This window comes from Pogona vitticeps, chromosome 4 (assembly GCF_051106095.1).
Source record: "Pogona vitticeps strain Pit_001003342236 chromosome 4, PviZW2.1, whole genome shotgun sequence".
Lineage (NCBI taxonomy): Eukaryota > Metazoa > Chordata > Lepidosauria > Squamata > Agamidae > Pogona > Pogona vitticeps.
The window spans coordinates 210,264,914-210,409,092 of record NC_135786.1 but is presented as its reverse complement, the minus strand read 5'-3'; the positions used below and the strand labels follow the sequence as shown (position 1 = coordinate 210,409,092).

General features: G+C 39.4%; 3 protein-coding genes and 1 long non-coding RNA gene across 6 annotated transcripts; 3 read left to right on the top strand and 1 right to left on the bottom strand.

Annotated features, from left to right (window-relative positions):
- Positions 1-7,364: 7,364 nt before the first annotated feature.
- On the top strand, positions 7,365-9,913 carry LOC144589270 (uncharacterized). Its single transcript, XR_013545308.1, has 2 exons — positions 7,365-7,587; positions 9,730-9,913. It is a non-coding gene; the product is annotated as an uncharacterized LOC144589270 (long non-coding RNA).
- Positions 9,914-61,434: 51,521 nt separating this feature from the next.
- On the top strand, positions 61,435-92,316 carry CALB1 (calbindin 1). Its single transcript, XM_020813809.3, has 11 exons — positions 61,435-61,646; positions 62,351-62,427; positions 67,356-67,430; positions 79,365-79,448; positions 79,958-80,014; positions 86,064-86,141; positions 87,339-87,394; positions 88,660-88,699; positions 88,798-88,851; positions 88,988-89,059; positions 90,720-92,316. Exons 1-11 carry the CDS (start codon positions 61,565-61,567, stop codon positions 90,831-90,833), a joined length of 789 nt encoding a protein of 262 aa, XP_020669468.2. The 5' UTR covers positions 61,435-61,564; the 3' UTR covers positions 90,834-92,316.
- Positions 92,317-100,655: 8,339 nt separating this feature from the next.
- Positions 100,656-117,216, bottom strand: DECR1 (2,4-dienoyl-CoA reductase 1). The gene is made up of 10 exons (XM_072999096.2): positions 117,046-117,216; positions 112,438-112,637; positions 111,911-111,968; positions 111,661-111,747; positions 109,026-109,173; positions 106,209-106,308; positions 104,114-104,186; positions 102,146-102,292; positions 101,394-101,456; positions 100,656-100,848 (listed from the first exon to the last, which is right to left on the bottom strand). The coding sequence occupies exons 1-10, from the start codon at positions 117,121-117,123 to the stop codon at positions 100,789-100,791; spliced, it is 1,014 nt and encodes a 337-aa protein (XP_072855197.2). The 5' UTR covers positions 117,124-117,216; the 3' UTR covers positions 100,656-100,788.
- On the top strand, positions 116,719-143,623 carry NBN (nibrin). Of its 3 annotated transcripts, none has more exons than XR_013545307.1 (17): positions 116,719-116,810; positions 117,863-118,087; positions 120,179-120,312; positions 120,531-120,679; positions 121,709-121,868; positions 124,203-124,306; positions 125,551-125,668; positions 126,719-126,909; positions 128,009-128,106; positions 129,365-129,512; positions 130,651-130,929; positions 132,288-132,732; positions 133,504-133,582; positions 134,994-135,146; positions 136,894-137,007; positions 138,466-138,515; positions 141,397-142,946. XR_013545307.1 is itself a non-coding variant. In XM_020813814.3 (17 exons), exons 2-17 carry the CDS (start codon positions 118,051-118,053, stop codon positions 141,422-141,424), a joined length of 2,277 nt encoding a protein of 758 aa, XP_020669473.3. In that variant the 5' UTR covers positions 116,719-116,810; positions 117,863-118,050; the 3' UTR covers positions 141,425-143,623. The 3 variants fall into 3 exon arrangements, 2 of the variants coding, with proteins under 2 accessions (XP_020669473.3, XP_078249709.1); XM_020813814.3 differs by having other exon boundaries at positions 133,504-133,572; positions 141,397-143,623; XM_078393583.1 differs by lacking the exons at positions 116,719-116,810; positions 120,179-120,312 and having other exon boundaries at positions 117,927-118,087; positions 133,504-133,572; positions 141,397-143,623.
- Positions 143,624-144,179: the final 556 nt, after the last annotated feature.

The window sequence follows — 144,179 nt, the reverse complement described above, 5'->3', positions numbered from 1 at the left end:
ATGAGCCCCAGTAACCATGACCTATAATCTCTTTCTGAAAATGAGATTTGTCCCATACTCATGTTCAGAAAAATGCTCTCTAGGATGACAATGAAAAACTGTGAGGATTTTCTTGTTTGCTAATAAGCATTTAATTCCATGCTGACATTTTTGGCCCTTTCAGGCTCTCACTTCCAACTTCCCAATCTTTTATTTGATTAATAAAGTCACACCTCACCTTTTGGAAACTTCTATACAGTGGGGTCTTGACTTGAGAACTTAATCCATATTGGAAGGCAGTTCTCAAGTCAAAAAGTCTGTAAGTCAATTCTCCATTGACCTACAGTGCATTGAAAACCGATTAATCCCGTAACAGGCCATTTTTGTTCCATTTTGGTTTTTTTCTGGTCTGTAAGTCAAATCTCAGTCTGCAAGTCAAACCTAAATTTTGCGGCCAGAGAAGTCTGTAACTCAAAAAGTCTGTAAGTCAAGCCGTCTGTAAGTCAAGGGTCCACTGTATCCCCTTTTAGGGAAAAAGACAAAGCTGGGTTTTGAGCCAGACCCAACCTCATTAGGCAAGGAATTATCAAAATCTATAGGTGATTACAGTAAATGGAATGAATAATATTTGTATAGAGGACTTCAGTTTTTCCAAGTGGTTATATGTGGAAATCACTTTTTACTGAAAGAGAATAAAAAAACAGACACATCTCTGGTGACGATGTTACTGCTACCTTTTTTTTTTTTTTTTTTTTTGCAATGCAGGAAGGTTCTAATGAAGCCCTTCAGGAAAAAGATATGTTTGCTGTATCTTTTGAAGTGGAGAAAAGGTCAGAAGTGGCTCGTAATCCCATTACACCAGTCAGCATGTGGCAGACCTTCCTGAAACCTCCTTTGCTCCTTCTCAAATTTCTGTAGAAAACAACATCCATTAAATCCTTACTTTCATTAGCCCTGCCATGAAGCAGAAGCCAGGAATTCAGTGCAGTTTTTGCTCCACAGCAACTCCCTTGACCACCCCACAAACCAAGTCCAAGGTTATCTGTGAGCTCTTTCTTGAATTGTGGACCTTAGAAATACTTACCAGTCCTGGTACAACAGCTGTGTGGTACTAGTTCCATTCCTGGATCTAAAACTGGTGGCATGGGTGGGGTATTATCAGTACGGTTGCTAGGTGTGTAGCATCCCATTTCCTGTAACGTCAAAGTCAAAGCCTGAGATTGAGAAACAGATCCCTGAATGTCACATTCCAATCTTTTGATGTCAGGGGTGGTGGTGGTGGTGGTGGTGGACCTTATGGAGAATTGCAGTGTTGAGTATTTGTGCCAAAGGAAGTAGAGGAACTATGATGGCTTTAAAGGCAATCATGTGAATTTCAGAGTAGCAGTTCTAGAACATGCAAGATAATGAAAAAGAGAAGGTTGTTACTGAGCATGCCTTGATGGAATGTCTTGAAGCCATGAAAATGAACCCTAAACTCTAGAGTTGAAATTTCAGGTCCAAAGTCTGAGACCTAGTGGAGGAAACGCAAAACATTAGTCTCAGGGCCAAACCCTGATATCTGGCAATATAAATATCTGTTCGCTGCTGAGACTCAGAGCCCAATAAGAGAGATCTAGTGCTAATCCCCAGTGTTACTTTGCCGTGGTCCTCTTTACTGTGATGACCTGTTCAGCAATTCTCTCAAAGCACATAAGCAGTAACAAAAGCAAGAAGATGGATGGAACAGTAGAGTCCATTTGCCTTACTTACTCCAGCTGGGTAATTAGTACGTAGGTATGTGAATCATAGAATCATAGAGTTGGAAGGGGCTTATAAGGCCATTGAGTCCAGCCCCCTGCTTTATGATCAATGGTGATCATAACATGAAGGTAGGTGTGAGTTCAAGCCATAGATGGCCCATTGATCAAATCGCTGGACAACTCATCCTAAAATACTAGGTGAGGATTGACCCCTACTGCTTGGCTCAGGAGCTGCCTCTTGTTGGCCGCTGTTTTTTCCATCCCCCCTCCAAATCTGGAACCAAAGCTGCTCTTTACTAATTATAAACAATGCAACTGTATATGAATGGAGGAAGAGGGCCTTAATCCTGAGAATGTCAGTTATGAGACATAGGTTGCCATGGGTACACATAGTTACCATGGCCTGCACAGCAAGATGCATAGTTAGCATGGCCTCCTATTGGAGTAATCCACTTAGTACCTACATCCAGAATGAAGAGAGTGCCAGAATGTGACTGGAACACTGTTTTAGTGATTGATAACTGATTGGCTGTCTTCATTTCCACAGTTGCAACTTTCAACAGGTAGATTATAACAATGGTTCTCAACTTCTGGTATCTTAAGCACTCTGATTAGAAAACCAGAGTCCCACCATGATAGAAACCGAACACCCACTCTTTCCAAGAAAGAGTCTTCTTTACAATATTTAAACAGGTTTACACATTGAGATATGCCACTTGTGTTGAGTTGAGCAACGAAAATAGGATATTATTAAAATGCAAAAAGGCTGAAAATAATCCAAGACAGGTAGGTTGGTTGGAGAAAGCCCAAAACATGTGCAGAATGACATGGCAATTAAAGGGGCACAAACCCTTATTAATTGTTGTGAAAACCTTGTGGCCCACCAGTTATATGCACTGAAAACCAACATGTTGAGAATCACTTGATTAATAGTAAAGCATAGCAAAACCCAGCTGTGTTCATGTCAGAGTTTGTTTTATTTTTTTCAGAGAGAGTTTATTTGTGTTTAGTTTTCAGACTACAACACCCATTTTGGCCAGGGATTCTGGGATTTATACTCCAATAGCAATTTCTCAAAGCTCAGATCCTTCCTTTAGTTCTATTGTCATCCTTTTCTACTTCTCCCTTCCATATCTTCTTGTACTGTCATGTTCACACATTTATGGACCTGTACTCACAAAAATCAGCACAAGCATACATATGTTTAGGTGGGAATGTAACTATGAGTTGCCTCTTCATATATAGATCAGATTGTGGAAAGACATCTCAGCTTGCAGGACTGTCGTATATTCCAATTTCTGCCCAGATGCTTATACGCATGACGGTGGGTATCATTTAGTGAGGCATAGACTCAGCCCTGTAACTTAACTGAGAAGTGGAATCCAAATCAAGAAGACCTATGTATGTCCTGGGATATATCACATTTAAAAAAGGTGCTGTAGTTGCATTCCTCCCTAATCATGAAATCAATAAAAGGAGAATTTACTATTTGATACAAATAGGAGCTATACCTGGTAAATAATAAGGCTTTCATGAACAGCCCAAACAAGGAATAAATGGGATATTTCAATTCACACAAACCCTTGAGTTACCAAATTTTGCATGCCAATATCACCAGCCATTCTGTTCTTTCTTAGCAACTGGATATCAATATGTCACAATTCTTTGATCATGCATCAATCAGTAGTATCGGCTTTGAGCTCCCTCCTCGCTTCCTTCTCTCCCTCTCTCCCTTACACACAGAAGACGGGGGTGGGAAGAGGAGGAGGAAAAAAACAAGGACTAGAAGTAGTGTTCAAATTATAAGGAAGTCAATTTTAGCTAATCATTAGAAATGACACAACAGTCAGAGCTTTTCTTTCCCAACAAGCTTTTAGGTCTAAAGCAGAACTGCATTTGATGGATATGTTCTCATCTTTTGTTTTGCTTTTATTTGAGTCACTTTCAATCCCCAGCTTTGGGAGAATATAGCATGCTGAAATGCTGTATTTGGGACTTTTACAGCATGGTGACTTAAACAAACAAATCATCAAGGTTATAGCAAATCCTTGTTTTGACCCTGCTTAATGCACAAATGCAAAGAATCTTGAGTCTTATAGTGGCCTATATACTGAATTTAGAAGAAGGAGGGGGAGGGGAGGGAGAGAGAGATTGACTTAGGGCAGGTGAAATTAAATACAGGTGACTCAGCAGCATTAATGCTTGCCTTTGTTCTTTCCTCATTGAAGTTACCAGTCGTGCCTGCAAGACGTTTTTGCTGCCGAAGGGATCCAGTTCTGCACAATTCACAGTTTGCCATCATAAAGACCAGGTTGACTGCAGAGGATTATTCTTTGTAGAACAATTGTGCTCTAGGTGTCTTTGAAAAAAGGGAGACTCAACATTACTGTTGAAGCTCTTGGATTTCAAGTTGGTGGTGGATGAGGAAATCTCCACTCCTGCCTGTATGTTAGCCAAAAGTAATTAAAATGGCTGAAGATAAGAATGTCTTCCCAACTTTATCAGACAAAATTATTCACAGTTTTTTTTAACATAATGGTCAGAGAGTCGTGCACTCTGAAAATCAAAAGATGAACTGACACTTTTTGACCTAAAAGCTGGCTCCATCTGAAATGTAGAAGATAACAGTTCCTTCTGAGATGTGGTGGAGATTGGAGGGAGGAAGCCTTTCTTAATTAATCTTGAGGAAAAATGATTTTTCAAAAATCTGAGGGCTCAAATCCAGCAGCATAATGTACACTGGGGAAGGTCAATGGCATCATCAGCCATGGCAGTTCTTCAAAAACTAAAACTTCATGACACCCTTCCCCAAATTTCCCAAGGCTCCCTTAGAGTCCCTTTTGTTGCAAGGAAACTTCTGGGAGCTGCAGGACAAGGATGGGAGGGCTTTAATTCTCAACAATTGAGAAAGACAGAGGCCATCACCACATCCTGTGACAAGGGGTTCCACAGACCAACAACAAGCTGGTTAAAAATATTTTCTTTTGTCTGTTCTCACTCTCCCAACACTCAATTCGAGTGGATGTCACCTGGTTCTGGTACTGTGTGTGAGGGAAAAGAGCTTTCCTCTATCTATCCCCCCCCAATACATCTCTATCATTTCCCCCTTCAGTCACCTTTTATCTAGACCAGGGGTCTCCAAACTTTTCAGTATGAGGGCCACATTTATTTTACACATTTTTGAGGGTCGAAGGGGGGAAGGAGGACCCAAGCGATCCCCCACCCTGGCTGTCTTTGCAAAGACGGTGGGGTGGGAGATTGCTTGGGTCCCCCTTTCTCTCCTCTTCCTATGCCTGGGCTGGATAAAAAGACAAGGCAGGCCGGATGTGGACCACGAGCCGTAGTTTGGAGACCCCTGATCTAGACTAAAGAGCCCCAAATGCTGTAGCCTTTCCTCATAAGCGAGGTGCCCCAGCCCAGTCATCACTTTAGTCGCTCTCCTCTGCACCTTTTCCAGTTCAACTATGTCTTTTTTGAGGTGTGGCAACCAGAACTGTACACAGTACTCCAGGTACTCAATGGTACCTTGCCATTGTTTTGTACAATGGCATTATAATGTTGGCTGTTTTATTTTCAATCCCCTTTTTATGATATTGCAGTCTAGATTTTTTTAGAGCATAGAAACTTCAAACATTAGCACAGCAGGCAATTTTGCAAGACTAAAGATGTGATCATATGGGGAAATAGACTGCATTTTGGATCAGTGAAATCTTTTCCTCAGTGATTGTAAATCTAAGTGACATTTCAAAAAAAGAAAAAAGAAGAAGAAGCAACTTTGCAGACTGGAAAATCAGAGCTTGTGATCACGCCTGTATCTGGTGCAGACGGAATTTGAACTATAGTCCTTTCCCCCCCACCCCCATTATTCATGCCAATAACTTGCCTTTTGTGGAATAAGAGGACTTCTATGTCATTTTGCAGAGTTGATGTCAGCCTTATCTCTTTCTGTCATAAAGGACAGGATCAGAAATGCAGGAATACACGGCTCACTATTCCTAGCTATTATTATCTGAAATGCAAAGCTTTAATATTTTCCGCATGTTATCTAATAGAATCCCAAAGTTGTGAATGTGAAATTGAGCTACTGCTAGGAAAAGAAATCTATCTTTTTATTGTGGCACTTGACAATAAAGTAAATTAATTACAATAGCATAGAAATCAGTTAGGAGCAATTGTAGGTTTTCTATTGAATTGCTCTAAAAGAGACGATGGATAATGTGAAATGGATACTTGATAGACTTTTGTGTTGATTATGAATTAAAAATGAAATATAAAAATATAATAATAATGTGTTGCCAAATCAATTCCAAGACATGGTGACCCTTGTCCCTTGCCCGAAGGCAGCCCACAAGTGGTGCTGGAGGAGGCAATTCAGCAGCGGTGGCAGCAGTCAATGGGCAGCCACGAGAGGCGACCAAGAGTGGCTGCTCCTTTGACTCCACCTCCTTCCGTGTAACAAAACGACCCTCAATTTTTCCCTCTAAAGATTTTAGGGAAAAAAAATGTCATTTTCTACATGGAAAAGTACAGTACTTGGAAGTGGTTTACTCTTCCCATCTTCTGGGGGGGGGGGCACTTGAGGATCATTTAGCTTGTCCAAGACCACACAAGTTAACTCTTTATCCTACAAGGCACAAAGGGGAACCAAACTCCTAACTGCCGGCTCCATCTAGAGTTCTGTAGCAGCAGGTGTGCACTATCACATTTGCTCAGCTGGATCAGTCCAGCTGTAAATGTGGATGGGGGACTACATGCAGGTGCTGTCTGTTCCAGGTTACTTACAAATGAATGACAAAATGGATTACTTTGGCAAAATTGCCCTGTTTATTTGCATTTCACTGATTCTGAAGCATGCTTGTTTTCAAAAACATATGCACTTTGGAGGCCATTTCAGAAGACCACATGACCCCAGAGATACTGAAGGAGGAAGAAATAGCTCCTTCCAAGCAATGTTCAATATTTTGTTGTTGCCTTACAAAACCATAAAGACAACAGAACTAGAGCAACTAGCAAACTGCCTATATAAGAGATTATAAATAGAAGTCTTATTGGTTATCTATGGACATTGCTTGGAAAAAAAAATATTATGCCTTTGTGCTATTGTATTAAAAAATTCCTTTATAACTCTTCTACACAGTTTGAATGCTGTATTCAATTTAAATGGCTCAGGGATTCTGAGTAGGAACACGTAGCTGTGGTTTGTTTTTAAATCTACTTAGTTGCCCAGAGTAGCGCCTTGGTGCTATATGGGTGAGATATAAATGTAATGAAAGAAAGAATAAATAAATAGATATACCAAATTGTATACAAGGGAGGATGAAAAGGAGGAACAAGCCAACCAAGTCACCCACCTGCCTATCCATCCATGTGGGCTAGTCCTATGGTTGAAAATTGAACGATATAGGTACTTTCAGGCTGAATTTTAACAAAAAGTTACTTTTTGCAGAAGTCATTTGGGGAATTATAGCCCTCAAATCAATGTTTTTAAGCTTTCTAAGTGTCGTTGCCTGGTGGGAAAAAAAAATAGAAGGCCACAAATGCCAGGTTAAAGGATAGTAATCTTGGCTGGTACTACACAATCCTTCGCCTCCTCACATTCTTACTATTAAACAAGTTGTTGGTACATAAAGTACAACTGTTTAAAATTTTGTAACTAAAACTAGAGCTTATCACCTTCTAATTGTCCCTTTTTCTTTTTTCCCCTAGTAAAATAATATAGGTCTCAGCCTACTCTTTTCCAGTTCTTGGAGTCCCTCCAAGCAAGAATGTTAAGATGTTCTAAGAACGATTGGCTTTTTGTACATGATGATATTAGCCCTGGAGCGGATTTTCCTACTGTTTTGCCTACTGGTGTTACCCACGAGAGGTAAATGACACCAGCTCTTTGTAGCAAATTTGGGGACAGTGTCAATGATATGCAAGATCACTGAGTGGGGGATAAAAATGCGGCGGCTTGATTCTACCAACCAGCTTCTGTACCTGCTGTACAAACAGCAATTACTGCTGCCAAAAAACCTCACAAAAAACAAACAAACAAAAAACCACCACACACACACAAAAAAACATAGTGACACCCATGCTATGCCTGGCAAGGATAGCAGAGAGAGGCACTGTTGTTCCTGGCTGGAACAACAATGCTTCTTTCTGAATTAGTGGCTAGTCAGAGACAACATGAAATATTAGGCCCTCTGTTAGCTGTAAAAACTTTAGAAGTAAACTGTTTTACAGCCTGAGAGATGCTTGTGGGGAATAGGTTTGTCTACTGGTGTTACCTATGAGAGATAAATTGAATTTTAATGGACTAAATCCAATTGTTAGCCCCATTTAGAGCTGACCCGTTCAATGTTTAGGACTTGTTAGGTCAACATGGATGTGTTCATTAAATAGATCTACTCTAGTTGGAATTAAGAACTGGATTTCGTCTAACATCTGCCAAATACTAGATACTAGAATAAACAATGAGGGAGAGATTTGCCTTCTTCATGCCCTATCTGTGCACTTCTAAGGGCATTTGTGAGGAGCACAACATTGAATAGACAAGAGTTTGATCTTTTTGGGCTCTTACAGCTAGTCTGTCTGTGCATCTGCTTTTTTCAGCACTCCGTGAAACTGGTCAGAGCTATGCTACAGTTTTGGGGAGCTACACTCCAAAAACGTACATTTTTTCAAGCTCTAATGAACTTTCACTTGTACCTAATTTGAACAATTTCTGGGACCGCCAGGCATCACTCTGCTACTGAACACTCTGAACACTCTACCCTGTTTAGTGAATAAATGCAACATGAAACTTGCTGAAGAAATAGACCATGATAGGTTTAGGGGCATGTGAAAGTAAATTCAGAGACTCACTTTACTATTCTATGAAGAACAGGCCAGAATTCTGCTGCTTCTCCTTTTTATCAGAGGAAGAGTACTGGGTGATAAAGAGGAAAGGAATCTATAATTTAGTTTTAGAGGAAACTGGATAGTAGTGGACATTGGCCAGCCCGGAGGCAGTATTACACTGAACGTAATGCCTTTAGCTCCCCTTCCTGCATTATCTTATACCTGAGATGTCTTTTCTGTAACCTTTCTGTGTTACCTTATCCATGCAATACCTTTTGCCTAACTGTAAATACTGCATCTGGTTGCATTACTGCGAAGGGAGAGCAGAATGGGAAATAAAATGCAATCGCATCAGTTTCTTAAACATGAAACCTTGAAAACTTTCCTAGAGGCAAAGTGGGCAAGTTTCTGAGTAGAAGGTGAGATGGAAGTCGGCCTTCGTAGATAAGATTAAAAGGAATCAGGGACTTATCTTTTCTGAACAGAAGTTTGGCTTCCCAAAATCATGCTGCTGGAAACCACCATAAATAACAAAGGCCCTCGTTTCTATTATACATTGTTCTGATTTATGTACGGAACATCATTTGCTTTACCTAAGACTAAACTGATAGCCATAGCAAAGATTAGAATATTTTACAGACAAACTCTAAACAGTGTTCAAAACTTCACTTCAAAACTTCATTCTTCATTAGCACACAGTTCAGTATGGAATGTAATCCTGAAAGCTGGCAGCTGCAAACATTCATATATATCTAGTTCTACAGGCAATTTAAAAAGTAATTTGGCTAAGACTATCTTGCTAAGAACATTGGGCACAATTCTTCATGAAAGCTCAGAAATGTTAGCTTTTTTGGACTACATTTCCCAGAATTCCCTAGTGAGCATGAAAATGGCCATGTCAGTTGAGATATCCTGGGGGGCTATAGTCCAAAAAGGAATATTTGCAAGCCTTGACAGAGACACACCTGTTTCTATTCAGTCTCTGAGATGAGATGTCTGTTTTTGTTCCCCATTTTATTTTATAATAGGCTTATTTTTCAGAGAAGAGCACATGGGAAGGTCTGAATCACAGGGCTCTGGATTTGTCCCCTAACTTGGTTTGGAAGCCAGTTTGGGGCTTCAGAATGGGTCCCTTTTTGGTCCAGAGTGATTTGTGTCTCATCTGATACTGTTTTTTCCTCAGATCTGAGTGGATTTGCAGATTGGAATCAGTGCCTCCCCTGACTTGTATTGGAAAACCAAATTGACAGTAACTTCTTCATTTTAGTCCTGAATGCACATGGAATTTGACAACAACAGACCCTACAGTGGGGAGAAAACCCACCACATTTCTGACAACTAGCTTCAGGGATAAGTGACTTTAAAAATTATTTTTTAAAAAGGAAAAAAAGAGAGAAAAGTCCAGAGTTGTTTATTCTCCAGATCCAAGTTGACCGGTGCCATAGTTCCAAACCAATTTATAAATCCACTGCACTTCACCAAGGAAGTGGATGTGATCATTTATTTTATTTATTTATTTATTTATTTATTACATTTATATGCCGCCCATCTAGACATAGTCTACTCATTCCACTTCAATCTCAACTTCATACAGATCAGTGCAAACCAGGGCTTTTTGGTTAGTCATTTGGGCTTCACCCGAATAATACAATGCTGTTTGCTATTTTATGAACAAAGTTATTGGTGTTTGGATTGAAAGGTTCTACAAGACAAATTAAAATTCATCTTAACATGGTCCTCATCATAGAATTTTTCTCAAGACAAGCAAACCTAAGTCTTTACCATGTGTGGCATTCTTGCTTTGTTTTCCTAAAGAACAATATGTAGTTATGTTTTCTGGGCTTATCATATCTAACAAAAGAGACAAGCATCCTTTAAGGCAGATGAAAGCCAAAGATTATGCCCCCCACTAAAAATTCAACTTATAAATAATTTGAATTTCTTGTAGAGGTTCCTGGGTATGCACATGTGTCTCTTCTGTCTAATATCAGGCACTAGAATGCCTCAGTCTGACCCTGCTGCCTTGTTCTTTCCCATGCTCTCACTAGAGATCACAACTGCCAAAATCCTACTAAGTCACACTACAGTAGGTTCATTGAATCAATGAGGATCTGGCGAACCAATTCCTCCATAAGTTCCATTGATTCAAATGGGTCTCTAGCTGCTACTTACTTTATTATAGTAAATCACAGATGGAGTAGGCCCCTTTGAATTAATGGAACTTACAGAGGATTCATTAAATCTCCATTGATTCAAAGGGCCTACTCCAGTGCAGTTTGCTATGCAAATCAACAGGATTTGGGTAGGGACTTCAATGTGCATTAACATGTCATCAAGTTTGCTTTTAATGTGTGGTGACATTAATAAGGTATTCCAAATTTGTGAGATATTTAGGGAGTCATTTTCCCAGTGCTACCTCCTAGTGAGTTTCTATAGCTGAAACTATGGGGATTTGAACTCAGTTCACCAGACACCTAGTCTACTCATTACACCGAAACCTTATCTTTCTGCTGATAGTTTTAATTCCCTTTACTATTGAAGACCTGCATATTTTCCTTTGAGAACATTTTGGGAGAAGATTGCAAGCCAAATGTTGATTATAGCAGTTCATACAGGTCCACGATACTATAAAGAAGTAAATATCCCCCATACCTCAAGCAGAGAGACCCGAATCCACTTATCTTATGGAATTATCAATTTGGTCTCCACATGTGCAATATGAAATGTTTTGCCACTGAATTCCACAGCTCACAGAGGGATTAGCTTAGAAAACTATGAACATGGTGGTTCATGCTGGTTCCTATAAACCTATAAACGGGTGGTTCTCAGGGCATGATTACTCAAGTGTGTGCTACCTGGGTCATGTGATTATGCTGCATGATCTTGCACCCTTGCCATACACTGGGCAAAGGCATAATTAAAACTTCTGAAAACGTTGCCAGTGTCAAAAAGAACATCTAATAGGGTGAAGATAGCAGTTTCTCCTTATAGTCAATAAACTGAGTGACTTGCTCGTGGCAAGCAGGAAACGACCACAAACTTGAAAAACAACATTGTTGTCGTTTCAGCCAGTCCTTAGAAACGAACTACATGCTTCACCCGCTCTGGACTTTCCTTGCTGCAGTCACAGGCTACCTGCATTTTCTCTTGTCGCACTGCTTCTATAATTGCCACGGAGCCTCGTGCAGAAGCCTCTGGTGGTGTTTAGGGCTCCTTAAGCTCATAAAGGGCGAAAACAATCCTGCTGACTTTGCAGCAGGGACTCTAGAAAATAATTGGCTCTAATCGCCATGTCCAGACACTTTAGACTGCCATGTGAAAGAGCAAACTAGCTAACAGCAAAAGGCAAACACTGCTTGCTGGAGATAAGGGATGAGTTTTCTTTACCTAACCCCTTTGTTTCCACAGTGTGCTTTGGGCTTAAAGAAGAACAATCACTACTCATTTGTTGCATGACTTTGCTTTCTTTCCCCCATGTAGAAGAGAAATCTCATGCAATGAATCCTGTGTCTAGAATATAATTACAAGGTGGGGACGGCATGAGCAAAATATTATATTTGATTGTGCTGAGATCTGGTTCGCTGGGTGACTCTCCACCTATCACTCTTGGCCTTAGTTCTCCATCCATAACATGAGGATGAGATAGTGGCCACATTAGTGAGGAGAAACCTGCAGCCAGGTGGCCAAAAGTAGTCACAGGACCTAATAGCTCCCCAATACCCCATTCTTTTATTCTTTTTTTTTACCCCAAAATGGACATTCCTGCTAATATACTACCCAACTGATTCATCTTAACTGTTGTTTGAGCCTATTATTTCTGTGTAAAAGATCCTGATATCTCCAGATACAGCAGGCGAAGATTACCATCTGAAAATCAGGAGAGCTGTTGACACTTGAGGTGTCAATAATATTGAGCTAGGTGTTATAAATTGATATACCGCAACGTTGCCTTTTACTACACAAAGGAGGAGTTTTCATAATAAGGATCTTATGGAACCCCATTGTGGGAATTGTAGAGCTATCACAGATTCGTGGGAACAAAACAGTATACATGATCTTACATAAAAAGAGGAGTAAATGTTACACCAAATATAAAATAGCCTTCTGTGGGAGTTACAAACAGGAATGAGGATAGTAAGTAGGACACTGCTTGTCTGTCAGAACGCTTGCTGGGCTAGAAAGAAGATTTTGTTGTTGTTGTTGTTTACCAGTGCCTCTAGTTGGATCATTAACTACAACTTGAAATTCAGGCATTTCCTGACACATCAAGTGTGTTCTCTCATCTTCCACAGCAACTGAGGTCTACAGCAACCTAAACTAAGAACATCATTTAGCTCTTGAACTATGGCAAAACTACACATTATTCAGAACCTGAGCAAGTATTGCTTTTTTGAGGGGGGGGATATAACTCCTCAAATCTCTCAGCTGGCAATACTGTACCTGGAACCATACTAGCTGGGAGAATTTTGGGAGTTGTAGTTCAAAAATGATTTCAAGCTCTCTTGAAGGATTTAATGCTGGAATAGAGTTTTAAAATTGGATTTTATGATGAAAGCTCATGCAAGGAGTGGTCTCATGCCTATATCTATCTGCATTGCTCTCTGATGAAATGTTACTTATCTTATCTCTTCTTAAACATTTGTATAGGTTGCTGTTTTGTTGCTAATTACAGAGGTCAAAATAAGTATCTGCAGTCTGCTACTTAAATTGAAGCCCACCATAGCTTGAAATCAAGAATTGGAACAGAACAAGTTGAGAGCATAACACAATTAAAATAGGCAACTTGAAAATGAGTAAAAGGCAGCACCTACTGGGATTATGTTAGGCAGCAACCCACCTTAATAACCAAAATGAAAAACAAAAGCTACGACAATTCAGTTCTTTCCCTGGAGCAGCACTTCCAATATGTGTGGGATATTTAAGGAGGGATTATACCAGTGCCAAAGGGACATGGTGGCGCTGCGGGCTAAACCGCAGAAGCCTGTGCTGCAGGGTCAGAAGACCAAGCAGTCGTAAGATCGAATCCACACGACGGAGTGAGTGCCCGTCGCTTGTCCCAGCTCCCGCCAACCTAGCGGTTCGAAAGCATGCAAATGCAAGTAGATAAATAGGGACCACTTCGGTGGGAAGGTAACAGCGTTCCGTGTCTAAGTCACACCGGCCATGTGACCATGGAAGATTGTCTTCAGACAAACGCTGGCTCTATGGCTTGGAAACGGGGATGAGTACCGCCCCCAGAGTCGAACACGACTGGACAAAAATTGTCAAGGGGAACCTTTACCTTTACCTTTATACCAGTGCCAACACACACCAACTGTGAATTTCCATGGCCAAGCAGGGATTTGAACTTAGATCTCCTCAGTCCTAGTCTTACATTCTACATGCACACTGCCCTGGTTCCCAGTTACCAAAAGCCTGCCTCAATAAAAAGTTCTCTGCCTGCCAATAGGACAATAGGGAAGAGAAAAGCCTAACCTCCTTTGGTAGGGAGTTCCATGCCCTGAAATTGACCACTGAGAAGGCCATCTCTTACCAATTGTAGGCCGTTCATATGCACTATTCAGTTTACTTTTTCAGGCTATCAAGCACCTTTTCAGGCTATCAAGCACCCTTCTTCACTCTTTATGCAAGCAGCGTTTCTTCTACAGTGCAATCCTATGCACTGCTACTGAGATTTAAACCTCACTGACTTACTTCTCCCATAGAAGGATCTATAGAATCTTAGCCGTAGAGAAGCCATCTCTTCTATTGCATCCAGCATGTGGTGGTATTTGATGGAAGCAGAAGCTTGCTGACCCATGCATAAGTTCCATGAAAAACAGTGGTGTTAGGATGATTTGTTGAGCAAGGCTTTGCATTATTTTCAGACAAGAGTGAAAAATGGATTAAATTGGGGATATTGGTGCAAATCCAGGGCAGCTAAATGACAGAGCCTTGAATTGCCCCAGGGTGGAGCAATACCTATAGGAACTTTGTTTTCTATCTGGCATTTTAGGGGTTAAATATATTTAAAAGAAACACAGCAACTGAACTGAGGAAAGTGGAATGGAAGTATATATAATAGACCAAAGTTCTGGTGCCAGAAGAGATGACAGGTGACAACTGAACACCAAAGTCTTGCCTAGATATGCCAAGTACTAAGGCAATGAAGCTGAGGTCATAAACATGCTATATATCCCCTTGTAGTTGCTCAGCCAGCCATTTTCCAGAGTTACATGGCAACATGAAGAAGTTTTATCATTTAGTAAATTAATCTTTGCATTCTATAATATACTTTCCCTCTGCTCTCAACATAGTTTTCTAAACTTTATTCTCAAAATATTACAGTATTAGGATTGTGTGTCTGTGTGGGTTTTGAGTGGTTAGGTCATAAAAAACAGGGCATTAACGCCTCTCCCCTCTCTGCTACATTCTGGAGGCCTGTTTTAAGTGTAACACAACATTTTATCTTTCAAAACACCTATATCCAATTACAAGTAGCTTCTTCCTGGTCAGTTTGTCTTAGAACATTCAGAAATAACAAAACTTGGTAATTGATTGCATTTTGCTCCAGAAGTATTCCTACCTTAATTCACTTCCCCACCACTATGTCAAGGCAGCTACTTTAAAAGGAAGGCTTACAACACAGATGGGGAGGGGGGAATGGAAAATCTGTGATCTTATTAAGCTTTTTGAGAAAAGATAGGAGTTCCTGGATTCATGCCAAACTGATTCAATTAACCTTATCCAGAAGCATTTTATAAGGATAACCTGAACACTACATGCAAATGCTGAATACCCCCTGTCCCAATGTAATTTGTTATTGCATTTATATGCCGCCCATCTGGACATAGTCTACTCCGGGCGGCTCACAACATACAAGATAAAAACAATTTAAAATATATATTAACAGTTTTTCAACAATATACAAGACAACAATAGTTCAAGATGGGATGAAAAGAGAAGTTAAGTAGTGCCTGGAGGGAAGGCCTGCCTGAACAACCAGGTCTTAAGTTGGTTTCTGAAAATACCCAGTGAGGGAGCCAAGCGAATCTCGGAGGGGAGTTTGTTCCAGAGAGAAGGAGCCACTGCTGAGAAGGCCCAGTGTTTTGTTTTTTCCTTCCGGGCCTCCCTTGGCATTAGGCTCCTCAATCACCCCTCCTGGCTAGATCGGGTGGTATGGCTAGATCTAGGCGGGAGGAGGCGCTCCACCAAGTATCAAGGTCCTAAACCGTTTAGGGCTTAGTTCGTCATTCTTCCACAAATGTACTCATTTCAGGGCTTGCCAAACTAGCAAATGCAGTCACTGATTTTTAATGCTGAGCTTGCTGTTGTGACCTTGTTATTATAACTGACTTCTTCTCCACAGTCTCTCCAAGCAGTCAACAAGTCATAAGTTGAAACTCACTCTTAATAAGTTAAAGTTGAGCACTGAATATAAGTTGCAGCAAAATCTATCTAACCTAAATAAATACTTCTTCAATTAAAACAGCGGGCATTGGTGATCTTTTAATGAGTAGCAACTGTGTATCAAAGCTTAAATAGCATAAGCATATTCTCGTACACGCAGCATTAGAAAATGTATTAGAAAAATTAGATGGAACAGATAATCATTATTTCCAGTTAGAACAGTAAGTTACTCTATTAGGTATGGTTAACATCACAGTGCTACACAATGTTGTTGCTTTCCTGTTCTTTCTAAGTTACATGTTCAGTTCCACAAGAAGGACTTTCCCACCGTCTACTTGCCAGACTTACCCAGATTGTGAACATGGTACAAGATAAACACGTTATGTTCAAAGATGTCACTGCACTAGTACAACAATTCTGTCACTTGTGAAAACTCTGTTTCCATCCTTATACAAGTGTCAGATGCAATCTTTAGACAGGTTTCCACTTCTATAAACTGTTTTGTAACCCAATTCACAAGAAGGTCCCTTACTCCCAAGGATGGACAACTGATGACTCAGATTATATTCCTGTGTGAAGTAGTGTTGAAAGAAAATCCAGCTGCATCCACAACACTAGTTACATATACATTACCTGTGCAAGAACATAGACATTTTTATGTTGTAACGTCATTTTAATAGTTCAATTACGTTTTTTTCTGTTGGTTTGTATGGGCTAAATCCAATGTTCAATCACAGAAACTTCAGGACTTTCATCCTCTCCCCAACTCAACCCCATCAGACACCTTCATAGTGCTTGGACACTATGGCTTTTCTGCCCTTCAGCTTTGGGCTTGAGGATTCATTGGGGGAACTTCCATGGAGAGGGAGATCATGGAAAGTTCCAACTTAGAAGTTAGAAGAATAACACTGATGCTCGTCAAATAAAAAGAAATAAAACTTTCCTCTAGAACAGAGGTCCCCAACCCCTGGTCTGCAGCCCAGTGCCGGTCTGTGGCCTGAGCCAGACCAGGCCATGGAGACAGACCTCCCACCCCATCCCTCACATGCACTCATCCCTGCATAGCCCATTCGTGCCTGCGTGCATGCTCCAGCATGCCCATTCGAGCGCCACACCACTGTTTGTGCATGTGCCCGAGTGCCCACACAAGTGCTGTCATTCATGCATGTACACGAGCGCCCACAGAAGCACCATGCTGTCATTTGCACATGTGCACAAGCATGCGCTCGTTCACATGCATGAGAGAGTGTGCATGAGTGGGGGGGTGCCCCACCTTCCCCAGCCGGTCCATGGGGTGAAAAAGGTTGGGGACCCCTGCTCTAGAATGTGGGTATTCCTTCTGGATATGCCCTTTGGGCCTGTATAGTCCTTTGAATCCTACTAGTGTAACTTTTGGTGCATTCAAGTGGGTACACACACACACACACACACACACACACACACACACACACACACACACACACACACACACACACACACACACACACACACACATTGCTGGCTACTAGGCATCTCCATATTAATAACTGCTGCAAAACCTCCCCCCATCACCACCTTGACTTCGCTATGTGTAATAAAGTGATGACGTCCATGCTACAGCTCATTTTCTTATTTAAAGATTCTCTCCCCATCTGTTTGCAAGTTGCAATGTGTCCATCCCCCAGAATGATCGTGACAACTCTGAACACCTTTTTCCCCATCTGATCTTTTGCAGCTACAGCCCATGCATAGTTAGATGAAATATCTACTGTCATTAAAATACACTGATGTCCTCTGTTATATTTCAGCAAATGTTGCATATCCAACAGCTCTACCTGCCATTGAACATCTGTATCAGAAACAAATAGCTTGTTTTAAAGTGGGCTCTTGCTGGCTTCTGAGGCTGTAAGTGTCCTAATCTACAAGCAATTCTTCACCATGGCTTCTAGGTAGCATTTTCTCAAAAGAGCTTCTCAGGAGCATAACCAGAGGGTACATACCCACTGTGGATAAAAGAGCAGCCAGTATAGTCACACTGTTTGTTCATATGTTCACTATTTATACAAAGAATTTATAACGAGAATGTTGAGAGTGTCTCTAATTTTGCTAAACTACAGGTATTTCTTCTGTCTTCTGTTTCATTGTGTTACGCTTACACTCTTTACTTAGCTGCATTGATTTAGAAGTGAATGTTGTGAATGGGATCTCAAGAAGAGAACGTGCATGTTTACTTAGAAGAAGGTTTCATTTCACTCATTAAGATTTACTGTACTACCAAATAAGCAACCCTATACCCATGGACCTTTCTTTAATTACCCCAAATTCTGTGACATATGCTTTCAAGTATAACCAAATTATCACCTTATCCAATCCACCCATCACAGATATGTGTGCTTTAGACCAGTACAGCTGTACTTTCAAGAAATTTAATTAGCTTCAAGCTGTGGACACAAAACCAGCGAGTTTTTTTTATACACATGCATAAACACATTTGACTTCTTGAACTCTCTCAGACATGTTTTACCTCATTAGCAAAACCTATTGCTACAATGAATACTTACATAACATTAAAATAAATACACAAGCATAAGCGTTAGATTGGCCTGGTCTTCATTAATTTGTATGGAAATCAGCAGCCTTAGACCCAGCTGCATTTTTCTAGAATGGAGAGTTCTGACAACATTTAATTATCTACAGACAAATGTGCCTTAATTGTTTACATTTCGTCTGTTCTAGGCCAAACATGGTAATTGGCGTGCTTAGGTTCAGAGAATGGGAAATTTGAAGAGAAGGGCATGTCAGGCTGCAGCCATTCATTGGGTATTTGTGAAAAATTTGAACAACTTCATGACAGATATGGGGGTCTAACTTCAGGGATAACTACTTCTTGCGCTTAAAATGTAGAGTTAAAATGTTGCAAATGACTCCATATTTCTCAAATAGCAAGGGCTCTTCCTAGCAAATTCAAAGGCAGGTGAAACTCTTCTGGTTTTCAATGTCATTAGAAACCTGAAGGCAACATGCACTAAATAATTAACATTAACTGCTGAACATGTGCTGAGCACTTTTTACAAGTGCCTACTTTTAATATGAATTTGTATCCCTTCTGTTTCCCTTACAAAGAAAAAATCCCACAGGGAAAATTTTGGTTTCCACATGAAGGTGTTTATTATTAGAACCAATATATTCTAAATTATTTCTGGGGCAGATAATTAAGAATTCATTTGTCTTCAGGTCCAACTAGAATGTATGCTTTTAAAGCAATACAAGGTTAGTGGATTCAGTTTGTCTGGCACTCCTCTCACCCATAATTTATGGAATGGTGTTAGATAAACATAAGACACAGGATGCTTGCTTTTATGCCTGCTTTGACATCCTTGCCGTTCTGGCAAAAATAGTTTCACAAAATTAATTTTCCATGGCCTCTCCACACTCCCACCCCCGACTTTCTTAGCATATGTGTTCTGTCACAAAGTGCTTCACTGAAGTAGATTATGAGCTCCCTGGATTCCTTGCGATACCTAATTTACAAAGTGCATCACAGTCTCTGGGACAAATTCCATATTATACTGAGTTCTGTCCATTTGTCAGCAATTATACATGAGGCTATGGCAATGAGGGGGTTGGGATAACTGCATGAACCACATTGATGAATTCATTGATAAAATTTGTTGGCGGACTTGATTGTTTTCATACGTCCATCCTTCATTTCCTTTTGGGTTTGAGCTCTATCTGTTCATTTTATGTACATTGGAGAAATATAAATGGGTCATCATTTATCCGAAGTTGATTATTTCTAAGTCCTATCCATTTCCAAGGCACACGATTAATTTTGGGATTGAACAGGAGGGAGTGCTTAACTATGGACTTAATCATCTCCCTAATTTTTCCATACATTAGCTGTGGAGTGGAAAGCTAGCTTATGTTGGTGATTTTTTTAGTGGCCTAATAAGGTGTCAGCCAAACTTGTCTTCAGACCACATACAAGAATCACAGGCTAATTCTTGGACTATAGAAGGTACTCAGAATAGCCAACTAGGGCAATATCTACAGACAAACAAGGACATTTAACATTGTCCAAGCAACACTGTGAACTGGGGGGTGGGGGGGACAACTTCCTCCACACACTAGAAAATTATTTTAATTTACTTGCAGTTGGCTGAGCTAGCATGTAGTAAGCATCCTTCAGTCTCAAGAGACTATGGTAACACACTCTGAATAGGGGTCTTGGAACAGCATCTGGTGTGGCTGAGAAGGCCAATATGAGAGTGACAATCCCTTCCACACTGAAGACAAATACAATCTGTCCTCTGCCCAGCTCCCTGATTTTGCTGGTTTTGGGACTGCCTCTTTGCCTCGGCCTGCCGAACAAGTGTCTCTTCAAATTGGGAGAGGCCATGATGCACCACCTGCCTCCAGGCTGAATCCTCAGATGTCAATGTTTCCCATCTGTTGAGGTCCATTCCTAAGGCCTTCAGATCCCGCTTGCAGATATCCTTGTATCACATCATTCCCTCATGGAAGGACCTGATGATGTTAAGGAGTCGAGGTGGACATCCAAACATGGGAAGTATTTTAAAAAGGCTGTCCCTGCTAACCAAACCAAAGGTCTTTGTAAGATCTATGAAGGCCACAAAGAGTGGCTGTCATTGTTCCCTACATTTCTCCTGCAACTGTCTGTGGGAAAATACCATGTCAATGGTGTATCTATTGGCTCAAAAGCCACACTGTGATTCTGCAACCACCTGGAGCCTCTTCAGCACAACACAGACAAGCTGAGAAGAGAGATGCCATGGTAGTTATTGCAGTTGCCCCTGTCACCTTTGTTCTTATACAATGTGACAATGTTTGCATCTTTCATGTCCTGTGGTACTCCACCTTCCCTCCAGCAAAGACAAAAGATTTCATACAGCTCAGTGGTGATGATCTCTTTACAGCACTTCAGCACTTCAACAGGGATGTTATCCTTCCCAGGTGCCCTGCAAGAGACAAGGGAATCCAAGGCTGCTTTTTTTTCTGCTAAAATTGGTTCGCTGTCCAACTCTTCCAAGACAGGCAGGCACTCAATGTTATTTAATGCTGCATTGGTTACTACATTCTCTCTAGAATATAGCTCAGAGTAGTGCTGCACCCAGCGTTCCATCTGCTATGCTTGGTCCTGGATAATCACACCTGTAGCAGACTTAAAAGGTGCAAATTTCTTCCGTATTGGACCTAAAGCCTGCTTGATACCGTCATACATTCTCTTGATGTTACCTGTGTCCGCTGCTATCTGTATCTGAGAGCAGAGCTGAAGCCAATAATTGTTAGAACATCTCCTGGCAGTCTGTTGGACTTTGCTATGAGCAACTCGAAGAACCTGCAAGTTGTACTCACTAGGACAGACTTCGTATGCTGCTAGAGCTCTCCTCTTTTCCTCGATGGCTGGCATCAATTCCTCCGAATGGGCTTCAAACCAGTCTGCCATCTTTTTGGTCTTCTTGTGAAATGTGGACAAGGTGGTGTTATAAACAGCATTCCTGAAGTGTTCCCATCGTTCAGGTGCATTTGCATCAGCTGGTCCTGGAAGAGTTTCCTCAAGCGCTTGGGCAAATTCCTCCACTTTTCTCTGATTGCGAGTCTTGCTTTTTTGTGTGATACAATCTCTTTATTCACAGTTTTACTCTGCTACACACCAGGGAGTGATCAGTATCACAATCAGCATCCTGATAACCGTGTGTAATACTGGGAAGACTAGAGCGTCTAGTGAGGATCAAATCGAACTGATGCCAATGCTTCAATCCTGCATGTCTTCAAGAGACTCTGTGTAGAAGCTTCATATTAAAGAATGTGTTGCTGACACAAATACCTTAACAGCAAAACCCCAGCAAGTGTTGGCCATTTTTGTTCATCTTCTGAATGCCAAAACAGCCTACGCAAGTGGGCCAAGAATTGTGATCAGCACGAACTCTAGCATTAAAGTCTCTCAGAATGAACAGCGGCTAGCATGTACATTAAACTGAATGTCAATTTCACTGGCATGGAGTAGAGATGGCCATGAACGAAACTACAAACTAAAAAAAAAAGCACAAACTGGGCTGGTTTGTGGTTTGGTTCGTGCAAGCTGTTTCATAAAACAAAACAAAGCATCAAGCTTCTTTTCTTGGAGTTTTGCTTTGCTTTGGCAAGACAGACACCCCTGTCTCCTTCCTGCTGCCCCCGTCACCTCCCTACTTGGTCCTGCATTTCTGGCAGCCGGGCCTGCTGTCCCTGCACATGTGCGTGCCTATCTATCGATAGGCCAGCACATGCACAGAGACAGCGTGGAGTTTGCCATATTTCTGTGTGTTTTTGTTCCCAGCCCAAATGGGACCATATGTTTTGATGCTTGGCCTGGAGGTGACGAGCCTTTGTCTTGCAAGATTGGGCAGCACATTCTAATCCACACCTCCAGAGATTAAATCTGGAACTCAGCCCCTGTTCTGAAACTTCCTTTTAAATAAGGAAACCTGACCGGTGCATCCAGCCATGGTTTTTTAAGAACATTTATGTTTCTTCTGCACCACCATCAGCTTAGCCTGTTGAAGACTCACGTGGAGGCAAAATCTAATTTATGTTTGTGGTATTTTTAGTAGCTTAATAAAGTCATGTGCCATAGGAAGGAGGGTTTTTTTTCTTGCTGCTGTTACAATTGCTGTGAGATCAGATGGGGTAGATGGCTCCTTAAGAGAAAACTGTACTGCCTTGATGTGATGTCTATTTAGCACAGACTTTGAAAATGAAATTTATTTGATTTAATGTAAACATTTTTGCATTGAATATCAACCCAGCAATCGTATGAACAAACAAGTATTCCTGAGCTCTTCCCTTCCTCTGACATAGCCCAGCAGCAGGTATATATGAAATGTTTCCATGGCAATGCTTGCACTAAGTTCTAGTTTTCAGCTTTTTTCATTACTAGGAAGACAAATGCTATGGACCTGCAAAAGCAATGCTGTACACTGGCAGAGCTTATGATTTGGCATGTGATGCCATTCAGGCTATGTCATGAATTGCAGTCTAATGAATATGCAGTCATACTATCCCTCAAGTTTTGGGAAATTTTAAAATACAACTAAATGAAACTGAATTAGTCACATGCACACACATGGATCCTGAAAAGTCTTTACACCTATTTTGTATTCTCAAAATTCCCAAAAGCAGATTGATGGATGGGTGGATGGATTGATTTAAAATATTTTTATCCTGCTTTTCCCCTTTAAAGGACCCAAGGCAGCTTACATCATTAAAACCGGTATTTGAAAGCTAAAAGCAGTAAGTATGCAATTATTTAAAAAGGATTAAACCAGCATATTAAAATGGTAAACAAAATCAGTATTAAAAAACATTTCAATTTAGATGCAAAGGCTTTTCAAAATATGCTCATATATGATGAGGAAGGAGGAACAAATGAACAGACAAAATGACAGATGGACAGACAACAAACTGGTTAATGATTTACTATGAACAGCCTAATAGCCAGTGTGGCATAGCAGAGAGGGTAACAGACTCAGGAGGTCTGGGTTCAAATCCCAGCTCAGCCACGGAAACTCACTGTGGATGTGTCACTACTGAAACCACTTCTTAAATATTTCACTTTCATAGTACTTTGAAGATAAAGTTGCTCAGGTGCAGTCTGACTTAGATACTGTAGTTAATGCAGGTCCTGTTAATATAATGTTGACCCTTACTTGTCCTGTTATAATGAGACAAGTAGGGGTCAGTTGGTGCAGCCTGAGGAGGTGGACAGAATCTTTGGAGAGGTAAAAGTCCTCACTGTGCTTGACCCTAGCACTTTCTGGCTTATAAAAGCAACCAAAGGGGGGCTGGCTGAGTGGGTTAAGGGAGTGATGGATGTTTCCTTGCAGCAAGACAGGGTACCAGCATGCCTGAAGGAGGCAATAGTAAGACCTTTGTTTAAAAAGCTCCTACTGTACTGGATAATTATCAGCCAGTTTCCAATATTCTATTTTTAGAGAGCGCCTCCTTCCAGTTAGATTTGGACACCCTATAAGATCATGCCAGGCAGAGTGGCTGAGAGTTCTGACCTCAAGGGAGCCCCAGAAAACAACCACTAGAAATCCGGCCTTCTCGGCGGTAGCCCCACAACTGTGGAACTCTCTTCCGCCTGAAGTCCGCCTGGCCCCTTCACTGGGTACATTCAAGAAGCTATTAAAAACCTGGCTATTTAAGCAGGCCTCCCATGAACAAACGACACCATGATACAACAGTGCTCGATATTATATCACCCATCACACCACCATGCTCCTTGTCTTTTACATTTTTATGCTTTTAACTGTAATTTATTGTATTGTATTTCTGATCTCACTGCACTTTATGATATCTGGTTTATGCCCCGAAATGTATTGCTATTGTAATAATTTTTTATTGTGTTGCTTGTCTTTTTGTTCTAAACTGCCCAGAGTGGCCCTGGCTGACAGATGGGTGGTATATGAATCAAATAAATAAATAATGTGTTCCTTTTCAGGCAAGCTTTAAGCAATGAGTGGGGGTTTAGAGAATGGTCTCTTTTTGAAATTTAGATATTTAAAAAAAAATTTTTTAAGTGTTTTGAACATCGTTTTTAATCTTGACCACTGCTGAATCATTTTTAATATGGTATTTTAATCTTCTTATTGTATGGATTGTTGTGAGCAGCTTTGGGTCCCCTATGGGGAATGGTGGCATATTACATATAAGGTCACTGTAAATTGGTTCTGACTTAATGGCACATAACCATTAGCAGACTAATGTTAAGCTTTACAGTAGTTTTGATGCAAGTATAGATCAAAATACAAATTAAAAGGAACACGTATTTATTTCCATTAACACATTTTCTTTCTCACAACAGGATTTCCTCAGATATATGTTCTGGCAATTGCATGCGTACTTTCTTATCACTAGTCACAAAACACAGTGTGCATCATAACATAGCAAAAATGTTTGCTATGGCAAATATGCAGGGGATTTTTTGTTCCTTTCGGACTGCAACTCCCAGAATTCATCAGGAGTTCCCTAAGTGGAATCCTGAGAGATATGGTCCCAAACCAGCAGTTTAAAAAGGATATACCCTCTATGTTGGCCTCCATTGCCATTATGTTGGCCTTTCAAGAAGAAAAGTGCTCCTGTGGGTGCCTGAGAGTGACAAAATTTTGCATGGGAGTTTTCAAGGCTCATGGGATGGATGGTCTGACTGCCTGTTAATGCTCTGTAGAGGTACAGTCTCAAATAAATATCCATCCCATGAACCCTTTCCATGCCTAGACACCAAAGAAAGCTGTTTCCTTCTTCTTGAAAGGTGAATATAATGGCAACAGAGGCTTCCATGGAGGTGAGAAAAACTCCTCATTAAACCAGTGCTTCAGGGGAGCATATTTTCCTAAAGTGTGCTCTGTGTATCAACTCTGACTCAGAGAGACACTATAATAGTAATGAACCAAACTAGCTTCATATGGGGTTACTACCATGGCATTGCTGATGCAAGAATGATATATTCAACCTCCCATCCACACAACAAGGATGTGGTGAAGCTATATAAAGAAATACTACGGTGTGCAGTATTGCATTTTGAAGTCCAAAGGAGGCAAGCTGCCAGAAATGGAAATAAATAAACTGAAAAACTCAGTCAGTGGTTGCTTCCTTCCAGCTTTAGAACACACTCCCTTTTCAGATGCTTATTCCTTCCAGCACAAGCGTTCCTGAACTGGATTGGTCAACAAGAAAGGTCTTGCAGTTGTACCTGACTAGGAATTGACACTACCATTGCCACCTTTTCTTCAATTAGCTGCTCGTCAAGGAGTATACTTTTCCTAAACACTGCCTACATTGCGATGTTGGAAAAAGACATCTGTTGCTTGTCTGTTCCTTGAGCAGGTGTGCAAGGCCACAGGGCATCTGTAAAGGGAAAACTAGCAAGCCTAGTTTATCTGAGTGGCATACCTTGTTCTGAATGTTTAATGAAAAATGCCACACTTCATCTTATTTATGGCTGTGTCTGTGCGTATGTTCTCAATTTAATGAATAAAAATCAATAGGTATATGTACAGGAGAACGTCAATCATTCTCTTCTGTATCTTTTGAAGGTAATGAAAAGGGAGTTAGGGTGTTTTAAGATCTCATCAAAGAGGAAAATTATACCCAAGGTGAATTCTGAAACAACTGTGTCAGACGGAAACTTATCCTTCTATGATTCTTATCTGGAAACCATGAGATATTTGTTCCATTGAACGTCACAAGTTAGCTGCTGTTGTAAAATACAGTTTAAAGTCTCAGATTAGCTACTGGTGTGAAACCAATAAACCTGGGGAAATAATTTATTGGTCATAAAAAGTAAGCAGGGCTTATAGCTTTTGAGCAAAATTGTTTGGGAGGTTGTTTGGGACTTTAAAATATACCCAATGTATATTTTAATATAGGTACCATTTTGAGCAATATTATTATTTCATTTATTTTATTTAAAACTTTCCTTATACTTAAAAAGGACCTAAGGTGGCTTACATTATTCCAAGACATTATTTAAAGCAAAAAACAATAACTGTGCAAAGGATGAAACAAATACCACAGTAAAAGTGGTATATATACTCCTAACACATTTCAACCTTATATATATTGACATAAAATGTAAGTGGATAAGTCCAGTGAGGGAGATTTCAAAAGCTCCCAGCTATTCAAATCACAGTGTTATTAAATGATATAATCACGATATTGTACCCAAATATAAATATATTTTGCATATAGTTCACCCTCCAAAATACACATGTATCATGTGATAATCACAATCTGGATGCAGACTTTGAAACTACTATGGTTAATTAAAAGTATTCACCAGGGGCTTAATTAAAGTTAAGTTGTCTATTACCTATTTGCCTTATGTTACTAATTAAAGACAATCACCTGGCCTCACCTGACAGCACAATGTGACTATCACTGGTGAATAGAATTATTTTGGGTGGTCAATGAATTCCCCCCACCATTTCATGCCTTTCTTTCACTTACTAATGACCTTCGACTGACAAGTGCAAATGTTAACCTTGAGGAAACTGTAAAGCATAGGTAATTAGGCTAATTCATCCAGGCCTTCAGAATAACTCTGGATGAAGAACTACTCCATAAACATTATCCGGTATAACATAGACACATTATTACTGCAAATATGGCTACTCTCTCACATCCTCTTGTGTGTTCTGAGGTAAGTAAACCAGGATGGTGTGTCTACCCTTCTAGCCTGCGTGGAAGTTAGCATTTGGAATCATCAATGACAAACTGTTTACACTGGAGATACAGCTTTATTAGAGAACAAGATACTGTCTCATTGCAAAAAGCTAAGGTAAAGGTAAAGGTTCCCCTTGACAATTTTGGTCCAGTCGTGTTCGACTCTAGGGGGCGGTGCTCATCCCCGTTTCCAAGCCATAGAGCCAGCGTTTTGTCCGAAGACAATCTTCCGTGGTCACATGGCCGGTGCGACTTAGACATGGAACGCTGTTACCTTCCCACCGAGGTGGTCCCTATTAATCTACTCGCATTTGCATGCTTTCGAACCGCTAGGTTGGCGGGAGCTGGGACAAGCGACAGGCACTCACTCCGTCGTGTGGATTCGATCTTACGACTGCTTGGTCTTCTGACCCTGCAGCACAGGCTTCTGCTGTTTAGCCCACAGCGCCACCATGTCCCTTGCAAAAAGGTAGTTGTTTCAGAATTCATGTTAAATTGATCCAACAAACATCCTGGTCCTCTTCTTTGGAGGAAAAGAAAAATGGTATTTGCTACCACAAACTATACAACTAAGAGACCAAGAGGGTGAGGTATGTGAGAGGAAATGAAGCCAAGTCTGAGATTATCCATCTATAGGTGAGGAAGGAAAAGGTCAAACTGTGTAGGCAGAGAACATACTAGGGAAACCTAAATACGTGTCTACCTCAGTTGCCCCTGGAGGTACGTAGTTCTTAGACAAGTGTGGTTTTTCATCTTTTTCCTGACATCTAATTACTTGTACACAAACCTCTTTCATGTTGTGATCACTCCCTGATCATTGTAATTAGAATCAATCCAAAAATACTGTCTGTTGAGAAGGGCATAATTATCCCTAAAACATTTTTTTCCCTGCAAAACTAACTTAAACCAGCATGTCTGGTAAAAAGGGGAATTACCTTAGCCCAACTCAAAAGAGGTAGCAGAGGAGAAAACAACAAGCCTGATGACTCTACCACGCACAGGAGTGAAGAACTGAGCAAAGCAGACCAACCCTCAAAAAGCAGAGACTTTACTTGGGCCTGCTGATTGGTGGGACTCACAGGGCTCAGAGAAGGGAACAGATGTAAAACTAACTTACAATGACCCAAACAGGGGGCTCAAGGAGAGTGAAATATTTAAGGAAGTTACCAGTTCCATTATCCCCAATGAGTTTCCATGAATGATTAGGGATTCAAACCCATTTTTCCTGAGTCCTAGAACATTACTCTATCCATTACGCCAGTGGTCCCCAACCTTGGGCCTCCAGATGTTCTTGGCCAGAAATCCCAGAAATCCTGGCCAGCCTAGGTAGTGGTGAAGGCTTGTGGGAGTTGTAGTCCAAGAACATCTGGAGGCCCAAGGTTGGGGACCATTGCGTTATGCCAAACTGGATACTGCTACCTGTGACAATTTGCTGTAAGAATCTGCTGAGAATTCATATCAAATGGCAGTGTAATGAGAGTAAACATTTTATGTGCAAAAATAAGTTATAAATGCAATTTTTAAATTTGATTTATATCCCATCTGTCCCCCCAAAAAAACTGGACTTAAGAAAGCTCACAATGAGGTTAAATAAAAAGAACAGGTAAAAGCACACACAAAAGTTATACTATTAAAATACAAATAAATGAATTGCTTAAAAAAACTAATTTTATTAAAGCAATGTACCTCAATAAGAAAATATGTGAATAAAATGCATTAAGAATGTTAATCTTTCAAATATATGATATTTCTAGTCCTAACAAAGAGTAGATCCACTGAATCAATCACACAATGGAAAATCAACACTAATATACTACTGACTCAGTGGGTCTACTCTCGTGGGACTATCAACAGGATAATGAGCACTGTTTTACACTGAAAAAACGGTGTGTCTGCATTTAAATTGTTATTTTGAAGAGAATGGTCAATCATTTTATCTAGTGGGGACAACCCTTGCTAACTAAAATAGGAATAGGAATGTATATTTAGACTCCTATTACTTCATGCTTGGTTAATCTGTGGCCAGCGGTCTGTGACAGCAATGGGTGTTAACCAGCCTGCTGGTGTGTTGCCTGTAGGACTGCTAACTCCTTAATCTGAAGCTAAAAATAGATCTTGCACACTAAGTGAAGTTAATGATATCTGACCGAGCTAGTTTTCAACCCCCCCCCCCTCTGTGTCCTTGTTTTTAACAGTGGCCAGCATGGAATGTTGCTGAATGCCACAACTGGTTCAGTATCTAGAGAACCAGTATCTAGGGAATCAGAAAAAGGAAGATAAATAGAACCACACAGAGATGGATGGGACCTTGAAACAGAGCTTGGAAAAGTTACTTTTTGGGTTATAGCTCCCATGCTGCCTGGGGAATTCTGGGAACTGAAATCTAAAAAAATTATAACTTTTCCAAAAGCTGGCTTGGAATTCCTCTTGTCTGATCAGCCAGTTGGGTGTAATGTGATCAGAGAGAATGTTATAAAGTGGCTGATAAAAGTGTGACTTTCATACCTCAACAAATTAGCCCCCATAAATTATGATCCACTAAGCTGGAAAACACCAGCTGCTGAGCATTGTGCTTCTCTCATTAGGCTATGCTCAACTTGGTGGGTCAAACATAGTGATTACATCTGCATAAACAAAGGAAACACCATCCTAATTTTGGATAGCTAATTCTTGAAAATGGTTGGGCCTCATTCACTGCTTGTTTTCGCATGCGGATGTTGTTGTCTACAGGACCCTACGGTTGACTGGCCTTGGTACATTGTCTGAAATGTCATGTGTTTCTCTCCCCTGGCCTACTGCATGCAATTTGTGACCTACAAAGCTGAATGTTGTGCTGTCTCTATTTGATGCTAGATAATATTTACATAACCTTTCCCCTCTATGTGCAATGACTGATTATAGTCTAGCCTTACAGACATGGGTTGCTAATCTACATTTATAATCTGCACTACAATCTACAGTATAAATGGCTAGTGAGCATTTTTATTTTCATTTTTATTTTCAACACCTGCAGGAATGAATTATCATTTGCTGCATTGTCTTTCATTGTGTCTACTGACTTTATATATGGGGAAGACACACAGTTTTGTCTTGTTTTAAAAAGGCATCATTTATATCCATAAATCTCCCATTATTTGACAGTATTCTAGCATAGTTGTCCTGAACCACAATAGTCTGTACATGTTGATATTTGTGGAGTTTGGGACCTCCCAGTTTCTATTATTATCAAAGTGTGCTGCTTATATCACTGCCCCATAGCACTTGAAGGACTCTCTGGACAGTTTACAATTTAATTATGCAGGCTCCACATTGCCCTCCCACCAGTTAGCTGGGGATTTAGTTTACTGACCTTGGAAGGATGGAATGCTGAGTCAATCTTGAGCTGGCTATCTGAGCCCATCAGGATTAAACTAAGATCATGAGCAGCATCTTGGCTGCAATACAGCAATTTAACCACTGTGCAACAATGTGCCCTTATCAATACTGTTGTTGTTGCTGCTGCTGTTGTTTTACGTTATACCCATCTGTCCCACGAACCTCATAGGTGCACTTGATACGGTCACGGACGAGGGCCTTCTCTGTCACTCCTCCGAGACTCAGGAACTCATTTCCACAGGAAACTAGACTGGTCCCATCTTTGCTGTCCTTCTACAGGCAGGCAAAGACCTTTCTTTTCAGGCAGGCTTTTCCTTAATGACTGGTGGTGTGAGAGGGGCTTTAAATGGATTGTTGTGCTCTGTTGTTTTAAATTAAAATGGGTTTTAATATTGATCTTAGTTACAATTTTAATATAATACTTGTTTCATTCTTTTCAAATATTTGTATATCTATTGTTTTAACTTTCACATATTGTTTTAATGATGTAAGCTGCCTTGAGTCCCTTTAGGGAGAAATGTAGCATAGAAATATTTAAAAAAAGAGAAAGAAATAACTATAAATTGCTTACTATTAATTTAATTTATATCTTTCCTGGGTGGCCCAAGTCCCAGTCTGCTATCTAACCTCTACAACATGCTGGTTCAAGACTCCAGTTTAAAACAATTTTCAGTGGATATAACTGTGAAGATTCTGAGTCATCCAGGTTATTTATTTATTTATTTATTTATTTATTTATTTATTTATTTATTTATTTATTTATTTATTTATTTATTTATTTATTTATTTACCAACCACCCATCTGGCAGCCAAGGCCACTCTGAGCGGTTTGCAACAAATAACAAAAGCTGAGTCTGGAAGTTGAGTCATGGCAACTGGACTTATTTCTTGTTAGGTTGAAACGTTTTGCTACTTATCCAAGTAGCTTCTTCAGTTTGAGGAGAGTTGGTAGGAGACCACTGATATACAGTATCTTCCATATTGGTTTCCCTTCCCCTCTGGTCTGAATAGGCTCCTTAGAAGGACAAAGGACGCGGGGTGTGTGTGTGAAAATCCCACTTCTGCAGTCCTTCTCCACCCATTGTCATAGGTCGTGAGGTAGTTGTGTTAGTGTTTCATTGTAAAGAGCAAAAAGAAAAAGAGCTGTGGCATCTTAAAGACTGATTTATTTCAGTGGGAGCTTTTGTGGACTACATCATTCAGCTGTGTCTGAGGAAGTGGATTGTAATCCATGGAAGTACCCATTGAAACATGTTGACTGGTCTTTAAGGTGCCACAACTGCTTCATTTTTCTGTACAGTTTAAAAGAAACTTTTCCCCTTCTACTAAAAGTAGGAGGACCCAGCCCTGATTTCCAGATCTGGGACTCAGGCAACTCATAAGATTAAATGAGACACAGATTAAAATATATAAAAACAGATACAGGTTGAAAATATGTTAAAATGCAGTTAAACTATCATGATGAGCAAGTTCAAAACACATCATTTTAAGAGCAAGTTATAGTTCCCATTGCACTCTGGAACCTATGGAGTGAGCTTGGACCAGTGTAATCTCTCTTAGTCTGACTTGGGGTGTTCTGATAATATAGTATATATGGAACTGAGCCATCTACATTGCCTTTCGATCTTTGTGGAAAAGGAGTAAAATAAAGTCATTAATGGAGAAATATTAGCCATCTTTGTTCTAGGCCTTCTTGCCTAGAACATTTTTTGTTTTGATATTCAGTGCATATTGTTTGAGCAGCCGATAGCTCCTGCTGTGATTCATAGTGCCAGTGGGGTATATTCACATATTCCATCAAGCCTCAGTGCTTATGTATGGCCACAGAAAGTCTCAAGTGATGTCTGATAACTCTGAATCATTTTGATTACAATCCTATTAACCATTTACCTTAGAGTAAATCCCAGTGAGCTCAGCACATTGTTCAACTCTCAGCTGATTTTAGTTCCAGGGCTATCTGCCAAATAGTATCCACATACTATTTCCAGCCCTTTAAAACATGATTGAACCAACTGAACTGTAATATCAATTGCGGCACGATGGCATTCAGTGAAGGTGCTGACTCTTCCAGTCATGTGGTAGGATATTGACACAGAAGCCTACAGGCATGATAGAGGTTTTTGAGCAAATGCTAGATATGCTGCAGCAGCACCTTTTGTTCATCAACAGAGATTTGAGTAGATGAACCTTCGGGTCCCTTTTAGTTCTGTGATTCTATTATTCATTTGGCCAGAGACGGGGAAATAGCAATGGTGGTTGTGTGATTCTGGGAACTGTGGGTCCCCAAAATTTCATTTGCATGCTTCCCATATTTCCATCTTTGCATATGATTGGCTACTGCTAGAAACAGAAAACTTTGATCCAGCATAACTGTTTTCAATTCCTTAAAATTTCCAGTAGGGTATTTCATTAGAATAATTAATTTTAAGTTCAGTTGTTTTTCTCATACACACACTATGAGTTTTTAGTTCAGGCAGAGCTGGCCCTACCAATAGGCAGAGTGAGGCAAGTTGCCTCAAGCAACAGATGCTGAGTGCCATGAAAGAACAGAAAATAATTGTTCTGTTTGTTATTCTTATAATTTGACTGTCATGGATGGAGAGAGGTGCTTCTGGGTCTCCTGTCTCAGATGGGAGAATAACTTGTCTAACTTTTGAGTCCTATCCCCTATGACCTGGGTGATTAGGGGTATCATTTGCTCCTCTGTCTCAGGCAGCAAAATATACTGGTCTAGCCCTAGGCTTGAGAAGTGGCTTAGTTCAGTTGCCTACTTTTTGCTGCATTCAAACCTTTCTAGATTAATCACTATATTGGCATTCCAGAACCAAGTGTGAAAGGTTACCCCACATTCCCCCTGCCCCCCCCCCCCACATATGCAGGCATATAGTGATCTGGCACCACACATGCTCCTATTAGCTGATTGGAAATCCCGTAGTAATAAAATACAGTAGAGGACAATTAATTCTGTGTTGTGATAGATGGCTGGGTCATTATAAGCTGTGTTGTGGGAATAATCTATCTAGGCATAGTAAGCAGTAAAGATAAATTTCTTTATGTATATAATGACTGAGTCTAAGGGACAATATACCAGAAAACTGATAAAACTGGGCCTCCATGCTACAGTTCTGAGAAAACACTCCTTGTAATTTCTGTTTGTTTAAACTTGTTACTTCACATTTTCCATTCCCAGAATGTTGTTACTGTCATTCTTTTCCATTAATGCTCAGGGATGGGTCTTGATCTTTGCTCTCCAAATGTCCAGTTATGCCTTTACACATGCACTGTTGGCTTCTCCTTTTTTCCTTTTAAAACAAAAGTTTCCATAGATCACACTTCCATAGGTGAGGACAGGGATATGGCATTTACCTGGGGAAGTTCACCAGATACTGAACTCTAGTACACACAAGGAGGACAAGAAAATATGGTATTAAATATCCATACAGTTTAGAACAGAAAGTGAACTTATTAGTTCATAGCTTGTAGTTTGAGCTTGGGAATGTGTTTTGGGGTTACAATTTGCACAGTTCTTTAGCAACCATGGTGAGCATGGACCTATTTCCTGAAAGATTTTGAGAGTCCAAAAAGGTAACTTTTTGCCAAATCAGCCTTTAGCACTAATCTATTCCCATGTAATTAACACAGAAGAGTAGGCTTTATATCTTCTTTCTTTTTTTTAAGCTAATCAATTATTTGCAGCCAAATCACAACAGTTTTAACCAAAAGTATGCTCCAGTAAGGTGCAACTTGCTATCAACAACTCTGTTGCAAAAATAATAGGCCGATATTAATTTCAGAGGCCACTTTTTTCATTATCCCAGTCATATGGTGGCTGGCAGCTGATGGCTGTTGAGATGCAGAATATCTGTTTGATGCAAGGAGTGGCAGATATGTAAGTTTCATTTTAAATATATAGATACACAAATGCAACCTCGTTATTTTTACAGGACTGAAGGTTTTGGCTGGATGAACTTTTAGGCCCCCTTCCAGTTCTATGATTCCATGATGGTAAGATTTGGGTTTGAGAAGAAAAGGACACCACTTGAGTGATGATCTTCTTGCCCTCAGGAAGTATCTGTTTCCTTACAGAAATTCCTTAGTAATGACTAATAAATAGCTAGAAATTGTTCTTCAAGGAGAGAGATTTGGAGAAGAGGCAGGTTTTAATTCTTGCACCTTCCTGATACAGTGGACCCTCTACTTACGGAATTAATCCGTTTTGGTACGGTGGCTGCAGGTCGAAAAGTATGTAGGTCGAGTCTCCATTGACCTACAATGCATTGAAAACCAATTAATCCCATAACCGGCTGTTTTTGTTCCATTTTTGTTCCATTTTGGTCTGTAGGTCGATTCTCTGGCTGCAAGTCGAACCTAAATTTTGCGGCCAGAGAAGTCTGTAACTCGAAAAGTCTGTAAGTTGAGCCGTCTGTAAGTCGAGGATCCACTGTAACTTTATCCAGGCTGCTCCCACAAGGCAGAAAGCAGAGGAAAGCACTGCCAGCCAAATCAGAATAAAATAAACCATCTTGGCCAGCTGAAACAAAAGAGATGATTAGCCCCTGAAAAGGAATGGTTCTGCATCAGACTTCCCTGCGCTTAGCTTTACATCCTGTAGTGGCTGGTTTCATTTGTGCCAAACTCAACTCAAACTGCAGGATAAATGGCCAATGTAATTCACAAACTTGTGCTTCAGGAGTGATTAGATCTAGCCCCCATTTATTTATCTTTATGGCAGTCCATTATATCTGTAAGCTTTTCCCCAACATACCTAAAAGAACTAGATATGTTTAGCTTAACAAAGAGAAGACTGAGGAGAGACATGATAGCAGTCTTCCAATATCTGAAGTGTTGCCACAGGGATGAGGGCATCAATTTATTCTCCACTGCACCTCAGGGTAGGACAAGAACCAATGGGTGGAAACTCATCAGAGGGAGATCCAACCTGGAAACAAGGAGGAATTTCCTGACAATGAGAATCATTAAGCAGTGGAACAGCTTGCCACCTGATGTTGTGGGTGCCCCAAGGAGGTTTTCAAGAAAAGATTGGACAGCCATCTGTCCAGGATAGTATGAGGTCTCCTGCCTTAGGCAGACTAGAAGACCTCCAAAGCCTCTTCCAACCCTACGATGATTCTATGATTCTATGAACATTGTATTTCAAAGGAATCAATTTTTATCCTCTCAGCTTTCTTCACATTTCAGCTTCATACTGTACGTCCTAACTTGGAATACCATAGTATGGATGATTGTAGTCTTAGTCTCCAGTGACATATCCACACATTTGAAAATCTTTTCTTGTTCCTTTGGCTTCGACTACATGGTCAAATACCATGGGATTTGCTCTGCTCATACAATGGGTGAATTTAAAGTATTTTTAATGACCACAAGATGCTAAGACTACTTTGAACCAGTCCAGCCTTTTTCACTCCCAAAGTGGCTTTTTTTCTCTGTTGCTGGGGGGCTTCTAATTTTTGGAGCTGGAATGATTGAAACAGGCTTCTTCCTGTGTGGTTAGTTGTGATGCATTCCTGTAGAGACAGGGGGCATGTCTGTAGGTGGTGTATTTTTGACATAGGCAGTCGGGGAATGTGTTCCTGCAGTCTTTCCTCTCCTTCGACCATCCTCTGATTTTTTTTAAAAAAAAATGTTTAGCTTTTCTACATGTATGAAATTAGAGCCAGATGACCCTACCAACTTATTGATGGGTCATTGTTACTATTTCCTGTATTTATACCTATGTCAGTTCCCTGCCAGATTGGCAGCGGCAGGACCAGAGGAAGGAAGGAAAGACAGGGGTGCTGTGGGCTGGAATGTGCATCACATCACATCCAGTATGAATGGTGAACTTCTGAATCAATCTGCAGTTCCTCTATGAGCGCTGGTTGTGATTTCAGATATAAAGCAGGCTGAGCATCAGGTAGCAGCCAATATAGTTACACCGTTTCCAAATCTCAGTCTTCTGATTTCCTGACTGACGTCTCAGTTTGGATTGATGGTTGAAATGAGGTGCAGAAAATCTTTTTCTGCTTCACTTTCTTCATTGGCAACATTCAAATTATGTAATTATTCCAGTCATGATTTTTTACTTTTTAGTATTCAACAGCAATCCCTTTGCCACCTTACTGCACGTAGTTAGGCCTATAAATAAGCAGATCATCCCTAAACCACTGGGTAAGTATGTTCCCAGTAGTTTACAGGTTTTATTTCCTTGTGAACTACACACCTACTTTCCTCTGAAGAATAACCATTTTTAGCCCTGAAGTGCAAGAGCAGGAAACTATATAAATACAGAAGTTTGGCCTTTACGAACTCAAACATGAGCGTGAAGTACAAGCACTGCTTTGTTATTTTTCTCTGTGGATATATCTTTGATAAAAGATTTATGTCCTTCATCTTTACTTTCTTATTTATCAAAAGTATTCCTATATCGCTTTCCTGCCCCCCAGTGTACTCAGGGCAATGTTTAATAAAATAGTTTTAAAATACTCTTTAAAGTTGTGGGGTTTTTTTTTTAAATTTAAGGCAGTTTCAAAATCAGTTTTAAAGACCAAATCCTTTTAGAATAACACAGTTTGGAGCACCTACCAGAAGCTCAACAGGACAGAGGCAGGCTGGTGTCTCTTGGGAAGAAGCTCAGCAATTGAGGTCCCATTTTAAAGAAAGCCCTCTTTCATGCATGTACTCACCCATCTAACCTCTGGGATGGTGGGATACCTGAAAGGGCTTCCATATTCTGGTCAGGCTCATATGTAAGAGGGTGCTGATGTAGATATCTTAGTTCCGAGCCACTTTTGGCTTTGTAGATTAAAACAGGCATTGAGATCAGCAACAATCTAAAAGCCAGTGCAGTTGGTTCAAGACACTATTACGTAGTGTTTAAAACACATACTGTTTGCATTGATTACAGTTTCCAAACAGTTTTCAAAGGCTGGCCCACATAAAGTGTGTCTAACCAGTAGTCTAACCAGGAGGTTAAACAAACAAGCAAGCAAACAAACAAACATGGATTATACTGATCAGATTCACTTTCTCTATGAAGAAGTACAGCTTTTTAACCAGCTGAAGCTGAGCAGACATACCGTGTTTCCCCTAAAATAAGACAGGGTCCTATATTAATTTTTTCTCCCCCCCCAAAAAAAAAACAAAAACACATTAGAGCTTATTTTCAGGGGGATGTTTTTTTTTCATGTACAACAATCTACATTTATTCAAATACAGTCATGTCATCATTTTCTGATTGCTGCACAATGGTGCACAATGGTGGAGGGCGGAGTGTCCCTTAACTAGGACTTATTTTTGGGGCGGGGCTTATATTACGAGCACCCTGAAAAATCATACTAGGGCTTACTTTCAGGCTAGGTCTTATTTTCAGGGAAACAAGGTACTACTGGACTATCACAGTGATTTGCAATAGTGATGGCTGGAGTGACGGCCAGCCAAGCTTCCTAAACGACACAGTTCTCAAGATGGATTGCCACAACCATGAGCAATCTCTCATTGGTTGTCACTCATGAAGCTTCAAAGTACACGGGGAGGTTGTGTGTAAGGATACCCAAGATAGAAAAGATTTTGGAGGTAAGCAGTAATCATTTGAATGCTGCTTAAAATGGACTGAAAATCACTGAAGCTGTTCCAAAATTCTACATTTTAAATTTTTTTTACTAGTTCTGCACTATCCTTTATCAGTTTTCCCACAGAGTTGTTTACAATAGAATTTAAAATTAAAAAACAATAAAATATAAAACAAACTAATTAAAGTTCATAAACAAATGACACAATTGCTACAGTACACCTCTAAAGTAGCAATTAAAACAGTAATGTCAATATCCATTAAAGTGTTTCAAACTGTAGCAACTTTCCAATACTATTTTAAAGTACAAGTCGTAAAAACGCATGCAATATCGCAACATGATACCTAAACAATATTAAATTACAGTGTGATTTCCTTAGGGATGGTTCCAGTTAGCAGCTCAGCAGAGGTGCAAATGTTACCTTTCCTAACTACTGGAATACTGCAGTCAGTATAACCCGTGGCCTGGATGTCTGGGGTATTCTGGAAGTTATGGTCCCAAAGAGTATCTTTTCCCACAATTTCCTGACTATTCTAAGAGATCTCCTTCTTCACTATCATCATCATCTTAGAACTGCAGAGCTGGAAGGAACCCTATGGATCATGGAGTCCAGCCCCTGTCAAGGAGGCACAGTGGAGAATTATGTTCCCAACCTCTGGCTCCACAGCCAGATTCCTAAAGCACTGTGCTATCCAGCAGCTCATATGCTAATGTATACCATTTGCGACTGATGGTCCTGCTCAGTGGTCCTGTCTATGTTTTTATTATTGATTGGTAGCTTCAAAGTCCTTGCTCTAGCTCTTCCATTTTAGAGTTCTTTAAACCTGATTTAAACTGGATAGGTTCTCAAACAGAGGATTAACCTCTGATAGCTGTTCAGATGAAGCATTATTCTATGTAATCTAGGGCAGTGATCCCCACCCTTGGGGCTCCAGACGTCCTTGGACTGCAACTCCCAGAAGCCTTCACCACCACCTCTGCTGGCCAGGATTTCTGGGAGTTGAAATCCAAGAACATTTGGAGACCCAAGGTTGGGGACCACTGATCCACGGTACAGAGCTATCCTACTTAAAAAGAGCAAAGTGTGCTGCTTATATACCGTCCCATAGCGCTTCAAGTACTCTCTGGGCAGTTTACAATTATGCAGGCTACACATTCCCCCCCCCCCCCAGTGAGCTGGGTACTCATTTTACCGACCTCAGAAGGATAGGAGGCTGAGTCAACCTTGAGCCTGTCGTGAGCACAGTTTTGGAGAGAAGGTACTGTTGTTGGCCAGTTCCAAGGCCTCCATCCTCTCTCTTGTTTATGGTTATCTTTTAACTAGTCATGGACAAGACAGATCTTTCAACAGGAAAGGATTTCAAAGAATTTCCTCCATAAGGTATGACAGAAAGTGACCCTAATGATGAAGCTAATTGGGGGCAGGAGGAGTTCAACAGCTCCTGTCAAAAACAACAGACACAAAACAGAAATTTGTTGCAGATGAAATCTCCAGACCATGATGACTAAAAAAGTCAAGCAGAAACCAGTGATAGATGCTTCACTGTAATAATGCTCAGCATAGTAACAGATAGCAAGTGAAGCTTGTCAGCTGTGGGACTTTCCTTTTGACACTTCAGTACTTCTTGGATAAAGAGCAAAAGAGCCTTAGTGGCAAGCAGGAACATATCTGTGACTGATAATGAAATGTGTCGATTAGGGATTTGCACTGGCTTCAGACAAATGTGCAAGTATAAACCAAAATCAGGAGTATTTGTTATTTTCCAAGGAGCAAAGACCCCCAAAGGGATTAACTGCATGGATCAATACCTTGTGTATCTCCAATATTAAATCCATATTGAAATTAAACTATTAGAAGAAGGAAAGAGTAGGAAAAACTGAGGAACGTACTTGGTTAGTCACAACACGAAGAGAGTAGAATGCAGTAGAATGTTGAGTAGAATTTTCCTTCACTTTCTGCTACAAAGTTATTGATTACCGTATTTTTCTGTGTTTACGTCCTCCAAATGTATAAGACAATCCCCTAATTTTGACCTTTGCCAGAGGCGGAGGTGCAATTAATGGCCAACTGCCCCTCCACCTCTGTTTCCTGCTGCTGCTGCCTGCACCGCCCGATCACCTCCGCCATTGCGACTGCCAGGGCTCACCTCCAGCTCACGTCGCCACCGCCTTGTCCCCTGCCTGAAGGGAGCACTGGAGGAAGCGATGTGAGGCACCTGAGCGCATGCAAGTGCTCCTTTACCTCTGCCTCCTTCCATGTATAAAATGACCCTCAATTTCCCCCCTAATTATTTTAGGAAAAAGTGTCATTTTATACATGGAAAAATACGGTAAATCACCAAAGTCTGTTTTGTGGCCACAGTACCTCTAATTTCAGATCCAGGGAAGAGCAGGAGTAAGGAGAGAGAGAAAGAATGGAAGATGTAGAGAGGCTCATGCCCACTACCTTTGAAAAGTCCTCACTCTGTTCTCTGTGGGGCTTAGGAAAAGCATGGGGCTTCTTTTGGGCAGCTGAAAAAAGAAGGGGTGGGGGAATTAAAAAGCGAGCCCCCAACTCTGTAATTGCCACTGCCTTGGCTAGAAAGTATTCTGTCCTGCCTGCACCATCAAATCTGTGACCTAACCTTGCTGTTTTCACCTCTCCATTTGCAGAAGTGAGAAAGCAAAATACTGTCACAGAACCATATTGGGTTGGAATCTCTCTAAAAGGGTGCATGGCAGGGTGGGTACCAATCTATGTGCCTTTATTTGAGCATAGACCAAATCAGGAGGACAGTGGACTTACTGAGTGCCTGTTTGTGCATTATCAGTCAAGAACATTTCATTTCATTTTCATCCTGCCCTAAGGATACAAGCAGAACAAATTTATGTTTGCAGCAGAAGTTAAAAACGTACCTGTGCCTGCAACAGGAACATATCAGAGCTTTTACTGGCAGCCAGGAACATAACTATGACTGCAAGTAGAACATGTTTATGTTTGCAGTGGTAGTCAAGAATATATTTAGGCTTGAAATCTGGATTTCCAATTACAGTATTTTTTAAAAAATCAAATATTAAAAGACCATTTCCCTCCAATTCTCAGCCCACTCCACTGCTGCAGTTATTGATTACTTTATTAGGTGCACCTTGGAGCCCTTACACAAATTTCCATCTCTACATGCTGTCCAGTTTTGATAGGAAGCAGCACTTTCAGTCTAAAGAGGATTTTATTATAGCAGCACTTACGACATCGTGCTGAGTCAAGTAATCGTAAGTTCAGCAGTGGTATAAGATTAACTTGTTCACTCACGCAGAGTGTTTGCCTTCATTATTGGTTTTTCCGTATTGTGTTATATTCAGACTTTAGTCAGGTAATTCCAGTGCTTTAAAGTCACAAGCATTTGACCTGTAATAAAGGAATTTGGAACAAGATAACCCACTTTTTTCCATTATTCTCTTGAGGGCTGAGAATATCTATTACAACACACTCGTATATTATACCACTGTTTGAATGAATGCTTTCTCAACCAATAATTATGCTGAATTGGATTTTTACAGTGCAGGGTTCGTGTAGGGCTATACTTTACTGGCAAGAGTGCAAAAAAAAAGTTTCAACAAGTTCATGTAGTTCATATATGCTCCAAAGCAATAGATTTTATTTCACAGAAATTGCCAACTCTCATTTCCTAGTGAGCCTTGAGATTTTAAGATTTACAGTAGAGCTCTCTGCATTATCCAGCTGCTCCCAGACTCTGGAACTCCCTCCCACAGGAGACCAGGTTGGATCTATCTTTGCTGTCCTACCACAAACTGGCAAAGATCTTTCTCTTCAGGCAGGCCTTTCCTTAGTGTCTGGCTGTCTAAGAGACAAACAATGGGATGGTTAATACTGTGTTGCTTCTAAATCTGTTTTTAGTCATGCTTTTCCATAACATTTTTAATATGACATTATTAATTATTCTTTATATTTGAATAATATACTGTTTTTAGCTATTAATGTTGTGCTTTAAATTATGTAAGCCATCTTGGGTCCTTTTTTTAAAACATGTTCAGTCATTAAGCAATCATACATGTGCTTACTCAGGAATATGTTCCACTGGGCATCTTTCAAATTCACCTGCACAGATATGGAGGCAGTGACAGATTTTACTTTCTTGGACTCCATGATCACTGCAGATGGTGACAGCAGCCATGAAATTAAAAGACACCTGCTTTTTAGGAGGAGAGCAATGACAAACCTAGACAGCATTTTAAAAAGCAGAGACATCACCTTGCCGACAAAGGTCTGCATAGTCAAAGCTATGGTTTTTCCAGTAGTGATGTATGGAAGTGAGAGCTGGACCATAAAGAAGGCTGACCGCTGAATAATTGATGCTTTTGAATTGTGGTGCTGGAGGAGACTCCTGAGAGTCCCCTGGACTGCAAGGAGATCAAACCTATCAATTCTGAAGGAAATCAACCCTGAGTGCTCACTGGAAGGACAGATCTTGAAGCTGAGGCTCCAATACTTTGGCCATCTCATGAGAAGAGAAGACTCCCTGGAAAAGACCCTGATGTTGGGAAAGTGTGAAGGCAAGAGGAGAAGGGGACAACAGGATAAGATGGTTGGACAGTGTCATCAAACCAACCAACATGAATTTGACCAAACTCCAGGAGGCAGTGGAAGACCGGAGGGCCTGGCGTGCTCTGGTCCATGGGGTCATGAAGAGTCGGACATGACTTAACGACTAAACAACAAAATTTGAAAGATGCCCAGTGGAAAATTTCCTTTCTATGAGTTACAGTAGATTCAAACTAACTTACATGTAGCTTAAGTCCAAAAGAAGATTATATTTAACAGCAGTAAAGATGAATATATTAAATAAGACTGTCATCTCTGTGTTGGAGGTGTAAAAAAGAAAAAGGGATGAATTTGTAACTGTGTTGGTTATGTGACATAAGGAGAAAATAATGGACACAAGTCTTCAAAGAAATTAGGAAAATAAGTGGATTTCATATTCAAATGTTCCCATTGACTGCTTTATTGAATACAATTAATTCTGGTCAACTGAAGAGAGAAGAGAAGGGTTCAGTTACTACAATGGTCACAGCAGTAGGGTAATTATTTGCGAAGAATTGGAAAACTGTTAACCAAATTAATATTGAGGAATGGTACAGAGAAATGTGGGATATGGCAATTAATGATAAACTGACTTGTGAAATGAAATTAAGAATAGGCTTATCAAAAAGCAATGACTTTAAAAAATATAGAGTTTATTTAGGAAATATTTGTTTTGGAAATGGAGGGAGTATACGCTGGGAAAAGAATTAATGTGTTTCTGGAGATAAAGTGGGTGTAGTGAAATATAAAAATATTAAGATTAGAACCTAGTCCTGAAGATGAAGGTGTCATAAGTTTATGTTGTTTTTGGTATAATAAAATAATAAATTAAAAAGTAGCTTAAGTCTCAATGATCCTGACAGATACCGTCTAAGCATAATTAATCTGGTCCAACTCATTGTACCTGTGATTCTTCTCTGTTAAGGCAGATTGTTTTCTATTGGCTCGTTCTAAATAAGGCCTCATGAGGCTTCAGATATAATATGGGCAATATTCAACTCTGAAGCTTAAATCCAACAGCATGCTAGCAGCTGTCTGCTACAGCAACAGTATTTTCTACCCCGTCACATCTCCCTGAAGCCCTTCATGCTCCCTGAGGGTTTTCCAGTAGCTGCAGGGATGTAGAGGGCTTCTGGGGGAAAATCACCACTCCTGGTTCTAGAAATGGAAACAGCTGTATACATTGCATATTTTCTTTGGATCCTCTCATCATACCCATGAGTCCCATGGCTATTTCTCAAGTTTCCTGACCTTGATTTATCTCTTTGATTTGGATCACCATTATGGTTTTAATACATCAAGTTCCAGTCACTTATGTCCTGACCCACAATGAAATAAATGAAAACCTCAATGAACCAAGTGGAAACACCTCAGCAGCTAGCTCAATATTACATTAAAGAAGTAGTGAATCATAGGGGAATTTGCCCTTTCTCTCTCTGAAAAATATCAATATGCCAGCTCTACAAAATGTTATATGGCTCCATACTGGGGGAGATGGTTTGTGAAGAGTTAAGAGGGAAATCTGAAACATAAAAATATAATTGTTATGACGCAGGTGTCCAACAGTTATGTGGACGTGGACTCAGCTAGGCTGAGCTGAGAAAATGTCTGTGGTCCGACATCATCCATAGAGCATCGTGGCTGAGCAAACATTTCAACAGGACTGATATTCAGCCTTCTACAAATAATGCCAAACTGTCTCACACTGTTTCTGTAAAACAGTCCAAGAGACAGAGGGTGAATCAAACCAATTTTACTGAAAGGGCTTTTAAACTAATAATAATAATAAATTGAAACATTTATCTTTTCTCTGGAAAGGCCATGTTTTTGCACCCGTAGAAAAGACGGGAACATCAGAAAGCCCACCTAATCCTGTACCTTGTTTGTCACAGCATTTGATCAAAAAGAAACCTAGGAAGCTCCCAAGAAGGACCCAAGGACAAAAGCCCCCTTCTGTGGTTGTTTTTCCCAGCAGATTGTATTCAGAGGCATCCTGGAGGTATCGTATAGCCATCATGACTAATCCAACACCATATGGAAAGTGTATTTAAAGCTGATAGGTGATTACAATCAACATCTAATGAATATAAACAACTGTGCACATAAAAGACACTGTCTTCTGGCATAACTGCTTTTTTAGTTCTTTTTTTATTGTCATTCAGTTTCCTTTTTGTGGTTCGGTTTTGCCAAGAGAAGTGGGAATATATTTCATTATAAACAGAGAAAGAAAATAATTGCCCTATTACTGGACACCATGTTGATCTCTGCAGTGATGGTACTGTGATACCTTAGTCCAGTTTGCCCTCCTCCCTTATCTCCAGGAGAGGAAAAAGCTATAGTTACCAAGCAACCACAAGACATTCATTCTTCAGAAACTCTGACAGCCTGTGAAAAACAACAACCTGAGTCATTATTTATCCTTATGTATGCAAAAAAAATTGAAATTGCACTTTTTGCTCTGTAGCAATATCATGGCAGAATTCCTTCAAGCAGTTAAATCTAAGATAGATCCCTGCCTAGCTGCTTTGCATTTTATAATTTTATATGTATTAAAAGTAACTGGTAGATAAATTTCCTGGCCCCAATCCAATGAATGACCCTAGCTACAGTAGTTCCATGGTATCAGTGAAACCTCAGTACTGTAAGCTGAGACCTACATAAACCCCATTGGTTCAACAGATCTACACTAGTTGGAAGTACCAATTTTGGCCATTATGCATGAAGTTTTGAATTAGTGATTACACTATACAGCCTAAAGGATACATGGCCACAATGATAGTTCAGAAATGTTGCAAGAGAGACACACTTTTTGTCATCAGAAATCATTAGAACATTATTCATCTGCACTTTTGAATGACTTCTTCTAAAAGGTATATATATATTGTTGTAGTAGTCAATTCTTAGACCAAATATACTTCTACACATGTTTTATGTACATGTTCAGCTTCAATACCATGTAAACACACTGAAATCAATAAGGTGATTCAAAGAAAGGCAACCTTTGATTAAAATTAAGGGGTTTTCTATGTCTTTGAATTTTATTCCCTGCTGTTCAGTGGCACGAAAGATATCTAAATGAATTCTGAAGAACTGTCTATGGTCACCAGGGTATCCTTGTTCATATATTTATACACTGCACACATGAATATGAGAGTTAAGGTCTGCCTTTTTTATTTTTGTTTGAAGGAAACTGAAAATTGCAATATTGTCTTTATTGCTTTTGAGATAGTTTGTGTAGTCAGCTTGGCCATTTAAAATACACTATTTCCTGCACACAGAGTATATTTGCATCTATTATAATGGATGAAGGGATATAATAGAAGCTTCATAATTTAGTTAATGTTCTGTCTATCTTTTCAATTGAGTTAGTTAAGAGAGTTATCCATGATTGGGCCATTAATACTTATTTTGAGATTTGGTATAAAGTTAATTGTCTTCTAAAAATAGGTTGATAGTTATTTCATTGTGACTATATTATGATATTTTAATCCATGCTGCACAAGGACCTTTCACAGATTCCTTATTTTTAGTTGCCAAAAAAAAAATATGTTTTATGGAACAGTTCTAATTGCTTTTTCCATTGTGAAAGACAAGTAAACCCTCTGGAAAATATTTCTTTCAAGATATGTGTTTAATTACTACTGTATACCTAAGCAGGCTGTATGGCAGGTATCTAGGAAGAAGGTTAAATTCCATTTGCTAGGGGGGAAAATAAGTAATGACTTTCAAGTTTCAAAATGTCCTTTTACATAAAAGTTAATAAAATGCTTGCCAACTTTGTTAGATGGTTAATAAAGCAACCAATTTCACTAATAATGGAGTTCCAAAGAGTTTTATGTGTAAGGCATGGAAGGATTCGCTTTTGTTTCTGCTGATCCTACTTACCCCAGGTTCTAATATAATCAGATTTAATACTTATGCAGACATTAGCTAATTTGCAGAGCAAATCTTGTTGCAGCTTCCCCCTACCTGGAGTTGTCCAGTTGTTTTGGACTTTATCTCCAGTGATCATTCAGTTAGTTAGGAACGATGGAGCCTGCTGCCCAAAATATCTACCACAGAAGTTGAAGAAGGCTGCTCCTATGTCTCATTTCCATCTAATATAATATAGTGCTAAGTCCTGAGTTTTTCTTTGGATGGTATGATGCATCATTGGTTTGTGAATGTCTTTCTGCAGAGTCTTCCAGAATCAATCAACAGATCTTTTTCAGTTTTGCAATTTGTCCCAGCCAAAGCAGTATGAGTCTTGTGGAACCTTAAAGGCTAGCATGTTTTATCTGAGAGATACTTTCACAGCCACCAGTCCAAATGCAGTTCCTCCTTGGTTGTTTTAAATAAAAATATACATAATTGTTTGGATTGATGTTACAATTCCCAAAAAACACTGAGAGGTCTTAGGGACATGCAGAAGATTCTTGATACCAGCTAAATTGATTTGCAAAAGCATGGGAGAGTGATGGACAGGAAATATGGTTCACAAGGTGAAGGACTATGCATATGTGAAATCCTACAGCCCAACATTCTGTGGACAAACTTAGAGAATATCTATATCAGGAAAGTACATGGCACAAGTAGCTCCACTTTCATTGGCTCTATTAAGAGAATAGGATAAACGTTTCCCCTTTATCTCTTGTCATGTATTTTCTGTGCCCCCATTTTCATTCTCTACTTCTCCGAATGTAGCCTGCATCACCAATGAAGTACAGGGTGAATTCTTGGATCTGCAGCATGTCTCCATGGCACATAATTTGTTTTATGAAAAATTGCTGATTTGGTTCTGGTGTGCTACAGATCAATCATATCCAAATGTCGTCACGCTTGCCTTTTGAGATTCACTTCCATGTGTCTCTACATATCTCTGCGAGAGTGGATTTTCAACATTTCTTCATATCCAAACAAAGGCAAGAAACAGACTGAATGTTGAGAATGGCATGAGGTTGACTTTAACAAACACTCAGCCCTGAATTTTTAAGCTGGTTGCAAGTGCAATAATCATATTAAATATTGGGTTAAATTTATATTATGAAAAAAAATGTATTTTAATGTGTTTTCTTTACCCCAATAAAATGCCTTTTTATGCAAATATGTTGTTGTGGTTGCAAGCTACTTGGCTATTGTAAAAGGGGGTTGCAACTCAAAAAAGCTTGGGAACCTCTGCTTTAGGCCATAAATTCACACAGAAAATACACTTGCACATCTGTGACTTCATACAGTATATGAAATCAAAGAAATGTAGGTAAGTTGGAGGAGATGCCAGGAGTTATCTTGGCAAAATGAAGGAAGAAGGGAATCCACAGCTAAGACATCTTTAAGACATGGTCATCTAGTGAAGAAGCATCTGCCATCTTCTGATGTAATCTATTCCATTATCAAACACCACTGTCACAAATTTTCTCCTAACATTTGGTCAGAATCTCCCTTTCTGTAACTTGAATTCATTGGTATAAATTCTATCCTCTGGAGCTGCAGAAAACAAGTTTGCTCCATCTTCCATGTCACAGCCCATCAAAGATGGCAATCAGATCATTTCTCTGTCTTCTTTTCTTCAGGCTAGGCATACCCAGCTTCCTCAACTGTTCTCCTAGGGCTTGACCTTCAATAAACCATTTGTTTCCTGAAGAAGCAAACACAAGGAGTCATAGAATTGGATCAAGCCTTCCTTAGAGTAGAGACTCACAGAAATTAATGGCACTTGAATGAGTAATATCTGGCTTAATCCTCATTGATGTAAATGATAATTCATTTCCCATTGAAATAAATTTGAATTATAATATGGCCAAACAGAATTCAGTGGATCTATCCCAAGCATTAAGTTTGTGTACCACCCATATTTTTACTCATTTGTATCTATTTAATGTCAGTGCTTGTGGAAGTAGATGTTAATTGAATTTGCAGTGCAGCTACATTAAAAATTTTGGGTCTTTTCTCCATAGGAAGAGTTAAGTAGAAACACATGTGGAATGTAGTTCAAAATTTATTAGGCATGAAGAGTTGGATTTCAGGTTAGGCACAGAAGTTATTGTTTTTCCATTTGAATGTCTTTTATTTTTATCTCTAGGTGAAAAACTGGTTTAAGTCCTGAAGCAGAGAACTTGTTCACCCCCTGTATGGTTATACAAGGAACATAAACATGATTTTGTTGCCCAGTTTAAAAAAGGAGGGAATGACAGTGTTAGCCTTGAAGTTTCCACTCTCAGCTATTATAGGTTAGAGTTGAAGATGGAGTGATAAAGTAAGCAGACCAGGAGGGACAAGGCAGCAGTTAAGGACAATAGGAGAACAGTTAAAGGAGGACCGAAAAAGTACTGCTTCATATTTACATTTAACAAGAGAATGATGCAACTTTTCCACTACATGGATAGAAAGCTATAGCAACAGATTTATATTTATATATCTATATACAGGTTATGGAACTCCATCCCTTTTTAAATCTTATTTAATAGTTTTAAAATAATGCTTTTAAATAGTTGTATATTTAAATTTTAATTTGCGTTAACGAATTGTTGATTTTAGATTTTTTTAATGCCACCTTGGGTCCTCACTAGGGGAGAAAGATGGGATAAAAAATCAAATCAAATCAATCAATCAATCAATCAATCAATGTGCATCTTTATGATCTGACTGCACTACTTTAGTTCTAATATAATGTCTAATACATTGAACGTAGGTGTGTCAGTTGATCATGTGCGAATCTTTGACTGTGATAAAATTTTACTTCTGTCCATTGATTAAGTAGGTTGTTGTTGTTGTTTTTTACTCCATTGACAATTATTGATTAAATCATTATTTGAGTTTTGAAATGGCTATGTTGGAATAAATTTCCTTCCTTTTGGATATATTGAATTGATAAACCAACACAGTTCACAGCATCAAGTCAAGGTGACTTTCTTCCATTTTTAGGGTAAACTTACATCCTAGACACAGACTGCCCTCAAACCATGAAGGATGTGGTCCTTCCAAATAGCAGCAATAGCGGTTTAGAGTTCACTGACTAAATTCTGACCCCAGCTGATTAATTTTAAATGATCAAGGTGCTACTTAAACCAGCCAAAGTCCGCAGCTTTAGGTGCAGTCCAGATGTGTGAAAATAAAGCATAAAATGTGATGCTGCATTTCAACCTCAAAAGTGGGGCAACAGAACAAACTCATTGATGTTCTGTTTTAATAATAATTGTCAGGATTGCTTAGTACCTGCATGAAATGTCTGATTCTGAGAATTTCTCACTCTCCTGTGTAAATGTGATTAAGGAAAGGCAATGCGTTCAATGGATCATTTTAGAACACTGTGCTGCCAGTATTCATATTTATTTATTTATTTATTTATTTATTTATTTATTTATTTATTTATTTATTCATTCATTCATTCATTCATTCATTCATTCATTCATTCATTCCCCGCCTATCTGGTCAATACGACCACTCTAGGCGGCTTCCAGACAGGTAAAAATACAAAAACATATACATATAGCAAAATAAAAATATCCAGCAATAGACAGTAAACAATAATAATAAGCAATAGTAATAAGCAATAAACAATAAGCAGATTCTTCAAGATGGCGAGATAACAAAGGATAGATAAAGAAAGAAAAATTAAGTATTATCTGGAGGGAAGGCCTGCTTAAACATCCAAGGTTTTAGATGGGTCTTAAAAATACCCAGGGACGGGGCCACACGAATCTCTGGAGGCAGGTTGTTCCAGAGGCGAGGAGCCACCGCCGAGAAGGCCCAGTTTCTTGTTTTTTCCTTTCGGGCCTCCCTCAGCGTCAGGCTCCTCAGCCTCACCTCCTGACTTAATCGAATGATATGGGTAGATCTTGGTGGGAGAAGGCATTCCGTCAAATATTGAGGCCCTAAACCATTTATACTTAAGCATCAACACTTTGAAGTCAATGCGGAACCAGTAGATACACCAGTGTTAACTGTTACAAATTCCTTAAGGTTCTTTGCAGCTGCTTATGGGGTGGTCCATGTGAGAAAAAACACCACAGAAACCAATTTATAATGCTATCTAGTGTATTTTTGGAGTACTCAATAAATCACATGGATACATTCATTCATTCACACACATATATACATATATGTATATCCCCTACTGCTGGCTGGATAGACCAAGTATCAGGGTGTCAAGTACATGGATGTGCCTTAATGGTTCTGTGGGTGTCTTTCCAAATATAAACACACACACACTATTGCCATCTGAATGCTGTACATTATTTGGCTAACAATACTCCTCCAGTTTATGAAAGTGGGATACTGTGCTTCTGTGCCTACAATGCAAAATGCCAGGAAATATCAATGCACAACATCATACCTATGTTGCCATGTAAGATCAATTAACACTGATGGATAAATTTCATCGGGGGGGCAAAAAAAACCCAAAAATTGAGTTCAAGATAAAGTTTATCTTTGGGAAAAATGCTCCTTTTTTCTGCAGAAAAGGAAGTATAAAATAAAACCAATGTAAGGCCACTAACACACAATGTATAACCGACACTCAGTACAGACACACAAACTATGGCATATATGAAACATAAGACACAGGTAGCTGTTTTGTTTCATGGGCATTGCTTGTTTCTGAGTTCCATTGCTCTACCAGAGAAGAGAAAGAAAGCCCACTTGCTTTGTGGCAGGACTTAGATGTTAGCAAAATGAATCTTGTATAAAGTGAATAAATGACAATGAAAGTTTAGTGCACAGTTTCCCTTAGGAAAAGAAGAAGAAATGGAAAAGCTGACTTTGAGCTTGTTCAGACAGGAATTTGCCCCCAGGGCACACCAACCTCTACCTTTCTGAGCCCCTATCGGTGGCTTCTACCTTTTTTGGAGATGGTTGGGGTGCTCCAGTTTAATTCATTGCCAGCACGTGCAATTGCCCTAAGACTGCTAAATCCACTTTGGCTGCCACCCAGTTCACACATGCATAGGACCAAGACCATGCAAGTGAGCGAGACTTACTTCTGAGTAAACATGGGTCAGATCAGGCTGCATCCTGGCACTAAATGCAGCCCAGCCCTTTGCCTCTTCAGTTGCAAAAGAAATCCACTCCTAAATTCCATGTTTTCACAAGGGAGGGAAGAGTGTTCTCCTCATCAACTCCATCCTTTCTCAGAGTGCAGGGAAGTTCCTCTGCATCTCCAAGAGAGAACTTGCTTTGCTTTGGACAGCAGGAGCCTGATGGATCTGTTTATTGGTAGTCAAGTTTATCTGATCTACAGGCACCCTCATCGAACAATTTGTTAACAATGGAAATGTACAAGAGCTGGATCCACAGCATATTTACTTTAGATTAAAGTCCCACAATGGTGGCCCAGAATCAGAGCCTGAAGTTCTCAAGAAAAGAATAAGAAGAATTGAGATGAGAGCCACTTTCAATGTGCAATTTCACCAACTGATCTAGCTGGTGATCCTGTTGAAGCCCAGATTGGCCACTAGTATTAAGAGGTAATCCAGGCAGTAGACATAATTGCTCCTAAACACCCTCTTTATTTCAGAGCCCAACCCTCATCAGGGTGTACAGAAAAGTTGAGGGCAGTAAATCAGTTAAGAAGACAGTTAGTAGCCAGATGGAGGAAATCTCCCTTGGAATGCAATTTGACTGCAGTCAGGAAGATGATTACACATTGTTAATTTCAAAAATAAACTTCTCTAATGTTCTTTATGTAAGGCTGCTTCTGAAAACAGTACAGAAACTCCAGCAAGTCCAAACTGCAATGACCAGACTGATTTCTGCAACTACAAATCAGAATCATAGAATCATAGAATAATGAAGCTGGAAGGGGCCTATAAAGCCGTTGAGTCCAACTCCATGCTCAATCGTCATCGTTTAGTCATTTAGTCGTGTCCGACTCTTCGTGACCCCATGGACCAGAGCACACCAGGCCCTCCTGTCTTCTACTGCCTCCCGGAGTTGTGTCAAATTCATGTTGGTTGCTTCGCAGACACTGTCCAGCCATCTCATCCTCGGTCGTCCCCTTCTCCTCTTGCCATCACACTTTCCCAACATCAGGGTCTTTTCCAGGGAGTCTTTTCTTCTCATTAGATGGCCAAAGTACTGGAGCCTCAGCTTCAAGATCTGTCCTTCCAGTGAGCACTCAGGGTTGATTTCCTTTAGAATTGATCAGTTTGTTCTCCTTGCAGTCCAGGGGATTCTCAAGAGTCTCCTCCAGCACCACAATTCAAAGGCATCAATTCTTCAGCGGTCTGCTTTCTTTATGGTCCAGCTCTCACTTCCATACATCACGACAGGAAAAACCATAGCTTTGACTATTCGGACTTTTGTTGGCAAGGTAATGTCTCTGCTTTTTAAGATGCTGTCAAGATTTGTCATCGCTTTCCTCCCAAGAAGCAGGCGTCTTTTAATTTCATGGCTGCTGTCTCCATCTGCAGTGATCATGGAGCCCAGGAAAATAAAATCTGTCACTGCCTCCCTTCTATTTGCCAGGAGGTGATGGGACCAGTGGCCATGATCTTAGTTTTTTTTATGTTAAGTTTAAGGCCGTTTTTTGCACTCTCCTCTTTCACCCTCATTACAAGGTTCTTTAATTCCTCCTCACTTTCTGCCATCAGAGTGGTATCATCTGCATATCGGAGGTTGTTGATATTTCTTCCGGCAATCTTAATTCCGGCTTGGGGTTCCTCCAGTCCAGCCTTCCGCATAATGTATTCTGCATATAAGTTGAATAAGCTGGGGGACAATATACAGCCTTGTCGTACTCCTTTCCCAATTTTGAACCAATCAGTTGTTCCATATCCAGTTCTAACTGTTGCTTCCTATCCTACATATAGGTTTCTCAGTAGATAGATAAGGTGGTCAGGCACTCCCATTTCTTTAAGAACTTGCCACAGTTTGTTGTGGTCCACACAGTCAAAGGCTTTCGCATAGTCAATGAAACAGAAGTAGATATTTGCTCAATGCAGGAGTACAAATCAAAGAACATATCTTGGTGAGCCTTTATTGGCTCCTTGTTAGTTTCTGCACTCGATTTACAATACTGGTTATGACCTATAAAGCCCTTAGTGGTTTATGGCTTCAATACTGGTTAAACTGTTTCTTTCAGAAAGCAGCTACCCATTTTACCCACTCCTCTCATGATGCTAAAACTGAGGACAGCCAAGAAGGCAATGACAAGAAATCAGGCCTCTTTGGTGGTGGCTTCCAATCTTTGGAATAAGTTACTAACTGAGATTTGCCAGGCTCCTTTCCTCTTTAGGTTCAGAAAACTGACAAAAAGGAGAATTATACAGAGCTGCCTTCAACAACAGATTCTCCTTCAACAACAGATTAAATATTTATATGAATTTTAGACCAAACCTGTTAGATAACCATACTGTTGAATGTAATTTGTTACATGGGGTTTTGTGAGGGTTAGGTTTTAACATGCAAACTGCCCAGAGCAGCAGTGTTTGAACTTATGGAGATGTGTGTGTGTGTGTGTGTGTGTGTGTGTGTGTGTGTGTGTGTGTGTGTGTGTGTGTGTGTGTGTGTGTGTGTGTGTGTGTGTGTGTGTGTGTGTGTGTGTGTGTGTGATATACCCCTTTTCTCTATTTCTGTTTTCTTAGCCTGTTCATTTGTTTCTGAGTTTCAATTTGTTTCTGAGTTTCTGTTTCAATCATGTCAGTTTGCTCAGCTCCAACTTTTTCTTAAGTCTCTTTTCAACCCAGTTAAATTGACCAGTTGACTTTCTAACAGAGGCTGAACTATCTTTTCCTAGTAAAAAAAAGATATCATCTACCTGATTCTGCATACAGTATATTGAATTGATTCTGCATATATTGAATCGCCTATGACTTGATTCATTATGTTCAAAGCAGCTCCTAAAAAAGAGAGCCGAGACACCAACCTTGTCTTTCTCCTTCTGTGCAGCAAAATACAGTAGTCCTTATACATATTTTTGTATCACTTTTACTTACTGCTCCATGTAATTGTAAGCTCTCTTCTAATCCATCTATCGTATCTCCCTTCCCCTTGCAACTCTCCTGTCTCTGTAAATCACTTAACTCCTTCTTATTATCTGGCAGACCCTCATTTTTTACAGATTTGTTTTTTCTTCCACAAAAGAATACTTTAGACTTTGTACTACGTTTCTTTTTGTCCATTATTGCCTTACTGGTCCTGCTCAGGCAGCACACTCTGTGTTAACTGTTTCATTTCCAGTAATCCTATGTCTACTTGTCCTGCTTTAACAGCAAACTTAGCAAATTCTCAATTGCATTTCTCTTCTTTGTGCTGGCAACTCCAGTGTACCCCAAAAGAGCCTTTACAATTGCTTATGGGAATGCGTGCACTCTCTCTCTCTCTCTCTCTCTCTCTCTCACACACACACACACACACACACACACACACACACACACACACACTCCTGGCCAGGTCAAACAAAGAGGTGTGAGGGAGATGCATGCTTTGGTGTTTTTGTAGGTATCCCTCCAAATGAGAGCTGCAGTCCTCCTTCCTTTATAGACTTTGCAGCTTTAGAGTTCTCCACCTTGTTTTCTCATTATCTCTAGATCACATCATCTACAGCTCTTTTCCTCTGATTACTGCTGAGTCTTTGTTCACAGAATCATAGAATAATGAAATTGGAAGGGGCCTATAACGCTGTCAAGTCCAAACTCCTGGTCAGTGAAGAATCCAGGTTAAACCATATGTGACAAATGGCAGTCCAGATTTCTCTGGAATGCCTCCAGCATTGGAGCATGCACCACATCCTGAAGTACAGTAATTGGTTCCATTCTCATACTAATCTTAATAGTTAGAACATTTTTCCTTATATTCAGCCAAAATGTGGTTTCCTGTCACTTGAGCCCATTATTATGTGTCTTGCACTCTGGCATTACTGAGAACAGATCCTGCCCCTCCTCTGTATGACTACCTTTCAAGTACAGTGGTGCCTCGACTTATGACCATAATCCGTTCCAGAACGATGGACGTTGTAGTAACTTGAAATGGTTGTAAGCTGAAGCACCATTTCTCATAGGAATGCACTGAAATGCAATTAATCCTTTCCAGCCGGAAAAAAAAATACCAAACAACCAAAAAAGGCACATTGGAAACACGATTAATCCTTTCCGACCAAAGGGGCGGGGGGAGAAAAGCAATCAAGGATCCAAGATCTATTGGAAATGCACAGAAAACAAACGGAGCTGATCGGAAATGCACAAAGAACAAACGGGTCAGGTCAGAAATGCAATGAAAACAAAGGAAAAAGCAAGGGAAACACACAAGACCCATCGGAAATGGGGAAAAACATCCAAAAGCAACCAAAACCCCCAAGACCCATAGGAAATGGGGGGAAAGCCAAAAACCAAACAACCCCCCAAGACCCATCGAAAATTGGAAAAAAATACCCAAAAAGCAACTAAACCCTCCAAGACCCATTGGAAATGGGAAAAAAACCAAAAAGCACCCAACCACCCCAAGACCCATCAGAAATGGGGGCAACCAAAAAACAAACAAACTCCCCCAAGACCCATTGGAAATGGGAAAAAACACTCCAAAAAACAACGATCCCCCCAAGACCCATCAGAAATGGGGGGAACCAAAAAACAAACCCCCAAGACCCATCACAGCACAGAAACATAACCCTCCCAGCCCAAAATCATGCTGAAAAAATACCCAGAACAATTTTTAAAAAGCAGAAAACAGCACCTTACCTTACCAGGCAGCCTGAAGCCTCCTTGCAAACACACACACACGCTCACTCAGAAGCAGAAGGAGGCAGTCCCAAGCCTCCTCCTCTGAGGCACACTCTCTAACTGCTGGGGCGAAAGAGCTACAAAGAAGCAGCCTTGTGGCCACCTACAGTTAGAAATTTGAATTTCCCGCCTTTCCCCCCTGCCTTTTTCTGTTTGTAAGTGGAAGCTCCGGTCACAAGTAGAAGCAAAATTTTGCAGCTCAAGCTGGTCGTAACTCGAAATGGTCGTAAGTAGGGATGTTCGTAAGTCGAGGCAATACTGTATTTGAAAAATGATATTATCTCCATCAGTCTTCTTTTCTCAAGGCTAAACATGCCCAATTCTTTCAGTCTTTCCTCCTAGGGTTTGGTTTCCTGCCCCCTGATCATCCTTGTTGTCCTCCTCTGAAAATGTTTCAGTTTGTACATATTCGTCTTAAAATGAGGTGTCCAGAACTGGACACAGTACTCAAGATGAAGTCTAATCAGTACTGAAAAGAGAGGAAGTAGTACTTAGCATGATTTGCACACTGTATTTCTTTTAATGTAGCCTAAATTGCACTGTTGACTCATAGCCAGTTAGTAATCTATTATCCCTCCTCTTGTAACTGTGCATTTGGTTTCTTTTTCCTAAGTGTAAAACTTTGCACTTACCCCTGTTGAATTTCATTCTGTTGTTTTCAGCCCAGTGCTCAAACCTATAAAGGTCTGTCTTCCAATTTTGATAAGCAGTCCCTGCACTATCTCGTCCAAGTAATTAACAAAAATGTTGAACAGTACAGGCCCGGTATCAAACTCTGCACATCATGCACTTCCTCTCCCATTGATAAGCGCTCTCTGAGTATGATTCTGTAACCAACTGTGCATTTACCTGATAGTTGTTCTATAGCCCAGTGGTCCCCAACCTTGGGCCTCCAGATGTTCTTGGACTACAGCTCCCAGAAGCCTTCACCACCACCTCTGCTGGCCAGGATTTCTGGGAGTTGAAGTCCAAGAACATCTGGAGGCCCAAGGTTGGGAACCACTGCTATAGCCCACACCTAGTTAGCTTGCTAATTGGAATATCATGAGGCACTTTGTTAAAAACGTTGTTGAAATCAAGAGATAATATATTTACAGCATTCCCACCATCTACCAGGGAGGTTACCTAATCAAAAACTGAGATAAAATTAGTCTGGCATGATTTGCTCTTGACAAATCCATGTTGGCTGTTCTCAGGTACCTCCTTTTTGAAGTTGGGGACAACATTAGCCCTCCAATAATCTCACACTTCACACATCCTCCATGATTTAAGAAAATAATTGACAGTGGTTCTAAGAGTTCTTCAGCCTGTTCCTTCAGTACCCTTGGCTGCAGTTCATCAGGCCCTGAGGATCTGAATTCATAATAAGATATTCCTTGATTACTTGTTTATCAGTCTCAAGCTGCAATCCTGTCCTCTCTCTCCACTTGCATTTTCCATTTGCCAAGAGAATCATAGATTACTTTTTGGGAGAAGTATCTGAAGTAGGAATTGAGCTCGTCTGCCTTTCCTTTGTAATCTGTTGTTGTTTTGCCATCCCTATTATTTCTTTATATGTCTTTTGCAACTCATGTACTGGAAGATTGTTTTATGTTGTTGCTTGTACCATCTCTTACTCACTTCAGCTTCTTCTGAGCTTTTTCCTCCCTGTAATTCTTTGCTGTGATCTTCCTTTGTGACCTGGTCTTTCCTCCACTTCCTACACTGTATGTGTCCTTTTTTGTTTGTTTTCAGGTTCTGTCTGAGCTTTTTGTGAAACCAGATTCATCTCCCCCCTCCCCTGTTTTCCACTTGTTTTCTTGTTTTTTTTTTTTTTTTTTGGACTTATATACCGCCCCATAGTGCTACAAGCACTCTCCGGGCGGTTTACAATTTCATTATACAGGCTACACATTGCCCCCCCCCCCAGCAAGCTGGGTACTCATTTTACCGACCTCGGAAGGATGGAAGGCTGAGTCAACCTTGAACCGGCTACCTGGGATTTGAACCCCAGGTCGTGAGCACAGTTTTAGCTGCAGTACAGCGTTTTAACCACTGAGCCACAAGAATTCTTGTCTTAGAATTTCCTTTTTCAGAAACCCCCTCCCATATGGGACTCTTTTTCCAGTTAGGATCTCCTGCCATGGGATGTTACTTATCCTCCGTTCTTAGTTTATTAAAATTGACTTTTCTAAATCCAACATACATGTGCAGCTATACTCTGCTTTTGTTCCCCTGAAATCAAAAATTCAAGTAGAACATGGTCACTTTCCCCCAGAGTTCCTCTTACTGCCACTTCATCGACCAAGTCTTCTCTATTGGTTAGAATCAAGTCAAGGGTAGTTAATCCTCTACTTTCTTCCTCTACTTTTTGTAGGAGAAAATTATCAACAACAGAAGCCAGGGATTTCTTGGAAGGGCCATATTTAGCAGAATTCGTCTCCCAACAGATAATCAGAGTACTGTAATTGTTTAGTGGTGCCATTAAAATTATATTTTTTTAGAAACTCCTCCCCATTTTTGATACTTTTTCTCATTAGGATTTCTAAGAATGACCTGAGGTTTACGAAAGCACTTTTATCATTTCTTTTGTTTGTTGTTTATTAGTTCATCTTCTGGTGACTTATTAGTTCAAACACCTATTTACTGTTTCTTCTCGGAACAGAGCGCTCTGCCCTTTAGACACTTAGCTTGCAGAGTTGCCTTTGTTAGCAAAACAATCCTCTTGTCCTCCGGCAGTGTGTCCACTAGCTTGGCCTTATCCTAATTACATTATTGCCTATTACTATAAATTCTACTACCTCTCCATAACACAACAAGTGAGATGGCAGTGGAAACTGGTTCAGTGCTGAATTTCCACTAGGACATGCTACTAGAAGATGAAATTCTGCACTGCACTGAGAAATCCAATATACTTGGCAGATAGAAAAGGTCACCTCATTGGAAGGGACCTGTTTCATTTAAAAAATGATAGAAATGCCAATTCTGTCATTCTTTTTCACCTTCCAGCACCTTCTTTCCCCCCTCCAGCTTTAAGGTGAACTGATTGGTCCCAGAAAGACTTCTGCCAAATTGCATTACACTCTTCCATTGCCAATGTCCTTCTCTCATGCACTGCTAGAACAGTTATTTGCAACATGTTCCCTTTTGTCTGTTAGAATTAATATACTTTTCATCAGAAGACATGCACCCAAACTTATTTAAAGCAACCGTGGTCTTAAATCCTTGCCTACCACAATTTTCTTGGAGGTTGTCTTAACAAATTATCCCAAAGCAGCCTGGGGCAATTTCTGTGTTACAACAGATTTCTGATGCATGGAAAGTACTATTACTTTCAGTACTTTCAGTACTCTTGCACTACTAGAATAGCCATTAGTAGAAAACAACATTGTTTTCTTACAGATTCTTGGGGATTTCAACTCATTACAGCCAGGATCTATGGCTTTACTTTCAGTGGATTACATTGCTTCCACGAAATGGTATGCAGTCCATCAGCATTCAGTTATTTCAACTATAAAGCCTAACCATATGTTGTTATCAAAATTTTCCAAACTTTCTCATCCCTTTAAGGGAGAAAGGTGGCATAGAAATAAAATAAAATAAGTTGGATTAATAGAGTGTGAAAAGCTCATTAATTACTTTGTAATTATGTATATCAGGTTCCATAATATAACAGTGACCCAACCACAGACTGCTGTAAACAGAGCTACTTCTACGATCATTTTCAGTATCATTCACTGTCCACATTTAATATACCATCTCAACATGCTACTACAATTACTCTGATTATTGGGATATCAGGTGTCTAAAGGAATGCTGGGGCCAGTTGATTCCGACCCTCTTGAAATAGTTCAAAAATTAGGGAAATGGGAGGATCCTACTTTGCATGCTATTGGAATCTGTTAATAGAATAATCTTGCAAAAGACTAATAGTTTTTTGTTTTTGTTTTTTTGTTTGGGGGTGGTTTTTTCTTTTTCTTTTTCTTTTCTTACTATTATCACTGTAGGACATGGTAGATTACCAAGACAATGAAGAAAGGTCTTCAAAACATATCCATGAGTATAGTATTTATTTATTTATTTATTTATTTATTTATTTATTTATTTATTTATTTATTTATTTATTTATTTATTTTAGTGAAAACCCACTATTCTGGGTGGCCATATACAAAACCATAAATAATTGACAAACCAAACAACAACAAGAAAAACACCCCCACAAACCATCATTCCTCCCAAATAAAAAGACATGAACAAATAACAAACTCAAATAATAACCTAAATAGTTAAATAACTGAATAAATCATAAATAATGGAGACACCCCCCTGTAATACATCTAAAACCATGGGACAAGCTGCTACCTGAGGGGGGGAAGCCCTGAAGACCCCTTCAAACAAAGCCATTTGTAATAATTTCTTGAAAGCTTAGTGTGGGCAGATGTCTTTGTTTCCATCCATGTTCCCACCTGGTTTGTACTCTGTGCTGTTGTTGCTTCCGCTGTGCAAACAAGGAATGGAAGAGGATAGACGTTCGAAAAGAAATGGGAAAAACCAAGACGGGGGTCATATGAGCAGATCATCTGGATGACCTCATGAGAAGTCTTAGCAATGCCTAAGAGAACCTCCAGGTACAGGTGGGTTGCCACACCGCTGGATTCCAATCCCTGGGGAAGAACCATTGCTTTTTCAATGCTGCTAGTGGGCTTCCCAGGGACATCCACTGGGTCAACATGTAACAAATAGAATGTGGGACTACACTTTGATCTGATCCTGCCAAGCACTTGCTTTCTGAGGGGGAAGAGCAAAGTTGGAGAGAACTCAGCTGGGCTGTCTCATCCCTTTTCATGGAGCTACTGCCCTCTCTTTTTTTAACCCTCTTCTTCCCTGCCCCCACTTTTCTGAGTGACGGGGGAGTTCCTTTTGGAGAAAGCCCTGGATTGAGATACCCTGCCTTCTCCTCACCTTTTTTTTTTTTTAAATGAAGGTGGGGAAGAGCAGAAGAGGACGAACGACGAGGAGGAGGAGGAGGAGGAGGAGAAGGGCGGGAGCGCTTCGGGGGCGTGGCTTGAAGGGCGGAGAAGCGGATAAATAAGAGCGCGCGCTCCGCGGAGGAGGACTCGCCCGAGCCGAGAGTCAGCACCGCGGACAGCGACCGCCAGCCTCTCGCCCACCCGGGGAGCCACCGCCGTCCTTCTTTCGCTCTTTGACGCATCGCCCGAGGCGCACGCCATGGCCGCGGAGACTTACCTGCAAGCCGCGCAGATCTCAGCGTCTCAGTTTTTCGAGATCTGGCGTCATTACGACTCTGACGGTGACTCCCTTTTCCCCCTCCCTCCCCTCGCCCTGTTCTCTCGCCCTGTCCCAACTCCTCGGAGCCCAACCTGGGGTGGTGGTGGTGGACAGGATTGTTGAGGGCTGGAACGGCACCACTAAAAGGAGAAGCGAGATCCCAGCTGACGTCCCGTACTTCTCTCTTGCAAACAGCAAACTTTGCCCTGCGCGATCCAGAGCCAGAACTTTTCCCTGCCCCCCCCCAAAAAAAACCTGAAGCTGGAATAGCGGGAGTATCTTGGCGAAGCCGGCAAACTGGAAGGGTGGCTTATGGACCGGGCTCAGCCTTGGGTTGTGGGGCGGGGGGCGGGGAATCTTATTTGGATGTCTTAGGGCTGAACTCCCATGAGGAAAAAAAGGTCACTTCTTTCCTATAAGAAGGCATCGGAAAAGTTGAAGCGCCTCTACAGCATAAAAAAAGAAAAAGATATTCTAGAAGCCAAACAGAGGGATGGAAGTTAAGCTCGCAGTCCTTGTAGTGACTTCTCTGAAAGCAAGCCTCCTTCAACTTAGCGGGGCCTACTTTGGAGAAGACTTGCATAGGATCCCATTCTAAGTGTGCTGGTCGGAAAAGTCATTTTCCTTTCCAACCCATAAGTTGTGTTTTTCTTTCCCCAGCGGGGAATGAGAGGAACCTCTAGAACTGTAGTTTAACAAGCGTGTGCTGTCTCTTTTATGTTCCAGGAAATGGGTACATGGATGGGAAGGAACTGCAGACTTTTATCCAGGAGTTGCAGCAGGCACGAAAGAAAGCAGGATTGGTAGGTGTCCGATTTTTTTTTTCATCTCCCCACAAACCTCTTTCAGTTCTATCAGTTGAAAAGGAAACTCCTTGTAGTTCAGTTCTGCTAACAGGGTGGCTTCTGTCCATTTGACCACAAATCTGTCTTTCAAAGTGCTGTTGAATATAATTTACCAAGTCTAAATGGAATTGTGACACTGGGCAATTTGGGTGAGACGGAATCTAAATCATAAACTACATTCTGGAGCACTTCCTTCCTGCATCTTTTTGCTGATATTAGGATATGGCCCTTGGTATACATTGCTTATAAAGAAATAATTATTTACTTCTATAGATTTCATCTCCCTTGCCCTGATTAAAAGAGTATTCATAACTAGGTAATTGTCTCTTTAATATATAGGCTGAAATACATTTCTGCCCCTTGGTGGCCAATCAACTGCTCTGCAGATTAGTTCTATATATAATAATTTGAATTCTGGAATTGGGAACATTAAGGTCTAGCACAGATGACAAGAACGTTTTCTCATGGGGAAATGTAGTAAATCAATGCATCAATAGAAGAATTTCCAGGAGTTTTCAGACACAAGTTTATAGCCAATATTAATCAGACTTAGACTGTCTGTGATTATCGCCATTCTTAGTCCCATTGATTTCAGTGTAACTATTCCCAAATGCATGAATTTTAGATGTAGCACAGAATTTGTAAATGGTGAAAAAAATGTAATCAACATGCATAGGATGAAATGACAAACTTATAGCATAAAGATATATTGCTTAAAACATGATTTGTTAATGAATGACTATGTCTTCAAAGAAACAAAATAAAAATAGACCCTACAACACATCTCCAAAATACTATGAAAGCCAACTTAGACAAGTTAGCTTTGATAGTGTCTCTTGAAATGTCTAAAAGCTATTATGTGTATTTCTAAAATAGTGATGTATTTCCTACTAAGATTATTCTAGTATTTAAAATGTAGGTTTGACTTGTTCTGTAATTATGAATTAACTGCATAATTGAAAATGTAAGTCCCAAATACAATTTTATTCAATTTATACTGCTCTAGATAATACTAAAAATGATAATAGCAATAACAGAAACATTAGCATTGTAAGGAAATACATAATTGCTGTAAAGGATGGAAAGATGTGATTCAATAAACAATTCATAATAAATTATATTTGCAAATTAACTCATGGCTGGTCCCTCTTGTACACTCTTTGCCCTGATGTCTTCTGCAAGATGAGTCATCAGCATATCAATTAGGCTGAAAAATGGATTCACGGTTTAGTTTTATAAGTAGGTTCTGTTGAATTTACGTATATCTAATAACTTCTTATAAGTTTTCATCTGAAAAGGAGGCATTAAAAACATGCCATCCAATTTTTCCTTGTTAAAAATTGGTGTCAAGTTCCCACCTAAAAATTAGAACACTTGCGGAATGATATATAAATCCCTGTGGGCACATTCTTGTGTGCCACCTACAGTATCATTTATGCCTTTTTATAGATTCCGCCTGTACGCCTGCCTGTACTTTGAAAGTGCTCAGATGTTCTTATTCAGTTTTCCATTGACATTGCTCCTGTAGAAGACTATTTCTGGAATCTTCTGAAAAAGAACAGTACCAAACTTCAGTTCTCTCATTGGATCATCTTTAGATGCGTGACCCCTGAAGTCTTTTCTGGACTGCTCTGTGCCAGCCCATCAGAGGTTTCAAATCTAAGCTGATCCTTGGATTTGGAGTTTAACTTCCCAAAGAAGTATCTCACCAGTACACTTACAGTGCAAGCCTATGCATGTCTGCTCAGAAATAAGTCCTACTCAATTAAATGGGTGTTACTCTCAGGTACATGTGTGTAGGATTGCAGCCTTATCTTGCCTCATTGGCTACTGTTTCAAGTAGTATTAAATTCCACATTTGTAGCTATGTCATTATTTTCTCCTCCATCATCTCAAATTCTGGTTTAGTTTTTAATTTTGGAAACTTTCACTTCCTTTCCATGTACTCAATTAATCTTTTACAATGGGATTGAGTAATTTTTCATCTTCATAAAGTTCTTTTCTTTCTCCAGTCCTTTAAATTAATAAAAATAAGACTGCAGTCCTATACACATACCAGTAAGTCTTGTTGAACTTGATGGGCTTTATATCTGAACAGATAAACATATGATTAGACTGTGTTCAGGAGATCTAAATATTTATGCAGGCTAAAAAACACATACAAGCATGCTAAATGTGCTGAGGAACAATGACCATGTTGACTGGAGATGATAGGAATTGTAGTCCAGTTTATTTAAATGGTGCCTAATTGAGGAATGATGGGGTAAGGATCCTTTATGCATGACTAAATGAACCCAGCTTTTCCCCCCCAATATGCTTGTCAAGTCAATTCTGACGTATGGTATCCCTTTTAAGGGTATTCCATATAGACAATGCTCAGAAGTGGTTTACCAGTTCCTTCTTCTGGGGATGTCCTGGGACTGTGCGGCCTTGCCCAAGGCCACATAGGCTGGCTCTACTTGCAGGAGGCACAGGGGCGAATTGAACTCCGAACATCTGGTTCCACAGCCAGATACTTAAACCACTGAGCTATCCAGCCAGCTAAATGGACCCAGTCTTTTGGTGCCATTCATCCTTAATCACTAATAGTCACACCTCAGTAATTAGCTGCAGATTCATTTTCATTATTACTCATTTAATTCCTCTGAGAACTCAATACCAGCACTCCATTTCTAGTTGTCCTAAATTACAGAGAAAATTACAAAAATCTCCTTTCCTTATCTTACTGTACTTGCCTGCCTTCCCCATACAGGGATTACAAGGGCAATGTTGTTAATAAAAAAATTAATAGGTTGAGCGTGTTGAGTTATTAATAACTCTTTTTTTACACAGAATGCTTAAATAGATTAAATGATGAAGTGTGTGGTGTTCAGAGATTCATTATTCATTGTGAAGATCTAAACTAGTGCAGTGGCATCTGTAGATGGCTTCCATAGTCGGGCTAATTTTATATCTGCCAGGAGCAATTGCTTTCACTTCAATATCTTTTAGGAATGCTGTATTATTTATTTATACTCTTTATTTATACCTCGCAATTAAAATCTGATTTCACCATTTTTGTCAGCAAATTTCTTGTTCATTTTGGAGAACCTGAAATGGAGTATTGGATTTCTATCTAGTTGAAATGTGGCACTGAATTCAATGGAAATCTAACAGCCTGGTCTCATGCAAGATTTCTCAGAAGTGAGGGTATGATCATATAGGGAAATAGATCACAATTTGGACTGCTTTGGAGTGGTCCAGTGTGACCTGTTCCTTGGCAATTACACAATGCACTGGGCAATGCTTTCCAGTTTGCCCTGATCCATGTCCCAGTTAAACCTCTTTGGTGCAGTTGTAGGGCTTCTACATTTTGGGGCCTGACTGGAGGGATTCCCTGGCAGATGGAAGGGCCCCTTTAAGACAGATTGTTCCTGTTCTGATTATGTGTGGTCAGGTGTATGCCTTTGCAGCCATCTGACTGCATTCTTAGTTTGACTGAATTCAGTAGCATTTACTTCCAAATAATGCCCATCACACATTGCAACCAAATATGTGCCCATTATGCACTACAATCAAACAATTGCAATCCTATATATGCTTACACTTACCTTAGTTTCCATGGAATGGCACTCTCTTCTGAGAGGACACACACAGGATCAGTGTGTATAAGGGCACCCCATTGATCAAGTTCAACTGTCCTAAATACATGGTTTATTTTCTTTTTTTAAAATGTAAGGAAATTATTTTTTCCTGCCAAAGAATGGAAACAGAAAACATAGGATACGTTAAGTAAGTTCTGATTATTTCATAAAAACCTCTTCCTGAATAAAATTTGTGATAATGAGACAGACGTATGTCAGAGTGTCCACAGGTCTGGTCAGTGTCATAAGAAATAGCCCTGTTCATGCTGACAGTTCATTATGAATGGCAGCATTTGCAGATACATACTTGGGAAAAGGAAGATATACCAGTTTTAAGGTGTTCACAAAATTTGCTCAAGATTATTGGCATTCACCTCTGAAGGTAAACAGCGATGTTTGTACATTAACTATAACATATCCACTGAATAGTCAGACTTGGTTGTGCTTAGATAGACCTGCTGAAATAAATGGAACCAGTTGGTCATGAATGACTTGCGTCGTATGGATGGAGATGGGTCTAGTCTAAGCATGGCTAAATCTTGAACCAACCCAATGAGGGGAAACTTGTATTCTCAAAAGCTCAAAGAGAAAAAATTGTTCTTGATATTTTGTTAGGATATGAGAGATGATAATATTCTGGCAATGTAACCTCCTCTGTATAGATATGGGGGGAAGTATAAAGACTGTATGAAGGTAAGAGAATCAGGGGCGGGGGCGGAATCCTGTATGTTTAAATAATGCTGATGTTTGTAGAATTGATTTTTGCAGCAAAAGCATTCTGTAGAAGTTATGAAAGTGACTGTGGAAAACTTCCTTCCATATTTCTGCATATTTTTTTAGACTTTTATTTGGCAGATGCTTTTTAAGAACAACAATGGAGGCTTTTATTGTTTGATTCCAATCAGTCAGGGATTATGTGAAAACTATTCTGACAGAATGACAAAAAGGCAGGTGGAAAAATCTGAAAGTGAGAAATTCTATACCACATTTGTTTCTTTCTTAATCCTTCTTGACCTTAAGATACATTTCTCTAGGCTTAGGATATCAATAGATCAGACAGAAGTAGCAGAACATGTTGTTATTTGATTATGTCATTTGTTGTTGTTTTTTTACACGAGTTAGCACTCAATACACTAGGAAGCTTCTAGTGTTTCTCTTAGGTAAGCCTTCATTTCTGTGGAGTTTGTATAGGAGAATGTCCAGCAATGGATTCTGCCCTTGCCTTCTTTCTTAAGTATTAATCACTGTATTATACATTTGTAGGACTTAAGTCCAGAAATGAAAAAATTTGTGGACCAGTTTGCACAGACTTCTGATGGCAAAATAGGAATTGTAGAGGTAAGACATATTCTTCTTTCAGATCATTGCTTTACATGTGTTGGTCATAACTCTTCAGTGATATGAACGTCTCTGTAAATTTCTCGTATTCTTTGAGATTCTGAGATTTTTTTATAGAAAATATTTATCCTTGTTTCATTATCTTGGATGTTTCCAAATGATGCAATCCAATTTTCTTTGGTAGCTGATTTTGAGACTAGTTTTTGTTTTATTTTCTTTTATTTATAATAATAAGGCCAATTTAATGACAGCTAAAATCTATAGTACAGACCTGTATGTTTCAATGTTTTTTATATATGCACTTCCTGCTATTCAGCAAAGTTGAAAAATATCTATATTAAGAGTCCTGGTTGCCAAATCAAATACATCAAAAAGAGATAGATTCAATTTTCATTAACTGTCAAAAAGATATTGGTGTGATCAAATCTGAGAGCACAGTCTTAGTTGGGGGCGGTGCTGGTGGTGCCTGATCAGTGATGGCAACATGGACACAGTCCCAGATGCTGGATAAAGCAGGGAAACACATGTATAAAACCTGTGTGTATATGTGACATGACATATATTTACTTGGCATCCTGCTTCAGTGTGTTCATTGCTTTCATAAGACCAAAGAGTCTATAGTAGGCCCATTGAATCAGTGGGATTTGGTGAGTCAGCTCATCCATATGTTTCATTGAGTCAATGGGCCTACTCTCATTATGACTTATTGTGGTATTTCAGACAATTTTTCCAGAGATCAAAATGGCTGAATGTACTTAAGTGTTTCAATATTATATTATATTATATTATATTATATTATATTATATTATATTATATTATATTATATTATATTATATTTATTTATTTATTTATTTATTTATTTATTTATTTATTTAATATCCCGCCTATCTAGTCAATTAAGACCACTCTAGGCGGCTTTATAACCTTTGTTGTTGTTAATGTACCATCAAAAAACTTCCAACAGTTTTAATGGCATGTGTGATGTATTTACTGTATCCTCCAGTGAGGTTCTGTGGAGAAGCAGGGATTTGAACCGAGGTCTCCGGAATCTTAGTCTGATACTTGATCCTCATTGGCCTTCATTGTGTCCTTGGTCTGTGATTTTTCTAATAGAATACCAATGGCAGAGATGCAAGGTTTTTGTGATTAGATTTGCTTTTGGAACATACCGTTAAGTTTGAGGAATATTATTGTTGTTTCAGGAGATTTTGGAGCATGATGCAAAGAGCACATTGGTTTTTTGATATAGTATAGATTTTTTTTTATCATGGCAAAGGATTATGAATTTAAATAGTGTTGCCATACATATTTCAAAGGGTGAAAGTTAAACACATTAGCTCTTCTATTATAATCAGTGGGTAGGTGTGTGCATGCTGAAATTGCTTTAGGTTGTTTGGTTCATATGCAATGTGTTCAATACAATTTTCTACAATACAATTTTCTTGAGCAAACTGAATGACTACCGGTAGATGCTGATTTAACAAACAGTTTACTTTCATTTGGAAATTTTCATCTCAGAAAGTAGAAATGAGTAGTAGGGAAGAGTTAAGACTTCTAGACTCTGTTTTCTTTCTAGTAACTCATTTCTAGAATCAGGGCAAATTATGCAAGGTGAGCTGAACACAGCAATGGATTTATCCAAAGTATTGAATGTTTCCAAAAGCCATTTCTAACAATAAGTAGAAATAACAGATAGCTAGTATCTACTTGCTAATGTAAATCTTAATATTTAGTTATTGTCATGAAAATAGCATATCTTGTATATGATGCTTCCATGTCAAGTTATGTGCATCAACAACTTGTAGAGGGGCAACTAATCAAGAATAAAAGCTATTTAATATAGTAAACATACAATATAAAAATCAAGTGCAGCAGACAAAATGGAGGGATCCCATAATAAATTATCTGGCAGATAAAATGAAAAGGCTGTCTAAAGTAGGAAGGCTTTTTTTTAGCACCATGAGATGGAGATGAAGTGATCCGTTGATTTCTGCTAGGAGTGAACCTTAAAACCTGCATTGGGGAGTAAGGAAGTCCTCTGGAAAACTTTCAGGGACCACAGTGACCTGCAGTAGGAGAAAACTTTGCTTCCACTAACAGTAGATACTGAAATGCACCTGTCTTAGCCCAACTGAGTCTCATGAGAGAAAGAGTTTAGTTTCATTGCAATTCATATGGAAGATAATCAGTTCTATCCCCATGAGTTATGTCTCATCTTTTTTTCAAAAGCCAGCTGAAAACTTGGCTATTCAAGCAGGCCTTCCCTCCTGTCAATTAAGTCATTCTTATTTCTTATTTCTCTTCTTTTGATTCTGGCCATCTTGAGACTGCTTGCTTTAAACTGCTTGCTTTAAATTAATTGTTAAACTTGTAAAATTACGATACTATGTTTTATATCATATTGTCTTTATCTATGTAAAACTGTCTATATTTTAAATTGTTTTTATCTTGTATGTTGTGAGCCGCCCAGAGTAGACTATGTCTAGATGGGTGGCATATAAATGCAATGCAATGCAATCAATCAATCAATCAATCAATCAATCAATCTGTAGCTGAGACATAAAGAACTTCCTCTCAATTAAATCTTAGAGTACACACATTCTGGTATGAGAACATATAGTCTGTAAAGTAGTTCAGATACCATTGAGGGCTATAAAGATAATCATCAACACCTTGGATTGTGCCTAGAAACAAATTGGTAACCAGTGCAGCCCTTACATGACAAGTACAATAAGATTCTTTTGAGCTGACCCACCACCATCCTCACTAGTATATTTTGGGCCAATGTCATTTCCAAAGATTCTACAAAAGTCACCTCAGATTGAACATGTTATAATTGTAGAATCAGAGAACTGTAGAACTAGAAAGATCTCCAAACATAATTGAGTCCAGCTCCCAGCTAATGCAGGGAAAACACAGCTAAATATCAGTAGCAGATGGCTGTTAACTTCTGTTAAAAAATCTCCAGTGAAAGAGAGTCTACCACCTTCAGAGGTAGTCCCTTTCATTGTCCAACAGGGTTGATTCTTCCTAATCTTTAGTTAAAATGATGTGGTCCAAATGCAACAAAGGCATCTGTCATCATGTCAACTCTCCCTGCATTAGGCATAGATGCAGTCGGTATCTAGCCTAAACAGAGGGACTTCTAGCTGCAGACACTACCTAACCATCCAGGTTCAAAACTGAGCCAAAAAGTATCCCCTCAGACTTCAAGCAGAGTACTGTGACATACCAAATTGGCTGAATTCCTATTCCAGAGCCATGCCTCTTCCTCTCCAGGGACATCCCATCTTGTATGGTTTCAGTTTATCAGCACTCCTTCAGCCTATTGTTGGTTCCAGAGACCAATTCAGAACATTGACAGTTTTCCCCTCTAGACAATGAAAAGGACAGCTGCGACACCCCGTAAACTGGTCACAATAGAGGATCTCTCCTAGCAGTTATCTGACATTGATGGATTTATTTTTTTATGTTTATTGATTTTACTTTATTATATTCTTTATTATTGTTATGTTATATTAGGTACATTGTTAACTGTCCAGAGTAATGCTTCACACCTAATCAGGCGGTATAGTAGTTCAATAGATAAATAAAAAAACAAGAAAGAGAAAAAGAGAATTAGGACAGGCTATTCAAATTAACAAGACCAGAAGTATGGAAATGAAGAGACAGAGACTCAGAACAGTCAAAAGAGGCAGCAAGCACCAAAACACTGAACTGCAGATTTGCCAGTTAATGGGAGGGGGGGAGGAAGCAAATGAACCAAGAGCTGCATAAGAAAACTGAATGAAAAAGCAAAAACACTAGCTGCAACAAACATCAAATCACCACCAAATCCTGTGAACCGTCTTTTAAAAACTGTGGTGAGATTCTTGCCCAGTCCAGACTGAAAGCTAGAGGGCCATCACCCGATCAGTACCGTCATCCAATCCTTCTCTGTAAGCGCTGTGATTAGAAAGTGTTGGAGATATTTTTGTCCAAGACTGAGCTGTTAATAAGCAAGATCCAGCTCTCTTCTTCCTTCCCTCACCACACCAGCTTGGTGCTTTCTTTGTATGATCCTGTTTTGCAGTTTTATGGAGACACACTCCCTGCCTTTTTGAGTCTGAATTGCAGAATTGGTCCAAATGGTTTTGAACAGATCTGAACCCTATTTAGGGCAATCTGATCTGCTTCAGAACTGACCCGATTAGTTCAAATTGGCCTGATTTGGTTTGTGATTCAACTGAATCAGCTCCATGGCCTTGGTTTAGATAATACATTTCAACCAAGAATCTCTGGAGTGGAGATATACCTCCACATGCTCAAGCATTTCAATCCCAAATAGCCAAGTAAGAACGCATGGCCAGTGTTTCCAGCTGGTTGGAGGAGGTTTTCCAGTCTTTCAGGCAGGATTCTTTCCTAGTCCTACCTGGCAATAAGTGATATTACCTGGTGGTCTCCCATTCAAGAACTAACCAGTAGAACTTAGTTTTTGGATTATATTTTTGTCTGACCAGATTGAGTGGTTGGATATGTCCATCCGCTAGAAACAAGTCACGTGTACATAGTGGTTTAATGGTGTAAATTGGAGATTGGATGGAATTTATTTAGTATTGTAGGCTCCAAGGAAGAGTATTTTCATGAAGTTTTTTTTTAAAAAGGATGGTTTGTATTAGTCTTTCTTCCAAAGTCTTATTTACTACCCATTACACCAAATATCCTCTGGTAGTCTTAATCAGAAAGGGAAAGTGAAAGGTCAAGTGAAAGTGTATTTGACCTCACAGCTGCTGAAGATCTTGTTTACATCTGCAGGCTGCATATATTTAAATTCTACTATAACAGAATATGGTGTATTAGTAGGATCTACTACATTAGTGGAACCGAAGTCAAAGCAGATACAAACAACTTTATCCTCAAAGTGTCTAACAAACTGTGTTCCCTTCCTCAGTTTTTGTGGATCCTTGATAAAACAGACTTTCCATAATTCAGAATTGTCTGTGAAATGATGATACAATGATACATTTCTCTGATATTATTTGGGAAAGACTCCTGAGCCATGGACTCTTGAGCTGTTCCCAACAGGGCAACATACTTTCATGCTGAAGCTGGCCAGTACCACCGACACTGCTAATTTGAAAAATCTGAACATTAGGTCTATTTTAAGACTGTCAGGCAGGGAGACTGTTGGATATATGACTGGAAAACATTTTATTAGGGTAATCCATTAGCTAAAATATGGTTATAATGCACACATACCTGTATATAGGACTAGGAGAAAATAGTTATCTAAGCAACTATGCCTAGGATTAGGCTTCACAAAAGTTGTGAATGTAAAATATTATCATTTAATTTTAAGGGTGATGTATTTATTTTCTCTCTCTTTAGAATGAAAACTATTAGATTTAAATATTTAAGGTAGATACAGGAATTTATACAGAAATAAAAAGGTAGACTTTGCTTTCAATGGGAAAAACTTTCTTTAAAAATGTTCTTGTTTTCCTAAAAAACTTGCTTTAAAAACACAAGTAAAGGAGAGAGCATCGCATTGAGAGGCAGAAGAGATAAACTTTGGGGAAGCAAAATCACTCTTTATTCCATCTCTCTTCTTGTCGCTCAGGAAAAGTATAATGATAATATTTCATGTCTAGAATATGCACAGCTTGTTATGTGTAGTATACACAAACCTGTGCACTTATCCTTACTTTGTCTTTGATACATATAACATCATGTTAGGAATTGCCAAACATGACTAAAACCTGGTATATATTCAATATAATGAAGCACCAAATGCTAACTAACAATGAATTTACCTGGGAGTAAGTCCCATCAAACTCAATGAGCTTACTCCTAGGCCAAGGCAACCAGCACTGTACTATCAGAATTCAATCCTGTACACTTTTTATTGTGTACCGTCAGGTTTTGTACCATCGAGTTAATTAGGACTTATGGCAACCCTTTTCAGAGTTTTTAGGTAGAGAATGCTCAGAAGTATTTCACCCTGTTCCTTCTTCTGGGGGTGCCCTGGGATTGTGCAGTTTGCCCGAAGATACACAGGCTGGCTATTCTCCCAGGCACAATGGGGAATAGGACTCCCAATGCCTGGGTCCACTGGTTGATACCTCGTACGTAAGTCACTGAGCTATCCAGTCAGCCATTTACCTAGGATTTCATCCCACTAAACCTTGTGGGCATTATTTCAAAGTAAGGATGAGGAAACAGGTTTGAATGGCAGCTAGATAAACATGCTAATGCTTCATGAGCAAATAGAAGACAAGCCTGACCCAAAACACAGTTTCATTTTTTAATCGAGCTTCTTGCTGAAGCTTAACTCGCCTTGAGCAAGGGTGCAGAACTGGTGGCACAGGAGCTGTGTGTGCATCCTTTTGCTGCTCCTAGCGAGGCTACTAAAGCTGCTTGTGTTTTCTTTCAAGCCCCACAGCTTGAAAGCAACCTGTGGCTTTTATAATTCCGGTTTTCCACCTTTAGTAGGAGTGAAGATATTTGGGAGATATTTCTGGAATAAAAAAGGCATTCACATTTGCCTTCCTGTTCCAGAAATCCATGTGCACTTATGTGGATATGTATTAGAGAAGGAGTAAGGTGTCTGGACAGCTTCATGGTTTAGGTGTCTAACAGTGGAGGCAGAAGGAGGGAGTTTGCTTTCTCATGGTGCCTCATTTGAATAGAGCCAGCCTGTGTGGCCTTGAGCCAGCTGCACAGTTCCAGGGCACCCCCCAGAAGAAGGGAATGGTGAACCACTTCTGAGTATTCTCTACCTAGAAAACCCTGAAAAGGGTTACCATAAGTCAGAATTGACTTGAGGGTGCATTGTTATTTATGTTAGGGGATGGATCCATGTTCACTTAGATAGACAGACACATGTCCTGTCCCGACATTGGATGTAATCCTCAACCAACAGCAGATGTGATCCTCAGGGCTGAAAGAGCTCCGTAGTCTTGACCTAGATCTGTTCTTAATTTAGCAAAGCAGTTCTCTGGAGGCTGCTGGGTGGGGATGAATTTGGTGATGGAAGGACTGTCACTACCTAATCTCTGCCAAGCCTGTGCCATTCAGATATGATGGGTAGATTTTTTTTTAAAATTCACCCATTTATCTTTTAAGTTTTTCTTCACTACTTTGAGTTAAGCATCTGGCTGTGAAGTCAGAGTTTGGGAGTTCAATTCCCCAGTGTGCTTCCTGGGAGAAGAGCCAGCCTATGTAGCCTTGGGCAAGCTGCACTGTGCCAGGATGCCTCCAGAAAAAGGAAATGGTAAACCACTTCTGAGAACTCTTTACCTAGAACTGCCTCGATGGCGTGCAACAATAACAATAGTTATTATTATTCCCCATGTTATGTTGTTATGTGCTGTCAAGCTGCAATCAACTTAGCATGGCCCGCAGTAGAGTTTCTGAGATATTTGCAGAGAGGTTTTACCATTGTTTCCACCCCTTTGAGAATTTCTATGGCCAAGCAGAGATTCAAACCTAAGGTTCCTGAATCCCAGTCCAACAGTGTATCCGCTACACTATCCCAGCTATCACAAATAGCAATTATTTCCTATTATTTCAAACAGTAAGCAAGTTGGTTCCAGAACTTCTGTCTATATGGAGGCATGCTTTCTCCAGGGATCTGTAGCCTTCTCTTTGCTGACAGCTACTTGCAACCCCACTGCTATCAGAGCAGCAATGACAGAGTTGCAAGAACACTGACGCTACCTTTGTCGCCGATAGATCGGAAAGAGAGGGCTGCTAGGGCCACTAGCTCCCTGGCAGTCTCCCAGATGAGTAGAGGAAAGACTTATTTAATTGCAGGAGGAGATAATTTAGTTTAAAGGAATATCTAAGAAGGAAGGCTGATAATAACTCCCCCAATACACACTTTTAAATCCTTTTCTTCCCCCTTAGGATGACCCAGGCCTTCTGTTTTCAAAATCTAAGTAGTCATATGGGGAGACCTTTTGAAATAATTAAGAGGCATCCTGAGTAGTTTAGCAAAGTGCATTTGTAGCAGTGCCACTGCTTAAACTGAGTGAGATTTTAAGAGCATCTTCAACTGTGTGCATTAGTGTGGTCCATTTCCTGAGCTTTTACCCATGGCCCTCAGGCTAATATGTGGACTCTGACAAACCACTTGCTCTTTTAAAATGCTTCCCTCTTGCCTTCCAGTTTATTTGTTCAAGTCACTGGTCACACTGAAGCAGACCATCAAAAGCCTATCCTTTAATGTTGCAACGCTGCAGTTATTTTACATTTGAACAATGTAAAGATATTTCTGCTAGAGAAAGAATGGGAAGGGCTACCACACTGGGAATTTCCACACTTTCCCCCTTTCTTCACATGGACATACAGATCTCTCTCTTGTTTATGTCAGAAGTGCCACAATCCAATTAATAAATACATTGGACAATTTTCACCCAGCAGCAGGCAACATCAAGAGCTTTTGGGTCAGCTAACATCAACTCTTCCATGGCACATATTGAGACAGACAGATAAGAAACATATAACTATATGTGTCTCTATGGGGACTGCTATGTTGGTCTTCTGTCCTCTTAAAGACTATCAAGCTTTATTTGACATGGGTTGTAACCCACTGGTGTAACACAGATACATATGTATGTGGAGATGTGAGGAGTTACTTTTTTGGCCCACTGCTTCCAGAATCCCTCAGTTGCTAGTCATGCTGGCTATAATGTTCTGGGACATATAGTCTAAAATTTAATATCCTTCAGTTTAAAGTTATGAAATATGTATGCATTTCTAGACAGATGTATACAAAAATAGGCAAGCTAGCTTAATATAAGGGCTTACTAGATGAGAACGTGATTCTGTACCTAGAAGCAGTAAGCCCTTAATGGGAAAAGACTATTTATTCTTAAAAGAGCTTGCCTCTGTCTACAGTGGGCACATTATCCTGTTCTTGTTTTATAACTGATCAGTGACAATCCAGCTTTCTTTGCAAGTCTGATGTCACAGACAACTGAAAAAAAATGTATGCCTGGAGGCATAACATTGAAAGAATAATTTATTTTATATATATATATTCACATGCATACACAGGCTCAAACATGCACACACACAGGATTCCTCCCACCAATACAAAATGAAATAATTGCTATTCTAGGCAATATGGTGGTTTTGTAAACCAAGGTTTGTCTCCATCTTGTTTAGCAAAACAAAATCAGTTAAAAATAGAGTGTTTCTTTAAAAATTCAAGACATCCCCTTCTAGTTACTCTCTTGAAGGGCCTGGTGTTCTATCGGTACAGATGAATGGTCCCAGGGACTCCGAGCATGTTTACCTTGACGTAATGTGTCTTCATGTCATATAAGAGGCTCCCATGTACAGTATTGGGTCTGACTTATGATCAATTGTTAGTAGCAGTAGTTTTCCAGGATTTCAGGCAGAGGTAAGGCAGCCAATTGTGCATACTACCCATTATATTAATATACATGCTATTTTTATATGCAGTCTTTGAGAAAGTGTTGTACAGTTGTGCCTCGCCTGAGGATGTTAATTCATTCCAGCGAAATCGCTGTAGAGCGAAAACATTGTCAAGTGAAATTAAAAAACCCATTGAAACGCATTGAAAACCATTCAGTGCATTCCAATGGGCGGAAAACTCACTGTCCAGCAAAGATCCTCCATACGGCTGTCATTTTCGGTGCCTAAAGTGAGAAATCCATCTTAGAAAACAGAGGGGGGCTATTTTCTTCAGCCGGTGGACATTTTGAAACCTGACAATCAGCTGTTTGCTGATCGTTGCAAAGCGAAAATCGGTTCCCAAAGCAGGGAACCGATCATCGTTAAATTAAAAAAAACATTTAAAACATCGTTTTGCGATCGCAAAAGCGATCGCAGAAACGTAATTGTACAGCAATTTTGGCATAGAGTGGGGCAATCGTTAAGCAAGGCACGACTGTAATTTAAAGAGGAATACAAAACATCTCACTACAATGATGACTGGATGACTTAGGGATGCTTGTTCAGTTTGCTCTCTTAATTGTGGATGACCACCTTCATGGAGCCTCCTGTTCTTCCTTGCTAGGGTTCTTTCTCCTTTAGCCAGACTGGACATCCCTTGAAACAGAGTACATGTTTAGATAGAGGGCTGTGTTTTCTAAAATAGGACACATGGCCCACAAAGCGAGGTATTGAAGTGGAAGTATCCTGAGTTGGGTTTTCCTTATACATGAGAATCTTCCAGTTTTAATGGAATGTGGATGTCATTCTAATCTAAGAAATAGTGAAGTAAACAATTAAATATTTCCAGTTCCATCTATTAATGGAATACATGAAGCTACTTCATGTGAACTGCTTGACTGTTTAGACTTAAGTGCTCATTCTAGTTGTTAGTTCCAGCAAGAGTAGACCCAATAAATGAATGGGATTTAATCAACATTTGTGTAAGTCCCATTGATTCAGTTGCTCCACTCTAGTTGGGACTTTGAATTACTGTAGATTTAGTCCTAAATTTCCTAAAACTTCATAGGAAAAATGGACATTTATTTCAAGTTTTCTTTGAGGATGCAGGAACAAAATAAAGCTTTTAGACTGCTCCCTACAAAAATACAGAATATAACAATTCACGATCACACTTTCAATCCAAGTATGTTGAAGCTATGCATTTAAAACTATGCTTATTAACAAATCCTTTGCTGTGATAATCCTGCAAACACAGATATTCTATTTCGAGCACATCTAAATGTGTTCAAGGAAGAGCCTGTGGATTAGAAGGTGGGAGCTGCGGACAACTAAGGTCCCACTGTATTGCAGAGCTCCAGTAAAGGCAATAAGGCAGAAGGTGAACTTGGATTCAAATCAGGTTGGGACAAAGGGTAAAGAGTCAGATTTTTAACTCCAGTCTCAGAGAGAAGTCACTGAAGGGCATTTTCTGATACAGCAAAGTGGTGAAAGAGGAAAAGGAACAGGTGGTGAAAAACTCTAATAATTCTACTGCACTCCCATTTTGTCTGAAACAGAATTTTCAGGTTGCTACTCAGGTAATGGGAGGACTCTCAAATTGGAAGCCCCCTGCATATCTTTTTGTAGGTGTGAAATAAAAATCTCCTGTTTAGGAAGAAGGACTGGGGGAGAGAGATCCAGGGAATCCATTTCTTCCAGTTCTTCTGTTCCTCTGGTACCCCATGCAAAACTACAGTCTGCCTTAAAAGCATATGATTTCAAAGGCATTCTTGGGATGCAGTGAGGAATGTATCCCAGTGGCTCTTCTTCACGCTTGATGTCTGAGTCTGGTTGGAATGAAAGAAGGAAAGGAGCCCCCTAAAACACAAGGCCTTTTTTCTCTATTCCTCGGCTTAAGGCAATTAGCTTTTTCAGTAATGAAAAATGTGACTGAACATTTTCGTATGATTATGAAATTAGACTTTCATTAGAATGTGATTATCTAAGGGTTTGGGGAGGGGTTTGGGAGGGGGACCTTGAAATACTTTCAAAGGAAAGCACGCACATTTAAAAGTTCTCCAGAGGCCCTGTGGGTTGGATCCAGTGGCCCCTTTACTCTGACTGAAGGTTCCTTCTGTTGGAGAGAGGAACCCTATGGATCCAGTCCAGGGGTTTCTAGTCTTGGGTGACCCAGGTGTGACTGGATTGCAACTCCCAGAAATCCTGGCCTGCACACCTACTGGTGGAGGCTTCTGGGAGTTGCAGCTCAAAAACCTCTGGGTTAGCCAAGGTTGGAAACCACTGATCTAGTCCACTTTTTCTTCTCTCTGGTACTGGAATTAACACTTCAGAATTCCAATTTATTCCAGTGTTGTGAGTTCAGAGGAAGGATTGTTAAACATCCAATTCATTGGCTTCTGATAAATATTCAAGTTATTTGATTTTTTTTTAAAAAAATCTCCCTGATGTTTAATACAATATCTTTCATTTTAATTCAATAATGGATGTAAATAATGGATGTAAATAAACTTCAAACTTAATCTTTTACAGCTTGCTCAGATATTACCAACAGAAGAGAACTTCCTCTTATTCTTTAGGTGCCAGCAGTTGAAATCAAGTGAAGACTTCATGCAGGTAAGCTCTCAGAAAATCAATTGTGTGTGTGTGTGTGTGTGTGTGTGTGTGTGTGTGTGTGTGTGTGTGTGTGTATACCACATATGTATGTATGTATGTATGTATGTATGTATGTATGTATGTATGTATGTATGTATGTGTGTATGTATGTATGTGTGTGTGTGTGTGTGCATGCCACATATGTATGTATGTATGTATGTATGTATGTATGTATGTATGTGTGTGTGTGTGCGTGCGTGCGTGCGTGCGTGCGTGCGTGCGTGCGTGCGTGCGTGCGTGCGTGTCTCTGTGTGTGTGTATAATATATATGCATGTATGTTTGTATGTATGTATGTATATTTGTATGTATGTTTGCCACATATGTATGTATGTATGTATGTATGTATGTATCTATCTATCTATCTATCTATCTATCTATCTATCTATCTATCTATCTATCTATCTATCTATCTATCTATCTATCTATCTATCTAACTTTTTGTTTTAAATGAATAATTTCTCAATTCCAGACATGGCGAAAATATGATAGTGACCATAGTGGCTTTATTGATGCTGAAGAGCTTAAGGTAAGACACACCATATATTTATTTTTAAAATATACTGTATTAAAAACCCTTCATGCCCTCTAGTGGGCATAGAGGGTTATTATGCCAGGTTTTGGCATCCCTTTGAGTTTGTTTCTTTGTTTGTTTGTTTGTTTTTAACATTTACAAGAATTCTTTTTTATTTTTTGGAAAACTAAAAGTGATTGGAAATCACTTGAAGCGGTGAAAAAGCCAACATCTAGCATAAAACAGCTCACAGGGGCAGGGTCAAAAACTGAAAACATTGCCACCTAGAGAGGCAGCAGGGGATTTTCTGAGCATTTTTTAAAAAATTAAATAGTATGTTGCCTTGGGATGTGTGAAAGACAGGCCCCACTTTGCCTACCATTGGTCTAAACCAGTGGTTCTTAACCTTTGTTACTCAGATGCTTTTGAACTGCAACTCCCAGAAACCCCAGTCAGCACAGCAGGTGGTGAAGGCTTCTGGGAGCTGCAGTCCAAAACTCCTGAGTAACCCAAGGTTAAGAACTAGTGGTCTAAACAAGCAGCCCATTGCATGGAAATTGTGTCTGTATTCTAGCGCTGTGCAGATAGTCACTCAAAAAATTTCTTCCCCTTCCATCTCTCCCTAATCCTGTGCACCGGTGTTTCAGGCATGTCTTAACCCTAGGGTAGCTATATTACATGACCGGCTGGGTTTTACCTGGTTTTTAGACATGCCACCTGATGCTTATTTAGCCCATCAGCTGGCCTGGTTTCTAGGTTTTCTTTTCTTTTCTTTTTTTAATGTAAGTCTCTTATAGAACTGGAGATGTAAGGCAAATTATGCAGTTACTATTTGGGTCAATAGTTAAAAAAAAAACCACCCACATGTTTCTGTGTGGTTAGTCAATGGCTGAAGGCATCTACAGTTTTAATAAGATCTTATAAAAATGTTAACTAAGGACACTGGGTGAATATTTCAACTGTCTGGTTTGTACCTCCAGATAATACACAGAAAGCAATTAGCAATGAATACTGGCTGGGAGGGTAGGAGAGCTGCAGTTAAAAAAAAGGGAGGGGGAATTTCTAAATGTTGATGGTATGTAGCTCACTATATTTTCTCGTTAGGAAGAGGATTCAACTTGATGTCCCCTGGGATCCCTTTGAGCTTCGCCGTCTATAAGGATTCTCTGAAATCTTTACTCATGTGTATATAATTAAAAAACGTGGTGGCGCTGTGGGCTAAACCGCAGAAGCCTGTGCTGCAAGGTCAGAAGACCAAGCAGTCGTAAGATCGAATCCACGCGACGGAGCACCCGTCGCTTTGTCCCGGCTCCCGCCAACCTAGCGGTTCGAAAGCATGCAAATGCAAGTAGATAAATAGGGGCCACCTCGGTGGGAAGGTAACAACGTTCCGTGTCTAAGTCGCACTGGCCATGTGACCACGGAAGATTGTCTTCGGACAAACGCTGTCTCTATGGCTTGGAAACAGGGATGAGCACCGCCCCCTAGAGTCGAACACGACTGGACAAAAATTGTCAAGGGGAACCTTTACCTATATAATAAAATATGTACTATATAAATAATAATAGCAACAATAGCAACAATTGCTTTAGAACTGCCGAGCTGGAACGGATCCTATAGATCATCAAGAGTATAGTTCAGTATGGCCAGTTCAGTATGGAAAGGGACACAATGGCTCCAAATCTTGGCAAACCTGGACTAACCAGGGTGTAAGGGAAATATAGAGTCATGCAGAGAGCAAAATGTTCCCAAAATGTAGTGGTTGCTGCCAGTCCCATTACAGTTCGCACTCCATGCAGCCTTATCTATAGCACATATATGAGGATTTTTCCCCAGGTTGAATATCACTACTGGTGCTTGAGGAAGGCTTGTTACCATGGCCATGCATAGTCCCCCCCCCGAAAACCTTGTACCACCTCTACCAGATCTTGTCTTACAAGAAGACAAACAAGTACTAACCCTAGTACTTATCCTCCTACTGTGCTCCATGTGACATGATGTGCCTAAAAGCAGTCAGCCTCTGACTCTTTGCCCTTGGCATTTTGGTGTTCACCACACATTTATGTGTAGCTAGTAAGCCCTGGGTGCCAGATGGGAATGGGTGAAGATGAGTGCCCAGGTATTTTAAAAAAATCAAATTTGCATGAGCTTCCATGGAGATTTGCCCTTCCACCTAGAGACCCAGGCAATAGAGATTTATAGAGGTTGCAGCTTGCAAGCTAAGATTTAGCAACCTTACTTATTGGGGGGGGCGGGCGGGGTAGGCACAGTGGAGACGGAAGTCAGTCCTCTCACTTCCTCCAGATTCCACTGTTTCACGAGTGCAAATCCACTGCTGGTTCCAGGGATGGGGATTTGAGTTGCTGGTCTTACTGCCAAGTTGGACTTAAGTTGCACCTATGACTCAACTCAGACTTGACTTGGGATTTTTTTTATTTTTTATTTTTAAACTTTTTTTTAATTATATAAATCCATCCATACTGGTTTAACATCATGTCACCAGGGTACAGCTTATAATCATTTGTAAAACAACTACTACACACATTACACTCCTAATCTATACAACATCCTTCTAACCATTGATAGAATAAGTCCCATGTTTGATAATATTTTGTATCTTCTTTTCCTTTGATTTTCAGTGTTAGTCTGTCAATTTCGGCGCAGTCCAGTATCTTTTTAATTATTTCTTGATCCGTAGGTGTTCCTTCATTTTTCCAGTACTGTGCATAAATAATCCTCGCCGCTGTTAGAATATGCAGTATTAAATATACATTTTGTCTATCAACACTTTCTGGTATTATACCTAACAGAAAGAGCTCTGGCCTAAAATCTACATGTTTTTGGATTATTTTAACAAGCCATGTATGTATTTTGTACCAAAAATTTTTTGCTTTATCACAAGTCCACCAGAGGTGATAATAGGTTCCAGTTTTTTTATGACATTTCCAACATTTACTTGACCTGTTAGAGTACATCTTAGCTAATCTATCAGAAGGTAAATGCCATCTATAAAACATTTTATATAGATTCTCTATAAGATGTTGCCATTGTCATCTTATAGTTTCTAAGTCAATATTGTACCCAAAATTTTTTGCCCCGGGATTTTTTTTTAAATGACTCAGACTCAACTTGTGACTCAGAACCTGCACACCCCTCCCTTTTCTGAAAAAAAGAGGACATGTTTTTAATAGAAACTACAGCTTGGGTCTTGGAACTCAAGACTTAGTGCCAAAGACTTTGACTTGGACCCAAAGTCTTGCCAACATCCCTAGTTGTATCTTGCCCTGGGACTGCGTTACTGGGAGTTCCTTCCTGCAAAGAAAGCAACAGCAACTAGAAAGTTAAGTATCATGTAAAAGGATTCTAGCTAAGCTTTCTCCTGACATGCAGGGTTCGATGTGCAGGAAGGATATTCAGTCATGCATTTCAGCTCTTGCACTTCAAGGCAGTACAGCCCAGGAATATTTTGTTTAATGAAACTGTTTAACTAGAGAACCTCTCTGAGTGGCAGATTGGTAGTTCCTGTATTTTGACAATTATTTACATTTATTTGTTCTAGGACAGCCTCCTCCAGTGTTATGCCCTACAGATATTATGACATAAGCTCCCTGAATCTCAGTTCCCACTGGATATATTATTTCATGGAGTTCATTAGCTATGTCTTCCACCAGCTCCATGTTACAATTTTGTCCTTGTGCTCCTGCCCATTGCTACTGTGCATCATTTAGAGCAGAACTTTTCCTTCCTAATTAATGATATTACAAGTTTAAAATCTGGTCCAAAATATCAAAAAAGCAAAATACTGTACTCCAAAGAATAGTTTTAAGAGGTTAGAACAGGTGTATGTGTGTCTAGTTTCTAGCCGATGGGCATATCCAATTCCCAAGGTCTTCAAACTTCTTTCTTAATAGGGAATTTTAAATGTCACTAAACTAGGACAATCAGCTGATCTACTGGGAAAACGAAAGTGGGGTGTGTTTTTCTGAAGGTCAGCAATGCAGCCTCTTTCCTTCCTTCAAATTTGTCAGCAAAAAAATGGAGAATGTGGAGGTACAGAACCTGTCTTTGAAGGCTAAGACTTTCCTCCAAATAGGTGACAGTGGCATTCAACTCCAGGCAAGAGAGCAAACCAGTTTAAATGAGAGTATTATTTTTACACAGGTACCGTAGCTGTGCTTAAGAATCACATTATCTTAGGAAATTGAAAGACATCTAGATGGAGGGGTGGATTTTGAAGAAAGGAAGTATGAAAAAAATGCTGCCTTCTCCCACACTTGTCCTCCCACATGTATCTCTCTAGCTTGATTGGGTATTGTACATGTAACACAATGCCACTTATAACATTCCCATGTGGGCTGATCAGTATTCTTTGCCCCATCAACAGCTGCTGGACCAGTCACATGCTTAGAAGGGCAAGTGGAAGACTAGATTTAAACTCTTGCCATGACATTCTCAACATAGCCAAGCCAACTGACGGCTAGGATAGCTGCTGGTTTAACAGAGCCATATATGTGCAGTGTAGGATCAGAAAGGTTTCTCTGTTCTGTATCAAAGGAGGGTTGAAGTGTGTGTGCATGCATGTATGCTCCTCCTCAAAATATAGTCTAAGGTGTGACATAAGAACTGAAATGATCACTTTAACTACCAATAGGAAAACAGAAGCCTTGTGTTTCTACAGTATGAATGTTGTTTACTTTTTTTTTCAATTTTTTTTATTTTTTAACATAATGGGTGACAGAAAGGAAAAAGGGAATTGGAATTAATGAGGAAGAGGAGAGACAATAACATGCTAACATCCATTCTATACCTATTGCTATATCAAGATTTTAGGTTATTCTGTTTACTCTTTTCTGCCTTCTAGATTATGTTGTATGAATGTTGTTTACTAAAGGTCCCTCAACTGCTTCCTGCGGTGGAGGCAGGGATGGAGAAATGAGGGGGTCTCCTTCCCCAAATTCACTACCTACTTGCACCAGAGTCTGGGACACAACCTGGGGGCTACAGCAAGGAGGTGGTGTATCTCTCTTGCTTGTGCCTGCAGAACACAACAACTTTAGCTGCTGGCCTGTATACTTGCATCAGAACTCTTCATGGCAGACAGCAGAGGTCCATTGGGCCTAAACTACACTGAGAGAAAATAGGATGGGTTCCTGACTCCCCACTAATTGATGTAATGGACCTAAGGGTGTCACTCTGAGGCCCTGCCTGCTGCACACCACAACACAGGAAGAGCCCACAGCATGGAACTGTGCTGTGCCAGACCCAAGATTCCTGCCAGGCCATCGGTGTTACTCCAGCAAGCAGGCTGAAGGGAGTATTCATTTGGAGTGAAATTGTGTTGAATTTCGTTCCAGGTCTTCTCCATCCCCTACTTCTGGAGTATTGAGTGATGGGAAGTTATGGACATTTTGAGCCCACTGAAGCAGTTGCAGTATTTGCCTCTTCCTAAGCCCTACCATCCTCTACAGCAATGGTCCCCAACCTTGGGCCTCCAGATGTTCTTGGACTTCAACTCCCACAAATCCTGGGAAATCCTGGACAGCAGAGGTGGTGGTGAAGGCTTCTGGGAGTTGTAGTCCAAGAACATCTGGAGGCCCAAGGTTGGGGACTGCTGCTCTATGGTGTAGAAACAGTACAGATGTTGACTTCATGCCTCAGCTTTAAATAAATTTATAATCAAAATTGGGGAAAATATTTTTTTAAATTATTATCCCTAGTGGCCAGCATGAGATTTTGACAGTGGCAATTGTCTTTGAGGTGTTCTGGGACCTGTAGCCCCAAAAAGTAAATTTCCTGTCTCTTTTATACCTTCATTGTTAAATATGCTAAATAAGTGCAATCCTGCATATGTTGACTCTGAATTGCAAAACACTTCTTACTGAGTTCAATCAAGCTTACTTCTAGCTAAATGTGAATAGAATGAGACCATTTATGCATAAAAGGAAATGGTAAAGTATCCTTACATATTTCATCTTGAAAATGAATGTGAATTGAAGAAAAAATAATCTCTCCCTACTGCTAAGCCAGGTAAATTACCATTTTTGACATATTTGTTTTGTTACAGAGCTTTTTGAAAGACTTGCTACAGAAAGCAAACAAGCAGATTGAGGATTCAAAGCTGTCAGAATATACAGACATCATGGTAAGAGCAGTAACAAGTTCCTATTTCATTCAGGAAATTTGGTTTCCCTCTATCCATACTAATACATTCAAATAGGAACTAAAGCATGTCCCTTTCACTGATTTATGGATTCATTGGCAACATAAGCTTCAAAGGCACTGAGCAAGGAAAGAGAAATGCAACATCCCAATGTAGGAAGCTTTGAGGTACTCATTAGGAGAATCTACCAGATACTCCTTATAGTGCAGCCTAAATTCAACTCAACGGGGCTTTTGCAAGCTCCTATAGAATGGAGACTATCTGGCTACAGTGGTTTTCTAGATGAAACTTAGGAGAAATTCAACTGTACTTTGTATTTTACATACACAAAATGCCTTCTGAACTTGTAGGACCCAGTTTGGCACACTGGCATTGTTCAGGTTAAATTTCAGCGTAACCATATTTTTTTAAAAAAGTATTATTTTTGTACAAAGTTACAGCACTAGTCTATTTACAGGAAATCAGCATTCGCACGTGTCTGCATAGTGTTTTGTTGGTGGAGAGATAATTGAGTCTCAAGGGAGAAAGGTATATGCATAAGACCACCTTTTAGAAATCAAACCTGTGGGTATGAATTCAGAAGTGCCTTCCTGTGAATGCAATGGTATATATTTGGATCCAGCAGATGAAAGCGGGGAAGTATTGGATCTCCACATTGCCACCACCAATGGTGGTTTCCAACTGGTTCCCAACCTTAGGTCCTCAGTTGCTCTTGGATGACCACTCCTAGGAATCCTAGCCAGCACAGCTAGTGGTGAAAGCTTCTGGGAGTTGTTGTCCAAGAACATCTGGGGTTCCAAATTTGGAAACCATTGGTGTAGACTATCAGAATATTGGAAAGGGAAATGAGACCAACTAAAGTAGACCCATTAACTCAGGTGAGCCTGCATGAGCCTAGTCTTACCAAATGCCCATTAATTTATTGGGTCTACTCTAGTTTGGACTAACAATTGGATTTAGGTTGTTGCTTAAAATGCCTGCTGAAATAAAATGAGTTTCAATGTTTCTGCAACATCAGGCAACCCAATGGCCAAGTGTACTTTTCTAATGAGTCCAGTTCAGTTACACTCGTCTGCAATATTGCCAGGAGACAAAGTGATGTTGATTTTAAGAAAACTTTGTGTTTTTTCCTCTAATCTTGCCCAAAATATTCACACATCTCCCCAAATAATATTTCAGCTCAAGATGTTTGATGAAAATAATGACGGAAAACTGGAATTAACTGAAATGGCCAGGTATGTATATTTAGAGAAGAAGAAAAATTGAAAAATATGAACATTCACTGTACTCTCTGTGTTGTAGTGGATAGAGTAACAGACTCAGCACTTTGAATCCCTACTCAGCTATGGGGTTAGCACTGGTAAAACCACTCCTTAAATATTGCACTTACCTTGAAAACCCTGTTACAGTCATAATAAATTCAGTCTCATTCGATTGCACATGTAAGTTCATTTTTACTTGATTGCGCATAACAGAGTGTCAATCTTTAGATGAAATGTAGAAGGAAAGCATTGCCTCATATGTAACACTGAGAAAATGGCATATATGAACTACAAAGTCCAATGCATTTAGGGAATAAAACCTTCTCCTTACTGAAATTCTTCCTAAAAGAGTAGTCTTCTTTTGTACAAACAAAATTATTTTGTTTTATTTTATTATACTTTTCGTTGTATTTTCTTTTGCACCTTTATATTTTATGGATGTTGTTAAGTTTTTTGTGATTATGTTTTTGTTATTGTTTACTTGTTGTAAACCACCCAGAGTGGCCTTGGCTGCCAGATGAACGGTATAGAAATCACATGCATACATGCATGTGTGCGTGCGTGCGTGCGTGCGTGTGTACGTACGTACATACGTACGTAGGTACGTACGTACATACATACGTACATACATACATAGGCACTGCTGTCCTATTTGATGTAGGCTGCAGAGCTGAAGGCAGGCAAACTGCATTATCCAAAGTCCAACTAGATGACAGAATTCACATAGTGAAGTTTGACAGTTTATTCCTATCCATTTCATTTCTGGTTTGGATATTTTTTAAAAAAACTATTTTCCTTCTATTGGAAGTAATTTACACTGGCTTCAGGGCTGAAGTATAGGTCTCTGTCTTTTGGAATACACCCTGGGAATCTAACCCCAAATCCCGCCCCCCCCATTTCTAATTCACTCCATTTTTTCCTTTGCTGATGTTAAGAGTCCCTACATTAGGAAGGTTATAAGCTGCAGTAGTTTCTCTTGGAACTTCAACAGCATGCTGAATGTTGGATCCCTTCTCCAGCTGTAGATCTCTCTGGTTGTCCTCAGAGGGAGAAATCTAAGCAAAGTCTCTAGAATGCACTCCCAGACACCATAGGATTGCAGCTAATGAGATGCTTCCAGAGAAAATCTTATCTAATATTCAAATTCTTCTAATGAAGAATTTAATTGTTTTGAAACAAAATAATTATTTTAAAGAATAAAATAATTTTAATAAAAATAATGTTTTTTCCCCCCAAAGATTGCTGCCGGTGCAGGAAAATTTTCTCATTAAATTTCAGGTATGCAGCATCATACTGCAAAATTGAAACATTATTATTATATAAGCAGATAGCCCAACTGCTTCTGTTCTAATACTTGTCATTCTCTTGAATATTAGGGAGTCAAAATGTGTGCGAAGGAGTTCAATAAAGCATTTGACACATTTGATTCAGTAAGTATACCTTTAAAAAGAAATCTATAAAGCAAATGTCAGTTTTCTTACATGTTCTACAAGCTCAATTTATCCAGCTGAAGGGTGCAAGACAAAATGAATGCTAAAATCAGCTGTGTCATCTCATTCTTTTTAGGATGGAAATGGCTATATAGATGAAAATGAATTAGATGCTTTGCTGAAAGATCTCTGTGAAAAGAACAAAACGGTAATTCTGTTTTTCTTCATCTGCATTAAACATGGATTTAAATAATACTTTAAAAGACGTAAGATAGAGAATAATAATGGCTGACTTTGAAATATAAGTCAATTTATTTAGGTTTCTGGATATAACAATGAGCACTAATTATCCTTATCTTACTGGTGTTCACAGATTGGAATAACTTGTTGCAGCTAATTGTGGCTAATTAATCCTGGGTTTTGTCTTGATTGCATACTTGTTCATGAGTTTGACTGAACAACTGAAATGTGTTTGGCATCCTGTCAGTTAGTCAGACACCAAGAGATTCTAGCCAGGATTCCAGCTAGAATTCTGATCGTCTTTGTGCAATTTGCTGTGGTTAAGTGCAACTAATTTATGAGGTGTTGGGGTACATCACCGCTGCATAGTTCACAGATTGATACATGCCCCAACACCTCATCAATTAGCTGTAGTACGGGATGCAAACCTTAAGCAGACACCAGAAGGATTCTGGCCAAAATCTGGAATACCAACCCGCATGGGTTTATTCCAAGAATATAATTAGCTATGTACAGTATTTTTTAAGTACACTGTTAGCACTGTAAAATCTGCCAAATTGTTCCTTAGCCTCCTCTGAGGAGGAAAACAGGAACCATTCTATGTTCCTCCTCTAAAGTAGGTATGTGTTCCAGTGTAGCTTTTGGAAAGGATACACCAGGATAATAGTCACTCTTCCCAAGCGATCTGCCACTGTCCCTTTCGAGCAGCCTGGCAGACAACAACAGTAAAACAGAAATTTCCACTGGGGAGCCATGTTAGTCAATCACAGCAAAAATAATAGTCTGTGTCACCTTAAAAGAAAAGGGTCAAACCAGGCAGTGAACCCATCATAAAAAGGGGAACACCCTTAAAGGATTTGATTTGTAAAAACAAAAACAAAAAAACATATTTTGAAAGTATTATTAACATGTTAAAGGTCACTTTCAAAATGTTATTGTTTGGTTGGCTTGTCTTCCAGTTACTATGAAGGTAATGTTAAGGTTATCATGTTAAATATAACATGTTATTTCCACAATGTCATTGTGTTAGTTAATCTAACCTATGGTGAGTAAGGATAGGTATTTTGGTACAAAAACATCTGGAAAGTCACAACTGTCCATCCTATTGTAGATGGAGATTTTCTGGTTAAGATCTAATATTATATATAACATATCTGGTTAGGATCTTATATTATATATTGCATGTCTATATTTTTGTGTGAATAGTTTTGGAAGTACAGATAGAGCAAGCAGAAATGGGCAGGCAGCTGATATGTGCAGGAACCTTATCAGGGGTTTGGAAGGCTTCAGCTCTTTGCTCCCTAGTGAAATTTTAATCCTAAATACATATGCACCCTGCTCTACAGTCCCCTCTCCATCATATTTTCAAAAAAAACATTCACACAATGATGCAATGTGCTTAAGGCAACTGGCTGAAATGGTTTTATAAAATATATTCAGGTACTTTTTTATCAAAAGTATACCTAATGTATTGTAATCCAGGGAGCGCAGGGATTATTTTCTTTCATACTTAAATGGAATAGACTAGGGCTATAGAATCTTCATACAATACTATCCCTTTGTTATCATCATGTGGATAAATTGATACGAGTATTTCTATAAACCATTTTCTCTCTTTTCACAAACAGGTATTAGATATTAACAATCTTGCACAGTACAAGAAGAACATCATGGCCTTGTCTGATGGAGGAAAACTTTATCGAACAGAACTTGCTCTTATTCTCTGTGCTGGGGAAAACTAGATCTGTTTGATCACATCTAACTTTACTAGTGATATACCTTTAAAAGAAAACAAAACAAATAACAATAACTGTGCACTATAAGGGAGTAGGCTTTACTTTCTTTTATACCTTGTAAATTTAAAACTGCATGTAGATAATTAGCCAGGATATGTGGCTCATTCTTTTCAGCTTGTTTCTATACTGTTTGTAATGTACAGTTTTTGTAACTATAAGATCGATAAAGAGGATGTCTATGTTTGGGTCAGTCTGTCGATTCATTTACAAACAAAAATAACATCCCGCAAATGGTTATGCCTTCATGGAAAGTGCTGGAAGATTATTTTAATACTCAGCTAATACTGTTTCAAACTTTTCCTGTCCTTTGAGAATTGCTGCTACAGCAATAATGGTGGCTATTCATTAAACCGGCCTTTCTGACCATGATAGAGAGAATCACAAGTTCAGAATAACAGAATAGTTGTCAACACAAGAGTACTTTAGACAGAAGTGGGCAGAGTGTGGTAGTCCAGGTAGACTGCAGTTTCTATCATTCCTCACCATGGGCTGTGCTGCCTAAGACAACACATGAGGAGAAACTCATGGGCTATGTTGGCTAAATGGAGAAGCACACCTTACCTACCACTGACCGTTGACATGTCTGGCTGGCTGGCTTGTGGGAATGTCATCCGAAGGGGAAAGCACAATAGATTTCGGTGACACATGTGAGCAGGAAAGAGAGGATGGACAGGCTTCACTATGGTCTGCATTCCAGATGGCACTGCTGCCTGCTGGCTCGGTCAGTTGATTACAGGGAAACCCTTCCTAAGAGATGGAGGGGATGCATAGATATTGGGTATCATAGCGTGTATGGAAATAGAACTCCATTTGAATGTTGAGCATAACCTGCGACATATTTGCCCCAAGAACTGGCCAATCCCCCACTGATGAGTTATTTGAAGCAGCTGAGGAAAGTTCAGTAAGCAAATCTATTACTTGGGCACTACATTATGTGCAGTGTTTCAACTAAAGGGGGAGAGATTTAGGGTTCATGGCATATAAGCAGAAATATTAGAAAACTTAGCAGTGCTATGGCTTACTTTCATAGAGTTAATGCCCACTCTATCATTAACTTCACAGATATCCAGTGCCCCTTCCTTTACACACTAAAGTGATAGGTACCTCAGCATACGGAGGCAAAGAATTTCATGAGGAGCCTTTAAGCTACTGTTGTAGCCAAGCAAATGCAACAGCGTCTTTTACTGGACAACCTGTATGCTTATAAACAAAAGAATACAATAAACTAAAGGGAAGCAGAATAATTCAGATACCAATTGGCCTCGTACTATACTTTAACCTTTTGCTTTAATGACTGCTGCTATGTCAGAGAGATACAACAATTCATTTTCTAAAACTATTTCCACACTTTGCAGAATATTCTCATTCTTGCAAACTGCTGTTTTTACATCATTCTGTGTAATCTGTAATTAAATTTAATATACTAAGACTACCGGTGTCCAGTTTGTCTACTTCCTATATTCTTTTAGTAGGTAATTAAAAAATAACCCACATTTGTACAGATTGATGAACAACAAGGTTAACCTCATATTGAACCAGAATAATTTGGTCACAGCCAAATACTTGCCATTTCTATTCAATGTCATTTAAACAGACCCTCTTTTTCATGAAGGCAGTTCATAAATTGGTTGAAATTTACAGCACATATTCACCAGAAGCAACATTGTTCCTCTGTGTCTCCTCAGCTGGGAGTTAGCTGCACAGAACATAGCAAACATTTCATTCTAAGTACGTAAACAAATACAGAACCAAACAGTATATTCCATTCAGTTGTAGGGCTCAGTTGCTCCTAGATTGCATTGGATTGTGCCCAGGGACAATGGGCACAGAGGCTACACAGGATAATTTTGAGAGGTATTGACCTACATGGGCTGTTTAAGTGCCTCCTGGAAGAAGTCAGAGGTACAGGAATGACTGTATGGACATTTTAAAATGATAACTTGTAGAAATAAAACATGGGTCTGGTTCAGTTTGGGAACATTGTTTTTTTCTGGATGACAGCTTTCAGAATTCTTAAACCGGCATGGGTAGGATGGTAGGGATGTTCTGGCAGTTGTGGCAATGACATAAATAAAAATTAAAAGTTTCCAAATGCTAATCTAATTTCAGAAAATAGTTTTGGAGGAACTCAACCCTGTAGAGTTCAGTTCCTTTATCATGGTACTGCATTAAATCAGTACAATTCCTTCACAACCAGAGATAGGTCTATATTTTGCATTAATGTAAGAGGGAAACCAACTGTGGACCTTCATGTTGATTTAAATGGAGATGTCACTACTTAACATTTTTGTATGAACATGCCTAAGCTAATTTCATTACTTTGAAAAACACAGAAGGCTGTTTTCTAGCTAGGGTGCTGATTTTATGCTAACGTATGAAGGCTATAATTCATTTCACAAAGTTACAAAAGGCCTCCAAGAAGCAAGTGCCTTGTGTTTCACATCTGATCATTTGCACTAAATTGAGCATTCTTTGGGAAAAATAAAGCTTTAAAAATTAAGGGGCATAGTGAGCTCAGATGGCATTTATTTTGGACCATTTCAGTTCAAGCACAGTGATTAAAATGATTTAATTCTTCACTTTCTGTCACCTCTGATTTCTCTATGCAATGTAAAATATGAGTTATGTATTTTAAGAGAGGAACAGTAATTTGCATTATCAGCCTAGAGACATAATTATGAATTACAAAATGATTAAAACTTAGATTGCAAATGAAACAATTTGATTGTCTTTTCATACTTAAGCACAAAGCTAAAGGGAAATCTTTTTTGCCATAAATGACTGTAACGTAACATTCTTGCTTGTTAAATTGATTTACACCGGTGACATGCTTAAATTGTTCCAACAATTTGTTTTTGTTTTTAATCTTTTTGCATCAAAAATGCTTTGGGTTACCCTATCGATTTTGCTAGGGCACGTCAATGTCACCCAAAAAAACTGGTAATTTTGTTCTGTATGTTACCTAAATTTAAAATCCTCTTGGTAGAATTTTGTGTTGTGCAGGTAAGATGATGTCATTATCCAGCAATCAAGATAGTTAATTCAAACTAACTGAAAGCTTTCTACCCCTTGCTTTCAGGCTCAGAGTCTTCCTAGGCATCCTTCTGCCCTGGGAAAGGCTTTGCGATCCTTGGAAAGTGGAGGGGAGGGAGCCTTGGGAGAGGGCCTTTCATAGACGAACAATGGCCATCCAACTGCCAGTTATTTTTGGATATTAGAGGCTTCCCCCTGTCCTAAGGCTCTCAACGGCTTCCCCAGAGCAAAAGAGAGTCCCAGGAAGCTTTGAAACCTGATGGAGGGAACAGGAAGCCTTAAATTAAATTACGTGCAGTTGCCAGATGATGACATAATCCAATTTACATAGCGTATTCTACACCAAGAAGATTCCGGCCATAGGTTATCAGAAAAATTCAAAGTTAGGTCATTTGTACATTCCTTCCTCAGACCAATAGAATAACTGTTGATTATGGGCACACAGCAAACCTGGTACGTACATCTTTAGAAAGGAATCTGAGTTTGGTGGGAGCTTTGTCTGCATCACTGAATCTAATTATTAAAGAATAGCTCCCAATGAACAAAATAGGGAGAAACACAAATGGGATTACATTTAACAGGCTTTCTCAGACACCATAGTCCAATCACCAGACAGCCCATATTGGTTTGTTGAGGGGGTTATGGTGATTATGCTTATTTATTTCCTGCCTGTCCTCTAATGATCCTAGGGTAGTGTGTGTTCCTCCTTCCCACTGTATCCTCACAACAACTCTTCACATTACATCAGTGTAAGCAAGTGTATCTGGGCCACCACTGAAGCTGAGTCTCTTGAGTCTACCATTCTAGACATGACTGTGCTGGCTTCCGTAACTAAAAAAGAGGGTCCTTAACTTAATCCACATGCCCCACTTGTTCCGTAAGCATTGTCCCACTAAATGTTTATGAACTCCATCTAAGAAGACAGTCACAAAAGATTAGTTAGGCTCCTTTTGCTTCTGCTTGTACTTCAGATGTTAGGAATCTCAGTTTGCTAAGGGGGAGGAGCTCTCTTTCTGAAACCTGGAAGAGTTATGTTAGAATGGATGGCAATGACATAGACAGAATAATGGTTTTACCAGGTAGATTGATTGATTGATTAAATTTGTATATTGCCCAATTAGTGTTCGGCACTATTCTGAGTGGTTTACATCAAAAGTAAAATGAATATCAAAGAAATCTTAAATAATGTAGTAAGAGGTATACACCACATACAAACAAATAAGACAACAACCAACTAGTAAATCAAAGAAAAACCAAGCAAAGGCCATCAGGAAGCATGAAAATGGCCAATCCATGAAACATTAGGAGCGAATGCTTTCAAAGGCTTCAGTAAATAGCCTTGTTTTGATAATCCTCTAAAAAGGCTGTAAGGGAGGAAGGCAGATACAGCTCTGCTGGGGTTCCATTCCAAAGGGATGGGGCCATCTCCAAGAAGGCTCTGTTTCTAGTAGATGACTCCCTGGCCTCCTTCTGAGTGGTAACATTGAACAAGCATGGCTTGAGAGGATTGGGTGATGCAGGCAGGTGTTTTTAGGGAAAGACGCTCAGTAGCAAGGTCCCAAACTGTGAAGGGCTTTGTAAGCATGAACTAACATCCTAAATCTGGCCTGGTACAACACAGGCAGCTAGTGCAGGTGGCCCAGAACTGGAAAAATGTGGCTGAACTTATTCACATTTGACAACAGCCTGACTGCCACATTCTGCTTCTGTTGAAGTTTCTGGGTGAGCTTCATGGGAGAAGACAATTTCATTGTGGAATTGTCTCGTTCTATATTGCAGGAAGTGCCATGCTTTATAAAGCAGGTCTTCAGCTGGTTGGCAAATAGCAAAAAATACCAACAAATGACTCAAACTTTACATTGTAGATGTCATTACAAGAGGAATTCATCTTAACATGATTTTTATCATTTGTATTATTAAAGTTGCATTTGTTATCAAACACATTTTGTAAAGCTGGTTGAGCTCAGATTTCTGCTGATCAAGACTTACCAGTTCAGTGGCTATGTTAGTTAGGAAGGAATCCATAATTAAGTGCCTAAATATAATTGCCCCAATTTTTCAGCTGCTATGTGGCTGCAAATCCCATTATAACAAGCAGAGGGGCCTGGGCTAAAAATATTTGCAAATCAGGTCAAGGCAGGTCAAATACCATTATATTTTACTTAATTTTATGGTTACAAATTAAATTGCAAAGACACAAATTATGCTATGTTAGATAGTAGATTTCAGCTCATTACAGTACATGAAAGCAGAATCTCCAGCTACAGGAAGAATGCAGAATGCAGTCTGGAAAAGAGAGACACAAAATACTGCTTCCTGATGGAAAAGAAGGGAATGCCAGTTGGCTCAGCAATGAGAGATGGGCTTCAGAAGAGATAATCAATTTGGTCCAATGTCATTTGTGCCTCCAGTCCATTAATTCATGAGCTTTCTGTTGACTTGCACCAAAATAGGTATTTTTGTTGTTGCATTTCACCATAGCCATGAAACTTGGGACACACAATCGGCCCTATAGAGAGAAGTAATCCTGCCAAAATTCAGACAGCTAGCTTCAGGGGTTTGTGCCCTAAACACTTTTGTAGTTTTCTCTTTTGCCCCATCTAAGTCCATTTGTGCTGTCAATTGACACAGACCTATTACAAATTGCTCTGCATAAGGCCAATTAGAGTAGTAATCAAGCTGTGACTGACTCCAGTGGATTTTGTGAACTTATTTTCAAATTTTTGTACCACGGAATTATGCCAATACCAAATCAGGATGGCAGATCTTTTCTTGAGTTCCTTTTGGTTAAGCATCAAAGCGTGCATATTGTTTCCAAATCAGTGAGATGGGATGTCAAACTATTGTGCAAAATCTGCAACACCTTCAAGGATTCACAAGGAAAACCTGATTTGACTGCAGTTTTATTCTTCTATATTTTGGTTCCACCTAGTGGCCATTTCTGCCTAAGATCTTGTAACAATATTGACTGGAATAAATGCAGTATATTGTAACTCTTTAGGTATCTGGCTGTGGAACTAGAGGTTGGTAGTTTGATTTTCCACTGCGCCTCCTGGAAGAAAATCCAGCCCGTATAGCCTTGGGCAAGCTGAACAGTGCAAGGGTGCCCCCAAAAGAAGGGAACAGTAAATCACTTCTGAGTATTGCCTACCTGGAAAATCCTGAAAAGGGTCACCATAAATTGGACTCAACTTGACAGCATACAATTATTATTCTTATTATTACCCTCAATTTGCAGATTTCCACAATATTTCTTAAACATTTTGAACTTCAGCCTTGCTTCTGAACTTTGCAATGTTTCTGGGGCTCAATATGCCCATCGCAGAACTGCTAGATAGCTCAGTGGGTTAGGTTTCTGTCTGCAGAGACAGAGGTTGGGAGTTTGTTTCCCCACTGTGCCTCTTTGAAAGAAGCTGGACTTGATGATCCATAGGGTCCCTTCCAGCTCTGCAGTTCTAATGTGATTATCCTTATGTGTTCTGATTTAAAAGGGTTCTTGTATGTGTTCTGTATTAAGTGTTCTTGTATGGGGACGTGGTGGTGCTGCGGGCTAAACCGCAGAAGCCTGTGCTGCAGGGTCGGAAGACCAACAGTCGTAAGATCGAATCCACGCAACGGAGTGAGCTCCTGTCGCTTTGTCCCAGCTCCTTGCCAACCTAGCAGTTCGAAAGCATGTAAATGCAAGTTGAGAAATAGGTACCATCTCAGCGGGAAGGTAAAACGGCATTCCCTAGTCACATTGGCCTCATGACAATGGAAAACTGTCTTCAGACAAGCAGTGGCTGTACGGCTTGAAAAACGGGATGAGCACCGCCCCTAGAGTCAGACATGACTGGACTAAAAATGTCAAGGGGAACCTTTACCTTTATGCACATGCAGATTTGTGGATTGGGATGCAATTCCAACAAGAAAGGATGGGGAAATTCTTCTTTTTCATTCCTCACAAACTGAGAAACAAAGAAATATACAGAGTATCTGATCTTCAAATACAGGACAGATTAGGGCTTTATATTAGCTTTAAATTCCCAATCAAAGAGGTCTTATTTGTATGAAGGCTGCATCAAAGTAGAACAGGCAGGTTCAGTTCAAGATGATTCAGTCTCACATGCCAAATAGGTGTAATCAGGAAGGGAAAGAGAAGAGTTGAACTTTACTCACTGGCAGCTTTAACATGCAATCTGAAGCACATGTCATATGAATATGTTTACCCACAATTAAAAGTGAGAATCAGAAACTGTCCACTGTTGGGGTGTTGTATCAATGCATTCCTCACATGACACTTCCCGGAATTTTGTTCCCCTAAAGAACCACATATTACGTTCCAAAGCTACCCCGCTTCTTCTGTAACAGATGGTTGTGATGATTGACAAACTTTACCTGTTGGAATAGCAGGTTTAATTTAGTTCATGATTCCTTAATTTGCCCCTGCCCCCACTAAAAAAAAAAAAAAACCTTCAGGAGCCCATAGATCTTTTCTACTTTACAGTTAAATAAAATAAAATAATTCAATACAACACATATCAAATTAACAGTTAGATCAAAAGTTATCCTGAAGTGCTGGCTAGCGCAGTGGTTTAGGTATCTGGCTGCAGAGTCCAGAAGTTCTCCACTGTGCCTCCTTCAGAGGACCTGGGCTTGATGATCCAGCTCTGCGGTTCTAAGATTATTATTTATATACTGAGATCTCTAGCAATTCTATTTGATGCAGAACGACCATTCAAAGATCGAAATCATCAGAAGATAATTCCTTTACAACACAGGGTGTGTACTTTTCAGTTCCACAAAATTCACTATTAAGATGTGCAACGAATGATGACACAACTCTCTTAAAATACTGTGTGCGGATGTGTGCTATATTAGAACAAAAGTGCTATTAAATACTGTAAAAAAATCAGGTCCAAAGCACCAGAGAAGATAAGTAAAACATCTTAGATCAAAGGGCAAACTATTGCTAAAAACATAAATAAAGCCTGGACACAGCAATCCAGTTATGATGGAGAAAGTACGAATGCTGGATACTCTGCACACTGACATCAAGCAGGAAACCATTGACCTTCTGTCATTTGTCATCAAGTATTCTTAACTAGTTGGGATTCTTCACTCTCCAATTTAAGAAAACATTTTCATTTTCCAAGAGCAGACATAACATTTTAACATGCGGTATAAACTTCACTAGATAGCTTAATGGTTTACTGTAGGTATCTGGATGCAAGCCGGATGTTGGGATTTCCTTCCCCACTGTGCCTCCTGGGAGAAGAGCCCATCTGTGTGGCCTTCAGCAAGCTATATAATCCCAAGGCAGAAGAAAAAGGTAAACCACTTCTGTATATTCTCTACCTAGAATGGTCACTGGACATCAAAATCAACTTGATGGTATGCAATTATTATTATTATAATCTTCCATAACTGTTACTGGAAATGACAGCTAAAGATTTGGCTGGTTAGATTTAGTTCAAATCAAGGTAGTAGGTGTACTATTCAATTAGCACATGTATTATTTTGTCAACATTTCATTATCATCTCAACAAATGGCCCATGTTATCACTGTAACTCATCAATGACTTGACGAGGATCACAGATAAGATGGCTGCTATATTTTTGCCTGGTGCAAATACAAGGTGAAAGATGTAATGCTATTCCTCCCTCCCTTCTTCCCACACACATTTTAACTGATGCTTTGGATTAGATGAACTGCCTGGAACAATGACACTTCCCTTGAGAACTTCCAATTCTAAAATCAGAACTCGAGCTAGGAAGCCTCTTTTTTATTGTGGGTTGTTAATCAAAATCACAGGACATGGTGCAATACAACACTGTATCCCAGAATAATTTTTTAGAAATCAATGTTTTATTATCAAAACACCTGACATTGTGATTCATGTAAATTAAATGCACTATTTTATCTTTCAAAAAACACACTGCACTTTTATTATTGTTACTGTTAACTTGAATGAATAGAAAAATCCAAAACACAGTAATTTTGGAAAGACTTTTCCGTAAAAAGTATAGGTCAAAGAAGTGAGAAAGACAGCAAGGATGAGGCTTCCCTCACTGGAGCACTGTCTGTCATAGACCTGCAAAGTAGAATGAAAGAAGAAAGCATGGTTAGAACAGCTCAAAGGGGGGGTGCAGGATAGGCACACTGAGGAAAGGGAATCCAATACCCTGGTGTCAGACTTAAGGGGGATGGGTATTGGAGAAGGAGAAGGAAAAAGAGCAGGAAACCAGAAGAAGAAGACAGAGACCTGGGAGGCAGGGCAAGGGGAAGCTATAAAAAGGGATGAGCCCTTGCCTCTGGGGTGGGAATATATATGGACAAAGGAACCCTGGACAGATGGATGGGAGAAAAACAGAGTTCCTCGCAAGGAGACAGATTACAGGAGAAAATCCTCCATTCCGGTTCGTCTTTCTTAGAAAGAGAGGCTAAGGAGTGGCGGAGAAAGCTGAAGGAAAAGAGAGAGAAAGTTGAGGCAGAAAGATAGGCGAGGACAGGATGGAGGATTCTGGAGATGAGAATGGAGAAGAAAAGGGATGGCAAGTACTGGATACCCAGTGGGACGAGATTCCCAGAGATGACACTGTGTCCCTGTTGCCAGGTTCGCCGACCCCCACTTTGAAGCACTGGACGTCCACTTATCTCCCAGGACCCTGGAATACTAGTTATAACAACCCATTTGTTATGGATGAAAGGAAACCCCTGCTGGCCACATTGGCTGAAGAAGATATGAATTCAGATACAATTGAAGACACTGGTTTATTTGTTAAGAGCACAATAAATGTTCCTTTGTTAGAAAAGAAATCTGCATCTGAACCATTCCTTTTGAACAAGCCAGAGTTGGCCCCCACACGAACCGAACCCTCACAGAAGTTATGAGCCTTTTGTTTTCCTTATCATTTCTTCCATTTTTTTCCACTCTTCATTGGTAACCTAGCAAAGAAAGTAAATTTAGTTGAGAGATTGAATTCTACATTTCTTTGTTTACACTACATTTAAATACATTTAAATATAATGACCTTCAAAGGTAAACACTTTAAAATCCCATTGATATCAAAAGAAAAGGAGGCACTTATACTGCAATACGATTCACTGAAAGCAATCGGCCTAAAAAGCTCTATGAGTATAATTCTCTTGATTTCTGACATTGAAATGTGAGTGGAGATGCTTGTGCAGGCAGAAATGGCCTTTCCTGTGCACCAGGAGGTATCAGGAGGCTCAGGAGCACCTGGGAATTTGAGAAAGTACAAAACTCTTTGGGGAAAAAATGATGGGTGGAGGTGAATGAGGATGAAGTCAAAACAACTTACTGAGGACTAGATGTGCTCAGGGATATGCAATGCTGACTTACAATTGGAGAAGAATGAAAAACAAGGAGAGGGGAGGGTAACAGAATGGAGTATCTAGAGGATAAGATGCTTGAATGTACAGAATACCAAAGGGGAACATTCAACACCAAAACATGGTGTGATCTTTACCTTCTGTAGGTAATTAAACTCTCCAGCCATAGACACATATTCACCACCATCCATTCTGATGGCCTGAAATGTTAATGAATTTTTCAGTAAAACTATTCCAGCAACAGTTCAAACTAGTTCAATTTAGCATGGATTTTAATCAATATGCTAATAAAATGCAGTACAGTCAAATACAGAAAGTACCTTTAAAGCCCTGACATTACCTTCGTTGAACAGAGCTACATTAAGCTCAAAATATCTCTCATCACTTAAGATGAGAAATTCTTTTTAAAAGTACCCTGTTTCCCTGAAAGTAAGACCTAATCTGAAAATAAGCCCTAGTATGATTTTTCAGGATGCTTGTAATATAAGCCCTACCCCAAAAATAAGCCTTGGTGAAGTGAAACCCCGCCCTCCACCATTGTACAGCATTGTGCAGCAACCAGAAGATGACATGACTGTAAAATAAAACATCCCCTGAAAATAAGCCCTAATGCGTTTTTCGGAGCAAAAATTAATATAAGAACCTGTCTTATTTTCGGGGAAACATGGTAGCTAAATTTATCTGTTAGACCTAGATTGCACTTTTATCCCCACAACGGGACTCTGGAGTGACTTCCTATGCATTTGCATTAAGTCCACTTAGCCCCACAGAAAATATGACTCTAAGTTGCCTTAAAAGGGAGCAGGCTGAAATGGCTTGAAGAATGAAGTTTTCTTCATCAGTAGCATTGTATGTCAGGCACAAGTATCTACTCAGAGTTATAACTTACGGCTCCGTTAATCCAACTTGCATAATCACTACAGAGGTAGGTGGCCAGGTTTGCAATTTCTTCCACAGTTCCCAGGCGACCACAAGGAATTCTTTCGATCATTTTTTTCTCAAATTCACCTGTTGGGTCAAGACGGCTGAATGCTCCCTGAAGAAAAATATTGAGAAAACTATCATAAGCCCCCTATAAAAATATTCCATGAAATCTTCAAGATAACATACATCAGGGCAACTAACCAGTTCAAAACCCTGGACTTTAACATTTTAACTGGGGTGGGGCAGTGATGGTTAGACAGCCATGGATATGATCATCGTCATCTTGGAACTGCAAAGCTGGAAGGGGCTCTATGTATCATCAAGTCTAGCTCCTGCCAAGGAGGCACAGTGAGTAATGGGTTCCCAGTCTCTGGCTCCACATCCAGACACCTAAACCCCTGATTCAGATAAGAAGCAGACAAGGCAGTGTAAACATTCCTTTGGTTACACTACACTTAAATATGCAAATCCATGCTTCAGAACTGCTTCTGCACTTCTGGTTTGGAAGGAAGGCAACAACACAGATCTTGCTGTATGATGAAGAAAAGAAGTACATTAGGGTACTTCCAGTTTGACATTTTCATCTCACGTCACTGTACCATCATAACTCCAAGGTATAAAGTGGAGCTTGCCTCTGCTTCCCTAAGGTAAATCCATTAAAATAATAATAATAAAGGATGCTGCAGTAACCAGCACAACTTTGTCACAAAATGCCAGGACATCAATTCCCGTGTCACTGATGCCACCATCTCCTACTGTGTTCTCTGATAACACAAATATATAAGAAGTCTGTGTATTGCAGAACAGGAGTGTTTCAAGCAGTGTATAGAATGTTTTTGAAAATGGAAAAAAATCCCGCTGTTTTTTCTGAAACAATTTGTATTTCCCATATTCATTCTTTTCAAACAATAAATTAGCAAAAAGAAAACAATGCCAGTACAGCAGGGCTACCACGTCCACAGGATCAGTACTTATGACTTCATTTATCCGCTGGCTGAATATATTTAATAATTTCCCTCCTAGAAATGCATATTTCCAAGATGTATTACCAGAGCTGGCCACTAGAGAGACTCTGCTATGTGAAGGGTTTACTATTATCTGCTGTTTGTGGCATCTGCAGTAGGTCTTGGAATGTATCCCCCAGTATCCTACTGTACATTACTAGGCAGCTTGGCTGATTTCAATCTATATTGTTTTTGAAGACTGTTTTCCTAAGGCATGTGTTACAGGGTAAAGACATGGTTTTATTCATTTGTAAATGGGGTTAAAGTTAAAACTACAAATTCATATAATAATTCAAACCAAAACACAAGTTATGAATCCAGCTGATCGAACAGAGTATATAAAAACTAAACTTAAAATCCTACTTTTGCTTCAGATCCCACAATTTATGCAGCACTAAAATTATGTTCTACTTTCAGTAAAGGGCAGTGCCGCCTTCTCCCCTAAATCTCCTTCCTCTGCACCACTTAGGAGGACTAACTAGAGATAGTCACACTGCTCTCTTAGTGTTAGCTGATTAACATACCAGGCAACATGTGCCCCTAAGCACATTCTTGGATCACAACTCTCACAATCCCTTACTACTTGCTATGCTGGCCAGGGCAAAGGGAAGTTGCAGCCCAACATCTGGAAGGCTACTGGCTGCTCATTTCGGCTTCTTCAGATAAAATATAAAATTATTTTTGAGAGTGTAGCCAGAAAAAAAAGTAGTTGACACTCAGAACATCTGTTATCAAGAGTGCAATCTCAAACGAGCTATACTTACATCATTAAACCTGAAGTTAGATAATGATGGACAAAGATGCTTTGATGTTGCATTGAAATCAATGAGATCTACCTCTGAAGCAATTATATTTGGCCCTTGAGAATCAGTCATTCAAGTCAAGCAGATGTCAAAACCGATTCCTTAATGGCTAAAAATGTACTGTACCTTTGTTTTTATTGGACCTGGCTGAATCACATTAAATCTCATGCCGTATTTACCCCATTCGGCTGCAAGAGACCTAGAAATTCATTACAAGACTTTATTAAGTATTTCACATGTAAGTAAAACTAGAAAGCACAAATCCTGAGCATGAACACACTATAATTTCTGTTTTGGATCCATATCTTGTAACACATGAAAACTTTCTGACACAAATTCCAGTTCACAAGATTTGGTAGATGTCTTTAACATCTACCAAAATCCAGCAATTTATAAGGTGATTTGTGGAAGTGAACTGATAATACAAAACTAGGTGAAACTTTTACATCAAGTGGAACAATTTCTAACATTTTGGAAGGAGATATGTCTTTCTGCTGATTATACACACTTGGGGCTATTATGCTGGGATTTTGTATGTCCTGGGAGTCTTCTCCAACAAAAATCAATCAAATTATTGCTGTTGTTTAGTTAATATTTTGTGTATTATGATTTAATTAATATTTTACTTATTGCTTCATTTATATCTCACCATCCTCCTAGGCCACTACACAAAGTAAGCCATGAATTAAAATAGCTAAAAAGCACTGTCATGTTATTATTTTCTTTATAATTACATCTATCAGACCACATAAGAAAAAGGCCACAAAAACTGCATGTGATTGGAGAGAGCCAGAAGTTCATATATAAACAAAGATAGTTCAGTCCATGAGAACGAAAACAAATTCCACAACTTTATTCCATCAATAACTTTATTTGGATCAACTAAAATTCCACAAAAGAGTGCCAGCTTTTCATTTTCCACATTAGGCTTGGTGATACAAAAATACATAGTGGTGGTGGCTGAGATGCAGGTAAGTCCACAAACATGTTCAAGTGGTTCTGTGGTCCTGCAGTCTGCAATTAAACTCAGACTGAAAAGACATTTCAGTCAATGCAATCCTAACCTGATGGGAAGTTCTGCAGAAGCCGAATGCTTGTGTATTGCTGTGGAATTTTTGTTGCTCATAAATACTTTCTGTCCATGGAATTCAGTTTTGTTAGAATTCATATATTAAATTCATTATGTTTCAGATGTGGATCTTCTTGGACTACATATCTCATAATCTTTTATACAGATGTGGGAACCTAAATTTGGCTCACCTGGGAGAAAGGCCTAAGCTAAAGTCTCTGTTGGCCTAGTTAGGCCTGAACAGAACATTAGACAGACCTCTGCCTCACTAACTCACAAAGTCTTCAGACTTAGGCTATTTCTCAGGTGAGCAAAATTTAGGGGTTTGTGTATAGTTCTGGTCAGCACACATAAAAAAGGATACTTCAGAATGGGAAAAGATACAAAAAAAGAACCACCACATTGATCAAGTGGCTGATGCAACACTACATGCTACAGTGCTTAGCACTGTGATGGTCCCACTAGTAGATAGACAACCATTAGGGGAACAGAATTCTGAGCCACACAGACCTTTATTTCTTTCTCTCTTTTTTTCCAATTTGCAAAACTTCTCATGCCCCTTAAGGGGCTTCCAATGGGCAACTTGTCATGTTCTTCACTCCCATATTTTTAAGCCCACATAACTTTTTTTCAAAAATGGGCATGATTTCTGGCAATATCTAGTCTGAAAGAAAAGACCATACTAGGCTTAAAAGAACCCAGAATTTTTTTTTTGTGGGGGACTTGTTAAAGGTTCTTTTTAAATCCCTTAACATTTTTTGAAAACATTTTGTGGTATCACAGGCAGGTCTTCTATTATGTGGACAGCTCATCCATAACCTCTAGAAGTTGCCTCCCCTGATTTAGTCAAATCACTAACGTTACAACAACCACAACCTGGACCTTACCAATAATCTTCAATACACTGGAATTAACATGAAGCTTAGAAGACACCACAGAACTCAACTGATACAATTTTTTTTTAACCTGGTGGTAGAAATGAGTTAAAGAAAGCATTTAAGGGTCATCTAAAAGAAAACAGAGAAGGGAATCTAACAAGAAGGAAACCTTAGGGAGGGAACTGCATAGATATTTAAGACATTTCCTTCAGGGAGGTCACTCTACAGATACTGTAACGCATATTCTACTTCTGAAGACTGATGGGCTACTCACATGCAGAGAGCTTCTACACCTGCTTTGGCAGAAGCACTTGGTGACACAAACCCAGATCCACTTTCTGCATACACTGTTGAAATTGCCAGAAATGCTGCTCCTAAAAGATGCATGGGGGGAAAAAGTTAAGCACCAAGGCAAAGCGTTCTAATCATAGAACAGTCTTTTTATTCCTTAAGCATCTGGAGAAATGTGGCATGTTTTTGAGTCCAACTCCAAAACTGAAGATAGACCTCAGAGCTTGATACAATCATTTCAACACTTTTCTGTGTGGTACCTTAAAAGCCTTAATGGTACCTTAAATAGATATAACCAAACTGCACCTCACAGACCAAAAAATGCATCTTCATATCATTAAAGCCTCAACAGAAATTCTGGATCACTACTTAGAATTCCTTGTTATTTGCGACTCAACATTAAATTCAAATTTTGCTCTTCATCTTGCTACAAATAGCTGTGGTTCAACTTTTAAAGCCTACACACTTTCCATTACCAAATCCTGTCAGGAAACTATATTTTTTCTCAATAGAGAAGGAAGAAGTTCACAGGTTCTGAAGCTGAACTATTATTAGGAAGAACAAAGCTGAATGCAAGTTTATTCACCAAGTTGCTTAAAAGTTGGTGGCTTCATTGCAAATCACATTTCATGCAATTATCAGAGTATTACAAATAATGACCCAAAATTTCTATGTGGAATCTAATGAGATACTTTTGTGGTTGGCCTGCTTACATCAGCAGAATTGGGAAAGGGAGGTAACTCCATTCTGCACACCCTCAAAAATCTGTTCCAGAGCTTTGGGCACCTCTGGAGCAGATTTTGGAGGGCGGAGTGGCTTCTACATAGGAGAAAAGCAGGAGAATCCTTCCAAAATGGACGTTGAATTCTACCTTCATGAAATTAGATTCTTCCCCCTCCCCCCACATTTTTTTTAAATCTGTGTTTCACTGATGGCACTCAGCTCTGATTTAATTCTTAAGCAAATATGCAAAAGTGTTACCTAAGTGTCAACCTCCCAGGATCAAGGAAAGTTATCTCTTAAAAAATAATTCATTATGTCTATAGTTCCAAGCTACTTCACAGTAAATGCTGTTGTATTTTTTTAAAAAAAGAAGCAATGCAATTTCTTCCATTACAAAAAGTTACTAAAATAACTTTTTAAAAAAACCAAGCAGAACGGGTTACCATTCAAAACACACTTAAGTAATGATGACACACATGACTCTTAAATATAAAAGTAACAACATCGGTCAATATAAAAAGACAGTGGTTAGCTGCAAGATCCAGGGGAGGTCTTTGTTGTTTAATCGTTAAGTCATGTCTGACTCTTTGTGACCCCATTGACCAGAGCATGCCAGGCCCCCCTGTCTTCCACTGCCTCCCGGAGTTGGGTCAAATTCATGTTGATAGCTTTGGTGACACTGTCCAACCATTGCATCATCTGTCATCCCCTTCTCCTCTTGCCTTCACACTTTCCCATCATCAGGGTCTTTTCTAGTATTGGAAAAGTATTGGAGCCTCAGCTTCAGGATCTGTCCTTCCAGTGAGCACTCAGGGTTGATTTCCTTCAGAATGGATAGGTTTGTTCTCCTTGCAGTCCAGGGGACTCTCAAGAGTCTCTTCCAGCACCACAGGGGAGGTCTACGACAGAGTAACTCTAAAGGAGTCAATTTAAGTTTTCTCCAAGGCTGCCACCCAATTTGAACAACAGCAATAGGCGACTGAGGCCACAACTTTGTCTCTTTACAAAGCTTAGTCAATGCTGTCTTCAAATGTCTGGTTCATTCCCTCCACTTGTCCTGATGATTCTCCATGGAATGTGCAAAGTCCACCTGATGCCAAGGATCTTAGACATAGCTTGCCTTGACCTGATTTAATACTCTCAGGAAGGAAGAAATGTGGAAGTATCTCTTTAATTAAGATCTTGGCAACTGTCATGGCAGTGTCTGTCCTAATGTGGAAGGCTTCAATACATCCTGTTAGTTGGTCCACCATAACTAAAAATATCAATATCTCCTACTCTTTGGTAATTCAGAAAAGTCAACTGTAATCTCTGAAAGGGGGTATATGTCAATGTCTTATTTACTCCACACAAGAAGGGGCACTACCTTATAATGTCACAATGATAATAAAACTTATACTGTAGCCTTTTTTTCTCTTAAAGAACTTAATTAAAGAGATGTGTTGTTTTTAATAAGTTATCCCAAGCACCAGCTGAGACTATGTTGAGGCATATTTGGTTCTTTTACATTGCTTGTTTGTGATATTATCTGGAAGATCTGAGTTTGTTTTGCAGGAGAATAAAAAACTACCAGCTACATTCAGCCTTAGTGGGATGTGGTGGTGCTGTGGGTTAAACTGTAGAAGCCTCTGTGCTGTAAGGTCAGAAGACCAACAGCCATAAGATCGAATACACACAATGGAGTGAGCTCCCGTCACTTATCCCAGCTCCTGCCAAACTAGCAGTTCGAAATCATGCAAAAATTAAAGTAGATAAATAGGTACCACCACGGTGGGAAGATAATGGTGTTCCATGTCTAGTCGCGCTGGCCACGTGATCACGGAAAAGGTCTATGGACAAACGTTGCCTTTATGGCTTGGAAATGGGGATGAGCACTTCCCCCTAGAGTTGGACACGACTGGACTAAATGTCAAGGGGAACCTTTACCTTATATTCAGCCTTATTTTCACAATAATCAAATGGATTGTGTAAAGAAACATAATATCCCTACAGTTCTAAGAGAGAGAAAAACTATTTTGTCTGATATCCCACTTGGAATTCAAGAACAAAATACAAACTTTTCACAATCCAATCTTACCTTTCTGTGCTTTAATCAGTTCTTTTCCAATTTCCAGAGTTACAAAAGCAGTACCATTAAGAACAATATCAGTAATTGTCCTCCAGGCATTTGCAGAAAGACGTTCCGAAGGAGAAATAAAATTTCCAGCTGCATTATTTATTATAACCTGAAGTGGAGAAGAAAAGTTTGTATTTGCCTTGAAATCAGCTCTTGCACATTTGAAATAACATCTGAAATAACCGTTTAAATAACGTTTAAAGCCCTAAACGGTTTAGGGCCTCGATACTTGACGGAACGCTTACTCCCACCTAGTGCGTCAGGAGGTGAGGTTGAGGAGCCTGATGCCGAGGGAGGCCCGGAAGGAAAAAACAAGAAACCGGGCCTTCTCGGCAGTGGCTCCTCACCTCTGGAACAACTTACCTCCTGAGATTCGCACGGCTCCCTCGCTGGGTATTTTCAAGAAACAACTGAAAACATGGATGTTTAGGCAGGCCTTCCCCCCTTCCAGTTAACTCCTAATTATTCTTCCTTTCTTATTCCGTTATAATATACCCTGTTTCTTGCCATCTTTGGGAAAAAATTTATTTCTTTTCATTTATGCAAATTATGTTATGTTATGTGTTATGTTATATGCCTAATTGTTTTTATAGTGTGTGTTGTAAGCCACCTAGAGTGGTCACAATCGACCAGATAGGCGGGGTATAAATGAAATAAAATAAATAAATAAATAGGGTGGTTTCAGAGCTTTCAGCAGAAGTCAAGACAGAAACCGAATATCAGCTAGAAAAAAGAAAAACAAACTTCGACAAAAGTGCAAGACAAGCAAGGAAATGTACAATCATCAGTGGCTTAAATGGCTTAAAGAGTTTCTGTGCAAATGTCAATATATGATTTCTACAGTCATGGAAGTCAACTCATGAAAAAAAAGCAAAGCAAAGCAACCAAGATACAATATGACATTAAAACAATAATTAAAAATTAACCAGAGTAAGACTTGCCCCAAAGGCTTTTATCACAAAATGATAATTTGATGATTTTATATTTACCTGCTTTTGCCAATAATTGGTGATGTGTAAGAAACTGATTCTCCATCTAAGAAACAGGGCTATAACAAAGTAAAGGTCCTATTTCCTGCATAGAAAATGCTCAACCATCTCACTTAGAGAACCATAAGGTTTAAGCAGCACCAGTAACTAAGTGCTACGGTACGGAGTGCTCCTGTTAGGGTCTTGCTCACTTCCAGGACACTCCATTGTACTCCTCTTGGTTGTCTGACTCTCCTCACCATCATCAACCGGCAGTCGCTAGTCCATGCCTACAGTGCATAATGTGGTTGGAATCAATTAGTGGTCCCAACCAGAGTAAACTCACCCCAATCAAAGGGGGTTACATAAGTAATGATGACCCAAAATCAAGTAACAGATTCAAGAGGTCTCTCTAGTTTGGACCACAAAATGGATTTAGGCATGCATTCTCACTGCATTTTTTGCTGCCTCCTTCCCCTGCTTCCGCCATCTCTCACTGTGCATGAATGGGATTGTTTTGGCTACTTTACTGTTAGTACATACAGTGCATATTATTAATAATTGGTTGCAAAGCCAGATGGATGTGCTTCAATTATGTCACAAATACCATGACTCCTCACTCTGAAATATCTCTAGAAACCAAATGATAACATTAGACAGACAATGATCCTATAAAGAACCATCTGGGATCACATAATATCTAAGCTAACAATGCTGTGCATTAAACATTTATACAGAAGGTCCAAGAAATTGCCCACTAAGGGAAAAATCTGCCCTTATTTATTTATTTATTGGATTTTTACCCCATCCCCCTAGACAATGTCTACTGGGGGCGGCTTACATGGATAAAAACACAACAATATGACATATATAAAAATCATCAAAGACACAATTATAGCAATTAATTGTGCCCCCTGCCACATTTTAGACTATTAATTGGCCAAGCAGGAGAAATACAGTACTACTAACCTAGAAGAGTTCTTGGTTTCACTGACTGCACTATTTCCTTTATGGACCTTAACCTTAACATCATGTTGTGGCCCATTAAAACAGACATGAGTCTGTGGATATTATAAATTGCTATATGAGCATGAATCATATAGCAATTCATAACTGCTTCAAAATATTCTTCAAATATAAATATTTGAAGCAATGAATAAATATTTGAATAAATACATTTATTCAAAAATAAATATTCTTCATATATAATGCTCCAGAATAGAGTAATCCAGCAGGTGATTTATCTGAGTTGTAGTCTAAAACCAAGATCTAACTGCATTCTTTTGTCATCCAACATCACTGGAATTAGATTTTTCTTCCTCTTTCCTTCCCTGGCATTATCCTGCTCCCAATGGCTTCCCCAGCTCTCTTGAATAGAGTTTTATGGTGCAGGGGAAACTGCAAGGAGAAAGGATGGCTGTTAATTCAGGCAGAAGCAGTGGGGATTAATGGGAATGTGCCTCCAAATGTGGGCTGAAAATACCTGGGGGAACACTAGTTTGCCGATCCCTGTACTAATGCATAGTTTTAAGCTGGCTGCATTTTCTAATATTACAAGCTATCCTACTTTTGAATAATATGCAGGTTATTTAAGGAGCCAGGAATCAATCTTTAATTAGGGCACTTACATTGGGAAGTCCAGCCACATTGATCAAATGAGACACCGCACTGCTAACTGAAGCTGGATCTCTCGCATCACACTGGACTGCATGTACCTGCACAACAATGTATCATCAATATCATCACAACCAAAAGTACATCACTCCCCAAAAGTGGAGATGGAAATAAATTGGTCTTTAGGAAATAAATTCCACTCACAAAATTTCTAGATTTGTTATAGATCATGCATAAATATTAATGGCATTTGTGAAACAATACCTTATTTCCTGTTTTAGAAGAAATTTCTTCAGCAGTTTGTTTTAGTACATCGAGTTTCCTACAAATAATTATATATTACACCTCAGTTTCCATTACATCTTATACATTTTAAGCTCAAATATAAAAACATAAGACACCTTAATATATGCACAAAAAAGAAAACAGATTGCAATGTGTACAATATTGCCATGAAATGCTTAACTGAGTCTTAATAGAGTTCATTCTGGATGGTTACTAGCCCCTCTTCAATTTACAACACAATGATTACTGAACCTCTATTTCTCAAGACAAGACCACAGCTACTGAAAAAGAAAGGGAAAGGCAGGGAAGAAAAGAGAAGAAAAGGAAAAGAAAGGAAAGGAAACAAAATGAAATTAAAAGAGAAGATCAGCAGAGCAATCAACAGTTTAGTCTGTTGTGTTCAATGAAGCCTAGGTTCATTAAGTGCCCGCTGGTCTACAGCATGGGAGTTGTATCTTCAGTTTGAAAAATCCATAGTCCATAAAATGCAAAGGTGATGTATTTACCGGCTTGCTATGACACACACGGCTCCCATACCAGACAGAGCACTTGCCATTCCTTTTCCAAGACCAGTGCCCCCGCCTGTGATAAAGGCCACTTTCCCTTTAAAAGAATCTGGCGGCAGCATCCCTTTCTGAAGAGGTGGAAAGAAGGCAGCTTGAGGAGCATTACTTTGGCACATTGCTTTTGTTCCATGGCTTAAAAACTGAAAAGGAAAAAAAAGAATTTTTAAATTTTTTTTCCCTTATTATCCCGCATTATCAATACAACCTACTACTACTAACTACTACTACTAAGATTAAAGGAATTAATTAAAGGAAAACTAATTAATTAAAGGAAAACTAAGATTCAAGGAATTAATGCTAACAGCAAATGTTGATTCGGCCAAGAAAAAGATGAAACTATGTCGTACCTCATCACTGAATGTCCAAAGATTGCACAGATTACAAAATTAGACATGATAGAGTGGCATAATTAGTGCACTGGTCAATATTCAAAAAGTATAACTTGCCAGCCTCCAAAAACCCATGGGAATATCAGTTAGAGAAGGTGTCAGAAAATGATGAAGTCAAGATCTTGTGGGATTTCCGGATCCAAACTGATAGACGCCTTGAACAAGACAAACCAGACATAGTAGTAATAGAATGGAGAAATGTCTGGATCACTGACATAGCAATTCCAGGGGACACCAGAGTTGAAAATAAAGAATTGGAAAAACTAACAAAATACAGAGACCTGCCAATCAAAACATCTCACTTGTGGTTGAAACACACCTCCGTGGTCCCCATAGTCATTGGGGCTTTGGGAACAATATCAAGAAATTTCACACAGTACTATAAGCAATTGCAGATCTCAGAAATCACACCATCAAAGCTACAAAAAATGGCAATATTAGAACAGCATACATATTGCGCTGATAATTAATAAATATTTAGGTTCTTAGTTAAAACTTGTATCTGATATATAACAACAGTCAATGTTTTTATAATCTTGATTGACTGTGCCTGGTGTTTTTAATAATAATAATAATAATAATAATAATAATAATAATAATAATAATAAAATTATTGTTATTATTGTTATTATTTAAAAACACTAGGCATATAAACATCTTATTACCAAGATTACAAAAACACAGACTGTTATACAATATTATTATTATTATTATTATTATTATTATTTTATTATTATTATTATTATTATTATTATTATTATTATTATTACTACTACTACTACTACTACTACTACTACTACTACTACTACTACTACTACTACTACATTGGATTTTTCAACATTGCTGTTGCGTATGGGCATACCAGAGAGTCAAGCCTAAACATCAAGAGGCAAGTCCTAAACGTTTGTGAACGAGGTCACATATTTTAAAAATATGGCTTTTGAAATTTTTATAGTAGTAGTAGTAGTAGTAGTAGTAGTAGTAGTAGTAGTAGTAGTAGTAGTAGTAGTGGTGGTGGTGGTGGTGGTGGTGGTGGTGGTGGTGGTGGTGGTGGTGGTAGTAGTAGTAGTAGTAGTAGTAGTAGTAGTAGTAGTAGTAGTAGTAGTAGTAGTAGTAGTAGTAGTAACATACTTGACAGATATTCAGTGTGTTTTTGTGGATACCGTGATGGCTTAGGATTCAGGAGGCCTGGGTCTGAATCCTCGCTCAGCTTGCAGTGGAAGTGGTAAAACCATTCCATAACTATCTCACTTACAATGAAAGCCCTATTAGGGCCATTATAAGCCAGTTCCAAGTACATAACAAAAAAACTGGTAAGAGCTCAAGTGCTTCCCATTTATTATGCAGCTGTAATCTGGAAAACTAGGCAATAACATCGCCCAGAATTGGAATAGAAAGACTGAGGTTTAGAAGGTGTCTGCTTAATGATACTTTATACGTTTATGACAGAGACAACATTTGATGTTATAATGCAGAACTGGAAAACTCCATTATAAGTCAGCTGCTTTCCCAACAACGGGTTCAAGGTCTACATTCAGGTAGCAGGATCCTACCGTTATCTCCTGAGAACTTAATCCTGTTTGGGCAGAGTCCGCAAACTAATTACCCTAGATTAGTCAATGTATTTCCAGCGGAGTCTGGTGTCCCAGTGACAAATAACTGTTCAAATTTTAGAAAAAAAAGCTAAACATAGCTGTGTGGTCCTTGTGTGATATTAAGGTGAGGACAGGCAACACCTTTATTGGAACACTATTTATTTATTTATTGTGGTCAATGACCAGGAAGATAAAAATATATTATTTAGATAAAATCACACTATTAGATAATACCAAAGACATTGGACAAGACTTGTCACATCAATGCAACATTTTGGGGATTCTCGTATGTATGCACTTCTTTCTTTATTCATATTAGAGTGTTGTACAATTTAAAATCATGCACACATATTAAATACAGAAAAAATTAAAACGATAATTAGACCATTTTTGACCAGAAGCAGGCTACTTCAATAGCATTATCTCTGCCATTTGCTAGATCTTCTTTTGTAGTCATCTTCTTTTGTACACATAAATTATACAAACTTATTTTGTGGGCATAAACCATAAGCACATAAATGCTGGATTGACCGAATTTCTCCACAGCCACAGAAAATTTGTCCTGTATCCAAGTAGCCTCATTTTACTTGATCGTTCTTTGATCTTTCTACCACACTTTCCATAATATTTTGGGGCACAGCCTGAGGAAGATGGAATTATATCAAAAGCTAGCTGTTCAATGTTTCAGTGGTCTAGTAAAGGTGTCACCTGTCCTCTCCTTTATTCACATTTTGGAAACTTCATTGCCATCAGTGGCCAGTGAAACAGAATCTCAGTGGACATTGAACTGTAAAAAGCTTATGTAAGTACCAGTAATTTATTCTTATAGAGAACAGCTGACATTCAAAGAGTTGCTTAAGTGCACATAGAGGAGCTTGGGATACTTTTAAATATTGACTTTGAAAAACTGAACACTTGCCATTCCCTCTTCCCCAGTGACTGATGAGAAACTGTTTGTGAAGGGCCCTTCGGTGAATCATTGAATTTAGCAACCGTGGGGAGGTGATTTTTGACTAAAGATGCCAATGCTGCTTGCAGCTCAAAGTATAAGGAGACTTGCCAATCTATCATTAGCTCAAACACCATCCAGAAGGCATATTCTCTGGAATGGTGGCACAACTGCCAGCTGCTCATGCAGCTCCATAGGAATCTGAACCCGGCCCCTGCACAAATGATGGCATACTTCTAGTAAAACATTAAAGCACCAACATTTAAAGCTGGAGAGAACCTATGGGTGGATTCTTAAAGCATCAAACTACTAAACTAAGAATATCACACAATTCTGCAAGTCTCCACTGCACATTTACTTTCACAATATCAGTGCAATATAGGCTCCTACTTCATAAACCGTTCCCGTCTATGGGCTTGTTACCAATAAAACCTAATGGAGATGAGGGGAGGGGGCTTTAAGCTTTGACTACGCACAGCATCATAGGTAAAGGTTCCCTTTGACATTTAGTTCAGTTATGTTTGACTCTAGGGCATGGTGCTCATCCCTGTTTCCAAGCCATAGGTTTGTCCATAGACCCTTTGGTGATCACGTGGCCAGCGCGGCTAGACATGGAATGCCATTACCTTCCCACTATGGTGGTACCTATTTATCTACTTTAATTTTTACATAGTTTTGAACTGCTAGGTTGGTAGGAGCTGAGACAAGCGACGGGAACCCTGTTGCATTGATTCGATCTTATGATGGCTTTTCTTCTGATTCTGCAGCACAGAGGCTTCAGCGGTTTAACCCACAGAGCCACCACGTCCCCGTCATAGCATCATACAGGATGCTAAAGATTTCTTGGATCACGAGAGTGACCACCGAAGTACCAAGATGAAGGAATCAAGTTTTTAAAAAATCATCATGACGTGTATGCATGTGTTCTGTCACCTCAGAACTGCATTTTAGCAACCCTAAGAATTCCAGGTGCTATTTAAAGAGATTGATCAGGGCCACTACCCAATCCTAAGCTTTCACAGCCAAGCCAGACTTTGCACCCAGTCGTCCGGTGTCACCTTCTAGTCTATCACTCTATCTGCAACATCACATTAAGCACCATAACCATGTAGAAAGCTGAAATGTTCGACCACGTACAGTAATAAGAAACGAATTGTACACATTGTTGCAGCTGAGCTAACCATTCAAGGGAAAAGGAAAACAGGAAAGAACTTCCCGACTTAAAAGTGACAAACTTGGATGCTGCAGGAGGGGAAGCTGCAGTATCTAGTCACTATTGCCACGATGATGCCCCCAACTTCTAGCTAAGAAACAAGATCTAACAACAATTCCGTGTTGTGGCAGACAGAGGAAAATCAGCACACTGCCCTTGTTTGCACAGTAAGTCCACCGTCCCAGGCTTTAGGAATAAGCGCCTAGAAAAAAGGGGGCCGCATGTTGGGAAACCCATGTCCTCTGCGGGGTGTTTCTGAACAACTTCCAAACTCCCCGTGCAACGTATGTGACCCTTAAAGACAACACGAGAAACTTCTGCCGCCACCTCTTTAAGAGGCCGCGAAACTTCTTGGCCTTTTCATCTGCAGCGCCCAGGCGAGCTCAGGGCGACGCCTCTTACCCGCAAAGGAGACGCAAGCAAGCGGGGGGCGAGCCTAGCCCCCAAACCACCCTTCACGAGCAAGACCCACGGCGTCATGGCTTCCCTCTCCGGAGTCCGAAGGGCAAGAGCGAGGGGGCTGCCGAGGGGCCCCGCCTCCTCCTCCAGCTGATTTTCTCAGAGCCCCGGGAGGGGCGTGGCCGAAAGGAGGGAGGGGCGTGGCCGAAAGGAGGGAGGGGCGTGGCCTAAAGGCCCGCTGGGGCTCTGAGACACGCCCTCTCCCGGGTCTTGCACAGGCCGCGCGCCTGCATTGGGTATAGACCCGCTGGGGCGGGCGGGGCGCGCTCTTGTAGCCAAAGGCGAGGGGTTAAAAAAAAAAAATGAAGAGGTGGTTTTGTTTTCTTTAAAAATTGGAACAGGTAGAGAAAAGTCATACTACTGAGCATGTGCAGAGTGTTAATCTTGTTTCTTCAATGGCTTGGCCACCGCCAGTTTCTCCCTTAACGCACACGGTTTTAGTTTCAAAATGTCTGAAAAAAGAAGGTGCTGAATCTTCACAATTGCACAGAAAAAGTCTGCACCCGCCCTCCCCAAACAATATCATATTTAATTTTGTGCCGGTTGTTGCCCACGGAACGCTCAGTTGTAGATTTGCAAAAGACATACAGGACCGGGGGGGGGGGGGAGTGAATTCGGAAGTTACTTATTTAGAGTACCTCTTCCATCTCCCTCGTTTTTACTAAATCTTTTCCCTGAGTACGTAGAGAACCATCAAAGCCACGCATGCGCACTAACCATGCGTACCTCTAATAAGTGGTTTCCTCCCGGCTATGCCTAGGTGGCGCTGTTTTCCCTGACAGGACCCTGGCAACTCGTCATCGAAACTTCATGTCTATGGTCTCGGAAAGCGCCTCTGGGAGAAATGCGCATGCGTGCTAATGGTGGGCGTTTGAGGGCTCGCTTGGTGAGAAACCGGGAAGGCGAGGCGGAGAAGGCGTCTCTGGCTCCCATCTCTTTCTAGTCAGGATGTGGAAACTGTGTCCAGCGACCACCCTTGGACCAGGTAAGGCAAGGGATGTCTCACAGTAGAGGGAAGGAGGGCATGTGTGGCTGGGTCGCTTTTTTCAGTCTGGTCTCCCATCGGTTCTACAGCATTTTGATTGCTTCAGTGTGGAGTAATCAGCACGTTACATTACACGGAGACAAATAGCCGTTATTTCTTTAGGAATGCTCAAAGCTATTTATTCACACGGGAACGGTCCGGGTTGGCGCCCCCCCGCCCAAGACGTGGCAAGTTCCCTTGTTTGCTTTTCTCTGCGATTAATGACAGGCAGCATCACTCTCTCTCTCTCTCTCTCTCTCTCTCTCTCTGTGTGTGTATCAGTGTGTTTGGGGAGATGATTGCAGTTTGTTATGTTGTGATGTTGGCCTCCACCTAAACTGGTTCTCCTCAGTGTTTTTCCTTCACACTTAAGCAGGACCACGCAGATCTGGGTGGGCAGGTTACTTCTGCTTTGCTTTGTACTAGAATCAATATACTAATTAGTGTACCGAAATTAGTATTTTAAAATACTAGCATTAACTCAGATACAAATGGCTCAGGGCAGCACAAGAGGATTGTGCTACCACAAGGGCATTTGTGGTGGCATAAGAAGCCTCTGGCTGTCCCAACCCCACTACAGCTGGCATAGCTGTGAGTTTGACTCCTGTCTCCTGGCTTTGTAGACAGGAGCTTCAACCCATGGAGCTGCACCAACACTTAAGCTGCTACAAGAGGGACCCAAAAGAGATAATGAGATAACACCACTAGATGTCACCTCCAACTTCTAGCTGAGATCATTTGCTTATGGTCAAAGAGCTACAATCTGTTCTGGACAATACTAGTTCTTTCTCATAGGCTTGTGTGGAAGGCTTGGGCTTAAAGAGTAGTTTGGGCTAATCTTTAAAAGCCATAGAGTAAATAAATGTAAATGGCTGCACAACATGTATGCAGAGATAGGGAAAACTCTCTCCCCACACCTACTCTAGCAGCACTTTTGCGAGTCCTAACAGTGTCATTTCAGCAGTATGTGGACCGAGAACTCCCAGAAGTACAAGCTAGATTTCGAAGGGGCAGAGGAACTAGAGACCAAATTGCTAACATGCGCTGGATTATGGAGAAAGCCAGAGAGTTCCAGAAAAATATCTACTTCTGCTTCATTGACTACGCAAAAGCTTTGACTATGTGAACCACAGCAAACTCTGGCAAGTTCTTAAAGAAATGGAAGTGCCTGACCACCTTATCTATCTCCTGAGAAATCTATACGTGGGACAGGAAGCAACAGTTAGATGTGGATATGGAACAACTGATTGGTTCAAAATTGGGAAAGGAGTATGACAAGGCTGTATATTGTCCTCCGGCTTATTTAACTTATATGCAGAATATATCACATGAAAGGCTGGACTGTATGAATCCCAAACTGGAATTAAGATTGCTGGAAGAAATAACAACCTCCGATATGCAGATGATACCACTCTGATGGCAGAAAGTGAAGAGGAATTAAAGAAAGTCACTTATATGTGCTTCTAATTTAAAGATATAAATGTGGCCACTGTGTTGCAGTTTTTCTTTATTTCTTTTGTTGCCTAAGAACTGGGAGAAAAAAAACACAAAATTGGAATCAGTTACTGTCCTGTGTTACATAACATTTACATGTTAAAAAATTTATTTGTTCCATTTAGGCCAGAATGAAAAGAACTAATGTATGTTTCAAATCAGCAAGAGGATGCCAACACATTTAAACAGTACTTGACTAAAATTCAAAGTCACATTAACCCTCACCACATTTTTTTTCTGTGCTTATACAGCAAAATTCCCTAATGAGCATGGAGAATATTATTTCAATATTTTGAAGTGCTGGGAAGTGTTTCCTAAGTGCTGAGAAACCCTCCAGAAGTAGTTTTCAATGCAGTGTTGCAAGCTGTGGGGGTGGGTGGGATGAACTGTAAGTTCTCTGTTTTTTTTTTTTTTTTTTTTTTTTTAGTTTTTAGTTTTTTGCCTTGGTCTTGCCTCAGCACACCTACAGCACACCTACCAGTTTTCCCGATTGTGGAGAATGATGCTTTTCTTCTCTTTTAGATAAACTTTTAAAATGAAGTTATTTTCAAATTTCAGGACAAGCATATCAGCTTTTAGTTGGTGTCGAGTATGTTGTTGGACGTAAGAATTGTGCAATTTTAATTCAAGATGATCAGTCAATCAGCCGAAGTCATGCAGTCCTTTCTGTTAGTCATCCCCAGATGAATCTTGTAAGTGTCTGGCATACAATGTTATAAATGAATTGGGAAATGTTTTTTCTGTTAGTCACATCAGTAGATGTACTGGGAGATTCGGAAACTTCTGTTTAAAAAGAGTTTGAAATGATAGAGAAAAGATAGCAAGCATGTAAAACTAAAGGACATTAGATTAAAAACAATAAGGGCAACTGTTTTTGGTGTTTGAAAAGTTTTTTTAATATCATTTTCAGAGTCAATCCTCTTCATTTCCCGTGTTAACATTAAATGACACATCTAAATATGGTACTTTTGTTAATGGAGAAAAACTACAAAATGGTATTCCTAGAACATTGGAATCTGGTGACAGAATAACTTTTGGAGTCTTTGAAAGCAAGTATAGGTATGATAAATTTCTGCTTACTTTAAAATGTTTAGAGGAAACCAGTTGAGTTTGGGCTACTCTTTAAAAGCCATAGAGTAGATCTAAAAATTAATGAGAAAGAAACGAAACATTGTAATTTCAAACCTTTTCTAGAAAAGCTTTGAAACTCTGTATCAGTAATAGCAAAAAAGAGCCATACACCAAAATCCAGTTGTGCATTTACGCAAAAGGCATCACTTTTAGAGGTGCTTTGTCTCAAGTTGAAAAATCTCAGTGGATATTACCTCTTATATATTGAGTTGCATGACTCACAACAGGATTTCAGGCAGTAATTACTAAGCTCTTTTAAAAGATAATCAGGTATGCAATTCTTCACCACTTAACTAAATGCCACAGATGTCCAGAAACACAGTCTGGGATTTCACTACGCATATCTCCATGTGATCCTGAATCAGTTAAAAAATCTTCCAGAGGTCTTTTACACACTTATGAGATTCTGCCCTTTCTTCTTCATTGCACAATGTGCAAAGGACAGCTCTAAGATACATCTTCCAAATTCACCTTTTCTGTGGAGCCTTTAACTCAGTGTCCTAGTTCTCATGCTGCAGTTCATAACTAAGGGTCAGATTATACATACCCTGAGATGAACTCATGTTTTCCCTTCTTAAAGAGATTTCCTTAGTGCTTTGTGACTCAACAGTTGAATTTTCAAATCAAGCATATGTTTATGTAATAAAAATGTAAGATATTTAGTTAAGAAAAGTCAGTGCTAAGGTTAAAAGAACTTATTTCACCACTTAAGGGAACACAGCTTTTTAAAACATGCTGAAGATATCATTTAGTTTGACCTTAAGCCCAAGGATGTGCAACTTAAAATAACTAAATATTGCTTCATTTCCCTCTCTCTGTTTCCCCTGCACCAAATTTTAGTTGTAATCTCACTGGGGAAGAACCTATTCTCTTTGTAAAGTATTGTATTGTGCTCTGCAAAGCTTCATTATTTATAGATAAATAACTATTCCTTTTTGTTTTTGCTGTGCATTGCAGAGTAGAGTGTGAGTCTTTGGTTGTATGTTCTTCGTGCTTAAATGTTTCACAGAAAACTATGTTAAGTAAAAATGTTCTTCAGCTGGGAGGCTATATAGTGAATGATTGGAAGGAAGAATGTACTCATCTTGCTATGATCTCAGTCAAAGTTACTGTAAAGGTAAGTGCTTCTGGTAAGGCAAGTACAGAATGGTTTTTTCTGGGTCAATTTTTTTTAAAAAATTAAGTGAGCCATAGCTATATACAGTGGTGCCTCGCAAGATGAATGCCTTGCGGGACGAAAAAACCCACAAGACGATTGGTTTTTGCAATCGCTATGGTGCCTCGCAAGACGGTTTCTTCTATGGCCATGCTTCGCAAGATGGTTCCCCCTCCCTTCAAGACCGATGCCTTGCAAGACAAATAAATTTCATTCGTCTTGTGAGGTTCCCATAGAGAACCTCGGAAGACGATTTTTTCGCAAGACAGTGAAAACATTCATCTTATGGGGCACCATTGTATGTAACAATATCTTTCTTCCTTTCCCACTAATTCATTCATTTGTATGAATGCATTTGCTTTGGGGCCTTCGAGAGATCGCCTTACAGTGTAGCCTTATATGTATTTCTGTTGAAATAAGTCTCATTGTAGTCAATGGGATTTATATCTTATATAGGTGCACAGGATTGCAGCATGAGACAGCAGAGACAAAAATTATTAGAAAGAGCCATTTTGGAATAGAATAAAAAAGAAATGATAGTGGTGAGTGGACAGTGGGATTTAAATGCTTTTGAGATACTGAAACATGAAGAAGTGCCACTGAAAAAACATTTATTGAATAATTTGATGGAAAGGTAATCAAACTGAAGTTTGGATGCAGAGGAGTGTAGCTATATGCAGTATCTACTCATTATAGTATAGTGGATAGGGTGATGAACTAGGACTCAGGAGGTCTGCATTCAAATCTCCACTGAGCCATGGAAACTCACTGGGGGTTTGAAACTGGTAAATCCATTCCTTAAATATCTCAATGGCCTTGAAAGCCCAGTAGGTTCATCAAAAGTCACTTCTGACTTGACAGTACATAACATAACATAAAGGTACATGCATAGCATGTATGTTTCAAGGTGATCATACATGATTTTGATAATGAAATCTTCAAGTGCAGGAATAAAGAAAAGTCTGGTTGTATTAAGTTAGCAAAGAAGCTGCAGAGAAATGTAGATTATAGGAGTAAAAAGGGTGAGTGATTCACAAGTAGGCAGAGGGAAATTGTAGGACTCAGATAAATTGAGATGTATTTGAAAATGATTGAAGTGTGTATGGCATCTGTTTGCTGTTTATGATAGGATATTATGGTATTCTGTTGGCTGGAGGAGGTAATAAATAATATTATAAATAAAATAAATAAGGCAATTTAAATGTCACCTGTGGATCATGATAGTGAAAGTCTGTTAGGTAAAGGTAAAGATTTTCCTTGACATTTAGTCCAGTCGTGTCTGCCTCTAGGGCGCAGTGCTCATCCCCGTTCCAAGCCGTAAAGCCAGCATTTTGTCCATAGACAGTTTCTGTGGTCATGTGGCCAGCGTGACTAGACACGGAATGCCGTTACCTTCCCACCATGGTGGTATCTATTTACAGTGGAACCTCAACTTATGAACGTCCCTACCTATGAACATTTCGACTTAGGAACTGCTCCGTTCACAAAATTTTGCTTTGACTTGCGAACGGAGCTTCGACTTACTAATGGAAAAAAGGTGTTCTGTTTAAAAGGTGTTCTACCCTTTTTTAAGCTAAAAGGTGCTTGGTTTTGTTTAAAAGGTGCTTAGGTTAAAAGGTCTTGTGTTTAGAAGGTGTTCCCTCCCCCCTCCTTTCCTGCCCTTTTTTTTTCACCTAAGTTCATCTTAGGTCAAAAGAAGAAAAAAAGAAAAAAAATTCTCCCCCTAATGGTAGAGTATGGATTAACCAGCTTCGCATTAGTTCCGATGGGAACTAATGCCTCCACTTGCAAACGGCGCCTCTACGTAAGAACCAAAAACAGCCAGAAAGGATTAAATGGTTTTCAATGCATTCCTATGGGGAATTTTGCTTCGACTTACGAACTTTTCAACATACGAACACCGTTTCAATATGGATTAAGTTTGTAAGTCTAGGTTCCACTGTATCTACATGTATTTGCATGCTTTCAAACTGCTAGGTTGGCAGGAGCTGGGACAAGCGATGGGAGCTCATTCCATCATGTGGATTTGATCTTACGACTGCTGGTCTTCTGACCTTGCAGCACAGAGGCTTCTGCAGTTTAACCCACAGTGCTACAACATCTGTTAAAGTACTCTTATATTTGCAAGACCTATTCCTGGTTGGGAAGAGTCTTTATCTAATGCGATGCTACAAACCATGCAGGAATTACATTGGGGTATGTATTAGGGATGAGAAGAGTGATGAATGATCAGAGTAAGACTATTGATTTTGTGCTATTGTGCATTACAGTAATAATTTTTTGCTTTATTTGTAGACAATATGTTCATTGATTTGTGGTCGACCTATTGTGAAGCCAGAATATTTCACTGAATTAATTAAAGCGATTCAGGCAAAACAGCAGTTACCAACACCCGAAAGGTAATGATGTATAAGATATGTCTCAGATATTGAAAGGGCTTAATTGCTGTAGTTGTATAGTCTAATATGTAGTTTTTGTTAAAATTATGTAAGATTTTCAAAATTCCCTAGCTGTGGCACACATCTCATTCAGATAATGCATACGCATTATATTTCATACAGTACCTACAGAACATGTTGAAAAACAGCCCTGACACTTGCTTAGTGCTTGTGTGAGAAGTGATTATCTGATGAAAGAAAAAGTTCTGGAATTTGCCCCTGCTTGATGTCACTTCATGAAGGATAGTGAGCACAAGATGGTATCTTGTAGACCAGTGGTTCTCAACTTTTTAATCCCCCAATGTTATTCGACTAAAAATCAAAGAAGCCTTCACCGCTAGTTCTGCTGGCCAAGATTTTTGGGAGTTGTCTATATTGTGTTTTCTACCACTGACCTTGGGTTACGAAAGTTCTTCAGTAACTGCAGGATATCCTCAGTTATACTGGCTTCATTTTCACAGGTTGCTATAGAGATCTCTATGGTAATATTTTCAAAGTAGTGTATTTACATTTGGGAATACAGGTATGTGCACTAACCAAACATTGCTTTTAAATGAAATTATATACAGTGGTGCCTCACACAACGATGTTAATTGGTTCCAAAAAAATCAACGTTGTGTGAAACATCGTTCTGTGAAACACCATTTCCCATAGGAATGCATTGAAAACCGGTTAATCCGTTCCAATTGGAACGGATTGCCATCGCTGAGTGAAAATCCCCATAGGAAACATCGCTGTGTGAAACAATGTTTTCTCCATTGGAATGTATTGAAGCCGACTCAATACATTTCAATGGCTTTGCGAAGTCCTTTTTCGCTCCTCTAAAAGTGTCTTACAATGTTTGGAAGCCGTTTTAAATGCTTGCAATGGTTAGCCCACCTCCTGAAACCTATGCAAACTGATGTTGGTGTTGTTCTGACACTTCGTTAATTTATGGTAATTTTTTGTTTTCTCCATTGAAAACCATTGAATGGTCTGTCTAATGGTTTCCAATGGAGAAAACAAAAAATCATCATAAATTAACGAAGTGTCAGAACAACACCAAAATCAGTTTGCATAGGGTTCAGGAGGTGGGCTAACCATTGCAAGCATTTAAAACAGCTTCCAAACATTGTAAGACACTTTTACAGGAGCTAAAAGGGAGATCGGGAAAGGGCTCTTTGAATTGGAGTCAAGTACTGTTTAATTGTCTCTTACATTTACAGTTTTTCTCCTCCAGTTGATGAGCCAAGTATTAAGAATGAAAAAATTGATTTGTCCCTCTGTCTTGAAAGAAAAACAATCTTCCGGGGAAAAACGTTTGTGTTCCTAACTGCTAAGCAGGTAACTGGCTTTGTACTGCTCTTTGAAATTGCAAGATGGGGGGATATAATGAAAGATAAACCACATGCAGGAATTACGTTGATGTCACAAGTGCACTATGCTCAACATACTGTATAAGGGCTCCATGTGAATCATGAGAAGCGGGGCTGGATCACTGACCCCACCTTGGACCACTCTCACTAGTGATTGTGGAGTGAGGTAATGATTGTAGAATTTACACAAGTGGATGTGGGTGGGAAACCATGTTTAATGTCAGCTCCTTCCAAAGAGAACTAATAAGAAATCTGATTCCTTGACAGACATATGATATTTTAAAATCTAAATAAGGAAGTTTCGGACTTCTCAACATCCTGAACTTAACGTCTCAGTCAGTTTTGGACTTTAATTCTGGTAATTAGTTGAACTGCATTCATGTTAATGAAGGTAAATGGACAGGTTTCAGAAGCATGTAGAAAACTGATTGAAATGCCATGGATCCATGCTTTATCACCTTTCTGTGTGGGTGGATCAGAAATGGGTCTTGAGATTGCACATTTGTTCTAATCTCTATATAGTGGAATGCCCAAAGTGAAGGCTGTTGTATTTATTAAAGTAAAGAAACTCCCTGCCTTCTTTTCTTTCAAGAGAGAGTTCAAACCACAGGGTTTTTTAGTATCTTTATGGCAGCCATGTGGTCATAACAAAATAAAATCCAAATGCAGAAATAGGCAATAACTTTATAGTCCACTAAAAGTAACGACACAGTAAGTGAGCTTTCGTGGATTAAACACCACTTCATCAGGGTTGTGCCAGTGTGAAGAATTTATAGTCAAAAAACTTAAAGTCCAAAAAATACAGGGCAAGATTTTTTTTCCAGGAAAGTTGCTCTTAGATGTTAAGTCCAGCAGTTCTTGTCAATTCACCAGACTTTTTCTCTTAGATGAAGTGAAGAGTCTGGTTGCTGTTTTGTGGATGCAATTTAGGCAGCCATTTCTACAAACAAAGAAGTACAGATATTATTGTCTATTTTTGCATTTGTTTTAATTGTGTAGATTTTATATTTATTTCTAGCATGCAAAACTGAGTCCAGCAATTAAACTTGGAGGAGGAGAAGCAAAGCTGATGAAAGAGGGAGAAGATGCTGCTTCTTCTTTGGTAGCGCCTGATGTTTGTGTCATTGAAGTAGGATTCACAAACTCTCAAGCATCTATATCTGATCTGGAGAGGAAATGGACTGAAACAATCACCGCTGTTTTGGAAAGGTGTGGTAATATTATCTATGATTGGGATTGCTGAGATCTTAGCAAGTGGATGGTCTTTTCAAATACTTGGGTTTCAGGTTGTGTGTTTTTGGGAGATGGACTGTCTTATAGTACCTCAAAGATAAATTGGTGTTTATTTTTCATAAGTTTTTGTATATCCAACCACACTTCTTCAGATGACTTTGACATTCAAGAAGTTACTAGATTTTCTTCATTGCGTTCTACTGATCTAGTGAAAAGCTATTGTATTTATTATCACAGTGTTTGCAGAATGACTTAGGGGGGAAAAGAAACAGAAACATATGAGATGGTAGGGTTAGAGTATACCAAGAAATGGTGTCTAACTTTTTAGGCTGCTTAAACCAGAAGCTGATATTTCCATCTTTTGTAAGAAAGGAGCATTGGTGAAAACCTATATGCTGTTATTATGCTGTTATGTTTTCATAATAGACAACATGTTTTCTGTTCTTTATTGCAAATGATACTGGGATCAGAAATCCCCAACAGATTTACAAAATATGTTTACAAACATGATTTTTTTAAAAACACAGTTTAAACTTTCTTGTTGAAGCGAAAAATTGTTTTCTTTGGGTACCTTTAACTCCAGAACTAACTGCTGTAGTGGTGGTGGTGAGGTTCTTGTTTAGCTAAGGTTAATCAGTTCTAGAATATTTCCTTTGTTTCACAAATGGGAGTTATTTGGTATGAATTCACAAAACTATAGTTGGGGAACTACAGAAGTAGGAGAACTGAGTGCTTCACTTGCGGGCTGTGGGGCTAGTCTGTGCTGCTAGCACATCAGTTCTGAGACCAGCACCTGTAGGCCTGAGTTGTCATTTATTTATTTATTTATTTATTTGATTTATGACCCGCTCATCTGATCAAATCGACCACTCTGAGCGGTCATGTGAAGGTACAGGCCCTTGTACTACTTTGAATGTGTCAAGAGAAGATTTTCAAAAGTAGGAAGAAGTGCAATGTGCAATGCTTGGATTCTGGCTGAAATGTTTTGTGGTCTGCTTAAAGGTCTGCCCTTTAGTGGCAACTGCGGATTGATCTGCTTTTGTGTTTTTCTCACAATGTATTATATTATTAATAGGAATAAATATAGGACAATTTCAGAAGCAGAAATTGGCCTAGCAGTTATCTTTGCATCCACAGAAAGATATTGCAATCCTCAAATTCCATCTGATGCAGGTAAAAAAATATATATTTAACGAATCTTTTCTTGTTGGCCTTCAAAAATCTTTATTACTTATCACTAGACATGAAAAACACTGTGTAGAATTTTTTTAAATAATGTGGTAGTATGCTTTCTTATTAATGTCTCAGTGTTTTGCATGTAGCTGGAGATATTTAGCCTTTAAACAGGAAATAAAAACATGTTTCCATTTCATACTGAATTCCTTATTTGCTCTACCTTTGTGAGCATGTGTATGCAATTTCTGTCTTCCTCCCTTTCCATTTTTCTTCTGATTTTGGCCTTGCCAGACTGATGAAAAGGTTTACCAGGATATTGTTTGTGAAACACTGAAATATATTTAAAATAAAAAAATTGTAAAAATTGTGTGAAAAGGTGCACCGCATCCCAAATGGACTCTTCTCCAGTCCTGTACAAAATATAGAAATAGAAAATAAAACTTCCTAATTTTTCATTGGTGCTCACTTTCTGGGATTTTGGTAATTGGCTAAGCACAATGATAGTTAGTATAAGTGTTGTTTTAATTAGGATGTGACAAATAGAAATGGATGTGCATCACAGAAGTGCATTCCTTTAAAGTAATAGGATCTAGGCCTGTATTCAAGGCCCTGCTTGCACTCCTGTTGTAATGAACTGTTGTCCAGCATGAGTGATATACTTCTAGAAGAGTAATTAATTTAATTCATGTTGACGAAAACCAATGAGATAAGTTTTAAGAATCTTTTGGAAGCCACCATACAATCCAAATTGAGTACCTAGGCAAATTCATGGAACTGTTCTTGCTAGTGGAACTTTTGCCTGTCATTGAATAACAGTTTCAAGCCCCTAGTGTATCATAAAATGGTGTATCATTAAAAGGAAAAAGAAACAGTTTAACTTGCTATGTTTGAGTGGGTTGTTATCCTTGAAAATATGAATAAAGTACTCTCTCAAGCATGTTGAATTAATTGTGCATATCTCTGGATTGGGGGCCTTGTTCTTTTTTATTTTTTCACTCATTTGATTATATCAAATTCATGTGATGTATTTTCAAAAAAGTAACTGTGTAAATCTGTTTCAGCATGTATACAAAAATTAGTCTTCAAGATGCCACAACTCTTTTTAAAAACATTTATTATACTTCATGTGATATATCATATAATTTGAAGGAACTGGAGACCTGTTTGGATAGTTTATGTTGCAGCTTGGAAAAGTGATGACTTTTTTGTACATGATTCTGAAATACTAGCAGTTGTTCTTCCCTGATGTTTTAAGGTGTTGGTGTGAAACCTTCAGCGTCAATTGTTCAAGGACCAAGCCTTTCTCAGAGGGCAGTTGTAGAAGAAACTGTAATGCCCACTGCCGTGAGTGACATCACAGTATATGTACCAGACACAGAAATGGATCAACTGATGGATACGTGGTAAATTATTGTTGGGATATTTCTGAGCTCTTCATCAGTACAATTTCAAGAGCAAGTTATAGTCATAACCCAAATGTCCGGTTTCTTCACTTTCTTATTCTCTGATATTATTAAAGCCAGGGGCATCTTGTTTTTCTTGAGCAGAAGCAGAAGAATGTATTCATGGTACAATATTCCATGTCAAACTAATCCTAATTTACTAACATCAAGAGACTGAGTTTCACATCCTGAATGTACTTGCCTCCATGTCTCTGTTTTGGTAATTTCTAGTTAATTAGTCATAGAGACTGCTACTGAAGACTCATTCTCTGACTAGTGCAAATCTTGGAGAGATTTCATCAGGCCACATTATTTCCATGTTATTTCTTTTAAAGATACAAGTGGCAGTTCTGTGTCTGCCAGAGGCATCATCTGCGAATGGGTTAAAACCTCATGCTGTGCATGGTAGGCACGTCTGACAATTCATGATTGTCTCGTGATTTCTCTACCAAGCTAATGATGGGGTGGGCAAGGCATTAAAATAAAGATATTGGGAGCATTTTTAATTTTTTAACAATAAGAACACTGAGGGGAAAAAAGAAGAGATGATTGAAATTAGTTGGTAAGCAGTATGGTACGATAGCAAAAGCAGGATAATAGAAAGTGCAAAATCACATGATTTTTGCTTGGCTTGAGGAAATAAATTCCTTCAGGGATTGTTCCTTGACTGCAAAGCTCAGTGGATTTTCAAGTTAACATTTGAATCTCTTTATAATTGTCACCTTCAGTTTCATGGAACTTAGCTTTTCTTTCACTGCCCATAATACTGCATTGTTCTATTGGGGCTATATTGAAATGAAATGAATAAATAATAAAAAAAATAAGTGCCTTTTGTGTATAAATGACATAACATATTTTGGGTTCCAGCTCTTCTTCTTTTTTTTTATAAACTTATTTTCTTGTTGCTTTAAAATGTTTACTCTGCATATAAAAGGAAGATACAAGCAGTAGTCTTATTAAAATGATAATTTAAATGTCTCAGTTGGATGTTTGCAGAGATCATCCTATGGCTTCAAATTGTTATTGTAAAACTTGGTCATTTCGGTCATTAAACATAGTATTTTTGTTGATTTAGTATTTTTTTTCCTTATTTATATAGCATGGAAATGACGGGAGAGAAAAGAAATAAAGAAATTGCTTCAAAGGTTGAAAGAAAAAAACCCAGGCTACAGGATATAACAACTGTAAAGGAAACCCCAGCAGGAACTGGCACTGTAGACACAGGAAAAAAATTGCCCAGATTGAATAAAAGTTCTGCAACTGATCAGAAAATATTGTCATATTCTCCATCTAAAATGTCAGGACCCAGCAGAAATAGAGAGAGAGATTCACAACAACATTCAATTAAAAATTACTTCCAAGTAGCTTCTAAAAAAAGGTATGTTCACATTAATCTCTTATTGTTTCCTTAAATTCTATTCTTGCAGTGGAAAAACAATAAGCATCTATTCATTTTAGTAATGATATCCTCCCTTTTCAGAAGGCTGGTGTTATACTGGTTGGTGGAAATATCCAGTGGGGTTCCAGATAGTAAGATTTTGGCCAAAAGATTTTAGCCACGTTACCACATATTTCTGCAGTAACATCACTGAAAATATGGAAGTTTTCATCTGAAATTCCTGCCAACTAATTCCCCAAAACTTTGCTTATATAATATACAGTATCTGCCGACATATAAGACGACTGGGCGTATAAGACGACCCCCTCCCAACATTTCCACTCAAAATATAGAGTGGATGGCTCTGCTGCGGTGCCGGCGGCTGCTGCCCGGGGCTCTGCCCGGACCCGCCCGGGAAGTTCATGGCCGGCGACGAGGCCCAAGGAGGGCGAGGAGGAGGGGAAGTGGCCGGACAGGTGGTGGCAGTGGAGGAGGAGGGGAAGTGGGTCTCCGGTGGCACGCTCTGGCCACTCAGGCATGGCCGGCTCTGCTTCCTCCCTCCGTCCAGAACAACTGCCTGCCTGCCTTCCTCCCCGACTGGTGCAGCCCCACGTAACTCACTCAACGGCAGCAGCAGCTCCTTCCTGGCCCAACTGAAGTGCACCCGGCGTATAAGACGACCCCCTCCATTTCGAAGCAAGTTTTTTGGGCCAAAAAGTCATCTTATATGCCGGCAAATATGGTACTCTATATGTTCATCAGCTTTGCAACTTTTTAGCTTAATAGTGATGATATGCAGCTCCCTACAGGTTTCCTTAATGGTAAAATCAATACGACTTGGTTAGATGGTGAAGTCATCACAAAGAAGCCCATTTGAACTTAGTGAAACTAATGAGTGCACAGTTAAATTCTTACTGCATTTATCTGGGTAATTTTGTGCCACAAAGTAGAACCTGCTTCATAGCAACCCTAGCAGATATGTATGTGAGTTGTTTAAGGAGTAGTTTTACCAGTGCCACCCCCTCGTGAGCTTCCATGTCTGAGTGGAGATTTGAACCCAGGGTCTCCTGAGTCACTCTGTTCACTTACACCATACAGGTTCTCACATTTTATTTCTAGTATCTTTATTTCTAGAGTCACTTGTTTTATACTTAGCTGTGTTTGATGAACTGGATTCAGGTGAAATCATGAGTAACTTTTGCCCACTAATTTCAGTCGAGCTCAAGTTTGATCATTTAAGTCTGAATCCAGCCAGTTGTGTCAGTTCATATTCAGTCACTGCCATTTTTAATTGTGAATATATATGATTATTATCTGCATATCTAAAGAGAAAAAGTCCTTCTTTCTTCTATTTTAAGAGAAAGAAATGAGGATGATGAAACACCGATTTCCAAGTATGCAAAAATTGAGGAGAATTTATCACTGGCTTCCAGTCATACTCAACCTGTAACTTCCTTGCGGCTGGAAAACAACACAGAAAGATCTCAAAAGGGACAGTATACCTTGAACCAAAACACAAACGACCCTTCATCATACCTGGAGACAAGTGGAAAGTCTATCACAGAGAAAGAAAAGTTAGAAAAAGCTGCTGAAAGTACCGCTACTGGAACAGATGCTTCAAAAAAGAGGAAAAAAATGGATGATTCAATAGAAGATGAAGCTTCATTAGAGCTTATTTTTGCGAGCCAAGACCTGGATTGGGAAAATGAAGTAGGAGATCATACTGAAAAGAGTGAAAAGAAGAAAAGGAAGTTAGAAAATAAAGGACAAGTTTCAGTAGATAATGAGGCCAGGAGAGTTTTGGTAAGGATCTTTTTACTGACTCCACTGTTGGGTTCTTCAGCTTGCAACAGAGCCATAAATTTGTGTAGTACTTTACAGTATTAGTCTTTTTGCCATTTTGTAATGGGTGTTTTGAAGTAATTATCTTGAAATGTTAAAAAGAAGGGAAGGAACTGTTAATGCTTCATACTGTCATAGGTGGGATGATAAGGTAGGCATGCCTAATTCAGATTTCTGGATTTCAGTTAAAAAGGGAAAAAATGAAATCAGGAGACCACGGCTAAAAGATAAATGAATCAGGAGACCAGGGGTAAAAGATAAATGAATTAGATTAGATAACCTTTTAAAAATAATTAAACAGTTTTAAAGATGTAGTAAAAACTGTCATTTCTGTTTGATACATTTATTTATTTATTTATTCATTCATTTATTTATTTATTTATTTATTTATTTATTTATTTATTTTATTGTATTTTATTTATTTATTTATTTATTTAGAACACTAAGGACAGTATAAAAATTTCTGGCATCCTGTCTCAACAATTTCTGAAATAAAGAGGAAGTTAAAAACTGATCTTCCCTAAAAGATTGAAGAATTGAACCAATACTCTAATTGATACAGTTTTTAGCCACTGAATTCATCTTCATTATCGTGGTCTTAGAACTCTAGAGCTGTAGGGGACCCTATCAATCATCAGCCTCTTTCACACACTATAGCAGTGCAGAATAAGTGTTATATATGTTTATACATGTATCTCACTTTCTCTCTCCTTTTTTTTGTTTTCCAAACAGCAAGAAAATGAGCTATCTCTTCCAGCTTTAAAGCAGAAACAAGAGATAAAAGAAGAGCTACCAGATTGTGTAAGAAATGGTAAAATGTAATGGATGTATTTAAATTGACATTCAACATACCATTTTAGCAAGAGGCTATCTAGAATGACATTTGGTGGGGTTTTTTAATTAAAGGGATAATTGGCTATCAAAGATGGAAAAACTGCCCTTTTTGAATTAGTGCTTCACTTAAAAACAGTAATTAAATAGGAATATTCCAGCTAATTTGTTAGTATTTTTATTCTCTCTTCTTGCTTTATCTACATAGATAATCAAACTGTAGTTCTTTTGAACATAGTAAATAGGCAGATTTTGCTATTTCATTTTGAAAGATAGCTGTGGAATGGTTTAAACACATTGTGTTGTAATTGAGAAAGAGAATGAATTATTTGGGGAAGACTAATAATAATTTTAGAATTTCAGAGCTGGAAGGGACCCTATGGATCATTGAGTCCAGCCCTGTCAAGGAGGCACCGTGGGGAATCAAACTCCCAACCTCGGGTGCTACAACCAGATATCTAAACCCTTGAGCTATCCAGCACTTAGATGAGAAAAACTTAGTTTATTAACAGCAATTGGTAATGCAGTTTTCTTTGATGAAGTGAACTTATTTAGAAAGTTGGAGTTGTCTGGAAAAACAGGAAGATATCCTTGGTGAGTACAGGGGGCACTTTTCGCTCTTTGGAACCTTCCAGGGATGACACAAACTGGCCAAAAATAAAACAAACACCCAGAAGTGGCTAGAAGGCCATTGGCAGTTTTGAAAAACTGTTATTTATTTTATTTATTATTTATTTATTTAAAATATTCATACCCCATCTTTCTCCTCAAGAGAACCCAAAGCAGCTTACAATATTAAAACAAACAATATAAAAATTAGACAGAGACTGGAAAAAAACAGACAAAACCAACAGTCCAACTTTTAGGCAAGTGGTCTTTGCCTCCCTGGGAAAGGATAGCAAAGAAGGGGCCAGCTTGGCCTCCTGTGGGAGGGAGTTCCACAGCTTTTAAAGCCTCTTTTGAGCTTTTAAATCAAAGTTGAATAATCTCAGGAGGATTGGGGGTTAAATAGCACCCTCCATGAACTGCACTGAGCTCAGAAATAGCCATGAGCAGGAACTTCTGTTTTGTTTTTTGGTTTTTTTTTTGAAGAGTGGCCTTGGGGGCTGCAAAAATGGCAGGGGGCTCATGATGGTTAGCCCTGTAGTAGTTGGCTCAGTGGTGGCATATGTCTTATTTAAATGGAAAGTCCTGGAAGCTTATAGAGAGTAAGCGAGGTCTAGGAGGCATCAAATAGATATGGCCCTACAGTCCCTAGGGCCACCCTCTTCCCATCACATCTTAAAATGTAATCTAAATAATACTTTGATTCTCCAGCAGAAATATGATGATTTAATTCATTTGAATTACCTTAATAATTGCTCTCTTATTCTGTCTTTCTCCATAATAAGAATCCTGATAAATCTGCAAGTGACTCTCATCTACCCAGCAGGCTTTTGCTGACTGAATTTAGATCATTGGTTGTTAGTCAGCCGAGGAGAGGTGGTGGGTGTGCTACAAAAACAGACTATCGGCCTCTGAACAACTTTAAAAAATTTAAAAAGGTTTGTATATGCTTTTAAGCGGTCAAGAGAAGGCATTGTGTGCAATTATCAATAAGAACTCTATGTTTAAATCCAGTGATTTTCTACTGTAGCAGTGAAAGTCTTGTTGCCACAAAAACAAGAGAGAGGGTCATGGCATCTTAAAGACTAATTTAATTGTTGCAGGGGCCATAGAAAAATGTTTGTCTTTAAAACACCGTGGCATTTTTATGGAGTTGATAAGTGAGTTCTAATTTTTTAAAAACTGCATACAACAATAAGTCTTCTGTGTTTATAAAATGCTGTGAGGCTCTTTGTTGATTTGAGTGGAATGTTAGCAGTGCAGTGAACAGCTTAAAATTTATTTTGCTTACTGTGGATAATGAGATTGTTCTGCATTCAGAATTCATTTGATTGACTATTAAGGAGTATAGGATTGGTGGAAGATTCAGTTCAGCTGTCTGTTCTTAAAAACTTCACTTCTTGGTGTTAGTCAAAGTACTAAAATCCATATGCCAATACCTTTCTGCATATGGTACGGTTTGTAGAAATAAATGTGATAGATGTGTTTTCCCCCTTGCTTCATTCATACATGACCTTGGGAGGTTGTGACCAAAGTTACCAAGCTGGGTGGAGGATGCTGGGAGCTGTAGCCTGACAAAAGTAACTTTTCCTAGCTTTACTTATGTGTGGCAAGGAGGAGAAAGCAGACAGATTTTAACTATATCAAATACCTGATTTGAAGGGGAGAACTCAATGAATGCTCCTTTCTCTCCATTTAACTGTGTCCACATTGGTGACATGCATGCAGGAACAGTGAGTGGTGTATGATGATCTGAATCATTTCTCTTGGGTAAATGCTGTTCTAAGCAGTGTGCTGCACTCTTTTGGTGCAGTTCTAAAATTTATTGCACCAGGTGACTCAGAGTAAGCTTCCATTAATAATACTGTATTAAAAGCTCCTGTTTCTAAATTGCATTGCTCTTGAGTACTTTTTCCACTGAAATCCTGGTTGCTGCTCTTCCAAACAGCATATTTAGATCATTCAATCTCATTTGCAATGTTGGCAGGGGTATTTAAGAAGTCTTTGAATTTTCAGTATGTGTTTTGACTCATCAAGGCTTGCAACGATGCATAGCAGTATTAACAGTGTAGTTTTTAAGAGAAAAACCATTATACATTATGTATCTCATATTGTAGTTTCCCCATTGTTTCATTTCTGTATAACCCAAATGTTGTTTAGTGTTGAGTGTAACAAAACTCAGCAATGGTATTTTATGCAAGGTATTTTATATAATGGAAAGGATTCTATAGACATGTTAGGCAGCAGTAATAGCAGTGGATATTCTTGTTGTGTTGAGCTTTATTGTAACCGAGATGAAACACAAACAGCAATTTTATTTCTAAAATAAACAATATTCCAATTGTTCATAGAGAGGCTTTTTCTTTAAGTGCATAGATTTGGGACTCCTTGTATCTGGTGGTTGCACAGGCAAAAATGATTGACACAACCAACCATCCATTCTCTTTCCCATTACCAAATGTTTTGCAGATAATCTGCCCCCTCTTCCCCCCTGCCCAGTGGGAGTTGTGCTGTCAAGGTCCGCAGAGTGAAGGGTGAATTGCCTACTATTCGTGATGGCCCTTCCACTATCTGTAGCACAATTTTAGAGGAAAGGAAAGAAGAGGGAGGTTGCACAAGCTGCCTTTCTCTCATACAGCCACTGAGTGTGAGCTAGTGAAAGTTTGTGTGTATTCTACTCAACAGGTAACTTACCCTGGAGCAGGACAGCTTCCACATATTATTGGAGGATCAGATTTGATAGCTGCTCATGCTAGAAAAAATTCTGAGATGGAAGAATGGCTGAGGCAAGAAATGGCGGTAAAGAATATTAATATGTCCTTTGTTTACTCATGGTTCGTTGCAGAATATTAATGTTTGATTTAACTTTGCTTTTTTGTCATTGCTGCTGCTGTTGCCTTCATATCTCCTGTTTTCTCTTTTTCTTCCACCATATTATCTTACACATTTTCTTGTCTTATATTCCACATTTTCATACTTCCAGCAATCCTGTGAGATAGCTAGGCTTGAGAGATAATGGGTGGCTCAAGGTCACCCAGTTAGCTTCATGCTCAAATGTTATGGACGTACAGTGGTGCCTCGCATAGCGAGGTTAATCCGTTCCGGATTAACCATCGCTATGAGAAACATCGCTCAACGGAACAAAAAAACCCATTAAAACACATTAAACTTGGTTTAATGCGTTCCAATGGGCCCTAAACTTACCGTTGAGTGAAGCTTCTCCATAGGGGCGGCCAAAAGCTTCTCCATAGGGGCGGGAAAAGTTGTGGCGGCCATTTTGGAACCACTGATCAGCTGTTCTCCCCCGCTTCGTTGTGCGAAAATCGCTAAGCAAATCGCTTAGCGATCGTCGCACAGCGAAAAAACGCCATGGGGCCATCGCTGAGCGAACGCTCCAGCGATGGCCCGGACCCCCTCGCTATGCGAATTTATCGCTCAACAGAGCGATCACTAAGCGAGGCACCACTGTATCTCCATCAAACACTAACCACTCATAGGCACAAAATGTATTATACTTAAAGATAACAGATGGTTGTTTGTATTATATACTGTGAGGAAATGGATGATATGGGGGTGCTTTAACAGGTTTTTATTAGAACCTTCTTTGGGGATTTTTCAAGCAAAAAAAGTAACAGATGAATGTGTCAAATATGTTACAAATGTAAGTAGACTGAATTCAAGAGAAAGTCTAAGGAAGCAATGGCATAACACAGGCTCATGGCCTGTGTGTAACAAGGAGACTTATTTATTCTGCACACTGTTTTGCTTACTGCTCCAAATAATTCTTAATATTGTGATAGTCTTATGAGAAGTAGCAGGCTTCAGCTGGCTGGATGTACTTGTGCATACCTACCTTGGGTAAGGCCTTTCTGAAAGCCATATGTGCAGGTCTCAAACACTGGCAGATTTTTCTGTACTTAGAAGACCACTGGGTGTGTAGCACATGGTACTGCTGCAGTTATGACCATGAATGATGCCTCAGGTGGAGTGGGATTGTGGAAGACTAGGCAAAGGTCTGTGTCTGTTTTCCCTACTCACATAATATTCCAAAGCTTTCCAAGGCACATACGTAGAAGAAGCTTCTGATGAGGCTCATGGAGTGGCAGTAGGAAGGAGGAGGTGGGCATCTACCTTAGATAAGTGGGGATGTACTTTTGCAGCTGTAGATACTTTTTTGATGTATTTACAATTGAGTTATGTGGTATGTATAAGGATATCCTTGGCACAGTCCTTTAAACAAACATTTTATTTTTCTAGGAACAGTCACGCCATGCAAGAGAAGAATCACTTGCAGATGATCTCTTCAGGTAAAGGGCTTATTTTCAGTAACAAAATCAAAGACTACTTACAATGCATGAGATAACACATAAATATTTCTGAATACAAAGCTCTAACTGCTTGTGATTGCCGGTTCTTGCCTCAGTAACAATACTACTACAACTAATAATAATATAACAACAAGAATAGCAACAGCAACACTTTGCAGCAGGTGCTAATTTGCTTCCTGAAATCCAAAAATCACATCTCACCTGCAGATTCTTAGGACTTGATTTCTCACTTTTAGGCTGGACTGTTTTGTCCATTCCCAAGCACCAGTAACACTGAGAAATCATTATCTGTAAGACCAACATATGGAGTCTTTAAATAAACAGCTAAGTACACCAAATCAATAAATAACTCCTTGGAAAAGAATGACGTTATGTTTGAGAGGATTGAGTAAGGATAGCATTCTTCTCCATCCATGTTTCTGGAAAGAGAGAGCTATTTTTTTACCTTGAATCCACTGGACATAAATCATCTGCCATTTGCAGAGGATCCTGGATGTTGGGTCATTGTGGGCAGTTAGCCTTTAGTCAAACCAAGAGAAAGAAATAGTTTCTGCAGGTAATCTGGACACATGGTAGTGCTTTGCTTGCTGTGTGACAAGAAGAACATTTAGAAGAGTGTTCCTTCAGACCAGAGGCCCATCCAGTCCAGCATTCTGTTCAAACAGTGGCTAGTCAGAGAATATAAGAAGAGCCCTGCTGGATCAGGCCAATGGCCCATCTAGTCCAGCTTCCTGTATCTCACAGTGGCCCCTCCAGATGCTTCTGGGAGTACACGAGACCACTAGATCCCTGTGTCCTGATACCCATCCCCTGCATCTGGCATTTGGAGGTACCGTCCTTTTAAGCCTGGAGATTATACATCCCCATCATGCCTTGTAACTTGCGATGGACTTTTCTTCCAGAAATCTACTCAATACCCTTTTAAAGACATTTAGGCTAGATGCCATTACCACAAACTAACAACATGTTGAGTCAAGAAATCTTTTTTTTTTTTTTTTTGTCTGTTCTCACTCTCTCAACACTCAATTTGAGTGGATGTCCCCTGGTTCTGGTGTTGCGTGAGAGGGAAAAGATCTTCCCTCTATCCACTTTATCCATCCCCTGCATAATTTTATACGTCTCAATCAGGTCGTTCCCCCTCAGGTGCCTGTTCTTTAGACTAAAGAGCCCCAAACACTGTAGCCTTTCCTCATAAGGGAGGTGCCCTAGCCCAGTTATCATTTTAGTCGCTCCCCTCTGCACCTTTTCCAGTTCCACTATGTTTTTTTTTGAGGTTTGGCAACCAGAACTGTACACAGTACGAAAGGTATGGTCTTACCATCGATTTGTACAATGGCATTATAATATTGGCTGTTTTATTTTCAACCACCTTTTAATTATTCTTTTTAATGAGACATGGGAGTTCCCAAAAATGTGTTTATAGCATTGCAGTGAAATTGGCTATAGATCATTTGCAATGATGAATCTATAATAACAGGCCAACCTATGGTCCATTATTCACAGTCTGTTTTGATATCTGTTCAGTTAGTTGAACATTAGTTGACCTGAGCTCCCTGGAAAGGAACTGCCATTGTACATCATGATATTGTAATCTGTCCAGAGTAGTGGCTGGGCCCCAATAAAAATTTGAATGAATGAATTGAATTAAATTAAATTGAAATCCCTAGGACACTGTTATACAGATGTTCATGTCTTACATCCTTGCCAACCTCGGCTCACTGGGTGGCTCTGAGATGTGGAATGTTCAAAGATGGGGAGGTGGCTCTCAAATAAAAATCTTGTAAATTTATGCATGAATGATTCAGACAGCCATGCATATCTGGTGTGCTCAGGTTAAATTGCCTATTTTGAATTGGATTTCAGAATATTTGAAGAATTGCCCCTCATATAAACTTACAGATAGGTTTGGATCTACATCAAAGATCTCAATTTTTGTTTTGTTTTTGTTTTGTTTTGTTTTGTGGTTTTTGTTCTTATTCCCATATGGGCACTGGAGGCAGGCATGTCATGACTCTTAACTATTTAGTGCCCTCCCAGAGGAATCAAATGTGGCCATTTCAACAGGTTTGCTGCTTGTTCTGAGAGTTAACTACTCTGTTACAATTCAGTGACTTTATTATGTATGCATTCGCCATTCTGGGAGATTTACAGATTTTCCCACACAGTCTTCCCTTCTCTACCTTGCAACAGGCTGGAAGGGAGATGAAGCTGAGAGACCGTGACTGGGGGAAGGTCATCCAGTCACTTCACCTAGTAGGGATCTGAACATGCATTTTCTCAGTTCTAGACAGACATATTAAGTACTACATTGTCCCAGCGTCTTTATGGTTTTGTGGAGCAGGATGATACTGTTACTTTACTAGGTAAAGGTAAAGGTTCCCCTTCGACTCTATGGGGCGGTGCTCATCCTCGTTTCCAAGCCATAGAGCCAGTGTTTTGTCCGAAGACAATCTTCCATGCTCACATGGCCAGTGTGACTTAGACACGGAACAATGTTACCTTCCCACCGAGCTGGTTCCTATTTATCTATTCGCATTTTGCATGCTTTCGAACCGCTAGGTTGGCGGGAGCTGGGACAAGCGACGGGCGCTCACTCCGTCGTGTGGATTCGATCTTATGACTGCTGGTCTTCTGACCCTGCAGCACAGAGGCTTCTGCGGTTTAGCCTGCAGCACCACCACGTTAATTTACTACTGTTCTATAATTTGCTTTTTTTTTGTTATCAGCCACTTTGAAGGTATTTTTTATGTATATATATAAGCAGAGGAGCTTAACATTCATGTGAATGACCTGCACATTTAACTTTACATTTTAGAACCATGCATTCTTTTTTATATTTCTTTCTTTTCTCGTTTTATAGATATGATCCCCATACAAAAAGAAGATAGTTGTTTCTTGATCCAGACCTACAAAAGAAGAAAATATTTCCAGCTTCCTTGCTGGAAAGAATTGATTTTACATTGATCATACATCCTGGGAATCTCTCTTAATTTCATGACAAAGAAGATGCCGTTTCTGCTTCTAAGACTTCATAGTGCTTCAATTATAATTACAACTATCAATAGGTCAAAAAATTATCTGACCACAGCCCGGAAGGATTTTGTAATGTTGGTGGCTTTTTGGCCCTGCCCTCTCAGTACAAAGGAACTGTTAAAATCAGATGCAGAGAGGAACTTTGCCTGCCTTCTACTAATCTCTCCCCATCAAGCCTTTTCTCACCTTCTGAAAGCAGACAAACAACAGAAGAATTTCACCCTAAATGACACATAACATTGTGGTTACAATGTCAGATGCAAGGAATTGTGAGAAATGCATTCCCCCCCCCCCCCAGCCTTACTGGCCAATGTCAGTAGCACCGGGGAATTGATATCCAGCATTCCTTTTGTTGGCATGCAGACATTTAGCGTTCCTCTTTCCATTGCTATCATTGTCAGAGCAGCAAGAAAATCAAGCATACTCACCTTTCCGAGAAGGAGCAGGAAGGTGAGTGTGCAGTTGTTGGATGTCCATACAATGGTTTTGGGAAGAAATAGGCACCGTTGTCTATTGTCAGTGACCTCAGAGATGCAGTAACGTTCAAAAGTAGTGTGCACTTGCTTTGGAAAATCCATGTGCTTTGCAAGAATGGGATTAATTATTCTGTTTTTTTTAATAGCTCATTTCTGATACTGACTAGTCATTGCTTATTACAGTGCATGTTAAGGCCTGTAAAATTCATTTTCTGGCTACATTTTAGAAATGTTATACTATATTTCAATTTTTTTAATAGAAGCACATTAAAATCACACTGACTCTTTTAAGAGGGACTATTGTTTTAGCATTCTTCCATCTTGATATGATTGCCCACAGAATCAGGATTGATGTTTTTAAAAATATGATGTGGACTTTGTAGAACAGATTGCTGACTCTTACATCATTTTGCACCTCTCAAATGGGTGTTGTCTCTTTTTACTAAATTAAGGTATTTTATTTTTTAGATTAATAGGAAATATTTCCTTATTTTGATTAACATGGTCACAATTACTGATTAGTTTAAGAGAAGCTATGTGTATAATGCATATTCAAAATTTTCTGTTTTGTGGACTTTCAATCTAGTTTTGCCTTTTTCAAAAGCATGCTGTTGTCTCACTTCATGCCTATCATACTTCTGTTATACCTCAAGAATGTCAAATGTGTTGTTCTTCCATAGTATCCTATCTATACTCTGGATATAGGCAGGTTTAGAGTGTCTTCTTTCAAAAATGTCAGTTTGATATAGATGCCGTATCTGCACCACTGCACATTTGGTTTAAAAAACTGAAGAACTGTGCCTGTAAACTGACCCTCTCTTCCATGTTTCCAAGGAGTTCTGACTCCAGTAGTTGTTGGTATTCATTTGTGTAACCAGAGCAATAAATTTTTTGCAGGGAATTTTGTTCTTGATTCCCCTGGCCTCTGAGTTACAGCATTTCAGCAACTTCTTTCATATAGTCTTCCTGGAAACACTGGTAATAACTACCAGTAAATGCAAGAGAACAGACATATGGAGAAGACAAATATTTGTTGCCTGTGGTATAAAATATTTCTCAGTCTGTTTATTTCAGAATTGTGTGTGCTTTGCCTAAATGACAGTTGCAGTTCTGCTAGTTTTGGGGAGACTTATTCTACCTGTAAGTAAGTACATCCCATGTAAGCTCCATCCACCCATCAATATTCTGACTCATGTTGGGGGTGGGCGATATATAGGTATAGTATCCTCTTCAGACTGTTGCCTTCATGTGTTGAAAGTCTGAAGAGGTAGAGCTAGTGTGTTCCTCTCAATGTGATTTCCACATACTTGATTATTGATTGAATAGGATTAAAATCTGTTTCCTATGTTGGATATATTTCCTTGGAGTTACTTCAGATTATAGAGAAGAGTCATTTATCAGTTACAGTTGTTAAGATAAACTTGTATAGAATTTCTTGAAAGGATTCCTGGCATTCACCTAATCTATATTTGTCTCTAGCCCTAAAGTAATAACTGACACTTTCCCAGATCGCAAGTCTGTAAAATGTATACATGGTGGTTTAAGGTTGCCATTAAAACTAAAGATATAAACCAGAAATAGCTCTGGTGTTCAGCATATGAAACTGTTGTTCCGCACTGCATGTGACTTCCCTCTTTGTGGTATTAAGGAATGCTGTCCTTTCTCTATTACATGGCAGTCCTTGTCAGCCATTACCTCTCTTACCAAACAATATCAAGTTCAAAATAACACACATCAAGCATCATTGTACATCGTCATTATTCATTTACGTAATTTATTATTGCAACCTTCCTTGCCGACATGACTAAATGTCTTCCAGTTTGTCCGCATCTTGAATTGTGCATACATGATCTTGACCCACTAAAATGGTAGTATCAGTATTTTGGTCTGAAAAAGCTGTATTTCTGTCTCATTCGGCTACTGTTCTAATAGCATTGTGGAACAATTGTTAAATGGTCATTAAAAGGAAATTGAAGTCAGCAGCTGTCAACTCAAGACACCATGTTAGCTGATGGATATGCCAGAAGCTATTCAAATGATCAGGATGGTTATATGATACAGGTCTCTGCGTGAATATACTACTTCATACGTATGGGGAACTGCTTAATTGAAAGCATAATGCTTCTCTAAAGAA

Coding starts and splice junctions, on each gene's coding strand:
- CALB1 (XM_020813809.3), top strand. CDS start 61,565: ATGGCCGCGGAGACTTACCTGCAAGCCGCGCAGATCTCAGCGTCTCAG. Junction 67,431..79,364: donor GCAAAATAGGAATTGTAGAG/GTAAGACATATT, acceptor AATCTTTTACAG/CTTGCTCAGATATTACCAAC. Junction 79,449..79,957: donor CAAGTGAAGACTTCATGCAG/GTAAGCTCTCAG, acceptor TCTCAATTCCAG/ACATGGCGAAAATATGATAG.
- DECR1 (XM_072999096.2), bottom strand. CDS start 117,123: ATGACGCCGTGGGTCTTGCTCGTGAAGGGTGGTTTGGGGGCTAGGCTC. Junction 112,638..117,045: donor TGCTTGCGTCTCCTTTGCGG/GTAAGAGGCGTC, acceptor TTTCCTTTTCAG/TTTTTAAGCCATGGAACAAA. Junction 109,174..111,660: donor ATGTGGCTGGACTTCCCAAT/GTAAGTGCCCTA, acceptor TCTCCACTTCAG/GTTATAATAAATAATGCAGC.
- NBN (XM_020813814.3), top strand. CDS start 118,051: ATGTGGAAACTGTGTCCAGCGACCACCCTTGGACCAG. Junction 118,088..120,178: donor AGCGACCACCCTTGGACCAG/GTAAGGCAAGGG, acceptor TTCAAATTTCAG/GACAAGCATATCAGCTTTTA. Junction 125,669..126,718: donor TGTTCCTAACTGCTAAGCAG/GTAACTGGCTTT, acceptor ATTTATTTCTAG/CATGCAAAACTGAGTCCAGC.